The sequence below is a fragment of the Theropithecus gelada genome, chromosome 13 (genome assembly GCF_003255815.1).
Source record: "Theropithecus gelada isolate Dixy chromosome 13, Tgel_1.0, whole genome shotgun sequence".
Taxonomy (NCBI): Eukaryota; Metazoa; Chordata; class Mammalia; order Primates; family Cercopithecidae; genus Theropithecus; species Theropithecus gelada.
The window spans coordinates 46,258,792-46,402,011 of record NC_037681.1 but is presented as its reverse complement, the minus strand read 5'-3'; the positions used below and the strand labels follow the sequence as shown (position 1 = coordinate 46,402,011).

At 47.6% G+C, this 143,220-nt stretch overlaps 2 protein-coding genes and 1 pseudogene across 3 annotated transcripts in view; 1 reads left to right on the top strand and 2 right to left on the bottom strand.

Moving 5' to 3' along the window:
* The window catches only part of RAB10 (RAB10, member RAS oncogene family), a 110,748-nt gene extending 102,567 nt beyond the window's left edge, over window positions 1-8,181 (bottom strand). The window contains exon 1 of one of the 2 annotated variants that reach the window (XR_003122357.1): window positions 6,754-8,181. Coding sequence is in view for 1 of the 2 variants with exons in the window: in XM_025405782.1 (XP_025261567.1) it covers window positions 6,754-6,880 (127 nt within the window). In the remaining variant the exon portion in view is untranslated. The remainder of the gene's footprint in view (window positions 1-6,753) is intronic. The other variant, XM_025405782.1, reaches the window with a different exon arrangement.
* A 35,193-nt stretch (window positions 8,182-43,374) lies between these two features.
* Window positions 43,375-43,662, bottom strand: LOC112605394 (annotated as a pseudogene).
* Window positions 43,663-56,632: 12,970 nt separating this feature from the next.
* KIF3C (kinesin family member 3C) lies at window positions 56,633-113,034 on the top strand. The gene is made up of 9 exons (XM_025354519.1): window positions 56,633-57,197; window positions 57,416-59,001; window positions 83,549-83,650; window positions 84,329-84,451; window positions 85,630-85,748; window positions 88,316-88,432; window positions 109,575-109,683; window positions 110,159-110,331; window positions 110,565-113,034. The coding sequence occupies exons 2-9, from the start codon at window positions 57,457-57,459 to the stop codon at window positions 110,656-110,658; spliced, it is 2,382 nt and encodes a 793-aa protein (XP_025210304.1). The 5' UTR covers window positions 56,633-57,197; window positions 57,416-57,456; the 3' UTR covers window positions 110,659-113,034.
* Window positions 113,035-143,220: the final 30,186 nt, after the last annotated feature.

The window sequence follows — 143,220 nt, the reverse complement described above, 5'->3', positions numbered from 1 at the left end:
GCTGGTCTCGAACTCTGACCTTAGGTGATCTGCTTGCCTTGGCCTCCCAAAGTGCTGGGATTACAGGCGTGAGCCATTGCACCCGGCCCCAACCTTCCAATTTCTAAGAGCAGTCTTGCCCTATTAAGCCAAACAGTTAATATTCCTTTTTTTTTGAGTCAGAGTCTCACTCTTGTCGCCCAGGTTCGAGTGCAGTGGCATGTACTCGGCTCACTGCAATCTCCACCTCCTGGGTTCAAGCAATTCTTCTGCCTCACAGCCTCCCAAGTAGCTGGGGCAACAGGCACGCACTACCATGCCCGGCTAATTTCTGTATTTTTAGTAGAGATGGGGTTTCACCGTGTTGGCCAGGCTGGTCTTGAACTCCTGACCTCTGCTGATCCACCTGCCTCAGCCTCCCAAAGTGCTGGATTACAGGCGTGACGCACTGCGCCTGGTCACAGCTAACATTCATAAGTCCGATCCCAATCTACTTCATATAATGATCAGAAAGTAGGTAAAAAGGAAAAATTTTAAATAAGCTACCGCCAATTCGTATTAAGAGGATCTTGATTGTACCACCTGTCTGCCTACCTGCCTGCCTTCATTAATTATTTATGGTGCATCCATTAAGTGCAGGTACTCTTCCAGGTGTTTAGCATACGAGGGAAAAAAAAAAAGACAAAGACTTCTGCCCTTGTGCAACTTATATTCTGGTGCCCTTGGATGCGTTTTGAAATTGGTTGAGTATAACATACCAGTAATTTGTTCTTTGCAGCAGTCTCCAATAAATCTGACCATTTATATAACACATAATTTCTAATATGGATGTATGAGAATTGAAAATACATAGAAAAATTCAAATACAGTAGTCTTTGTGAACACCATCCTATAAATCTATAAAAATTATTTCTTCAAAAAACCAATAGCCAATAAGAAATTTAAATGACCGCACCTAAAATAATGAGGGCCTGCCTTATTTTGGCAGTCAGGTCCTTCTGAACACCTGCAAGATAACTACTTCCATACAAACCTCGGGATGTTGTTTTTGTTTTTTCACACAGAGTCTTGCTCTGTCACCCAGGCCGGAGTGCAGTGGCGTGATCCAAGCTCACCGCACCCTTGAATTCCTGGACTTAAGTTATCCTCCCACCTCAGCCTCCTCCCCTGTAGCTAGAACTACAGGAACAAGCCACCATGTCCTGCTAATTTTTTGTTTTTGCAGAGATGGGGGTCTATGTTGCCCAGACTGGTCTCAAACTCCTTACCTCAAGTGAACTTCCCAACTCAGCCTCTCTAAGTGCTGGGATTACAGGTTTGAGCCACCACGCCCAGCACTCAGGATGTTCAAGTGACCACTAAAAAATTTCATTATAATTTATACTTAGAGAATGCTCTAGATTTTAAAAACCCAGCCAGACATGATGGTGCTCCCCTGTAGTCCCAGCTACTTGAGAGGCTGAGGAAGGAAGATTGCTTAAGCCCAGGAGTTCGAGGCTACAGTGAGCTATGATTGCACCACTGCACTCCAAGCTGGGTGACAGAGTGAGATTTAATCTTTTAAATAACAACAACAACAAACCCTAGTCACATGGTAAAATTTAACACATTCCTAAAAGTAGTCTACTTTCAAAGTATTTCTAGTCATCTGCACATTGACCAAGTGGTTACTTAACATTGTTTAGACATGTACCATCCAGTATGGTAGCTACTAGCCACATGTAGCTATTAATCACTTGAAATACGCCTCTTTAAAATTTATGTTTTCATTACATAATATACATCCATGTAGAAATACACCTAATCTAAAATGAGATGAGTTTTAAGCATAGCTTACAAACCAGAGAAAAAGAATGTGAAATATCTCAACAATTTTAATTTTTTTTTTCCTACAGACAGGGTCTCACTATGTTGCCCAGGCTGGTCTTGAACTCTTGGGCCCAAGCAATCCTCCCACCTCAGCCTGCCAAAGTGCTGGGATTACAGGTGTGAGCCACTGAGCATACCCTCAACAATTTTTAAATCTTGATTACACAATAAAATGACATTCTAGATATGAGTTAAAATATATTATTAAAATTTACTTTGTAGGCCAGGCGCGGTGGCTCGAGTCTGTAATCCCAGAATTTTGTGAGGCCGAGGTGGGTAGATCATCTGAGGTCAAGAGTTCTTGGCCAGCCTGGCCAACATGGTGAAACCGCGTCTCTACTAAAAATACAAAAAAATTAGCTGGGTGTGGTAGTGGGCACCTGTAATTCCAGCTACTTGAGAGGCTGAGGCAGGGAGAATTGCTTGAATCTGGGAGACAGAGGTTGCAGTGAGCCGAGATTATGCCACTACACTCCAGCCCGGGCAACAGAACGATACTCCGTCTCAAAAAAAAATTTTTTTTTACTTTTTAAAATGTGACCATTTGGCCAGGTACAGTGGCTCACACCTGTAATTCCAGGATTTTGGGAGGCCAAGACTCCATCTCAAAAAAAAAGAAGTGGCTATTAAAAGTAATATATGTGGCTCACATTATTTCTTTTGAACGGCACTGGTTAAATGCAATGGTAGACTTCTTTTTTTTTTGAGACAGAGTCTCCCTCTGTTGCCCAGGCTGAAATGCAGTGGCACTATCTCGGCTCACTGCAAGCTCCGCCTCCAGGGTTCACAAAATTCTCCTGCCTCAGCCTCCCGAGCAGCTGGGACTACAGGCGCCCACCACCACGCCAAGCTAATTTTTTGTATTTTTAGTAGAGACGGAGTTTCACCGTGTTAGCCAGGATGGTCGCGATCTCGTGACCTCGTGATCCGCCCACCTCGGCCTCCCAAAGTGCTAGGATTACAGGTGTGAGCCACAACACCCAGCCCAATGGTATTTTAAACCTGTGGACAGAGCTAACATATGAATGTGTTCAAGCTGTACTCAGAATCATTTATTTTCTCAACGTACACTATTCAACATCTTATATATGAAAACATTTTTATCTGAAAGTATGAAAATGTCAGAGTCTAGGCCGGGCGCGGTGGCTCACGTCTATAATCCCAGCACTTTGGGAGATTAAGGCGGGTGGATCACCTGAGGTCAGGAGTTCAAGAACGGCCTGACCAAAACTACTTAATTTTTGCCTACTAAAACTACGTAATTGGCCAGGCGTGGTGGCGTGATCCTGTAATCCCAGCTACTCAGGAGGCTGAGGCAGGAGAATCGCTTGAACTTGGGAAGCAGAGGTTGCAGTGGGCAGAGATTGCACCACTGCACGCCAGCCTGAGCAACAACAGCGAAACTCCATCTCAAAAAAAAAAAAAAAGAGGGCGGGCATGGTGGTTCCCACGTGTAATCCCAGCACTTCGGGAGGCTGAGGAGGGCAGACCACCTGAGGTCAGAAGTTTGAGACCAGCCTGGCCAACATGGTGACACCTCGTCTCTACTAAAAATACAAAATTAGCCAGATGTGGTGGCATATGCCTATAATCCCAGCTACCTGGGAGGCTGAGGCAGAAGAATCACTTAAGCCAGGGAGGTGGAAGTTGCACTGAGCCAAGATCACACCATTGCACTCCAGCCTGGGCAAAACAAAATGAAACTCCATTTCACAAAAAAAAAAAAAAGAAAGAAATTGTTTAGCGGAGCACCAACAAATACTTGGGTACCACAGTGTGCAGGATGTTCAATCCATAAAATAACATCTTCTGCCACACCTCCACAGCAGAAGAGTCACATATTCTATGTAGAGCTAATATAATATGCACTGTGCTCCTACAAAGTGCCTGGCCCTGGCACCATGTGAAGTGCTTTACTCTCACTAACCCATAAAATTCTCACAGCTACCCTATGTGGTAGATACTACGACTGACATTTTTTTTTTTTTTTCAGATGGAGTTTCACTCTTGTTGCCCAGGCTGGACTGCAATGGCGCGATCTTGGCTCACCACAACCTCCGCCTCCCGGGTTCAAGCGATTCTCCTGCCTCAGCCTCCCGAGTAGCTGGGATTACAAGCATGCGCCACCACTACCAGCTAATTTTTGTATTTTTAGTAGAGACAGGGTTTCTCCATGTTGATCAGGCTGGTCTCGAACTTCGGACCTTAGGCAATCTGCCTGCCTCGGCCTCCCAAAGTGCTGGGATTACAGGCGTGAGCCACCGTGCCCAGCCTTATTAACACTTTTAAAGAGCCTGAAGCCAGAGAGGTTAAGTAATCTGCCAAAGTTGCACAGCTAGTAGTAACCTGTGGAAACAAGATTCCAACCCAGCAGACTTGATCCAAAATCATCACACATCTTCCCAAGTAAAAGGAATACAAAAATATTATACCATTATCTTACAGGATTGAGTTTTAGTTGGGGGGCATGTACCCTTTACAAAAAGATTGGAGTAGAGACAGTTAATGTTTTGCTTCCTACTCTCCAACCACACTGTTCCTAAGGATAGGTTAAAGTTGACCACATAGCCGGGCGTGGTGGCTCAGCCTATAATCTCAGCACTTTGGGAGGCTGAGGCGGTGGAGTGCTTGAGGTCCGGAGTTCAAGAGCAGCCTGACCAACATGGTGAAACCCAGTCTCTACTAAAAATACAGAAATTAGCCAGGCATGGTGGCAAGCACCTGTATCAGAGCTACCCAGGCAGCTGAGGCAGAACTGCTTGAACCCCTGAGGCGGAGGTTGCAATGAGCCGAGATCACACCACTGCACTCCAGCCTGGGTGACAGAGTGAGGTTCAGTCTCAAAATAAATAAATAAATAAATAAAGGTGACCACATGAATTAAATCCTCAACCTTACTATACATTTGTTCTATGCTCCCTTTTCCAGAAAGGCCCTATCCCACCCCTCTGACTCAATTCCTATTAGTCTTCCAGACTTCATTTATTTATTATTATTTTTTTGAGACTAAGTCTCGTTTTGTTGCCCAGGCTGGAGTGCAGGGGCACAATCTCAGCTCACTGTAACCTCCGCCTCCCAGGTTCAAGCCATTCTCCTGCCTCAGCCTCCTGAGTAGCTGGGACTACAGGCACCTGCCACTACGCCCCGCTAATTTTTGTATTTTTAGTAAAAATGGGGTTTCACGATATTGGCCAAGCTGATGTTGAACTTCCGACCTTGTGATCCGCCCACCAAGGCCTCCTAAAGTGCTGGGATTACAGGTGTGAGCCACAGCGCCGGCCCAGACTTCATTTTAGGTATCATCTCTATGTAAGTCTACTCAAACTCCTCACGATTTAGACTAGGCACTCTTCCTCCCTATGCTTACTACTGTAGCATCTTACTGGAATGCTCCTCAAGGGGTCTGTTGTGTTCATTTATTCTCAGTGCCTAAGAACAGTGCCCAGCATTAGATGCTCAATAAATATTTGCTGACCCATCTGATCACCTAACCCCAGCCAGCTACAGCTAAAAGTGGAGTGTTAAAAGCAAACTTAGTGCTAGGGAAGTGCTAGCGCTAAGTGCTAGTATTCTCTAACCCACAAGTTAGAGAACAAGCCCTAAGTTTCATGAAATTTATGACAAACCAAGAAAACAGTATGATACTCTGGAAATAAGGATTATGATAATTTGCCTCCCAAAAAAGGTGAGCAAAATAAAAATCTATTTAAAAAATGAGTTGTCCAATTTAATTTCTGTAAAATTTATTTTGTGAGAATGAAGCAGCTGATATTTGTCACAAAAGAAAACCCAAACCAAATATTTCAGTAACGCTATATAAATTGCTTCAAATCAGCTTAATTTTGACAATTCCCAGAGTTCAAAGACGACTGCATTTGCTTTTTAAAATTGTCTCAATATAAAATTACATTTAAACATGGGTTCAACTGCACGGCCACAATGCTGAGAGCCATGTGTCTTTTAAGAAATGTATTGGGGAGCGGATGGGTTTCACAATTAATAAAGCACAATTAGCGTCAGCGCCACTTAAATTTTCTACCCAGATTCAAAAGGGACTTTCCTAGAGCTTTCCCTTTTCCTTTCCTAAACGGGAAATTCGATTAAAAAGGTCACTCTTCAGCTCTTACTACCACACTAAGTAATTCTGAAACACGGTGAAAGTGCATTGTAAGTCCATAGGGCTATGACTGGCAAAATACTTTCCTGTAAATACTAGAGTCAAATAAAATAGAAGAGAGAACTTGACTTCACTCCGTTGGGTTTGAGGACAGAAACTGATCATCTTCCTCAGATTACTGCTTCTGTTGATGTCTCGAAAAGCGCTGAGGCAAATATGCCAGAGTCCCGCCCCAAGCGCGAAGAGCCTCCGATTGTTTGACACATCAATGGATTAGTCAATGAGGGCAACTCACTTTTCCCTTCTAATTTACCTTAATTATCCTTCTCAGAAACCCTGAAGTTTACTCTAAGTTATGACCATATGGAATCTTCTCTTTGCCCCAAAGTATAAATTCAGGCCTTTCCCAAATAGCTAGTACTGCTTCAATCGCAACCACTGAAATAAATACTTTAAAAATATCACACATCTAGTAATTCCATGCAAATGTGGAAAAAGCCAGTCCAGTCGCCTGAAGAAATAAGGTTCTGGAACACGGTTAAATGGTGCATATTTTGTAACAGAAGGCACTGAGCATAGTGGGAGACTCGAAAGCAAAAGACCGGATGGAAATCATGGGAAGACCCCGCCCCAGTAAGCTCGATGCCGATTCAAACAGTAACTTGGATCTGTCGTTTGGAATCGGAATCACTGAAACAAAGGCGTATATTACGGGAAGCAAGATGTCTGGAGTAAAATAAACGGTTTGCAGCTACCGAGACTGTACACCGTCCTCCCACAGGTCTTACCTATGGTGGAAATAAAGGTAGTATTGAAGGCATCATCCGAAAAACGAAAAAGGACGCAGGTCTTCCCCACTCCCGAATCCCCGATCAGGAGCAGCTTGAAAAGCAGGTCGTACGTCTTCTTCGCCATTGGGAGGAGCGGCTCGGGCTCTCGCCGCCGGCGGCCCCAAGGGATCGGTCCCTCTCACTACGGCCAACTCCTCACTCGGGCGTTCTCAGGCCGGAGGACCGGGGAAGCGTGGGAAAAAGGAAGGCTCGAGAGGGCGCGGGCGACCTACGAACAGCTTCGGGGAAGCCCCGACAGTGGCGGCGTCCAGTGCCTCCGAGGGCGGCGACCGCGTCTCCGCAGCCTCTCCCAGCCGCTCCGCCCGGTTCCGGGGAGTCGGTCGGGACAAAATGGCCTCCCCTCCCCCCTCAGGGCTTCTCGGCCGGGACGCTCCCACGGGCGAGCAAGCCTGCTCTGCCGTCGAAGAGGCGCGGCGGGCGTGAGGACAGTCTCTCTCGCGAGCAGAAACTCCGCGCTAGCACGCGGCGAGGGCAGCGAAGAAAGACCCCCAAGTCGACGAGCTCAGTTACATAGCCCCAGGAAACCGAGCCGCCCCGGCCAGAGCCACCTTTTCCCCGTGCCCTCTCACGCCGGCGTGCGCGCTGCCTGAGACGCACGCAAGGACGTACGCCCGCCCTTCCCTCACGCCCTAGCCCTGCGGTTCGCCTCTGCGCACGCGCACAAGAGGGCACGGGGCGCGACGAGGTGGAGAGTGGAATGCTCGGGTATCCAAGCCTCAGTCTGAGGCTGGACCCAGAGGGGAGAAGGGAGGGGCGAGAGAGGGCGAGGCCGCGGGCGCGCTCCCTGTAGCCGCCTGATAGGGTGCGCGGCGTTACGAGCACGCCCCGCGGGAGCCGCCGGTTAGCGACTGCGCAGGCGCAGGCCCCCCCCCCGCCTCCCCCGCGAGACACCCTTCCCGAACCCTGTACCTCCTTCCCGTCCTGGGGTCTCCCGCTGGACTGCGCTGCGGTTTCTCTGCCCAGCGTTTGTCGGGTGTATTGAGCTGGAGGTCTTGGCGCAGCGACGGGCTTGGGTGGCCATGTGTTCCCATGTAGGTGGAGCTCGTAAACGCGAGAAAAAACTGCGCCCTGGGTCATTTAATAGCCTCTTTGCTAGAACGAGACGCCTCCCGGCGTGCCCCCTTTCCGGGGCCAGGCCTGACGGGGAAACATGAGTGCTCCATCCCGGTTGACTTCAAGAGCAAGAGTTTGAGATGGAAAAACTGGCCACGCTGCTCGGGTTGGGATGATGTAATCCTCACAACCTCTTCCTGGGCGAGGAGAGGAAGGCTGAGGAACACCTGGGCGCAGGAAGAACCTCCCCGCGAAGTAGAAGGGTCTGTGCGGTGCTCAGAGAACCTGCTTCAGGCCTTTGCCGTCCTTTAGGAATCCGGGAGAACCCTAGAGCTCTCTGCAGAGGTGGTGGGGCCTCTGCCTGCCGCCAGAGTCGTACCACTGGGTTGAAAATTGAAAGGTGGTCAAGCCTATCCCCAGTCCGACCCAGCCTGCTTCCTCGCATTTTCTTTCTTTTTTTTTTTTTTTTTTTTTTTTTGAGATGGAGTTTCGCTCTTGTTGCCCGGGGTAGAGTGCAATGGCACAATCTCGGCTCACTGCACCCTCCACCTCCTGGGTTCAAGTGATTCTCCTGCCTCAGCCTCCCAAATAGCTGGGATTACAGGCGTATGCTACCACGCCCGGCTAATTTTTTCTATTTAGTAGAGACGGGGTTTCACCTGTTGTTCAGGCTGGTGTCGAACTCCTGACCTCAGGTGATTTGCCCGCCTCGGTCTCCCAAAGTGCTGGGATTACAGGCGTGAGCCACCGTGCCCGGCCCCTCGCATTTTCTTTGCATTTGCTTTACCTTCTGTTCTCCCTCCCCATCAGTCCTATTTACGCAGTCCTTTTTCTTTCCTACCCTTCTGTAGTTGCAATATTCATGCTGCTGACCTTCCATTCTCAGGGTCATCCATCCCTCAAGCACACCTAGGTGTGATGGCACAGGAGTTGAACCTGGTGAGCTGGTTCAACCTGATAAAGTGGAAAACGCTGAAACGTGGAAATCAGGAAACGGATAGAGAAGTAAAAACTACATTTTCACGCACACCACCCCACGATCGCCAAATCACCAAAATGTGGATGTGATATGTAATTAAAGTTAGACTTTCTGGCAATTCCGTTTTACATTTCCATTTTATGTTTCAGTCTTACATTTTTCCTTTCTTCCCAGCCACCCCTAAAGCGTCCTTACCAAAGATACTTGTCTTCACTAATACATCTTTCTCTTCAGTTGTTTTCTCCAGTTGCTCCTAGTCTTGTCACTTAAACATTTTTTTTTTTTTTTGAGACAGTCTTACCTGTCACCCAGGCTGGAGTGCAATGACACAATCTCAGCTCACTTCAACGTTCGCTTTCAGGGTTCAAGTGATTCTCCTGCCTCAGCCTCCTGAGTAGCTGGGATTATAGGCGCATGCTACCATGCCTGGCTAATTTTGGTATTTTTAATAGAGACGGGGTTTCACCATGTTGGCCAATCTGGTCTTGAACTCCTGACCTCAGGTATTCACCTGCCTCGGCCTCCCAAAGTGCTGGGATTACAGGCATGAGCCACTGCGCCCAGCCTCACTTAAACCTTCTCATCCTCTCTGAATCATTCTGACTGCAGTCGGGAATGCCTTATGATAATAAGAATTCTAAAATAGACTAGCTATGCGAATCACAAAGTGAGTGATGGTCAGTGCAGCACAGGTGTGTCATCAATTCAGAGTCAGAAGGAAAATCTTGTTACCCTGATTATTCCTTTCAAAATAAGTTAGATTAACTCAAGTCCCAATGTTACAAAGTATTTTAGAAGTCTTGAAAGTTTTTAAGCTGCGCACAGTGACTGAACCTGTAGTCCCAGCTATTCAGGAGGCTGAGGAAGGAGGATTGCTTGACCCCAGGAGATTGAGACCAGGCTGGACAACAGAGTGGACTCCATGTGTGAAAAAATGAAGTGTTAAAGGTTTTGTTTGTTTCTGAGACAGGGTCTTGCTTGTTGCCCAGGCTGGAGTGCGGAGACCTCACTACAGCCTCAACCTCCTGGCCTCAAGTGATCCTACCACCTTGGGTTTTTAAGGTGCTGGGATTACAGGCACGAGCCAGCAGGCCCAACCAAGATTTTTTGCTGTATAAGGCCTAATTTGGGCTGGGCCTAGTGGTTCTCGCCTGTAATCCCAGCACTTTGGGAGACCAAGGTGGGAGGATCATTTGAGGCCAAGAGATCAAGACCATCACGGCCAACACGGCGAAACCCCATCTCTACTAAAACTACAAAAATTAGCTGGGCATGGTGGCATACGCCTGTAGTCTCAGCTACTTGGGAGGCTGAGGCAGGAGAATCGCTTGAACCAGGGAGTGGGAGGTTGCAGTGAGCCAAGATTGCACCACTGCATTCCAGCCTGGTGACAGAGCAAGACTCCATCTCAAAAAAAAAAAAAAAAAAAAAAGAAGCCTAAATTGGAGAGTAATACCACTACATAAATTTTGGGGATAATGGACAGTTGAAAAATTTGGAAAACCCAACACAAATGATAAATGTTTGAGGTGATGGATAACCCAATTACCCTGATTTCATCATTATACACTGTATGCATGTATCAGAATATCACATGTACTTCCATTAATATGTACAAATATTTCTTCACTTTATTTTTTATCCTGTAACCAACAATTTTTATCACTTAGAAACTTTTCCCCATGAACTCATATTCTGAAACTTTAGGAATTAATTACATTTATTAACAAATTATCGATCATAGTTTTTTTTTTTTTTTTTTTGAGACGGAGTCTGCCTCTGTGGCCCAGGCTGGAGTGCAGTGGCATGATCTTGGCTCACTGCAAGCTCCGCCTCCTGGGTTCACACCATTCTCCTGACTCAGCCTCCCGCGTAGCTGGGACTACAGGCGCCAGCCATCACACTCAGCTAATTTTTCTATTTTTAGTAGAGACTGGGTTTACCGTGTTGGCCAGGATAGTCTCGATCTCCTGACCTTGTGATCCGCCCACCTCGGCCTCCCAAAGTGCTGGGATTACAGGCGTGAGCCACCACACCTGGCCTTTTTTTTTTTTTTTTTTTTTTTTTTTTGAGGTAGAATCTCAGTCTTTCACCCAGGCTAGAGTGCAGTGGCACAATCTCGGTTCACTGCAACTTCTGCCTCCTGGTTCAAGTGAAACTCCTGCCTCCGTCTCCCAAGTAGCTGGGATTACATTCACTACCACCACGCCCGGCCAATTTTTGTATTTTTAGTAGAGACAGCGTTTCACCATGTTGGCAAGGCTGCTCTTAGACCCCTGACCTCAAGTGATCCACCCTCCTCAGCCTCCCAAAGTGCTGGGATTACAGGCATGAGCCACCGTGCCTGGCCCCTGGACTACATGCTTTATAGAGCAATTTTGAAAAACATAATCCATAAACTAGGGCGTGAGTCACCGTGCCTAATCAGGATAGTCTTGAACTCCTGACCTCAAGTGATCCGCCCTTCTCGGCCTCCCAAAGTGCTGGAATTACAGGCGTGAGCCACTGTGCCCGGCCAGGATCATACCTTCTTTTTTTTTTTTTTTGGAGACAGTCTCACTCTGTCACCCAGGCTGCAGTGCACTAGAATGATCACTGCTCCCTGCAGCCTCAATCTTTTGGGCTCAAGCAATCCTCCCACTTCAGCCTCCCCAGTACCTGAGACTACAGATGCGTGTCATTACACCCAGCTAATTTTTATATTTTTTGTAGAGACAGTTTTGCCATATTGCCCAGGCTGGTCTTGAACTCCTGGACTCAAACAATCTGACAACCTTGGCTTCCCAAAGTGCTGAGATTACAGGTGTGAGCCACCATGCCCCACCATATCTTTTAAATCATAATTTGACCCCTGCACGTAACTCACAGATGAGGAGTCTAAGATTCAGAGAAGATAGGGCCTTCCCAGAGGTCACACTGTTAGTGCAGAGCCTGGACTATACAGGCAAGGGAAAAGAGAAGAAAACCTCCACAGGACATCATATTACGTCAAGGTGAGAATTGGGAGGATTGAGAGGCTCAGTCAGTACTTAGCATTTGGATTCTCTAAAGTTAATTAAAGGTTTTGCTGGAGTGAGACCTAAGCATCAAGCTATACCTGCCAATGAAGGAAGCAGAAGTGATCAAGGTATGGAAGATCTCTGACTCTAGAAAAAAAAGAATAAAATGGGGATCTACACAGACCTAAAGGATAAACCTAGAGTTATGAAGAAATATTTCATAAAAATGGAAACAGTGAAAGAAAATGCCAATCTAGTGCTAGTTTAGGGGTTATGCTTTTTTAAAAATTGTTCTATAAAGAATGTAGTCCAGAGGCCAGGTGCGGTGGCTCATGCCTGTAATCCCAGCACTTTGAGAGGCCCAGGTGGGTAGATCACTTGAATTTAGGAGTTTGAGACCAACCTGACCAACTTGGTAAAACCCCATCTCTACTAAAAATACAAAAATTAGCCAAGCATGGTGGCAGGTACCTATAATTCCAACTACTTGGGAGGCTCAGGCAGGAGACTTGCTTGAGCCTGGGAGGCCGAGGTTGCAGTGAATTGAGATCACGCCACTGCACTCCAGGCTGAGTGATCGAGCAAGACTCCATCTCAACAACAAAAAATGTAGTCCAGGCCAGGCGCAGAGGCTCGTACCTGTAATCTCAGCACTTTGGGAGGCCACGGTAGGCAGATAGCTTGAGTCTAGGAGTTCCAGACCAGTCTAGGCAACATGGTGAAGCCCCATCTCTAAAAAAAAGTAAGAAAAAATTAGCCAGACATGGTGGTGAGTCCCTGTGATCCCATCTACTCGGAAGGCTGAGGTGGGAGGATTGCTTGAGCCCAGGAGGCCAAGGTTGCAGTGAGCCATGATCCTGTCACTGCACTCCAGCCTGGGCAACAGAGTGAGACACTCAAAAAAATAAATAGGCCGGGCAAAGTGGCTCACGCCTGTAATCCCAGCACTTTGGGAGGCCGAAGCAGGTGAATCATGAGCTCAAGAGATGAAAGAGAAAGAAAGCAGGCAGGCAAGCAGAGAGGGAGGGAGGGAGGGAAAGAGAAAGTAGTAGTCCAAATATTTGCAAAGCCAAGAAAAAAGAGGCATATTTATATGTTTATACTATCAATTAAGGTATCTCTATATTTTTCTAGAAAAAGTATAGCTGAGCAGTTCATGGCTCTAGTCTTCAACTTAGGCTTTTAGGACCTGCATCTACCTTATAAAAAATTCCTGCCTCAAAAGATGTTGATGCAGGATCATCTTTACCACTGTTCCCATGCATATTCAGTCTCTATACCAGATTTCTTACTCTTTTATCTCTACCCAACTTGCTCTCCGTGTTCTTCATAAGAATCGAGTCTTCTAGGCCGGGTGCGGTGGCTCACACCTGTAATCCCAGCACTTTGGCAGGCTGAGGCGGGCAGATCACCTGAGGTCGGGAGTTCGAGGCTAGCCTAGCCAACGTGAAGAAACCCTGTCTCTACCAAAAAATACAAAATTAGCCAGGCATGGGGGCGCATGCCTGTAATCCCAGCTACTCGGGAGGCTGAGGCAGGAGAATTGCTTGAACCCAGGAGGCAGAGGTTGCGGTGAGCAGTGATTGCACCATTGCACTCCAGCCTGGGCAAAAAGAGGGAAACTGTCTCAAAAAAAAAAAAAAAAAGGAAAGAATCGAGTCTTTGCTTGAAGGGCTGGCCCACTGCTACGTCATCACTTTGCTGTAAGACCTTCCCCTCCAGTCTCCAGGACTTTGTGTATTTACTACTGCTTATTTCCTGTGTTCACACCCACAGTCTTCCTGCAGGGACTTCATGGGGATAGATCTTGGTTAGACTTTACCAACGCTACATACTGATTGCCTAGTGGCTGGCAGCCCATCAGTATTCTGCTCTGCCTGCATATCTTGACTTAGGCCTCCTCTTGTTAGAAAATGATTGTCCCACCAAGCATGGTGGCACATGCCTGTAGTCCCAGCTACTTAGGGGGCTGAGGCAGGAGGATTGCTTGAGCCTGGAAAGTTAAGGTTGCAGTGAGCCAAGATCCTGTCACTGTACTTCATATTGGGCAACAGAGCAAGACCCCGTTTCAAAAAAAAAAAAAAAAAAAAAGTCCGAGTGCGGTAGCTCATGCCTGTAATCCCAGCACTTTGGGAGGCCGAGGCAGGCAGATCACGAGGTCAGCAGTTCGAGACCAGCCTGGCCAACACGGTGAAACCCCGTCTCTACTAAAAAAAATATAAGAATTAGCCAGGCGTGAACTGGGTGCGGTGGCTCACGCTTGTAATCCCAGCACTTTGGGAGGCTGAGGCGGGCAGATCACGACGTCAGGAGATCGAGACCACGGTGAAATCCTGTCTCTACTAAAAATACAAAAAATTAGCTGGGCATGGTGGCACGCACCTGTAGTCCCAGCTACTCAGAGAGGCTGAGGCAGGAGAATGGTGTGAACCTGGGAGGCGGAGCTTGCCGCAAGCCGAGATCCTGCCACTGCACTCCAGCCTGGGTGACAGAGCAAGACTCCGTCTCAAAAAAAAAAAAGAAGGGGAAAAAATATAAAATGAGTAGGACCTTGCACAGACCACATAGTCAGTGGTCAATGTGCTAGAAAGTGAGGAATATGATTAACTTAGTGCTCTGCATCCCAGATCTAAATTTTTACACAAATTGAGAAGATCAGATTGCACATGGAGGTAGACAACATTGATATTGATACTCTTTATGGTTATTATTTCCAGAAAAATATCAAAATGAGAAGAAAAACCCTAAATATTTCGTTTGGATTAATACAAAGAATATAGATTATGGCTGTTTGCTTTTATGCCTAACTGCCATATACCATAACAATAGTTATGCAAATTTTAAAATGTGACAGACTTATTTCATCTTATGAACTTGGCCATGGATGCCCAGACTTTATGGAATTGTCACTTCCAGAAGCTTGGTGCTCAACTGTCAACTGTCAGCTCTTTCCCCTCCCTGTCTGGTTCTAGCTCTTTGGAATAATCCAGTTACTTGCAGGCTATCTCACCTTTTTCCTGGAGCCAGAGAAAGAGTAGAAGTATAGGTTATCAAAAACCCTTACACAACCTGTTAATTGAGTCAGTCACTGCCAAGACAATATTTAAAAGCAGCCATTCTCTGTTGTCCAAAATACCTCCAAGAAAAATAACTTAGGGGCCGGGCGCAGTGGCTCACGCCTGTAATCCCAGCACTTTGGGAGGCCAAGGTGGGCGGATCACGAGGTCAGGAGATCGAGACCATCCTAGCCAACATGGTGAAACCCCGTCTCTACTAAAAATACAAAAAATTAGCTGGGCGTGGTGGTGCATGCCTGTAGTCCCAGCTACTCGGGAGGCTGAGGCAGGAGAATCACTTGAATGTGGGAGGCAGAGGTTGCAGTGAGCCGAGGTCGCATCACTGCACTCCAGGTGACAGAGCAAGACCCTGTCTCAAAAAATAATAAGAATAACTTAAAAGAGTGTAATTTTACTTTTTTTTTTTTTTTTGAGACGGAGTCTAGCTCTGTCGCCCAGGCTGGAGTGCAGTGGCCAGATCTCAGCTCACTGCAAGCTCCGCCTCCCAGGTTTACACCATTCTCCTGGCTCAGCCTCCCGAGTAGCTGGGACTACAGGCGCCTGCCACCTCGCCCGGCTAGTTTTTTGTATTTTTTAGTAGAGACGGGGTTTCACCGTGTTAACCAGGATGGTCTCGATCTCCTGACCTTGTGATCCGCCCGTCTCGGCCTCCCAAAGTGCTGGGATTACAGGCTTGAGCCACCGCGCCCGGCCGTAATTTTACTGTTTGTAACTCAAAGGATAAATGCTTGGGGGGATGGATGCCCCATTCACGATGTGCTTCTTTCTCATTGCATGTCTATATCAAAACAGCTCATGTACCCAATAAATATATACACCTACTATCTACCCACAAATATTAAAAAGAAAAAGAAAAGAAAAAATACCCCCAAGAGGAAGCCAGACTTTTGCCCATGTAGCTTACGCATTCAGGGTTCCACTACCTTTTGCCCTACCTCAGGTCACTGGTGTCCACAGGGGAAACCTGCCCTGTGTCCTTGAAGGCCAAATAGGGGTGCTATTTCTTTCTCTTTTTGTTGTTGTTGTTGTTGTTTGTTTTTTCTTTTTTTGAGACAGAGTCTCACCCTGTCGCCCAGGCTGGAGTGCAGTGGCACAATCTCGGCTCACTGCAACCTCTGCCTTCTGGGTTCAAGTCAATCTCCTGCCTCAGCTTCCCGAGTAGCTGGGATTACAGGTGTACAGCTACGCAAAGAAGCAGGCACAGTGAGGGCGACTGAGAGGAGCAGCACTTGGTTTCTGGGGCACCTCTGGGCCCCAGAGCTGGATGGGATCCCCAGTCCAGTGCTGGCCACCATGGTGCTACAGGCTGCAGAATCTCTTTGAGGTCCGGCAGGGGCAGTGATGGACTCATTGCTTGGCCTAACAGACTGAATTTGTGGCCTTTCCCCAGATCCCTGAGCCTGTTTCTCTAGCCTTCCCAGTAATTCTGAGAGCTTCCCAATAGCCTTTCAGTAAATTTATGTTCTGCTTCTGAATGCCAAATATCAGTTTCTGTTGCAACCAAAACCTGTGACTGACACACTTGTTTCTGGTAAAATTCGCAAGATGACTCCAGCTCTACCTGACATTTGTGCACATCCACTTCCTCTTTCCCACCTTCTGCTGACCTTGCCACTTGAATGTGCTGCACCTTTGCTGAAACTTGGCTCCTGCCTGCCAGCGTCCCCTCCAAGGCTGCTGCAGCCTTAGTTCCTCTTTCCTCGTTCTCCACTGCCTCTTTCTAGCCCCCTCTACTCCAGGATCAGGTTCCCTGTGCTCCCAGCCTGTCCTGAGACCTAGACAGGTGGGCAGTCATCCTGACCCTGTCATGATGTCAGCACTGGGCCTCATGCTGGCAGGGCAGAGTCCTCAGATGCTAGAAGGGAGGGTCACCAAGAGGAAAGAGGGACACCGGCAAAGAGATAGGAAAGTTGCAGAGACTCCCTTTTTTGTCAGTTTGCTTATTTGTTTGTTTGTTTGTTTTGAGACGCAGTCTTGCTCTGTCCAGGCTGGAGTGCAGTGGCACCATCTCGGCTCACTGCAACCTCCACCTCCCGGGTTCAGGTTGATTCTCCTGCCTCAGCCTCCCATGTAGCTGGGATTACAGGTGTGTGCCATCACACCCAGCTAATTTTTTTTTTTTTTCAGGCGGGTCTCACTCTGTCACCCAGGCTGGAATATAATGGCTCAGTCATAGCTAACTGTGGCCTCAAACTCCTGGGCTCAAGTAATCATCCTGCCTCAGCCTCCCAAGTAGCTGAGATTACAGGTGTCAGCCACTATACCCAGCTAATTTTATTTTTTTAGTGGAGATAGGGTCTCACTATGTTTCCAGGCTGGTCTTGAACTCCTGGCCTCAAGCATCCCTCCTGCCTCAACCTCCTAAAGTTCTGGAATTACAGGCATGAGCCCCCAAGCCTGGGGTATTTTTATATTTTGTCTAACAACATGAGTTTTCGTTCACCAAGTTCCTGCATTGTTCTGGCCCTTTAGTGGTGTGACTTCACAATAATACATTGATGTAGTAACTATGATCACCCCCGTTTTCAGATGAAGAAACAAGTGTTTAAAGAGGTTAAAAGAGGCCGGGCACGGGGTCTCATGCCTGTAATCCCAGCACTTTGGGAGGCCAAGTCTGGCACATCGATTGAGGCCCAGGGTTCAAGACCAGACTGGGCAACATAGTGAAACCCCATCTCTACAAAAAATACAAAAATTAGCTGGGCATGGTGGTGTGCGCCTACAGTCCCAGCTAGCAGGGAGAGAGGTAGGATTGCTTGAGCCTGGGAGGCGGAAGTTGCAGTAAACTGAGATTGCACCACCACACTCCAGCCTGGGCAACAGAGTAAGACTCTATCTCAAAAAAAAAAAAAAGATGTTAAAAGACATGGAATGTGGGGTGCGGTGGCTCCCAGCACTTTGGGAGGCTGAGGCAGGTGGATCACCTGACATCAGGAGTTCGAGACCAGCCTGGCCAACATGGTGAAACCCCATCTCTACTAAAAATACAAAAGTTAGCCAGGCATAGTGGTGGGTGCCTATAATCTCAGCTACTCCGGAGGCTGAGGCAGAAGAATCATTGAACCCAGGAGGCAGAGGCTGCAGTGAGCTGAGATCACACCACTGTACTCCAGCCTGGGCAACAGAGCAAGCCTCTACCTCAAAAAAAAAGAAGAAAAAAAAAAAAAAGAGATGGAATGTGACGATGCCTGGTATTTCCATCAAAATAATTGGGATCAAGGGGAATAAGTAGAGTATAGATGAAATAAGGTTACAGTGGGTTAATGATTATTCAAGCTGGATAATGAGTATATGGAAGTTCATCATACTAATGTGTATAATTCGTATGTATTTGAAGCTTTCCATAATTAAAAATTGTTTTTAGTCTGATCTAAGTCATACAACTATATGATAAAATTAGGTTTTGATCCCAGGCCCTCCTAACTTCAGAGCTTGCTCTCTTAACCTCTATGCTGGATACCTGGCAAGGTGCCTAAAAAGAGCTAAGCAGAAAAGATAAGTGATTTTCAGAGAATTCAGAAGGGATTTGGAAGCCTCTCAATTAATTTCTGCTCCGTTTTCTAGGTACTTCATGGGAAGGATCAACACAAGTGGAGCCAGATATTGATACCCCTCACCCAGAGCTTCTTATACAGAAGATGCCTTCCTTTTTTCTGCCTGCTTCTGAGTAGGTGCAGAAGCACACATGAGAGAGTGGTTGGCAGCCAAAGTTTTCTAAAAACACCCAGGCAACAGCTGTCCTTGGTTGTCACCTGACTCACCAGGCCCTGAGTCAGCACCACTCCCTTATACAGCCTCCCCTGCTGAGCCAGATCTGACCTGCCCTTTCCTGGCTGGGCTGAACTGGTTGGGCCAGCCCAGCCCTGCACTATCCCGGCATCCTCCTCAGTGGGCAGCTTCTTGCTCCCTTATATGCATCTGAAGTTCCCACCCATGTGCTACACTTGTCATCCAGGGCAGCAACTATATGCCTGAAACTCTGGCTCTGAAGAGAACTAAAAGGCCCACTCCATGTCCTCAGAGGCATGAACAAGTATCTGAAATCTGTCTCTAGATATAGACGACATAGGATGGCCTGGGCACCAGCATCTTCCACCATCTGCAGAGGAAAGTCTTCCCTCTCTGGGTATCTCTGGGAATTGCTTTAGGCAAAAAACCAGAATGAAAGGTAAAGACACCCCCCTATTTCTGCAGAGCAGGATTCTAACACTAGGTTCAGTCCCAGAAGAGAACAAGGCTGCGGCAATATGGAGACCAAGATTTTGCTTCTGTGTTTGGTCTGTGTTTCTGTGAAAGATTCTCATGGATCGTCTCATCTCAGCCTTTTCTTGATCTAAACATGAAGCCACAGTAAGTGCTGACATATTCTACAGGCGTTGGTGGGGACCGAGCCTGGCACCGTAATTGGAGGATACAGACATTGACCTCATTGCTAAGTCACTAAGGCGACACCTGCTTCCAACCTCAGACCTCCAGGCCACCCTGCTCTGAATCCTGGCCCTGCTACTGAGGCCCGTGTGACCTTGAGCTAGTAACTAACCTTTCTGAGTCTCGGTTTTTCTCATCTGTACAGTAGGAACACAACACCTACCTTGCGGGTTGTCATGAGGGTCAGACAAAGTAGTGCATGTGAAGCACTTTGTGGGTGCACAATAAAAATCTGCGTCCTTGCTGGGTGCAGTGGTGCACACCTATAATCCCAGTACTTTGGGATGCTGAGGCTGGAGGATGGCTTGAGCCCAGGAGTTTGAGATCAGCCTGGGTAACATGGCAAAACCCCTCTCTACAAATCAAAAAAAGAAACTGGCAGATGCAGTGGTGCATGCATGTAGTCCCAGCTACTCAGGAGGCTGAGGTGGGAGGATTACTTAAACCTAGGAGTCAGAGGTTGCAGTGAGCTGAGATCATACCACTGCATTCCAGCCCGGGCGACAGAGTAAGACCTTGTCTTAAAAAAAGGCTGGGTGCAATGGCTCACGCCTGTAATCCCAGCACTTTGGGAGGCTGAGGCGGGCAGATCACAAGGTCAAGAGATCGAGACCATCCTGGCCAACATGGTGAAACCCCATCTCTATTAAAAGTAAAAAAATTAACTGGGCATGGTGGCATGAGCCTGTAGTCCCAGCTACTCAGGAGACTGAGGCAGGAGAATCTCTTGAACCCGGGAGTCGGAGGTTTCAGTGAGCTGAGATTGCACCACTGCCCTCCAGCCTGGCGACAGAGCAAGACTCCATCTCAAAAAAAAAAAAAAATCAGTGTCTTTCACTTTGCCTTATTCCTTGGAACCAACTCTTATTCAACGTGCACTGATACCAAAGCTTTTAGGCCTGAGACCACGTTCTGCCCAGCTCTCCACTCTTGATTCTGGGCATTCACGGCAGAGTCCCAATACCTTCCCACTGATTCCCACATCAAAAGACAAAATTCCAACAAATTTTGTTCCAACATTTTAACTGGCTTTCATTTGAAATTCCAGAATTGGGCAACATCTCATTCTACAAGGCAGAATGAATGTTCCAACGAGCCGAGCAGAGTAGGTTGGTTTTAGAGACAGAAAGCAGAAACAGAAAACGAAAAGTGGGTTAGTCGTTTCAAAGTTACTTTTCTTATAAAGGTTAAAGCAGAGGCGACTTCCTTATCACGCTGGCTGAAACTGGCCTTTTTGGAAATTTGGCTATTATCTCTCATACTCCTAATTTCTTTTTTTTTTTTTTTTTTTTTTTTTTTGAGACGGAGTCTCGCTGTGTCACCCAGGCTGGAGTGCAGTGGCGCGATCATACTCCTAATTTCTTAGAAGGTCAGATAAACTTAGTTTCAGCTTGGTGACATGAAACTTCAGCATGAGTGACTTCATTTTGGTTTGGTCTGTTGGACCTAGCGCAGGAGCTCAGTCCAAACCAATGGTCTCCAATAAATTGTATTTATACGTACATGGGCCAGTTGTTTTCTGATCGTCTGCTAGCCCAGACCACACCACACCAGAGTCCTGACTCCATAATTCCATGCACTCTTTTTTTTTGAGATGGAGTCTCATCCTGTATCCCAGGCTGTAGCATAATGGCACAATTTCGGCTCACAGCAACCTCTGCTTCATGGGTTCAAGCAATTCACCTGCCTCAGTCTCCCGAGTAGCTGGGATTACAGGTACCCTCCACCACACCCAGCTGACTTTTGTATTATTATTAGAGACGCGGTGGGGGTTGGCCAGGCTGGTCTCAAGCTCCTGACCTCAAGTGATCTGCCCGTTTTGGCCTCCTAAAATGCTGGGATTGCAGGCATGAGCCACCATGTCCAGCCCTTCATAATTCCATGCATTCTTAATTTGTGTTTGTCCCAGTGGCTACTACCACACAGTTGGATCTGATTATTTCTGTGTACTCTCTCACTAACTCATTCCCTTCTTCCTCTTTTTCTTTAGCCTTAAAACTCCTGAAGGTGGGTTTTCCAGGGCCCCTTCTCCCATCTCTGTCTTTTGTGTATTCTCATTGCTAAGGACCCACTGTCTTGAGTCTCCCGCAGGCAAACAGCCAGCTCTACGCCTTCCCCTTCTTTCCTCCAGGCTCCCCTGCCAGGGGAGTGGTGTTACAGCTCTCTTACCAGCATCAGGACTTTGTCTAATCACTCCAGTTTTTCAATCTCTCTTAAAGTGTGGGAGCCACAATCAGGCATGATATGCCAGTAATTGTTTGACATGGTATAATAGAAAAGACAACCACATATTTCACTGTACACATATACTGGGGTTAATGTAACCTAAGTGTATATTAGGACTTTGGCAACTGGGTCATGATGTTTGCTCTAATAGGTTTGTGGCCAGCTAAAAATCCTAGGCCTTTTTTCACAAACTGCAGATAAGTCTCCACATTTTGTACTGATATAGCTGACTTAATAAGATCTAACTTTAATAATTTCTTTAATTTTTTTTTTTTTTTGAGGCAGGGTCTCACTCTGTTGCCCAGGCTGGAGTGCAGTGGTGCAGTCTCGGCTCACTGTAGCCTCAACCTCCTGGGCTCAAGCGATCCTCCCACCTCAGCCCTTCGAGTAGCTGGAACTAAAGAAGCACACCACCACGCCCTGCTAATTTGTGTATTTTTTGTAGAGACAGGGTTTTGCCATATTGCCCAGCCTGTTTTTGAACTCCTGAGCTCAAACGATCCTCCTACTTCAGCCTCCCAAAGTACTGGGATTCCAGGTATGTACCACCACACCCAGCCTAACTTTAATAATTCATCAATTTATCACTATTGTATATCATTTTGGTTCTTTAACAAATAAATTGCAAGGGAAAAAAAGTGTCAGGGGGTGATTTGTAGATAAAAGAGACTTTCAATCAATTGCAATGTGTGGGCCAGGCGCAGTGGCACACACCTGTAACCCCAGCCCTTTCAGATCACGTGAGGCCAGGAATTTGAGACCAGCTTGGGCAATGTGGTGAAGGCTTATCTCTACAAAAAAATAATAATAATACAAAAAAATCAGCGGGGTGTGGTGGTACATGCCTGTGGTCCCAGCTATTTGGGAGGCTGAGGTGGGAGGATTACCTGAGACCAGAAGGCAGAGGTTACAGTGTGCCAAGACTGTGCCACTGCACTCCAGCCTGGGTGGAAACCTTGTCTCTATCTCTCTATATATATGTATATATATACACACACACACACACATATATATATATATATATATTTTGAGGCAGAGTCTCACTGCAATGCCCAGGCTAGAGTGCAATGGCGCAATCTCAGCTCACTGCAACCTCCACCTCCCAGGTTCAAGTAATTCTCCTGCCTCAGGCTCCTGAGCAGTTGGGATTACAGGCACCTGCCACCATACCCGGCTAATTTTTGTATTTTTAGTAGAGACGGGGTTTCACCATGATGGCCAGGCTGGTCTTGAACTCTTGACCTCAAATGATCTGCCCACCTTGGCCTCCCAAAGTGCTGGGATTACAAGCATGAGCCACTGCACCCAGCCCCATTTGAAGGCTTCATGGGAAGACAGAAGAGGATTACATCACACACCATAAAGCAAATCTCAATTAGATCCCTCCACTCTACTAGCTAAACCTGTTCTCCCTCCAAATGTTTTCTCCCTTGCTACCATATTGCCAACTTTCCTTCCTTCATCTCTTTCCATATACAACTTCTGAATTCCCTCTTTTCTTCCAAACCATTCAGCTATGGTCCCAACTTTATCCCCTCATATCATTTGCACTCAGCAAAACAAAAGCACAGTAGTTACCTAAAAAGCAATTGACTATTTTTCCTCAAGGATGCTCCTTGGGAAAGTGGGAGGTAGCTCAGTTCATTCCACGGCAATAGAGCCCATGTCAATAATAAATATTTCCTGGAGGCTTGTTAAGAATAAGATGCTGGGCTAAGCATCTGACAAAATGATTTCATGTCATGTAGTTCATTAGTGGCAGATCTACTATAGAACTTTAATTAGAAAGGTTAAATCACAACTACTTTTTTTTTTTTTTTTGAGACAGAGTCTCGCTCGCACTGTCGCCTGGGCTGGAGTGCAGTAGTGCAATCTCAGCTCACTGCAACCTCCGCCTCCTGGGTTCAAGCGATTCTCCTGCCTCAGCCTCCCGAGTAGCTGGGACTACAGGCACCTGCCACCATGCCCAGCTAATTTTGTGTATTTTTAGTAGAGATGGGGTTGCACCATGTTGACCAGGCTCGTCTCAAACTCCTGACTTCGTGATTCACCCGCCTCAGCCTCCCAAAGTGCTGGGATTACAGGCGTGAGCCACCACGCCCGGCCTAAATCACTTCTGAGCCACTCAGATTCATGTTTTTCAATTTGTTTGTTTGTTTGTTTGTTTGTTTGTTTGTTTTTGCTTAACAGCCCTGTAGGCTAGATGGAAAAGGTGCATTGTTTCATTTTCTGAAGAGGGAAATCGAGGGACAGTGACTGAGGGACTTTGCAACTTAGGTAGTGAAAAGTCTTGATCTATGTCTAGGATATTTTGTCTTTTGCAGGATGTATGAAATTGTGACCGAATTCACATGGAAAATGTAACGAATAAAGGACACTGTGTAATCTAAGACACTGTTATGTTAGGTCAAGTAGAAAGGACCAAAGCATTATGACTGATAAGGAGTACCGAGAAGACAAGTGGGAGAGGACAGACCGTCAGTGTTTCTACCACGGTGACAGGGAAGAGAGGCCAGCGCTGGGCAAGGCAGGATCCTGTTTGGCAAGGGATGTCTGTCCCTGTGTGGGAAAGCATGACTCATCGGGGTGCCACAGCTCAGTGACACAGGCTCTTAAGATCTTTCAAGTCCCCTTAGCCTGACTCTGTATTTACAAAGCGACTCTTGGATCTACTTTGAGCTTCTGAAGTGTGCCTTCCCACAAAGCAAGGAATGTGCTGACAGGGGTTTCTTCAGGCCTATTGTCAATTATATTTCACAGAATGAATGAATAATGCTGCATCTGGTTTCTCCCTCTTGAGTTTGGTTTAGAGCGAGTTTATTCATTCAACATCAGTTCAACAAATATTGATTGAGTGCTATTTACGTGCCAGGCATTGGCCAGAGCCCTTGTGACACAGTCAGATAAGATCTCTATCCTTACAGAGTCCACGCGATGATGAGGGGGTGACGCATAACAGAAAAACAAACATATCAATAGATAACTTCAAACTGATAGTCCACACCTGGGGTTACTGAATTCCTGCACACAGGCTCAGCCGTACCCGAGGTTCTAAGACCCTCTCTGTCTCATGCACACCAGGAAGACTTAAGAAGCTTTAGCTCAATCTCAGAGGATTTAGCAGATCAAATTTCCCTCTAGTATGACGTGGCCCCTGAGAGGCCATGTTTAGACTTAAGACCCACTACTTCTCTCACCGCTGCAGGTCTAGCCCCAGGGCCTCAGTGTGTGCACACTCTATGCCCAGTGGGTTGGAAGGTCCTTCTACTCTAGCTAATGGGGACACCAGCTCTTCCCAGCCCTGTGTAAGCTCTGCTGACAGATTCTTCTCCTCCTCCTCTCCATGGCTCCTTTCCCCAGTGTGACAGTAGTTTCTTCACACACATGACTGATTGGAACCCAAAGAATCAGGGGAGGCCAGGCGCAATAACTCACGCCTGTAATCCCAGCACTCTGGGTGGCTGAGGCAGGCAGATAACCTGAGCTCAGGAGTTTGAGACCAGGCTGGGCAACATGATGAAATCCTGTCTCTACAAAAAATATGAAAATTAGCGAGGTGCAGTGGCTTGTACCTATAGTCCCAGCTACTTAGGAGGTTGAGGCTGCAGCGAGCCATGTTCGCACCACTGCACTCCCACCTCGGTGACAAAGTGAGACCCTGTCTCAAAAAAAAAAAAAAAAAAGTTGGGGGATGCCTCGGCAGGTCTCCAGGAGCCCACATTCTCTGTGCTGTAGCCTGGACACTCTCTCCAGGCAATGAGCTGGGACATCTGCACCTCATTGGTTTCCCTTCTCTTAAGAGTCACTGTCCTGAGTTCCCTGTTGACCAATGACCAATGTCTTTTTTTGTTGTTTTGTTTTGGTTTTTTTTTGAGACGGAGTTTCGCTCTTGTTGCCCAGGGTGGAGTGCAATGGCGTGATCTCAGCTCACCTCAACCTCCGCTTCCTGGGTTCAAGCAATTCTCCTGCCTCAGCTTTCCGAGTAGCTGGGATTATAGGCATGCACCACCATGCCTGACTAATTTTGTATTTTTAGTAGAGACAGGATTTCTCCATGTTGGTCAGGCTGACTCGAACTCACGACCTCAGGTGATCTGCCTGCCTCGGCCTCCCAAAGTGCCAGGATTACAGGCGTGAGCCACTGCGCCCGGCCGGCCAATGTCCTAAAACTACTGTTTCAAATATTTCATTCAACTTTTTGCTCGATTAAGGAGAGGATAAATCTAGACCCCATTCCTTCATCATGGCAAAAAGTAGACATTGTCTTCTTCTGTTAAGTAATTGTTTTTATTGAAGCATCACACACATACACAAAAACGCACAAATCCTAAGTGTATACAGTTCAATAAACTTTCACAAAATGAACACACCTGTGCAACCACCTCTCACATTAATAAACAGAATATTACCAGCACGTCAGAGACGCCGTGCTCCTTTCCAATCACTACCCATCCTCCCAGGGGAGCCACTTTTCTAATTTTTAACACCATAGTGCCTGTTTTTGAACTTGCAGTGTGTATTCTTTTGTGTCTGATCTTTTCTGTTTGTTGTGTGAAGAAATAATTCTTTTTCACTGCTATGTAACATCCCATTTTATTTTATTTTATTTATTTTTTGAGATGGAGTTTTGCTCTTGTTGCCCAGGCTGGAGTGCAACAAGATCTCGGCTCACTGCAACCTCTGCCTCCTGGGTATGAGCAATTCTCCTGCCTCAGCCTCCCAAGTAGCTGGGATTACAGGCATGTGCCACCACACCCAGCTAATTTTGTGTTTTTAGTAGAGATGGGGTTTCACCATGTTGGTCAGGCTGGTCTTGAACTCCTGACCTCAGGTGATCTGCCCACCTTGGCCTTCCAAAATGCTGGGATTACAAGCGTGAGCCACTGCACCCAGCCCCATTTTATTAATATACCATATTATTCATCTATTCCAAGGTTGATGGGTATTTGAGTTGTTTCTAGTTTGGGTCTATTACAAATAGTGCTGTTATGAACATTTTTGCATTTTTTTTTGGAGCCTATGTATGTATGCATATTTCTAGGAGTACATGTGTATGTATTTCTAGGAACTACTAGCTCATACATGACTAGGTATCTCTTCTACTTTAGTAGATACCACTAGTTTCCCAAAGTAGCTATTCCAATTTACATTGCCACTAGCAATGTATGAGAGTTCCAGTTGCTCTACTTCCTCACCAACACTTAGTATTGTGTCTTTTTCATTTTAGTCATTCTAATGGACTTTACTTACATTACCTTTTAGAACACCCCACAGGCATAAAAAAAACTACCAAGCTTAATGAGCTGGCATTGTGCCAGTTCAAGACACCTGTATGTAAGGGGTTTCCTCCCAATAGCTTTACACATTTCCATATGCATTCTGTTTGTTTGTGTTCACCAGAATCATATTTGAGCAGAATTTGAGAACTAAGTGTTAGATGTACCATATAAAGAAATGGGGGGAGGAAAGGCAAACAAGTGCCTATGTGGCAGAGGAAGCAATATGTGGAAAGGAAGGAAGTCATAAAAGGGCTTGGCTCGGGGCTGCCTGGTACAATTTTGCATGATTCTTGGAGTTGTTATTCACTCCTTTGTCTATGGGAATGGCAACTCCTGGAATTGTGCAGTGCACAACCTATGAAGCTGCACACAGCAGCCATGCCTGTCATGGTCAGGGATAAAAAGAACTTTGGTGTGTCTGGAAGGCAGGGTGGGTAGGGTAGAGAAGCAGGAGAAGCCAGATTCAGAGATGGGGCAATATAACTGACTCAGCCTTTGTCAGATGTCAGAGGCTTGCTTGGAAACTCCACCCCACCGTCAGCCCTCCCCTGCTAGCAGGATTGTACAAGCTTCCTCCTCTTGGATACCTCACCCCTCTGAACCAACAGAGCTGCCACTGAATTGGGGCTGAGGTGAACCCGTGCCAGGAAGGAGAAATGCTGAGCAGGCCCTGGCTTGTCTTGCTTCACGACTCTGATTTCAACAAATTAAGGAACCAACTCCCTGGCCTTCCCCTATCTTGGGCTTCCTCTTTGCCTACAGCTTCAGTGCACTCTTCTGCCTGGGAAAACCAGATAAACTGGGATGGGAAGTGGTGCCCCACCCACTCAACCCCCTAGGTTTGTGTTACTGAGTCACCAGGGGTGGTTTCTGAGGGCACAAGAAAGTAACAGGAGAATCCCGGGGCTCCCAGGCATCATCTTCATGGCTGGCCAGAGTTAAGGGAACCCCTCTGAAAGAGATCTTTGGGTTGACACTCTTTTGTCTCCAAGTCCTCGTTACATTTTATACCTATGTGTGGTGTCTTTTTTTTTCTTTTTTTTTTTGGTTTTTTCTTTTGAGATTAAGTCTCACTTTGTCACCCAGGCCAGAGTGCAGTGGCGCCATCTTGGCTCACTGCAAACCTCCGCCTCCCGGGTTCAAGTGATTCTCTTGTCTCAGCCTCCTGAGTAGCTGGAATTATAGGCATGCACCACCGTTCCTAGCTAAGTTTTGTATTTTTATTGGAGATGAAGTTTTGCCATGTTGGCCAGGCTGGTCTCGAACTCCTGACCTTAGGTGATCCACACACCTCAGCCTCTCAAAGTGCTGGGATTATAAACATGAGCCACCATGCCCAGCCAGAAGATTACTTTTGGTTACTTTGTTTTAGAGATGGGGTTTTGCTATGTTGCCCTGCTGGTCTAAAACCCCTGGGCTAAAGCAATCCTCTCGCCTAGGCCTCCAGAGTAGCTGGGACTGTAGGTGTGCACACTGCACCCAGCTCAGAAGATCATTTTTAAAACAACCAACAAAGATGTATTGCAGACTTAAAATGTGTTCAACAGTGGGTTAGGCCCTTATAAGGAGTAGAAAACAATAGGCACAAGTTCTTCTCTCAAAGAAGCTAATAACTAGAGAAAATTAAAATTAGGCCGGGCGCGGTGGCTCAAGCCTGTAATCCCAGCACTTTGGGAGGCTGAGACGGGCGGATCATGAGGTCAGGAGATCGAGACCATCCTGGCTAACACGGTGAAACTCCGTCTCTACTAAAAAATACAAAAAACTAGCCGGGCGAGGTGGCGGGCGCCTCTAGTCCCAGCTACTCTGGAGGCTGAGACAGGAGAATGGCGTGAACCCGGGAGGCGGAGCTTGCAGTGAGCTGAGATCCGGCCACTGCACTCCAGCCTGGGCGACAGAGCGAGACTCCACCTCAAAAAAAAAAAAAAAAATTAGCATGAACTCCCTGAGCAGACACCAGCTGGGAACAGTGAGAGTGTTAAACATGGCAGGAGGAGAGGAGGAGCTATCTTGAGACTCAACATTGTTTCCAGTTCATCTGTAAGTATGGATGATCCATGAGAGAATTTTCAAATAAACTGTAATATTCTTAAAAAAAAAAAAAAAAAATAGAGGGCTGGGCGCAGCGGCTTACGCCTGTAATCCCAGCACTTTGGGAGGCCTATGCGGGCGAATTGCCTGAGGTCAGGAGTTTGGGACCAGTCTGGCCAACATGGTGAAACCCCGTTTCTACTAAAAATACAAAAAAAAATTTGCTGGGCATGGTAGTGTGTGCCTGTAATCCCAGCTACTCGGGAGGCTGAGGCAGGAGAATTGCTTGAACCAGGGAAGTGGAGGTTGCAGTAAGCTGAGATCGCACTACTGCACTCCAGCCTGGGTGACAGAGCGAGACTCTGTCTCAAAAACAAAACAAAAAAAAATAGAGATGAGGTCTCACTGTGCTGTCCAGGCTGCTCCTCAACTCCCGGGCTCACATGCTCTTCCTGCCTTGGCCTCCCAAAGTACTGGGATTACAGGTGTGAGCCACCATGCCCGGCCCAACTGTAATATTCCTAAAAAAAAAAACAAAAACCTAAACAATGTCATTAGACCATATCTAGTTGTTATTATTATTATTATTATTGTTATTATTATTATTATTGAGATAGGGTCTCACGCTGCCACCCAGGCTGGTGTGCAGTGGTGCAGTCTTGGCTCACTGCAACCTTCACCCCCCAGGTTCAAGCTGCTCTCCTGCCTCAGCCTCTTGAGTAGCTGGGATTACAGGCATGCACCACCACACCCAGCTAATTTTTGTATTTTTAGTAGAGATGGGGTTTTACCATGTTGGCCAGGCTGGTCTCGAGCTCCTGACCTCAAGTGGTCCACCTGCCTCGCCTTCCCAAAGTGCTGGAATTATAGGCGTGAGCCACAGCACCCAGCCTATATCTAATTAAATGCTAAACTATGTGGCCCATGTAAATGCTGAGAAGGTCTCCAGGTACCCAAGAGGCTCTAGGTGCTGGAAAAAGTCCAATTCCTAGTGGGCTGGGGGCTGAAGGAAGGGTAGGCTTGAATAGACAAAGGGCATCTGACAGGTAAACAGTTGGGGGCAAGTCAAAGACATTATCTTCTTCAAAATAACTTCCATTTTGGTTGAACTTTAATCTTTTCAATGAAACTTCATATATCTATTCTTTTTTTTATCTTCTCAGCAGGCTTCAACATTTGGCAGAACAGAGATTCCCACTCACAAGGAAAGTGAGAACTGAGAGTATCTGTTGATGTTTGTTCAACATCCCTTTTCCCTTCTTCTGCAATTAGAACCCTGGTTTTCCTTGGAAAAGTCTCTCTCTTCACTCTCACACCAACCAGGGTCTGACTCCATCCAAACTCCAGGGTAGGCATAACCAGGCCTGGCCTGCCACTGGCCAGGGCTCCAGAAATGGGTATGTGACTCAAGTAGGCCAATGAGACTCACAGTCAGAACCTTTGCTGAGGCTGGGCACGGTGGCTCACAGCTGTAATCCCAGCACTTTGGGAGGCTGAGGCGGGCAGATCACCTGAGGTCAGGAGTTCAAGACCAGCCTGGCTAACATGGTGAAACCCTGTCTTTACTAACAATACAAAAATTAGCTGTGCATGGTGGTGTGTGCCTGTAGTCTCAGCTACTTGGGAGGCTGAGGCAGGAGAATTACTTAAACCTGGGAGGTAGAGGTTGCAGTGAGCTGATATCGTGTCATTACACTCCAGCCTGGGAGACAAGAATGAAACTCCATCTCAATAAAAAAAAACAAAAAAACAAACAAAAATAGAACCTGGCCGGGTGCGATGCCTCATGCTGTAATTCCAGCACTTTGGGAGGCTGAGGCAGGCAGATCAGGGGATCAGGAGATTGAGACCATCCTGGCTAATACAGCGAAACCCCATCTCTACTAAAAATACAAAAAATTAGCCGGGCGTGGTGGCGGGCGCCTGTAGTCCCAGCTACTTGGGAGGCTGAGTCGGGAGAATGGCGTGAACCAGGGAGGCAGAGCTTGCAGTGAGCCCAGATCGCGCCACTGCACTCCAGCATGGGCGACAGAGCGACAGAGCAAGACTCCATCTCAAAAAATAAAAAAGAAAAAAAGAAAAGAAAAAAAAAAAAAAAAGAACCTTTGCTGAAACAATGGGGGATGATAATAAAACCAACTCAGAGGAAAACAGCCAAGAGACCATTTCCTGGTGACATGGTTCAGGTCCTTAGATCCAGCTGTGCCTGAAGCTTGAGTTATCCTAAAATTTGTCTGAGGTAAGCCATTACATCTCCTCCTTTACGTCAGTCAGTTTGAATTCGGTTTCTGTTACTTGCTACCAAAAGAGTACTGACTAATTCAGAAAGCTTAAACAATTTATTTGAATTCAGACAGCTAATAAATGACAAAGAGGGACCTGGAACACAGATTTTATGTTTCTGATCCTGTGTTCTTAGATGAAGTGTAATGGCCAGAGTGAAGGTGGAGTGGAAGAGGCAGTGAGGAGAACGCCAAGGCCAGTGTGATGGGAGATGGACTGAAAAATAGGCTGGGGAAGCTAGAATAGGAAACAGGGAGTCACCAAAGGTGCTTGAACAGTTTGTGGTTTTTTGTTTTTTTTCTTTAAGAGATGGGGTTTCGCCATGTTGCCCAGGCAAGTCTCAGACTCCTAAGCTCAAGGGACCCACCTGCCTTGGCCTCCCAAAGGATTACAGGTGTGAGCCACCACGCCTGGCCGTGCTTGAACAATTTAAACGAGGCATTTAAAGAAGATAATGAGTACTAGTGTTCTGTTTCTCTTTTCTTTTCTTTCTTTTTTTTCTTTGAGATGGAGTCTTGCTCTGTCACCCAGCCTGGAGTGCAGTGGCACGATCTCGGCTCACTGCAACCTCCACCTCCCAAGTTCAAACTATTCTTCTGCCTCAGCCTCCTGAGTAGCTGGGACTACAGGCGCGCGCCACTATGCTGGGCTGATTTTTGTATTTTTAGTAGATACACGGTTTCACCATATTGGCCAGGCTGGTCTCGAATTCCTGGCCTCCTGATCCACCCGCTTTGGCCTCCCAAAGTTCTGGGATTACAGGCGTAAGCCACCATGCCTGGCCTTTTTTTTTTTTGAGACTGAGTTTTGCTCTGTTGCCAGGCTGGAGTACAGTGGCACGATCTCGGCTCACTGTAACCTCTGCCTCCCAGGTTCAAGCGATTTTTCTGCCTCAGCCTCCTGAAGAGCTGGGACTATAGGCACGTGCCACCATGCCCAGCTAATTTTTTGTATTTTTTTAGTAGAGACGGAGCTTTACCATGTTGGTCAGGCTGGTCTGAACTCCTGACCTTGTGATCCACCTGCCTTGGCCTCCCAAAGTGCTGGGATTACAGGAGTGAGCCACTGTGCCCAGCATTGTGTTCTGTTTCTTAATATGAGGGATGGTTTTAGCTCCCCACATACATTCATTCTAAATTATGCTGATGTGTTTTGTATGTACCTCTGAATACGTACATGATGTAATTCATAATTTTTTTTTTTTTTTTGAGACAGAGTTTCAGTCTGTCACGCAGGCTGGAGCACAATGGTGTGATCCTGGCTCGCTGGAACCTCCATATCCCTGACTTAAGCAATCCTCCCACCTCAGTCTCCTGAGTAGATGGGACTACAGGTGTAATCACACCCAGTTAACTTTTGTATATGTATATATTTTTTGGTAGAGATAAGGTTTTGCCGTGTTGCCCAGGCTGGTCCGCCTCAGCCTCACAAAGTCCTGGGATTACAGGCATGAGCCACTGCACCCAGCCATTCATATTATTATTATTATTTATTTATTTTAATTAATTAAGTAATTAATTTTTTGAGATGGAGTCTCGCTCTGTCACCAAGCTGGAGTGCAGTGGCACAATCTCGGCTCACTGCAACCTCCACCTCCCGGGTTCAAGTGATACTCCTGCCTTAGCCTCCTGAGTAGCTGGGACTACAGGTGCCCACCACCACGCCCGGCTAATTTTTGTATTTGTAGTAGAGATGGGGTTTCACCATGTTGACCAGGATGGTCTCAATATCTTGACCTCATGATCCACCTACCTCAGCCTCCCAAAGTGCTGTGATTACAGGCACGAGCCACCGCACCCAGCCATTTATTATTTTTTTGAGACGGAGTGGGCTCTTGTTGCCCCGGCTGGAGTGCAATGGCACGATCTCAGCTCACTGCAACCTCTGCCTCCCAGGTTCAAGTGATTATCCTGCTTCAGCCCCCCCCAAGTAGCTGGGATTACAGGCACACACCACCACGCCTGACTAATTTCTGCAATTTTAGTAGACATGGGGTTTCACTATGTTAGCCAGGCTGGTCTCAAACTCCCTGACCTCAGGCAATCTGCCCACCTCGGCCTTCCAAAGCACTGGGATTACAGGCGTGAGCCACCGCGCCTGGCCTATTATTATTATTATTTTTTTACTGTTATACATAGGCAGGGTTGGTTGGTTGTCATTCATAATTTTTAAAAATGAGAAAGAAAATACACGATGTAGTGGTGGTGACCTGCTGAATGAGATGGAGAAGAGAGACCCTGGAGTCAGACATGGAAAGGAAGCTGGTGCTGAGATGAGCTTGGGCTGAGGAGGGTATGGAGCGGGACACTGGGAACTGTCGGGGAGGGCGATGGGAAGGTAAGAGGCGCCTCACAGAGAACGGGAACAAGGATGTGAGGAAAATGTAACTCCAAATACTGGTGATGGTGACAGGGACAGGGTAATTGGGAGTGAGAGGGCGGGCTAGGGGTATTAAGGTGGGTGTTGGTTACATTTTGAATTTGTTCATATCAAATCAAGTCCAAGCTGTGGGTCTGGCATCATCTGGTTGGAAGCAGCAGAAGTCTACTCATGCTAGCTCAAGACGGGGAACTGGAAAGCCCAAACTGGAAGCTCCTCTCTCTGTAACGTAAGGGCACATGGTCTTCCCTCTGTTCTCTGCATCTGTTTCTTCTGCTTCCTCGTAGGAAGGGCAGACCTGGCGGAAGCTGGAGTGCCCTGAGAATCCTGTGGGGAGGGAAGCTGCTGAGCAGGGCATGTCAGCTGGACAGGGCATCCAAAGAGTCTCCAGGCCATGAACTGGGTGAAGGAGGACCCCGGTCACCGGAGGCCCGGGGGTCAGCAAGGTGTAGGATCTGTGTTCAAGGATAGCAAAAGAAGAGACTGATTTTCATTTGGGAAGGGGAAACAACAAGGTCAAGTTCAGAGAATGAGCAATGCCGGATGAGGATGATAGAAGGCCTTTCTGGCCAATGTCATTCTCTCTGGGGTTCCTCCTTTCAGGCTCAAACAGGCTGTGCCATCCTCTCCGCTGCCCTGGCCCCTCCAGACTCCTTTTCCTCATTCCAAACTCCTTAAAAGCCGCCTGTGCCCCCTAACTCACCTCCTATACACCCCTCCACCCTCAACACCAGGCCCACCCTGCTGATATGCCTTAGGAATGGGTTAGCAGTGTCTCCAAAGATTTTCTTGTTGCTATAGCCAGGCAACAGATACTCTTCAGTTCTAATCTTGTTTCATTCATTCATTTACATCAGCAAATATTTGTTAGGTCCCGACTACTTGTTGTATCCCCAATACTGGGGATACAATATTGAACAAGTTTGATGAGTTAAAGGTTCTCTGTAAAGGCAGCATCTACTTCTCCCACCCAAGGCGCCACACACATGCACATGCATGAAAGCATATATGTTCAGTTTTTCTGTTAACATCCTCCCCAAAGTCTCTGACTTGGGGCCCAGCTGCCAGGCATGCAATCTGTGTGGGACACAGACAAATGGGAAGGAAGTTGGGCTGGGAGCCAAAGGAAACTGGGGAGGAAAGGGGGCAGACAGCCCAGAAGGGGCACCCCAGGACGTGCTTATTTGCTAGTGGCCCAGGGAGTGCATAACTCCGAATGGCAAGCACCCAGTGGAGAAGGGCACCCTGCCAGGGTCTCAGGTTCTGGGCCACTTCAGGCAGTTCTTGAGGCAAGACCCTTCCCAAAGGGTGAGAGAGGCCCCCAGGGGCCTCGTGCCAGCCTTTCCAGAGGCAAGCAGCCCCAGGAACATGCCTGTCACCTCATCCTCCTTTTCTGACTCCTTGGCTTTGATCCTAGAGCACGCTACTCCCAGGACTACCCCTGGAGAGGGGAGTCTCTGAGCAGGGCCCCAGATTCTGGGCAAAACACTGGCCTCCTACAGTGTAAGGAGCCAACCAGTCAGGGCTCAAGCTGGCTGAACGCCCACGGGTTCTGGCAATAGAAGGTCCCAGAGTCTTGCTTTCTTTCTTTCCTAGAGAATTACATAACATAAGTGAACAATAAGAGGAAAAGGAGAAAGAATAGGGGAAAAGGAGAAGAGAAGGAGTGGGAAAGGAAGGAGGTGGAGGAGAGTAGTTTTTTTTAAAACATAACCCTGATCATATGTTTTAAAAACATAACCCTGATCTCTGCTTAAACCCTTTTGATAATTTCCTGTTGCTCCTTAGATCAGCCCCTCTCCCCTCCCTCCCTGCCTGTCCGGCCTTACTGGGGTTCCAGGACCTACTAGGATATGTTCACACAGGCCTTGTGGGAAATTGCCCCATGGTGTTGCAGCAGCTGAAACAGAGGTAGCACCATAATGGCCCATCATAAGGAGCATGGGGGAACTACAGAAAGTGGTTGGGGGCTGGGCGTTGTGGCTCACGCCTGTAATCCCAGCATCTGGGGAGGCCGAGGCGGGCAGATCACTTGAGCTTAGGAGTCGGAGACCAGCCTGGCCAACATGGTGAAATCCAGTCTCTACTAAAAATACAAACATTGCTCAGACGTGGTGGTGCGTGCCTGTAATCCCAGTTACTCGGAAGGCTGAGGTGTGAGGATCATTTGAACCTGGGAGGGAGAGGTTGCAGTGAGCCGAGATCGTACCTCTGCACTCCAGCCTGGGTGACAAGAGTGAGACTCAAAAAAAAAAAAAAAAAAAAGGGAGGGGCGTTTAGTCCCAGCTCTGTGACCACGGGAGAATCATCTCTCCTCTCTAAGCCTCCTTTTCCTCCCCTGTTCAGTGGTCAAGGAGAGCAATCCAGCCCTGCCTACCTTACTGGGTTATTGTGAGGCTCAGGGGAGATAAAGAATCTAGAAACCCTTTGTAAATTATCAAATACCGAACAAACAAGGCATTGTTCCCACTACTGAGTAAATTACCTTGACAAGTGTTAGAGACCTGCCCCTTTCATCTCACAGAGCTTCTCTTTCTAATAATCCTTCATGTCATTATTGCACCTTAAGCTTTTCAAAGTACTTTTATTCGTATTGTGTCATTTGCTCCTGACACCATCACTGTGTGGGTGGCTGGGCAGGGCTGCCCCTTGCTGGGCATATTAAGTGCACAGGCTCAGAGGGGTGAAGTCATCATGAGTCCCGGCGTCAGAGGTCCAGCATCACGCGGCATATTGTGGCTGAGCCAGGCCCGAGCTCAGGTTTCCTGACTCCAACTCAGGACCTGCTTCCAGCTCTTGGGGCTACTCTGCTCCCAGCGTTGACCAGCTGTTGTTCTGTTTAGATTCTAAACCTTCAGAGCCCACAGACAGGATCTCCTTTAGGGGGATTCACTTCTCCATAGCAGTGAGCAAGGTCTTTGGGTGCAGCTAATTCAGAGGACATTTGAGCCTTTGCCAGTGAGACAGGCTTGGGTGGTTTGTTTCTTGAAACAGAGTCTCATTCTGTTGTCCAGGTTGGAGTGCAGTGGCACAATCCTAGTTCACTATAACCTCCACCTCCCAGGTTCAAGCTATTCTCATGTCTCAGTCACCCGAGTAGCTGGAATTACAAATGTGCACCACCACGCCCAGCTAATTTTTGTATTTTTAGTAGAGATGGGGTTTTGCTATGTTGACCAGGCTGGTCTGGAACTCTTGACCTCAAGTGATCCACCTGCCTTGGTCTCCCAAAGTGCTGGGATTACAGGCGTGAGCCACCACGTCTGGTCCAGGTTTGGGTTTTAAAAATTGACTCAACCCAGGCTCCTGTGAGTTTGCCAGGCTCCTTTATCACTCCTTGCGATAGTGGTCAGCAAACAGCCAGGTCACAGGTGTTCATTTTGGACCATCTTGGAAGCCTTCCTCCAAGTGTGATTCTAACCATATAGGCTGCAGAATGCCTAAGTACTCCACAAAATTGATCGCTCAATCTCACAGCTACTGAGCGTTGCTGGTATCCAGGGTTAGGATGAGGCAAGGAAATCCACGGGTATTCCCTGACCTGGAGTTGCTCACAGTTGGAGAAACAATACCACACATGAAGATAACAGCAAAGAAGGTGGTACAAGGGCCCTGGATGAAAGATACTAGGAGCTCTCAGAAATGCGGAGATTGGGGTTGGGCATGGGGCTCATGCCTGTAATCCCAGCACTTTGGGAGCTGGAGGCAGGAGGATCACTTGAGCCCAGGAGCTTGAGATTGCAGTGAGCTATGATTGCATCACCGCATTCTAGCCTGGGTGACAAGATCGTCCAAAGTCAAAAAAGAAAGAAAGAAAAAGAAAGAGAGAGGCCCGGGCATGGTGGCTGACGCCTGTAATCCCAGCACTTTGGGAGGCCAAGGCAGGAGGACCACCTGAAGTCGGGAGTTCGAGACCAGCCTGACCAACATGGAGAAACCCTATTTCTATTAAAAATACAAAGTCAACCAGGTGTTGTGGCACATGCCTGTAATCCTAACTCGGGAGGCTGAGGCAGGAGAATCGCGGGAGGTGGAGGTTGCTGTGAGCCAAGATCGCGCCATTGTACTCCAACCTGGGCAATGAGAGGAAAACTCCTCTCAGAAAAAAAAGAAAGGACAGAAGGAAGGAAGGAAGGAAGGAAGGAAGGGAGGGAGATAGAGAGAGAGAGAGAAGAGAGAAAGAGGGGAGGAAAGAGGAAAGGAAGGAAGAGAGAAAGAAAAGAAAGAAAAAAAGAAAAAGAAAGAGAAAGAGAGAGAAAAAGAGAGAGAAAGAAAAAGAAAGAGGCTGGGCGCGGTGGCTCACGCCTGTAATCCTAGCACTTTCGGAAGCCGAGGCAGGTAGATCTCCTGAGGTCAGGAGTTCGAGACCAGCCTGGCCAACATGGCAAAACTCTGTCTCTACTAAAAATACAAAAATTAGCCAGGCACGGTGGCATGTGTCTGTAGTCCCAGCTACTTGGGAGACTGAGGCAGGAGAATGGTGTGAATCCTGGAGGCAAAGCTTGCAGTGAGCTGAGATCATGCCACTGCACTCCAGCCTGGGCGACAGAGCAAAACTTTGTCTCAAAAAAAAAAAAAAGAGAACAAAAAAGGAAGAAAAAAATAAGGGAGGGAGGGAAAGAGGAAAGGAAGAAAGGAAGGAAGGAAGAAAGAAAGAAAAGCAAGGCAAAGAAAGAGAGGAAGAAAGAAAATAAAGAGAAGAAGAAAGAAAAGAAAGAAAGAGACAGAAAGAGAAAGAAAGAAAGAAAAGAGACAGAGAAAGAAGAAAGAAAGAAAGAGAGACAAAAGAAAGAAAAGCAAGGCAAAGAAAAAGAAAAGCAAGGCAAACAAAGAGAAAAGCAAGGCAAAGAAAGACAGAAAGAAAAGAAAGAAAGAGACAGAGAAAGAAAGAAAAGAGAGAGAAAGAAGAAAGAAAGAAAGTGAGAGAGAAAGAAAGAAAGAGAGACGAAAGAAAAGCAAGGCAAAGAAAAGGAAAAGCAAGGCAAACAAAGAGAAAAGCAAGGCAAAGAAAGAAAAGAAAGAGACAGAGAGAAAGAGAGAAAGAAAGAAAAGAGAGAGAGAGAAAGAAGAAAGAAAAGAAAGAAAGAAAGAGAAAGAAAAAAGAAAGAAAGAGAAAAAAGAAAGAAAAGAGAGAGAGAAAGAAGAAAAGAAAGAGAAAGAAAGAAAAAGAAAGAAAGAAAGAAAGAGAAAGAAAGAAAGAAAGAAAGAAGGAAAGAAGGAAGGAAGGAGAAGAGAAGAGAAAAGAAAAGAGAAAGAAAAGAAAAAAGAAAAGAGAGAAAGAAATAGATCTTGGGATTCAGAGGCCCTGAGGAAGCTTCCTGGCTGAGGATACCACCCCCAAGTGGTCTCCAAGTCAGCCTGAAACATTCTTGCTGTTTGTGAATCACACCAGGAAACTGCCCTTGCAACATTCCACGAGGCAAGAGCCTGGACCTTGGTCTGACTGCTGATTGATAGTGAGTCAGGGAAAAGGGCACCAGACAGGCAGCCTGGAGACGCAGGGCTCTGTGCCTTGTTCTGCACATGAACCAAATGAGGCAGACAGATTCAGGTACTTTTCCTATCAAGGTGAAATGCCTGGGAGACCAGAGTTTGGCCCCAGCCTGGTTGTCTTGACTTCCCTCTGTAGCAGCCTCCTCTGAAATAGGTGATGATTTCAAGAGGGAATGCCAGGCAGGCACTGGCAGTCCCAATCTGAGATTTAAGAAAGAGCAAAGTTTGGCTGGGCGCAGTGACTCATGCCTGTAATCCCAGCACTTTGGGAGGCCAAAGTGGGCAGATCACTTGAGGTTAGGAGTTTGAGACCAGCCTGGTCAACATGGTGAAACCCCATCTCTACTAAAAATACAAAAATTAGCTAGGTATGGTGGCAGGCGCCCGTAATCCCAGCTAGTCCGGAGGCTAAACCAGGAGAATCGCTTGAACCTCGGAGGCGGAGCTTGCAGTGAGCCGAGATCACACCATTGCACTCCAGCCTGGGTGACAGAGTGAGACCCTGTCCTGGGGGGAAAAAAAAAGGAAGAGCAAAGCTACAATGTAAGTGGGTTAGATTGGCAATACCTATCCCATCTCACCCTCCATTTCCTTTTCCTGAGTCACAGAGGCGCTGAGTGAGACAGAAAAAAATGATGTGAATTATTCATCACAACATATATAATCGTTTAAAAAAAAAATCAGAGACAGCCTAAATGTGCAACAATAGAGAGAATGATATGAAATAAATTATAATATGAAATAAAGTATAAAGTTAAGTAGCCATTCAAAACAACAAAGCAGAGACTCATGCCTGTAATCTCAGCATTTTGGGAGGCCAAGGTGGGAGGATTACTTGAGACGAACCTAAGCAACATAGCAAAAACCCATCTCTACAAAAAATACAAAAATTAGCCAGGCATGGTGGCGCCCACCTGTAGTCCCAGCTACTCAGAAGGCTGAGGTGAGAGGATTACTTGAGCCCAGGAGGTTGAGACTGCAGTGAGACTGCAGTGAGACTGCAGTGATTACACTACTGCACTCCAGCCTGTGTGACAGAATAAGACCCTGTCTCAGAAAAAGACAGAAAGAGAGAGAGACAGAAAGGAAAGAAGGAAAGAAAGGGGGCCGGGCGCGGTGGCTCAAGCCTGTAATCACAGCACTTTGGGAGGCCGAGACAGGCGGATCACAAGGTCAGGAGATCGAGACCATCCTGGCTAACACAGTGAAACCCCGTCTCTACTAAAAAATACAAAAAACTAGCCGGGTGAGGTGGCGGGCGCCTGTAGTCCCAGCTACTCGGCGGGGCTGAGGCAGGAGAATGGCGTGAACCCGGGAGGTGGAGCTTACAGTCAGCTGAGATCTGGCCACTGCACTCCAGCTTGGGCGACAGAGCGAGACTCTGTCTCAAAAAAAAAGAAAAAAAAAGAAAGAAAGAAAGAGAGAGAAGGAAGGAAGGAGGGAAGGGAAGAAGGAAGGGAGGGAGGGAGGAAGGGCATGGTAGCTCACGCCTGTAATCCCAGCACTTTGGGAGGCTGAGGCAGGAGGATCACCTGAGGTCAGGAGTTTGAGACCACCCTGGCCAACATGGCAAAACCTCATTTCTAGTAAAAATACAGAAATTAGCCAGGCGTAGTAGTGCACACCTGTAGTCCCAGCTACTTGGGGAGGCTGAGGCAGGAGAATCACTTGAACCCAGGAGGCGGAGGTTGCAGTGAGCCAAGAATGCGCCACTGCACTCCAGCCTGGGTGACAGAATGAGACTTTGTCTCAAAAAAAAAAAAAAAAGAAAAAGAAAAAGAAAAGAAAGAAAGGAAGGAAGGAAAGAGAAAGGAAAAGAAAAGAAAAAAGAAAACAATATACATGAATATCTTTGTGACCTTGGGGTACAGGAAGAGTTTTTAAGTAAGATCCAAAAAGGGCCAAGCCAAATAAAAGATTGATAAATGTTTCTACATTAAAATTAAGAAATCCTGGCTATAAAAGGGCACTATGAACATAATGAAAAGTCAAGCCACAGAGATGATGGTTGGAATGCATATAAGCAACAAAAGGCTCAAATCCCAAATAAGCAGTAAGAAAGGCAGGCAACTCAGTCAAAAAATGAGCAATGACTTGAACAGGAAATTCACAGAAAATACAGAAATGCCAAAAAGCATATGAAAGAGTGCTCAACTTTATTTGTTATCAGGGAAACCTAAACTAAAAGCACAATGAGATATCAAATATCTAAAACTAAGAATGACATTTCTAAGTACTGGTGCTGATGTGAAGCAACTGGACCTCTAGCACTGCTAGGAGTGCAAATCGTTATGCCCACTTTGGAAAACAGTTGACATTATCATCCGAAGTTGAAAATAATGCGTTCGGGCTGGGCGTGGTGGCTCACGCCTGTAATCCCAGCACTTTGGGAGGCCAAGGTGGGTGGATCACGAGGTCAGGGGTTTGAGACCAGCCTGACCAACATGGTGAAATCCTATCTCTACTAAAAATACAAAAATTAGCCGGGCGTGGTGGCAGGCACCTGTAGTCTCAGCTACTCAGGAGGCTGAGGCAGGAGAATTGCTTGAACCTGGTAGGCAGAGGTTGTAGTGAGCCGAGATCGCGCCACTGCACTATAGCCTAGTGACAGAGCGAGACGACGTCTCAAAAAAAAAAAAAAAGAAAAGAAAAAGAAAAAAGAAAATAATGCGTTCTCTGTGACCCAGCTATTCTTTTCCTAGGTTTGTACTTGTTATGGTCTGAATGTTTGTGTCTCCCTAAAATTCATATGTTGAAATCCTAACCCCCAAGTGACAGTATTGAGAAGTAAGGCCTTTGGGAGGTGATTAGATCATGAAGTCATAGCATTCGTGAATGGGATTAGCGCCCTTATCATAAAAGAGGCTGTAGGAGCTTCTTTGCTTGTTCTGTCATATAATGACACAACAAGAAAGTGCCACCTATGAAGGAAGCAGGACCTCACCAGTCACCAAATCTGCTGGTGCCTTGATTTTGGACTTCCCAGCCTCCAGAACTGTTAGCAATAAATGTTTGCTGTTTATAAGTTGCCCAGACTATAGTATTTTGTTACAGCAACCAGAACCAACTGAGACAATACCGAACAGAAATGTGTTCAGCTTACACAGGGGACATGGACAAGAAGACTCATGGCAGCATAGTTTGTAATAACCCCAAAGTGGAAACAACCCGAATGTCCATCAGGAACCAATCATGGGTAGTATATTTATAAAATAGGATATTATATAGTAATAATGAATGGACTACAGATGGATAAAACAAACACAGATAAATCTCTCAAATAAAAAGAAAAGAGAAAGAAAAGAAAAAAGCCAGGTACATGGCTGGGCGCGGTGGCTCACACCTGTAATCCCAGCACTTTAGGAGGCCGAGATGGGTGGATCCCTTGAGGCCGGGAGTTCGAGATCAGCCTGGCCAACATGGTAAAATCCCGTCTCTACTAAAAATAAAATAAATAAATAAGGAAATAGAAAAAGAAAAAAGCCAGGTACAAAAGAAAACACACTGTGTAAGTTTATACAAAGTTCAAAAGCAGACAAACCAAAACCATAATCTTTAGGTGATAAAAGAACAAAGGAAAGGTAAGAATTACCAGAAAAGTTAGGATAGTGGTTACCTTTAATGAGTAAGGAGGAATTCCTGACAGCAGAAGATCCTGCAGGGGGCTTCTAGGTTGGTGGCAATATTTTATTTTTGGCCTGGTTAGTGGACACTTGGATATGGTCTTATAATAATTCTGAGCCAGGTATGGTGGCTCACACCTGTAATCCCAGCACTTTGGGAGGACAAGGTGGGAGGATCATGAGGTCAGGAGTTCGATACCAGCCTGACCAACATGGTGAAACCCCATTTCTACTGAAAATACAAAATTGACTGAGCATGGTGGTGCACACCCGTAATCCCAGCCACTTGGGAGACTGAGGCAGGAGAATCACTTGAACTAGGGAGGTGGAGGTTGCAGTGAGCTGAGATCGAGCCATTGCATTCTAGCCTGGGCAACAAAAGTGAAACTCCATCTCAAATAATAATAATTTTTAAGCCATGTGTTTATGTACCATGCACCTTTCTGAATGTGTTTTATTTGATTAAACTATGTGTAATTGCCAATATGCAGTCATTTTTTTTTTTACAGATCGCAGACCACAGAATTTTATTAAGATGAAATAACTTTATTAAGACGAACTACATAGAAGCTACCAGACTAAGCCAAAATCCATGAGGTTCATGTGAACTTACAGTTACACAAATAAGAAGCAAATGGCATATCCAAAACCGTAAGGAAATATCCTGATGCCCAGGTGATGAAAGCTGGGGTGAATAAGTCCATATATTTATTTCAAGTTGTTAAAGAGTTTGTGGGCCACACAATGGTCCCTTGCATGCAAAAAGTCAAAGAGCTCCTCCGTGCAATCCTCTTCTGTATGTGATTGAGAGCATACGTGCTCATCACAGAGCTCCAGCCGCTCCTGGGCCTTTACACATTTCTCCAACTGCTCGCATTGCTCTCTCACTGTTGTTAGGGGATCCTGATGTAGAAACACTAATTCCTCCTCTTCTTCTTCCTCCTCCTTTGTATCTCTAGATTCGGTCAGCATCTTTCGCTCGTCCTCCAGTCCCATGTCTGGTTACAGTTCTGGATTCAAACGAGCAGCAACAGTGGCACCTAATCCACTTCAGGATCTAGAAGGACCTGTAAGGTTCACTTAGCAGATATGAAGCGATCTGGACGGAAGTCAATGTGCAGTCATTATTAACCTACAAAATGAGAATTCATGTGATTCAACCCAATATTTCACAATACAAAATAATTTACTAAGGCCAGTGGCTTACACCTGTAATCCCAGCACTGAGGGAGGCTGAGGCGGGTGGATCACCTGAGGACAGGAGTTCGAGACCAGCCTGACCAACACGGAGAAGCCCCATCTCTACTAAAAATACAAAATTAGCCAGGCGTGGTGGCACCTACCTGTAATCCTAGCTACTAGAGAGGCTGAGGCAGGAGAATCGCTTGAACCCGGGAGGCGGAGGTTGTGGTGAGCCGAGAGCGCGCCATCGCACTCCAGCCTGGGCAACAAGAGCGAAACTCCTTCTCAAAAAAAAAAAAAAAAAATACATTAAGTTAAGCAACCATTCAAAATGATGGTTGTGGCTGGGCACGGTTGTTCATACCTGTAATCCCAACAGTTTGAGAGGCCAAGGACAGCAAATTGCTTGAGTCCAAGAGTTTGAGATCAGCCTGAGCAACATAGTGAAACCTCATCTCTACAAAAAATAAAAAAAATCAGCCAAGTGCAGTGGCACTGTAGTCCAAGCTACTTGGGAGGCTGAGGTGGGGGGACCACCTGAGCCCAGGAGGTCGAGGCTCCAGTGAGGCGTAGTTGTACCACTGCACTCTAGTCTAGGTGACAGAGTGAGACCCTGTCTCAAAAACAAACAAACAAACAAACAAAAAACAAAAAAAAAATGAAAAGAAAAAAAGATGGTTGTGAAAACTATTAACAGCTTAATTCACCATTTATTCATTAAGCAAATATCTCCTGGGGGCTTATCATGAATCAGGCATATTTCTTTTCTTTTTTCTTTTCTTTTTTCCGAGATGGAGTTTCGCTCTGTCACCCAGGCTGGAGTGCAATGGAGCCACGTCTCGACTCACTGCAACCTCTGCTTCCCAGGTTCAAGCAATTCTCCTGCCTCAGCCTCCCGAATAGCTGGGACTACAGGCGCCCGCCAACACGCCCAGCTAAGTTTTGTATTTTTAGTAGAGACGGGATTTCACCACGTTGGCCAGGATGGTCTCGATCTCTTGTCCTCATGATCTGCCTGCCTCAGCCTCCCAAAGTGCTGGGATTACAGGCGTGAGCCACTGTGCCCAGCCTGAACCAGGCATATTTCTAGGCACTGGGAGAAATTATCTCATTGCACATTAATGGGAAGAAGAAAGCATAAACAGATAAAGAAATATCTAGAATGTCATATTGTGATAAGTGCTGTGAAGAAAAACAAAACAGAGTAAGAATATAGGGAGTGACAAAGAAGTATTTTAGGAAGCATGGACAAAAAAGCTTCTCTGAGGAGATGACATTTGCAAATACAAGAGAATGACAGGAGGGAGGGAAGCCGGGTGAGGCGCTGGGAGAGACAGCTTGCAGGCAGAGGAAAGAGCGAGTGCGCAGGCCCTTAAGCTGGAAGGTGCTTGGCAGGACTGAGGAACAAGGAGGCCAGTGTTGTTGGATCAGAGTGAGGGGAGGGGGGAATAGGAACACATGACACAGGAGAAGTGCCAGGAGCTTGATCGAGTACGGTATATGTGCCCCAACAAGGACTTTGGATTTCATTCTTTTTTTTTTTTTTGAGATGGAGTCTCTCTCTATTGCCCAGGCTGGAGTGCAGTGGCATGATCTCGGCTCACTGTAACCTTCGTCTCCCAGGTTCAAGTGATTCTCCTGCCTCAGCCTCCCAAGTAGCTGGGATTATAGGTGTGCACCACCATGCCTGGCTAATTTTTTGTATTTGTAATAGAGATGGGGTTTTGCCATGTTGGCCAAGCTGGTCTTGAACTCCTAACCTCAGGTGATCCACCCACCTCAGCCTCCCAAAGTTCTGTGATTACAGGCGTGAGCCAGTGTGCCCAGCCTGGTTGTCATTCTGAGAGTGATGAGATGTCATTGGAGGATGGAGAGGAGGTAGGATGATTTGATGTGTAGTTCCGAAGGAAGACTCTGGCTGTTCTTTCGCAGAGGGAGAGTAGGAGGATAAGGGTGGAACCAGGGGTTCCTGTTAAAATGCTATTGCAGCCTCCAGGTGAGAGATGTAGGTGGCGTGGACTAAGAGGGTAGTGGTGGTAGCATGGAGAGTTTTGGAATCAGGATCAACAGATTTTCTAAGTAGAACCGGAATAGGATTTGTTGATGAATTGCATTTAGGGTAAGAGAAAGAGGAATCAACAACATGTATGATGCTTTAAAACAAAATTGAGACAATTCTATATATAGTTTGGTCAAAACTCTTTTTAAAATGTTCTTAAATTACTTTTGGAATAAGAAACTTACTTATAGCAAATTAGAAGAAATCAAGGTGGGGAGACAGGGTATATTCGTAGATGGATGGATAGCACCATTTAAAAAAGCAGAAGGTAATTGCCCATCATACACATTGCCACAGAAGGTAAGGAAAGGAAGAGGCCCCTAGATCTGGAGGACGCAGGTCTTTACTGAGGAGGCAGGGCGTGTTGAAAGAGGAAGGTGGAGTTAGACCAGGTAGGGGTGGATTGAGGGCTGAGCCTCAGGGCTTAGGACAGGGTGGTGGGAAAAACACTGGCTTTCAAGTGGGAGGAATTAGGCTCAAGTTGCAGTGCAGCCACTACCAGGTAAGTGAATGTGAAGATTGGATAAAACATCTGTGACCCACCCATTAGGTTTGCAGTAAAGGTGAACAACTATGAACTGTTCTTTTTATAATATCCAGAGTCTTAATTTTCAGATTTTTCTATTATTTCTTTATTTAGGTTGACAAATTCTGTTCACCAGAAATTACAGCAGAGATTGTAGACAGGAAGCTGCAGGTGAAAGAGGCGCAATGAGAAATCAATCTTGGACGCATTTGGTAGACTCCTATAGTTAGGTAATAACTCATATAGTTAGGTAATTGCATAATGATTGATAGCCCAGAAATTGGAGGTTATCTAGTAATTTTGTCACATAGTCATGTCTCCCTCTGCTGGCCAAACTTGGTTTGTTTTTTTTGTTTGTTTTTGGTTTTGTTTTTGAGATGTCGCCCAGGCTGGAGTGCAGTGGCTCAATCTTGGCTCACTGCAACCTCCACCTCCTGGGTTCAAGTGATTCTCCTGACTCAGCCTCCCGAGTAGCTGGGATTACAGGCTCGCGCCACTATGCCCGGCTAATTTTTGTATTTTTAGTAGAGACAGGGTTTCGCCATGTTGGTAGAGATGGGGTTTCGCCATGTTGGCCAGGGTGGTCTTGAACTCCTGACCTCAGGTGATTCGCCACCCACCTCAGCCTCCTGAAGTGCTGGGATTACAGGCATAAGCCACCGCGCCTGGCTGGTTTTTTTGGTTTTGTTTTTGTTTTTAAGAGACAGGGTCTCCCTCTGTTGCCCAGGCTGGTCTCAAACTCCTGGGCTCAAGGGATCCTTTTGCCTCAGCCTCCCGAAGTACTAGGATTACAGGTGTGAGCCCTTACACCCGGCCAGAACTTGGTTTTTGTAGGGTACATCCAAATCTGAATTACTTGTATTTGAATATTTGTAGACCCCAGAGTTACCAAACAGTGAACTCTGTCTTCTTTGTATAATCTTACCGTGGCTGTCACTGGGACCACACTGGAAGAAGGTGGTGGAACGGGAATCCCCTGTGGAAAAATAACTTTTTTTTTTTTTTTTGAGATGGAGCCTTGCTCCATTGCCCAGGCTGGAGTGCAGGGGCACAATCTCGGCTCACTGCAACCTCTGCCTCCCAGTTTCAAGCAATTCTCCTGCCTCAGCCTTCCCAGTAGCTGGGACTACAGGCACATACCACCATACCTGCCTAATTTAGGTATTTTTGGTAGAGACAGGGTTTCACCATGTGGGCCAGGCTGGTCTTGAACTCCTGACCTCAAGCAATCTGCCTACCTTGGCCTCCCAAAATGCAGGAATTACAGGCATGAGACACCGCGCCCTGCCAAGAACTTTCATTATCAAAGGAAATGCAGCAAAGGAGCTTCTTCCTCCCACCAAGCCAGTGATGGGTCTGTATTCAATGAAGTCATTCAAACCAGGACTAGGAAGCAACTGATCTGTACCTTACCATCATAGGAAGCTCACCCCATGGCACAGGGGAAACACTAGGAGGGTTGCAGGTTTGGAGTCTGTAGACTGTGCCAATTGGCTGCGTTTCCTTTCCTAGTCACTTAATCAGTCTGAAGATTAGGGTCCTCCTTATAATGTGAGGATATTAATATTTTCTCCTTTCCTGGGATTTATGTGAAGATCAAGTGAGTAACAAATGTGACAATACTTTATTAACTGTTAATCACTCTACAAATCTAAGGGTTTATTCCTGTACTTTCTTTGTCTCACCTTTCCATTTTCTCGCCTTGAAGGTTTTTTTTTTTTTTTTTTTGAGACAGAGTTTCACTCTTATTGCCCAGGCTGGAGTGCAATCGCGCGATTTCGGCTCACTGCAACCTCTGCCTCCTGAGTTCAAGCAATTCTCCTGCCTCAGCCTCCTGAGTAGCTGGGGTTACAGGCGCCCACTACCACGCCTGGCTACTTTTTGTACTTTTTAGTAGAGACAGAGTTTCTCCATGTTGGCCAGGCTGGTCTCGAATTCCTGACCTCGTTATCCGCCCACCTCGGCCTCCCAAAGTGCTGGGATTAGAGGCTTGAGCCACCACGCCAAGCCTTTTAAAATTTTATTTATTTATTTATTCATTTATTTATTTATTTGTTTGTTTATTTATTTATTTTTCTTGCCTTGAAGGTCTTTAAACATTCATTCATTTGCTTAATGGCCAATATTAACTATATAACAATATTATATAATAACTATATTAACAATATTAACTATATATATATATATATATATATATATATATATACACACACTTTTTTTTTTTTTTTTTTTTTTTTTGAGACGGAGTCTCGCTGTCGCCCAGGCTGGAGTGCAGTGGCCGGATCTCAGCTCACTGCAAGCTCCGCCTCCCGGGTTCACGCCATTCTCCTGCCTCAGCCTCCCAAGTAGCTGGGACTACAGGCGCCCGCCACCTCGCCCGGCTAGTTTTTTGTATTTTTTTTAGTAGAGACGGGGTTTCACCGTGTCAGCCAGGATGGTCTCGATCTCCTGACCTCGTGATCCGCCCGTCTCGGCCTCCCAAAGTGCTGGGATTACAGGCTTGAGCCACCGCGCCCGGCCACACACTTTTTTTTTTCGAGATAGGGTCTCACTCTGTTGCCCAGGCTGGAGTGCAGTAATGTGATCTTGGCTCACTGCAACCTCTGCCTCCTGGGCTCAAGCCATCCTCCCACCTCAGCTTCCTGAGTAGCTGGGACAACAGGCACGCGCCACCACAACTGACTAGCTTTCGTATTTTTTGTAGAGATGAGGTTTTTGGCATCTTTTGTAGAGATGAGGTTGGTCAGGCTGGTCTCGAACTTCTGAACTCAAGCAATCCACTGGCCCCGGCCTCCCAAAGTGCTGAGGTTACAGGCATGAGCCGCTGCCCTCAGGCAAATATTAACTACCTTAATTATAGCCAGAACTGTGTTAGGTATGGGAAAAGGAGACACAAAGACAAAAACCGTGGCTCTTGTCTTCAACACTTTATGGTGAGAGAGACAGATTCAGTTAGCCACAGTACAAGTCAAACTGTGATGAGTACTAGGGGTCTAGCTAAACAGAGAGCTATAACATCATGAAGAGAGGAACGTTTTTTTTTTTTTTTTTCTTTTTTACAAATTAATTAATTTTTTTAAAAGATGGGAGTTTCAGTATGTTTCTCAGGCTGGTCTTGAACTTCAGTGCTTAAGTGATCCACTGTCCTCAACCTCCCAAAGTGCTGGGATTACAGGCATGAGCCATCGCACCTGGCCAAAAGGAAAAATAATTCTGGTAGAGTCAGGGGAGTCAAATAAATCTTCCCAGAAGAGATGATGCTCATATGGGACTTTATTTATTTGAAAAAATATTTATTGAGCGCATAGTATGTGCTGGAAGCTGCACTAGTCATTGTGATCACAAAAATGAATAAAGTAGACATGTTATGACTTAAAAGACCAGGGGAGGTGGACAAATTATGATTTAATTACATTAGTACTAATTTCTTTGTTTTTTTTTTTTTTTTTTTTGAGGCAGAGTTTCACTCTTGTTGCCCAGGCTGGAGTGCAATGGCATGATCTCGGCTCACTGCAACCTCCGCCTCCCAGGTTCAAGCAATTCTCCTGCCTCAGCCTCCCTAGTAGCTGGGATTATAGGCATGTGCCACCAGGCCCAGCTAATTTTGTATTTTTAGTAGAGATGGGGTTTCTCCAGGTTGGTCAGGCTTGTCTCGAACTCCCGACCTCAGGTGATCCACCCGCCTTGGCCTCCCAAAGTGCTGGGATTACAGGCATGAGCCACTGCGCCCGGCCTATTTGTACTAATTTCTATGAAGGAAAGCACAGGGAAGGTTGAGAACCTATTACAGAGGGACATAACCTAGGTTGGTAAATCAAGAAAAGTATCCTTAGGGGGGGACATTCAAGCTGAAATCCGAAGGATGAAAAGGAAGTATCTAGGCAGAGATGGTGAGGATAAATATTCTAGAAGCAGAGACACAATGTGTAAAGGCCCTGTGACAGGAAGTTGGAAGGGAGCTGAAGAAGGTCATTGTAACTATATATATGTCTCAAAAAAAAAAAAAAAAAAAATCAATGAGAAGCATTGGAAGCTTTTTTTTTTTTTGATGGAGTCTTGCTCTGTCACCCAGGCTGGAGGGCAGTGGCGTGATCTCGGCTTACTGCAACCTCTGCCTCCCGGGTTCAAGTGATTCTCATGCCTCAGCCTCCCGAGTAGTTGAGACTACAGGAATGCACCACCACGCCTAACTAATTTTTGTGTTTTTAGTAGAGATGGGGTTTTACCATGTTGGCCAGGATGGTCTTGATCTCCTGACCTCGTGATCCGCCAGCCTTGGCTTCCCAAAGTGCTGGGATTACAGGCGTGAGCCACCGCACCTGGCCTGGAAGCTTTTTAAGCATGGGGTGACATGATCAGATAGGTGTTTTTAGTTTTACTTTCCTTTTGAGACGGAGTTTTGCTTTGTCTCCCAGGCTGGAGTGCAGTGGTGTGATCCCGGCTCATTGCAACGTCTGCCTCCCGGGTTCAAGCGATTTTCCTGCTTCAGCCTCCCAGGTAGCTGAGATTATAGGCCTGTGCCACCACACCTGGCTAATTTTTTGCATTTTTAGTAGAGATGGGGTTTCACCATGTTGGCCATGCTGGTCTTGAACTCCTGACCTCAGGTGATCCACCTGCCTTGGTCTCCCAAAGTGCTGGGATTACAGGCATGAACCATAGCGCCTGGCTGATTTTTACACTTATTTATTTATTTATTTTAGAGACAGGGCGTTGCTCTGTCACCCAGGCTGGAGTGCAGTGGTGTGATCATGGTTCACTGCACCCCTGAATTCCTGGGCTCTAGGGGTCCTCCCACCTCAGCCTCCCAAGTAGCTAGGAATACAAGCATGCACCACCACATCTAGCTATTAAACAATGTATATATTTTTAGAGATAGGGTCTTACTATATTGCCCAGGTTGGTCTTGAACTCTTGGCCTCAAGCCATTTTTCTGCCTTGGCCTCCCAAAGTTCTGGGATTACAGGCATGAGCCACTGTGCCTGGCCAGATAGATGTTTTTAAAAGATTACTTTCTTTTTTGTTTGTTTGTTTATTTGTTTTTTGAGACAGAATTTCGCTTTTGTCACCCAGTCTGGAGTACAATGGCGCGATCTCAGCTCATTGCAACCTCCACCTCCCAGGTTCAAGTGATTCTCCTGCCTCAGCCTCCTGAGTAGCTGGGATTATAGGCGTGCGCTAATTTTTGTATTTTTAATAGAGACAAGGTTAATTTTTGTATTTTTAGTAGAGATGGGGTTTCACCACATCAGCCAGGCTGGTCTTGAACTCCTGACCTCAGGTGATCCGCCCACCTCAACCTCCCAGGTTGCTGGGATTATAGGCGCGAGCCACCGCGCCCGGTCAAAAATATTACGTTCTAAAGAATGAATGCATAGGGGTGGCTGGGTGCGGTGGCTCACGCCTGTAATCCCAGCACTTTGGGAGGCTGAGGTGGGTGGATCAGGAGGACAGAAGATCGAGATCATCCTGGCTAACATGGTGAGACCCCGTCTCTACTAAAAATACAAAAAAAAAAAAAAAATTAGCCAGGCGTGGTGGTGGGCGCCTGTAGTCCCAGCTACTCGGGAGGCTGAGGCAGGAGAATGGCATGAACCCGGGAGGCAGAGCTTGCAGCCGAGATCACCCACTGCACCCCAGCCTGGGCGACAGAGCAAGACTCCATCTCAAAATAAATAAATAATGAATACATAGGGGTAAGAGCATACTCTGAATCTCCCCATTCAGAGAGGCCAGATTGGAGGCTACTGTGGGAGGTCAGACTAGAGAATATGATGGCTTAGTCATGATAGCCACTATGGAAGTAGAAAATACATGGATAAATCTGAGAAATATGCAGGAAGTTGAGTTGGCAGAATTTCATATTCCAATGGACACTTTGAGAGTGAAGGAAGTGCTATTTACAGAGCTAGGTAATATTTTTGGAGGGGAGAATAATGAGTTCAGTGTGAACAAGTAGAATTTCAGGTACCTGGACAGCCATTACAGAGTCGGATATAGAGGTTTAGAACTCAGAAGAGAGGTCTGGACTGGAGATACAAATCTAGGAACTATACAGACAATAATGGAAGCCATAGCTATAATGACACTAGAGGGTGGCACTGGAACTCACTGATGTCCTTGGTAAGAGAGGTCTCTGTTGCGTAGTGGGAGGAGAAGCCATTTAAGTTTGTTTTTTTTAATTGAGATTGGGCTGGTCTAGAACACCTGGCCTCAAATGCTCTTTCCACCTCGGCCCCCCGAAGTTCTGGGATTACAGTGTGAACCACCACACTGGGTCAGCCATATGAGATTGAGCAGTGGAATGAGTAGAAACTGAGGCTATGTAGACAGAAATAGACAAAGTTAGGAAGACTGAATGCAGTGGCTCATGTCTGTAATCCCAGCACTTTGGGAGACCACGGTGGGAGAATCACTTGAGTCCAGGGATTTGAGGCCAACCTCAGCAACATAGTGAGACCTGGCTAATTTTTAAAAGTATTGTTTGTTTTGTTTTGTTTTGTTTTGAGATGGAGTCTTGCACTGTCACCCGGGCTGGCACGATCTCGGCTCACTGCAACTTCCACCTCCCGGGTTCGAGGGGTTCTCCTGTATCAGCCTCCCAAGTAGCTGGGATTACAGGCACGCGCCACCACGCCTGGCTAATTTTTTGTATTTTTAGTAGAGACAGGGTTTCATTATGTTGGTCAGGCTGGTCTTGAACTCCTGACTTCGTGACCCACCTGCCTCGGCCTCCCATAGTGCTGGGATTACAGGTGTGAGTCACCGTGCCCGGCCTAAAAAAATCTTGTTTTAAATTACCCAGATGTGGTGGCATACTCCTGCAGTCCCAGCTATTTAGGGGGCTGAGGGTCGCTTGAGCTCAGGAGTTTGAAGCTGTAGTGAGCCATAATCATACCACTGCACTGCAGCCTCAGTGACAGAGTGAGACCCCTTCTCAAATAAATTAACTGAAATAAAAACAAAGGACATTTCGGGCAGAGGAGCAGCATGAGCAAAGACAAGGAGACACGAAAAAGTGGGGTGTGTTTGGGGACTTAAGCTAATCAGAGTGGCTGGAGACTTGAGTGTGTAAGAGGAAGGAAAAATGAAGACAGTGGTGAAAATGGAGACGCTGAAGTGAACAGCCTTGAATGCAAAGGACAAAAGAAAAGAAAACTGCTATTTCTGGAGTGCCTCCTATGTCGTAGGAGTTTTTGCATACATTATCTCACTTAATCCGGGTGTGTAAGGTAAGCATTCTTTTTTTTTTCACAGACAGGTTCTCATTTTGTTACCTAGGCTAGAGTGCAGTGGTACAATCATCGCTCACTGCAGCCCTGAGCTTGTGGGCTTAAGTGATGCTCCTACCTCAGCCTCCTGAATAGCTGGGATTACAGCTTGAGCCACCACACCTGGCCAATGTAAGCACTCATTCCACTGAAAAAATAGCTGTTCAGAGAAGTTAAATAATTTACCCAGGATCACACATCTTTTTTTTTTTTTTTTTTTTTTGAGACGGAGTCTCGCTCTGTCGCCCAGGCTGGAGTGCAGTGGCTCGATCTTGGCTCACTGCAAGCTCCGCCTCCTGGGTTCATGCCGTTCTCCTGCCTCAGCCCCCCGAATAGCTGGGACTACAGGCGCACGTCACCATACCCAGCTAATTTTTTTGTATTTTTAGTAGAGATGGGGTTTTACTGTGTTAGCCAGGATGGTCTCTATCTCCTGACCTCGTGATCTGCCCACCTCAGCCTCCCAAAGTGCTGGAATTACAGGCGTAAGCCACCGTGCCCAGCCCATCTTTTTTTTTTTTTTTTTGAGATGGAGTCTTGCTTTGTTGCCAGGCTGGAGAGCAGTGGCGCCATCTCGCCTCACTGCAAGTTCAGCCTCCTGGGTTCACGCCATTCTCCTGTCTCAGCCTCCCGAGTAGCTGGGATTACAGGCATGAACCACCATGCCCAGTTAATTTTTGTATTTTTAGTAGAGATGAGGTTTCATTATATTGGCCAAGATGGTCTCGATCTCTTGACCTCATGATCTACCCACCTCAGCCTCCCAAAGTGCTGGGATTATAGGCGTGAGTCACCGCGCCCGGCCCATCTTTTTTTTTTTTGAGACAGAGTCTTGCTTTGTCACCAGGCTGTAGTGCAGTGGTGCCATCTCGCCTCACTGCAGTCTTGGCCTCCTGGGTTCAAGCGGTTGTCCTGTCTCAGCCTCCGGAGTAGTTGGGACTACAGGCATGCACCACCACGCCCAGCTAATTTTTGTATTTTTAGTAGAGATGAGGTTTCATGATGTTGGCCAAGATGGTCTCGATCTCTTGACCTCATGATCTGTCTGCCTTGGCCTCCCAAAGTGCTGGGATTATAGGCGTCAGCCACCGTGTCCGGCCTAGGATCACATATCTTATAAGCAATGGGATTTCAATCTCCCACTCACACAAGAGGATCTGGGTATGTCCCCTGCCAGGTGGTGACATCAAGTGGGAAGAACAGAGTGAGGATCACTTTTATCCAGTGCCGCAGTGTCAGATGCATTAGCCTAAGCAGAGAAAGGGTATTCAAAACCCAAAACCGAATGCAACCAGAAAATAACTGAAGAACTAAAGGCTCCATCCAGAAATCATGTTGTGAGAGCCAAGAGGGGTTAGTCTACAGAGCCAAAACCTCACCTGGTAATGGGTCCAAAAGCCAAGTTAGTCATAAGCAGTGGAGCTTAATCAAGGAGAGGGTGGAGGGAGGCCAGGGAAGTTCAGAAGTGGGCAACCTAAGTCTCAAGCCTCTAGTCCAGCTCACACTCAAGTCCTGGGATGGGGAAGAGTTAAGGGGGTAAATTTTGTTGAGTTGGAACACTAAACAATTGGGTCCTCTAGAGGATAACATGTTTGGAAATGTTTTTGTGGAAAGACTCTTCTGGTATCTCTGTAAAGAAGGGTCTCCAGGTTTCAGATAACAGCACCTCTCAATCTGGATCTTATATGGAGAGTAAGGACAGCTTGGGCTCAGTTCACGGACTCAACTGCCCTCTGCAGAGTGGACCATGGATAGGACTCTGGCTTGGTCCTTGGCCTTGTGGAACTACACTTGATGTGTATTCTACAGGAAAAACAACAACAACAACAAAAGATTAAGACTCCCATAGAGGAACACTAAAAGCACAGACATGGTCTATCCAGGATACTCAAGGAAGCAGGAGCTGTCAGGCAATCCAAGCCAGGGCAGGACTTCTCATAGTACAGTACTTCATGAGTCATTATTTCATTTGAGCCTCCGAACCACTCCACGAAGTAGTTGTTAATTATTTCTTTCCTGCCTCGAATTTTTAAAAAAGTAAACGAGGAAACTAAGGCTGGAACAAGGGGAGTGATATCCACTCCGTTGGATGGCCATCAGAACTGGAACTTCAATCCAGGTTTTGTTTTAGGTAAATTCTGTGCCTCTTTCACTATAGGAAAAAAAAAATTGCTAAGGGAAGGCTTCGTGGAGGAGGAGGTGCTTGAACTGCCCCAGTGGCAGGGCACTAAGTGCCGAAGGGTGATAAGGCCTCTGGGCAAAAGCACAAAGATGCTGCACAGCAAAGCAAGTTAAAGAAACAAAACAGGTTCCGGGAATGTGCACTCCTTGAGGACAGGAAGAACCCAGACCCTAGAATGGGGCCTGGGACTCAGCAGGCGCTGGATAACCGAAGAAATGGCTGTCTGGAACACAGATTTTTCTATAGAGGAGTAGTGGAGATGAGGTTGCGAACTCGGAAGATGGAGAGGCTTTCACACAAGGAAGGCAGTGGAGGAGGAGCGAGGGGGCCCCGGGTGCCTGTGCGGACCTGAGGTGCCAGAGAATCAGCTGGAAGGCGGCTCCAGCAGAGAGAAGAGGAAGGCCAGAAGTAGACCGGGACAGGGGGAGGAAAGGACAGAGTCAAGGAACATTTAGGAGTTCGGTTCCAGGAGGCCTGGCGACACCCTGACAGGGAGGGGTGACGCGCACCCATTTGCAGGCAGAAAGGCAGGAGCAGGGGGGTGTCCGAGGATGATGGCTCGGAGGGACCAGGCGTGGGTGGTGCAAGCTCAGCAGTCACTCAAGGGGTGGCATGCCGATGAGGGAGGCGCCTCCCGGACTGGGGGACCGGGAAAGGCATTAGCAACCTGCCAAAACCCGGTTAACAAAGGCGGGACTACAATTCCCGGCATGCTCGGGCTCGGTGGGGTGACGACGGGCGGTGGCTGCGCTGCACCCGACTGGTGGGCGCAGGACCTGGGTCGGTACCGGAGCCTGTCATCCCAGAGCGGTCGGCGGGGGTGCAGACACGGCGATGCGCCCCTGTGCCCAGCACCCGGGCCGCGCCGGGCTCGCGCCTCCCGCCCCGCGGCCCCGCCCCCTGCCCCACCCCAGCCGGGAGGCTTAGCTGGGGCCGCAGCGCGGCGGCAACATCACTCTTGCCGCCGCTGCTCCGCCCCGTCCCCTTCTGTTTTTCTCTCTCATTCTCCAGTGGCGGCGGCGGGGAAGGCGGAGGCAGAGGCAGCAGCAGCCGCGCTGGCTGCAATGAATGATCCCCCAGCTTGCGGGGAGGACTCCAGGTGAGCCTCTGCCCTCGGGAGGCCTGGGACCCCCGGCCGCCCACGACCGGCAGCCCACGCTATGGATCCCTAGAGGAAGGAGGAGAAGACAGCTCGCTGCCCACCCCCATCCCATTTTCCTCTTCCTTTATCTCATTGTTGCCGAAGCTGTTTACGGCAGCAGCTCCCTCTGCTCCGGCATGGGGCGGGCTCCGGGCACCGCTGCTCGGCAGGCGCTCCTTCCGCGGCGGCTGGGCGATTCTGCCTAATTCACCTCCGAGCCGGTGCAGAGAGGACCGGAGAGCGGTGGAGGCCCGGACTGCAGCAGCGTTGGGGCCACCTCCCAGCGTCCCCACCCTAGGAGGCTGCATGCGGATTGAAGAGCGGCGCCTGGGGACTGGGCCGGCCCCGCTGATCCCGACCTAGCGAGCAGGACAGCAGGACCGCCCAGGCTGCGGAGGGGCTCGGGGGCAGGAAGGTCAGAGCAGCAAGATGGCCAGTAAGACCAAGGCCAGCGAGGCCCTCAAGGTGGTGGCCCGGTGCCGCCCCCTCAGCAGGAAGGAGGAGGCTGCTGGTCACGAGCAGATCCTTACTATGGACGTGAAACTGGGCCAGGTGACCCTGCGGAACCCCCGCGCCGCTCCGGGGGAGCTGCCCAAGACCTTCACCTTTGACGCTGTGTATGATGCCAGCTCCAAGCAGGCCGACCTGTATGATGAAACCGTGAGGCCCCTGATAGACTCCGTGCTCCAGGGTTTCAATGGCACGGTGTTTGCCTATGGCCAGACGGGCACTGGCAAGACCTATACCATGCAGGGGACCTGGGTGGAGCCCGAGCTGCGCGGGGTCATCCCGAACGCCTTTGAGCACATCTTCACCCACATCTCCCGCTCCCAGAACCAACAGTACCTGGTCCGGGCCTCCTATTTGGAGATCTACCAGGAAGAGATTCGAGACCTGCTCTCCAAGGAGCCGGGCAAGAGGCTAGAGCTGAAAGAGAACCCTGAGACGGGCGTCTACATCAAGGACCTCTCCTCCTTCGTCACCAAGAATGTCAAGGAGATTGAACATGTGATGAACCTGGGGAACCAGACCCGGGCTGTGGGCAGCACCCACATGAATGAGGTCAGCTCCCGCTCCCATGCCATCTTTATCATCACCGTGGAGTGCAGCGAGCGTGGCTCTGATGGCCAGGACCACATCCGAGTGGGCAAGCTCAACCTCGTGGACCTGGCTGGCAGTGAGAGGCAGAACAAGGCAGGCCCCAACACAGCGGGAGGGGCAGCCACACCATCCTCGGGTGGCAGTGGTGGCGGTGGAGGCAGTGGTGGCAGTGGTGGTGGAGAGAGGCCTAAGGAAGCCTCCAAAATCAACCTCTCATTATCTGCCCTGGGCAACGTGATTGCTGCCCTGGCGGGCAACAGGAGCACCCACATTCCCTACCGGGACTCCAAGCTGACCCGGCTGCTCCAGGACTCCCTAGGGGGAAATGCCAAGACCATCATGGTAGCCACACTGGGGCCAGCTTCTCACAGCTACGATGAGAGCCTCTCCACCCTGCGCTTTGCCAACCGAGCCAAGAACATCAAGAACAAGCCCCGGGTGAATGAGGACCCGAAGGACACGCTGCTGCGGGAATTCCAAGAGGAGATTGCCCGCCTGAAGGCCCAGCTGGAGAAGAGGGGGATGCTGGGGAAGCGGCCTCGGAGGAAGAGCAGCCGCAGGAAGAAGGCCGTGTCCGCCCCGCCTGGGTACCCTGAGGGCCCGGTGATTGAGGCCTGGGTGGCAGAAGAGGAGGATGACAACATCAACAACAACCGCCCGCCCCAGCCCATCCTGGAGTCAGCCTTGGAGAAGAACATGGAGAATTACCTGCAGGAACAGAAGGAGCGGCTGGAGGAGGAGAAGGCAGCCATCCAGGATGACCGCAGCCTGGTGAGCGAGGAGAAGCAGAAGCTGCTGGAGGAGAAGGAGAAGATGCTGGAGGACCTGCGGCGGGAACAGCAGGCCACAGAGCTGCTTGCGGCCAAGTACAAGGTAAGGGCCCCAGAGGAGCCGGGCACTTGAGAAGTCCCTGCAGGGGATCCTGGCAGGGAGGTTCTTCTTTGAGAGTCTGTGACCTGGCCTGAAGCGGAGGTCCTCCCTCAGCACCACACACTGCTCTCCTGCCAAATGTGCCCCCAGAGCAGCCAGGCAAATTGCTCTGATACCGGACTGCCAGGCACATGCACAGGCACACACACACACACGCGCGTGCACACACACATGAAGCAAAGCGGACAGGCGGTCTCTCAAGCCAGTGAGCTTGGGGTGGTCTGACCTGCTGTGGTCATTTCCTGCCGGTGGCCTCAGGATCAGTCAGGTCTGTGGGATGGCCAGGCAGCCTCTCGTGAATGTGGATTCTCGTTCCTTCACAGCCTCCTCCCCTGAGACTTCCTCCGTCTGCAGCATCTTCAAACCTCACATCGTTTTAATAATATCATTTGGTTAGTACTTCAGTTTACAAAATGCTCCACATATATGATCCATACATGATCTCATTTGATCCTTTGGCCATCCAGGGTCACAGTTCTGAAATCCCCATTTCAGAGGTGAGGAATTAAAGCTCAGAGAAGTGACATGACCAAGGTTCCATCCTATGAAGTGGCAGAGCTGAGCTGGAACCCATGGACCTCATGCTGTTTCAGTGCTTAGCTGGGCAAAGTGGGACCGTGAACAGATTCTGCTCCCTGGGAAAATGGTCCCCTGGGGCTTACAGTGCAGTGGCCATTGCTTGCTATCATTAGGAAGGCGATTTGGGGGTTATGCAGAAGGTAGGGTGGAAAAAGCACCAAACTCTATACCAGAGAGCAAGAGACTGGCCTAGCTATTTTACAGCTCATCGAGTGACTCATTGTAAGTTGCTTCTCTCTTTTCTCAGGCCTCAGTTTACCTTTCTGTAAAATAGAGCGTTGGCCTGGGTGATCTCTGAGGCTCTACCTATCTGACAATTCTATGGCCTATATTAATCTGAGCAGTAAACCAACCGACCCCCACCCCGAGGCCTCATCACAATTAATATCCAATTCCCCATGAGCCTGAGAGATGTCAGAACCTCAGCATCCTTCCTGAGCTCTTTCCTACCCCCCAGGACCTTCCAGGCCCTGATGGGGCTAACTACAGAGGCCCCTGCCTGTCCAGTCATAGACCTATTAAATTTCATTGCTGGGATGCCACAACTCAATGTTCCAGGCAATTCCAGGCCCCTGGAGCCTTCAACACTAGGGGTTGAAGGAAGGACACAGGAAGCCATGAGCTTGCTGGGAAGAGCAAAACATTGTCATTTCTTATTCCTTCTCAGGAATGTGGGCTGGGGAGCAGGGGGGCCCAGCCTACAGCCACTGAAACAGTGACAGATGAGCTGTATGCCATTGTCTGTTTTGGGAATGCGTGACTGCAGCAGGGGCTCTGGCCTTACATATTTAATATTTAATTCACTTCTTTGAGCCCAGCAAGAGTTATGCTGAGCTGTTTCCTCAAGGAAAGGATCAGGGGCCTGGAACCTTTAGGGACATCCTGAGAGAAGCAAGATATTAGAGGCAGGGCCATTAGATTGAGCCCTCCCTAGGAGGGAGGGAATCCAATGTTTGCTTACCTGGTCAATCTGCCATTGATTTTGCTAAGAAATCCCTGAAAGCTGGGAGGCAACAAAGGCTAAGAAGGGAGGAAAATGCAGTAACACACTTTGGCTGCCTGAGGGATGGGGTGAAGGTTTCCATTGTTGGGAACTGACCAGTTTCCCTCAGTGAGATCCTTGGTTCTAAAGCAGTGTGGGGCACAGATGATAGAACGGCCAAGAGATCAGGGCGGCCAACACCAGAATTCTTGCACCAGAGGTGTAGCCCACAAAATATCACAGTCTTAGAGTTGGCAGGAGCTTTGGAAAACTGAGGCCTGGACTTGCCCAGGGCCACACAGGTGAGTTGAGGAGAGCCTAGCCCCTTTATATATGGAAGAGCCCAGCCTCTTTCCATTGCTTGAATCCTAATGTTACCTGTGCTAGTTGATAATCAGAGTAATTCATTTTTATATAACACTTTGACATCTTAATCTCGTTCAATTCTCCCAACAACCCCAAGGGTGGGTACTATTATTTCCATTCAACAGTTATGAAAACTAAGCCTGGGGAGGTGGAGTGAGTGTCTTATCAGCTCGTGACCCTGGGTGATAGGCAGCAGAGCCAGGACTGGAACCCAGGCCTTCTGATGCCCCCAGCCCTGTGCTCTTTCCAAGCATCTCAGATGCCTCCATGTTTGCTCACTGTGTGACTCAGGGCAACGGCCTTTGCCTCTCCAGCCCTCAGGCTTCCATTCACCTAATGAGGAGGAGAAGACTGACCTTGCTTCCTGGGGAGTGGGTGAAACAGTCATTATGTACCAGGTGTTCAGATGGAAGCAAAGGAGGAGGAGTGCCTGGGAAATTCCACGACAGGAATGATTCCATATCCTGTGACTTCTCATCACACTCAGCCTAGGACAATCAGCAGCCAGCAACCCAGAATGGAACCTAGACAGAGGACCCAAGTTCCTCATAGCCCCAAGGCACCACCTGGTCCGGAGTTGGATGTTTCTAGGCTGGTGGAAACAATTTGAGGGTTCTTGAGGAATCTACAGGGTAAAGAGGGGAGGAGCATGTTAGAGATATACCAATCCCAGCCCTGCCTATTCCCCAGGGTTGTGCCGAGGATTAAATGAGATCATGAGCATGAGGGCATTTGAAATAAGTTGAAAGCACCAAATACATGGAGGGCATTAGCAGCCACGGGGTGGCTTCCGTCCACCAAGCTGGGGTCCAGTGATCTCCAGGACAGACATCTTTGTTGTTAGTTTGACTTCTTCTTTACCCTGCCATCCCGGCTGCCTTGCCATAACCCTGCAGCTGCTGGGAGCAGAGCCAGGCAGGAGAGGTCTAGGAGGTTTCACAAGGCAGGCTCCCCATCTGCAGCTCACTCCTGTCACCACTTTCTGAGTTATGGCATCAACTCCACTTCTTCCCCCACCAGCTCCCATTCCCTTCTTCCAGTTCACGCCACCCTCTGGGGGCAGCTAAGCGGTAGTTGATGCGACCCAGTGCCCTCATTCACTCTCTCTGACTCATCTCATAGTCTGTCTCTCCAGCTCTCCCTGCCTGCCACCTCCCAGGCTCCCTGTTCTCTTTGTTCTCCCCTCACTGTGCACAAACACCATGCCTATCTCCTTGGAATCTCCTTTCATGTTTACTGTGGGCCTTAGGGGATGTTTGGGTGGTCAAATATGTGAGACTTTGTGATTGTGAGCAGCACCCTGTTTATCAGTAATCATTAGCAATTTATACTTATGTAGTGTCTAGGGGAGGGAGGGTGTGGGCGGGGAATGCTGGTGGGGACTTGATAACATACTAGGCCTGTGAGGTAGGAGGAATAGGTAACATCACAGGCCCACAATGCACAGTGAAAACCTTGAATATTTGGTACTGCGCAGTGAAAACCCAGATGTTTGTGCTCAGTGTCCATACTGCAATAAGGACAGGTGAACACATGTAGATTGGTTGGGAGAAGGCCCACTTTACTCAAATGTAATCATGCAAGACAATTTTTAAATGACTGCTTTAATTTTGAAATTAACTTTTTTTGAGATGGAGTTTCGTTCTTGTTGCTCAGGCTGGAGTGTAGTGGCATGATCTCGGCTCACTGCAACCTCTGCCTCCCAGATGCAAGCAATTCTCCTGCCTCACCCTCCCTAGTAGCTGGGATTAGGTGCCCGCCACCATGCCCAGCTAATGTTTTGTATTTTTTGTAGAGACAGGGTTTCACTATGTTGGCCAGGCTGGTCTCGATCTCCTGACCTCGTGGTTTCCCTGCCTTGGCCTTCCAAAGTGCTGGGATTACAGGTGTGAGCCACTGTGTCTGGCTTAAAGTTGATTTTTTTGAGGAGTTGGACTAGATGATTCCTAAAACTTTGATTTTAGCTACTTAAAGAGAAAAAAGAGTGTGGGTATACAGATGATACAGAATGCAGGCACAAATTGAAGACAGGTAGAAACAACAGCATCGGATGTGATCCCCAATAAGTAGGTCTGGAGGGAGAAGAGCTGGGGGTCTTGGCTGGAGCCCACTCTCTCTGTGGTGAATGTAGAAAAGAGAACCTGCAGAAGCAGCCCCAGAAGCCAGAGGGATGTGGTCTGAGGAGGAATGCGGACTGTGTTGAAATTGTATTGTCCCTTTCGAGGGTCCCACTTTCTCCCACCCCTCAGCAGGGGCATTAACCTTCAATGCAAGAGAGAATGTTTCAAGCCTGAGCAACAACAGTAACAGCAATAATAATGACATTTACTGAGCACTTGCTTTGTGCCAAGTACTATACTGTATACAGATTATCTCGTTTCATCCACACGAGCACCCTCCAAGAAAGGTGCCATGCTTGTTCTCGTTTTATAGATGAGAAACTGGAGCTCCACTGAGGTGAAATAACTCACCCAAGGCCACATGGTTGGTATAGTAAAACTATGTAAACCCAGCTGGACTTGACACAAAATCTGATGCTCTTTTAGTCTTTTTTTTTTTTTTTTTTTTTTTTCTTTTTTTGAGACGGAGTCTCGCTCTGCCGCCCGGGCTGGAGTGCAGTGGCAGGATCTTGGCTCACTGCAAGCTCCGCCTCCCGGGTTCACGCCATTCTCCTGCCTCAGCCTCAGGAGTAGCTGGGACTACAGGCGTCCGCCACCTCGCCCGGCTAGTTTTTTGTATTTTTTTTAGTAGAGACGGGGTTTCACCGTGTTCGCCAGGATGGTCTCGATCTCCTGACCTCGTGATCCGCCCGCCTCGGCCTCCCAAAGTGCTGGGATTACAGGCTTGAGCCACCGTGCCCGGCGCTCTTTTAGTCTTAAAATAATAGGAATATCAGGTTGGGAACTGGTTCCTGAGGAGATGCTGAAAAATGAGGAGTAGGCTGGGCATGGTGGCTCACACCTGTAATCTCAGCACTTTGGGAAGCCAAGGTGGGTGGATTCCTTGAGCCCAGGAGTTCCAGACCAGCCTGGACAACATGGAGAAACTCTGTCTTGACAAAAAATACAAAAAATTAACTAGGCATGGTGGTGTGCACCTGTAGTCCCCACTACTCAGGAGGCCGAAGTGGGAGGATCACTTGAGCCCAGGAGGTTGAGGCTGCAATGAGCCTTGATTGCACCATTGCACTCCAGCCTGTGTGACACCGTGGAACCCTGTCTCAAAAAGGAAAGAAAACTGATAGGAGCTGTTGTAGATGTGTCACATTTGAGGTGACAGAGTCCAGTGGGGAGCTGGAGATGGGCCAGTGGAGTTAAGAAGCAAGCCCTATGGCTGGGCGTGGTGGCGCACGCCTGTAATCCCAGCTACTTGGGAGGCTGAGGCAGGAGAATCGCTTGAACCCGGGAGGCGGTGGTTGCGGTCACACCATTGCACTCCAGCCTGGGCAACAAGAGTGAAACTCCGTCTCAAAAAAAAAAAAAAAAAAAAAAAAAAAGAAGCAAGTCCTAGACTGGAAATGGAGATTAGGTCTCATCTTTTTTTTTTTTTGAGATGGAGTCACCAGGCTGGAGTGGAATGGTGCGATCTTGGCTCACCACAACCTCTGCCTCCCAGGTTCAACCGATTCTCCTGCCTCAGCCTCCCGAGTAGCTGGGATAACAGGCATGTACCACCAGGCCTGGCTAATTTTATATTTTAGTATAGATGGGGGTTTCTCCATGTTGGTCAGGCTGGTCTCGAACTCCCAACCTCAGGTGATCCACCCGCCTCCCAAAGTGCTGGGATTACAGGCGTGAGCCACTGCACCTAGCCCTGCCCCTATTTTTGATACTCTCTCCCTCTGTGTAAATGAATCCCAGGTCGAGGTCTCCTCTCTGGTCTCTCTGCTGGCCTTATATGAAGTGCTGTGTTCAGGGCATGGGCATCAGAATCAGCCAGGTCTGGATTTAGTGACTTACCAGTTCTGAGACCTCTGAGTACCAGTTTCCTTAGCTATAAAATGGGATAGTAATAGTATCTTTGTTACAGTGCTATTGAAAGAATTAAACAAGGGCTGGGCGCAGTGGCCCATGCCTGTAATCCCAGCACTTTGGGAGACTGAGGCAGGAGGATCACTTGAGCCCAGGAATTCAAGAGTCTGGGCAACATAGCAAGACCTTGTCTCTAGGAAAAAAAAGAAAAAGGCCAGGCACTGTGGCTCATGCCTGTAATCCCAGCACTTTGGGAGGTCGAGGTGGGTGGATCACGAGGTCAAGAGATTGAGACCAGCCTGGACAACATGGTGAAACCCCGTCTCTACTAAAAATATAAAAATTTGGTGGGCTTGGTGGTGCACACCTGTAGTCCCAGATGCTCAGGAGGCTGAGACAGGAGAATCGCTTGAACCCAGGAGGCAGAGGTTGCAGTGAGCTGAGATCGCACCACTGCACTCCAGCCTGGCGACAGAGTGAGACTCTGTCTCAAAAAAAAAAAAAAAAGAATTAAGATAATGAACAGAAAGCACTTTGTACAGTTTCTGGCACACAAGTGTTAAGTAAATAATTATTATTGCTATGTCAAACCTCCTAATAGATGTTTTCACTTGGCCACCTTCCTGATATGTTAAACACATCACATTTTAGCTTGGCATTCAAGGCCCTTCAGAGTCTGACTGCAATGCATCTCTTTTATCTTGCCTGCCTAAGCCAGTTATTCCAATAGGAAAACCCTGCACCCAGCTGTTCTACCCCTTCCTTTGAGACCAACATGGGCCTCCCTATCCTTCTGCTGATTGCACTGTTTTTGTGTCCTGGATTGTTCCTGGTAACTAGGGAGTAGGAATTATGGAAGCAGGTTAAGCTTAATTTAAATATCTTTTTAACAGTTAAAATTGGGCTGTTTCAAGAAGAAATAGGTGGCCCTGATGGTGGTGATGGTTTCATGGTTGTATACCTGTCTCCAAATTCACTGAGTTGTATACATTAAATATGTACAGGCTTTTTTTTTTTTTTTTGAGATCGAGTCTTACTCTGTCGTCCATGCTAGAGTGTAGTGGGACGATCTTAGCTCACTGCAACCTCCGCCTCCTGGGTTCAAGCAATTATCCTGCCTCAGCCTCTCCAGTAGCTGGGATTACAGGTGCATGCCACTACACCTGGCTAATTTTTGTATTTTTAGTAGAGATGGGGTTTCACCATGTTGTCCAGGCTGGTCTCGAGCTCCTGACCTCAGGTGATCCACCTGCCTCGACCTCCCAAAGTGCTGGGATTACAGGCGTGAGCCACTGTGCCCAGCCTAAATATGTACAGCTTTTTACACATCAATCATGTCCCAATAAAGTCATGGGCTCCCATCCCTGGAAGTGTTCAAGGAGAGACAGAATGTCAATGGTGCTCTAAGGGCTTGATGTATCAGAAAAGCCATTGAACCAGATGATCTTCAAAATCCCTTTCTCTTAAAGGCCCTTAATTGTTTAAAATGGTATTTTTTAAACAGCAAAATAGAAAATATTTAGCTTTCTGAAAATTAAGACCAGAAGGTTTAAATTTTAATATAGTATGAGTTCAAACAATAATGTAATAGAGGATTTTTTCAGCTCTCTGTCATAACCAGTTAGAGAAGAGTCAAAGACAATGAGAAGACGAGAAGAGAGAAAGAGAGAAAATAGGAGAAAAGCAAGAGAGAAATAGAGAGGGACAATAAAGAGGGGAAAGAGAAACAGGCGAGGAGGGAGAGCGGGTAAATAACGGTGTGGATGACAGGGTTTTTGGGGAGAAGAAACCTCGATTGGGAGAGGAAGTGCTGTAGTGGAGAGAGTTAAATTCTGTGCATCATTCCACTGTCCTGATCTTAATGTTAGTCTTCAAATAGGGCTATCTCCAGTCTCCAGAGACTACCACAAAGCTGATCTGGTTCCATCTGCATGTCCCCAAGGACACCAGCCCCATGCCAGACACTCTGAGATTTGTAGGGCTGCGTGATCAGCTCAGTCCTGTATGATCAGACCCTTGAAAGAAGCCTTCGGATAACAAGTGACCCATACTCCAAGCTGGGTGTGGATCCAGGTCACAGTCCGTGACCTCTTAGTGTTGGTGAGAGCAGTGTCTTGTGTTCCTTCTCATCCCTGGTGGGTGTGGTCCGTTAACAGAATTGTTGAGTTCTGGGGGCATTTTGTAACATAAAGATTTGACTAGTGGGAAGTATATGACTCTAATGGATTTCCATCTGAGATTCTGGGCTTCAAGTGACATTGAGGCTCAGCGGGCCTTTTGGTCCAGTGTCAGGTTTCTCGTGCTACGTGTTGGCTGGAGGAGGGTGTGATCATACTGCCCTGAGTCATTTCCAGCCTCCGCAGAGCACAAGATTGGATAAAGTGGCTTTGATAATATTCTCATTGTGCTCTGAAGAGTAGGAAGAAAGGTCTGGAATTCAGATAGAGACGGGCACTTTTCTCTGCCAGACCACTGCTCCTGGCCAGTCTGGGGCACCTCTTCTGGAGCTGCTGAACCAGGTGGCATGTTTGAATGAATAAGAAAATGTTTCCCCAGGTGCAGTGGCTCATGCCTGAAATTCCAGTATGTTGGGAGGCTGAGGTGGGAGGATCACTTGAGGCCAGTAGTTTGAGACCAGACTGGATAACGAAGCCAGAACCCATCTCTACAAGAAAGTAAAAAAAAAAAAAAAAAATAGAAAAAAGAAAAAAGCTAGGCATGGTAGTGCACATCTGTAGTCCTTGCTACTCAGGAGGCTGACCTGGAAGGATGGCTTGAGCCCAGGAGTTCAAGGTTTCAGTGAGCCTTGATCTTGCCACTGCACTCCAGCCTGGACAACAGAGCAAGACCCCAATCAAAAAAAGGAAAATAAAACAAAATGGTCTCTCTTTCCACAGATCCAGCTCTGCAGCTGTAGAGGCTGTACAAGGCACACCCTCATGCTCAGACCTTATAGGACACCCACACTTGCTGTTTGGTATATCTAGAATTTTTAATATCCTGAGAAATTCCTGGGCATTAACTCCACCTCATACTAAAAAATTACTTTGTAGTTGTCTCATGTTCCTCCCAGATATACTCAACAGAAGAGTCCCAGGCCCTGGGATGAGCTATTTTTTTTTTCTTTCTTTCCTTTTTTTTTTTTTTTTTTTTTTGAGATATGATCTTGCTCTGTCACCAGGCTGGAGTGATCTCAGCTCACTGCAAGCTCTGCCTCCTGGGTTCAAGCAATTCCCCTGCCTCAGCCTCCCGAGTAGCTGGGACTACAGGTGTCCGCCACCATGCCCGGCTAATTTTTTTTTTTTTTTTTTTGAGACAGAGTCTTGCTCTGTCACCCAAGCTGGAGTGCAGTGGCAGGATCTCAGCTCACTGCAAGCTCCGCCTCCCAGGTTCACGCCATTCTCCTGTCTCAGCCTCCTGAGTAGCTGGGACTACAGGTGCCTGCCACCATGCCCGACCAATGTTTTGTATTTTTAGTAGAGATGGTGTTTCACTGTGTTAGCCAGGATGGTCTCGATCTCCTGACCTTGTGATCCACCCGCCTCGGCCTCCCAAAGTGCTGGGATTACAGGCGTGAGCCACTGCACCCCGCCAGGCTGAGCTATTTTTATAGCACTAGCTAATGTACGTGCAGGCTTTCTTCTTTCTTCAGGTGGGCCAGCAGAAAAATAACAGTGATGGTAATAATGATAGCTACCATTTCTTCTATGCATGCTTAATGCCAGCCACTCTGATGTGTTTTGTGTGTGCGTGTGTGTGAGAGAGACAGAGTTTCACTCTTGTTTCCCAGGCTGGAGTGTGATGGTGCAATCTCGGCTCACTGCAACCTCCACCTCCTGGTTTAAACCGATTCTCCTATCTCAGCCTCCCGAGTAGCTGGGATTACAGGTGCCCACCACCACACCTGGCTAATTTTTGTATTTTTAGTAGAGATGAGGTTTTGCCGTGTTGACCAGACTGGTGTCAAACTCTCTGATCTCAGGTGATCAGCCTGCCTCGGCCTCCCAAAGTGCTGGGATTACAGGCATGAGCCACTGCGCCTGGCCTGATGTGTTCATTATGTGTATCATTTTGCTTCATCCTCACAGTAGCATGAATCTTCATCTGACCAGTGAGGAAACTGAGGCACATTAAGGAATGAACATTCCAGGGTTGCACACCTAGAAAGCAGTGGGGCCAGAGTTATGAGCCCACGTCTGCCTGACTCCACTTCCACACTGTAATGCCAGCTCAGACAGGAGGGATTATGCCAGATCCCTGACTAATAAGCCCCAGTGGGAACTCTTGTCTCCTGAGATATTTAACTCATCTTTGTCCTTCTGTATGACGCAAACCCCCACCTTCTAACCTCAGCCCACCACCATTCGCTCGTGTAATCAACAAATCTTTGGCCGGGTGCGGTGGCTCACACCTGTAATCCCAGCACTTTGGGAGGCCAAGGTGGGCAGATCACTTGAGGCCAGGCGTTCAAGACTATCTTGGCCAACATGGCGAAACCCCATCTCTACCAAAAATACAAAAATTAGCTGGGCATGGTGGCATGTGCCTTAGTCCCAGCTACTCCAGAGGCTGAGGCAGAAGAATCACTTGAATCCAGGAGGCAGAGGTTGCAGTGAGCCAAGATCACGCTACTGCACTTGCCTGGGCGATAGAGTGAGACTCTGTCTCAAAAAAAAAAAAAAGGCCCAACAAATCTTTTTAAGTAACCATGGCCAAGGACATAAATCAGTAGATATAGTTAACTTCGTCTTTAAATTCTTTAAATTTCTGGAAGGAATCGTAAGAATTCGCAATAATGGTTATTGCTAGAGATTTTAATATGGAGGGGAATTTTTATTTTTCACTTTATACCTTTTTATTTTATTTTTCACAATAAGCATATAATACTTTAAAAAAATCATCTGGGACTTTATTTTTATTTTTTATTTTTTCAATAGTTTTGGGGGGAACAGGTGGTTTTTAGTTACATGGATAAGTTCTTTAGTGGTGATTTCTGAGATTTTGGTGCACCCATCACCCACTTTAAAAAAATTAAACAAAAAGTAATCTGAATTTTTTAAAGGAAAAAGCCCTTTGTCAGGGTTCTATGGTTTAAAAAAGACGGGGGGAAATGTAAAATATATATGTTAATGCCTAGTTGGAAGATTTGCTTAAAGGTAGTGAATAATTGAGGAAAATCCAGGGTTGATAATAATGCTCACTTACACTCAGTTATTGGTAATCCTGTGACCTTGGACAAGTCACTTTCCCTCCCACAAGCTGTAAGGAATGACCAATAGATGATTCCTGGCTGGGCGCGGGGGCTCACGCCTGGAATTCCAGCACTTCGGGAGGCCGAGGCAGGCGGATCACAAGGTCAGGAGTTCAAGACCAGCCTGACCAACATGGTGAAACCCCGTCTCTACTAAAAATGCAAAAATTAGCTGGGTGTGGTGGCACATGCCTGTAATTCTAGCTACTCGGGAGGCCGAGGCAGGAGAATCGCTTGAACCCGGAAGGCAGAGGTTGCGGTGAGCCGAGATCACGCCACTCTACTCCAGCCTGGGTGACAGAGCAAGACTCCGTCTCAAAAAAAAAAAAAAAAAAGATGATTCCTTGCGTTCTGTACCATTTGCTGATTCACCTTGGAAGCAGGCCAGGGTTAGAAATCAGCCTGAATGAAGGACAGTGAAGGACAGAGAAGAATGGCCCAGCCTTGACTGGGATCCTAGAGGCTGTGTGACCAAGGACCACTAACCTAAGCCCTCTGGGCCCTGCACCTCATCTGTAAACTGCTCACACTACACTATATACGTCCTTAGTTTCATCCAGTTCTGACACTGGAACATTCTGTTGTCTGGATTTGCTGAAGAGAAACCCTCTAGAAAGCCACAAATAAGTGAGGGAAATAGGGTGGAAAGGTGAAGATAAGCATTGATCTGAGGGGCCCGTGGTTTTCTCACTAAAGCAAAAGGGCTGATTAGTTTCCTTCTTGCTTTTCTTCAAGGTGAGCTGAAGCACTCTGGGCATCCCTGCCTTGTCCAGTACAAGACTGCAGTCCAGCTCACCTCATCCCTTGGCCAGTATTTTCCTGATCTCAAATTGTTCTTTCTTCTTAATAAGGAAATTCCTAGCACTTGAACCGTTTGTCATTTTTATTCTGTTTGGAGCCATCCAAGGCGAAGACTCAGACTCAGTCTCCTGATCTTTGTCCCCCAGGGCAGGAAATCATTGAAAATAGCATTATTCATCTGAAAATGGTCCTCTTCATCCCCTCCCCATTGTCTCTTTAATTTCTTCTTCCCTTACTGCTGACTCCTCACGATGTACAATCAGGGAGCTGGAAAAGGAGAAACAGGTCTGTGAAGGTAGGGGTGGCTATATTTTCTAAGAGATGGAAGCAGGGTCTGTTGAGATTGTTGTTTTGTTTTTTGTTCTTTGTGGCAAGTGGTGGGTAAAATACCAATCAGATATCAAAACAGCGAGTAACGACTAACATTTGGGCGTCCTTTATCACTTACCAAGCACTTTCACACCTACTCTCAAACTCGCTGGTTGTTTTGTTTTATTTCTGTTTTTTGTTTTATTTTGTTTTTTGAGACAGGGTCTCACTCTGTCACCCAGGCAGGAGTGCAGTGGTGCAATCTCGGCTCACTACAGTCTCAACCTCCTGGGCTCAAGCAATCCTTTCACCTCAGCTTCCCAAGTAGATGGGATTACAGAGGTGGGACTACAGGCGCACGACACCACGCCTGGCTAATTTTTAAAATAAATTTTTTGTAGAGATGGGGTCTCATTATGTTGCCCAGGCTGGTCTTGAACTCCTGGGCTCAAGTAATCTGCCTGCTTCAGCCTCCCAACGTGCTGGGATTACAGGCATGAGCCACTGCACCCAGCCCAACTTGCTGTTCTTACCCAAGGCCTGAAAGGTAGCAGGTATTCTCCCCATTTTACAGATGAGGAAGTGGAAGTCCAGAGGGCTGAAGAGCTAGGTTTTGTAGCAAAGAGAGTGGCAGAGTGTGTAGCAGGACTGGAGCACCCTGACTCCCACACCCAGCCACTCTTTATGTCATTCCACCATGGAACTTGTGCAGGGACCCTTCCCACGAACATTCTTCCAGCGTTTCTAGCCTCTCTCTGGGACTCTAGGATCCTGACAACCTCCCTGCCAGCACACAGTTAAGAGCTCTAATCCACTTATCTCAAAGACCCCCATAAGAGTCACACAGGCAGAAGCATCAGCAGCAGAGCCCTGCCTATTTCAGCCAAAAGAGAAAGCAAGGAGGCTCTGAGCTTTCCTGATGGTTCCTAAGTTGGCAAAGGTACAAATACCAAATGCTGCTTCTCTCCAAGGTGCTTTCCTGTCTGAACCTGGAAGAAAGCCATGGAACGAAGAAAAGGACATTGGACTTGGAGTTAGGGCAGTGGTGGTCAAAAATCACTCTGCCATTTACTGGCTCCAAACCTTGAGCAAATCACTTTACCTGTCTGGGCCTTAGTTTTCCTTTATGTCAAATGGGGATCATAACCATTATCTCATAAGTTTTTGTGAGCATTAAATAGGACGATTAAGGTAAAAAGGAGTTAACCCAGTCGAGGCACATGGCCAGTTGCATCTGAGACTCCTGTCTCCTGCAGAATGTCACAGATAGGTGGCAGTGGCAGGGCAGAGCCTGTTTGGCTTATCTGTCCTGGTAAAATCATACTTGATGCTATCTTCCCAGAAGAGTGACTGACTGGGCCTGGCTGTCTCCATTCTGGCTTTCCACGTCAGTGCTTTATGAGTACTGGGGCCCCCTTTGTCCCCGCTCTGGTTTTGCACTCCATTTGCTCTTGGAATAGTTAAAGGTGAGCCTCTGAGTACCCCCAGCTGTGTCTACAAGCTGGCATTGTCCCTGTAGTGACCTGGCTGTTGTCACAGCAGCTGACCTGCCTCTGATACCTGGAATCAGGGCTCTAATCAAATTGGGAAGTTATTTGGAAAGCACATAGTCAATATAAGAGCAGCTAGATAGGTGGGGCGCGGTGGCTCACGCCTGTAATACCAGCACTTTGGGAGGCTGAGGTGGGCGGATTGCTTAAGGTCAGGAGTTCAAGACCAGCCTGGCCAACATGGTGAAACCCCATCTCTACTAAAAATGCAAAAACTAACTGGGCACGGTGGCAGGCACCTGTAGTTCCAGTTATTTAGGAGGTTGAGGCAGGAGAATGGCTTGAATCTGGGAGGCAGAGGTTGCAGTGAGCTGAGATTATGCACCTGCACTCCAGCCTGGGTGACAAAATGAGACTCTGTCTCAAAAAAAAAAAAAAGAGCAGTAGCTAGACAAAGAGTGCTTAATTAGGAGACTCAGGCTTCGAGGACTCCACCTCTAGGCCTCAGTTTCCCATCTATAAGGCATGGGGGTTGGGGTTGATGATTCCCAAAGTCCCCTTGGTTACCCTGCCCTTCATACCCATCTCTCAAGCGTGAGACCATGGTGCCTTGCAGCTCCCAGCCCTGTCTTTTCCACCCCCATAGCCTCTGCTGGCCTTTTAGTTACACTGGCTTGTTTAGAATCAGCAGAACCAAATGCAGTCCTGTCCCCAGGCCCACCCACCTGTAGTCTTTTGCTCTGAAATATTACAAAAGAAGCATTGACTAGAATGGCTGAGAGCTTCAGGGAACTTCTCTTCAGGACTAGGAACTCCACATTCTCACGTCCCCTGCTTGGTATATTCTAGCCTGAACTGGGCTCAGGGATTTCAGGCATCCCTGTCCCTCCCCGCCCTCATAAGTGATGGTTAAGGATCTCTTAAAAAATTAGTCGGGTGTGATGGCTCACGAGCCTGTAGTCCTGGCTACTTGGGAGGCTTAGGTGGGAGGATCTCTTGAGTCCGGAACGTCCAGGCTGCAGTGAACTGCTGCACTCCAGCCTGGACAACAGAGCAAGATCCTGTATCTCAAAGAAAAGAAAAGGCTCGAGATCTCTGAGAGAAAGGAGGAGATGGCCACTGGTATCCTCAGACAAATGTGGAAATAAAAAAGAAAAGGAAAAAAAATCTATTTCTAAGCCAAGAAAAGAATATCATGCGTGACATATTTCTGAGCATGGGAGTGAAGCAGACAACATAGGTTGAGACTGGGGAGAAGGAGGGAGCAGAGAGCCTGCACCTGGACTGAGGCCCACCCACAGATTTCATGCCAGAGCCAGCCCCCTCTTCCCAGCACAAGACTGGTCTGTCAGCCAGGCTTGGCTGAGAGTGTGGGTTTGAGCAAGTGGGCAAGTCTTGGCCAGTGACTGATAAGGCAAATTTAGTTGTCATTCAGACCACGTCTGTGCTGGGTCCCGGCAGGGCTGGCAGAGAAACACAGGGGCATTGGGCAGATGGGTGGAGTGACAGTGGCCAGTTAGTCATCGTCCAGGATGCTCTTCCTGGAGCCCAGGGCCCAGCCCGCAGGAGACATTGTGAAGCAGAGCTCTAGGTCCACAGAGGAGATCCAACACGGAAAAAGATGGGCAGAAACCAGCCCGGGAGCTGGTCTTGAGACTCCTGTAATGGGGAAGAGGAAGGAAGGAGGGCTGGGACTTGGGGACTCAGCAGTCTTGCTTGGCTAATACATCAGACCCCAGGCCTGACTGGCAGCTCAAAGTATGCCTGATAGTGTCCAGGTGGCTTCAGGAACAGGGCGAGGTGGTAGCCTTTGAGTGAGGAGGACTCGGGCCTAGGTGTGGGTAGCTGGGGAGGGTGGGGTCTGAATAAACAAAGAATTTCGTTTTGAATCTGAGGTTCATCTCTTCACTTGAAAATCACCAAAAAAATTAGTGGGGCATGCTGGCACATGCCTGTAGTTCCAGCTACTCAGAAGGCTGAGGTGGGAAGATCTCTTGAGCCCGGGAGCTGCAGCTGCAGTGAACTCTGATCATGCCACTGCATTCCAGCCTGGGCAACAGAGCAAGACCCTGTCTCTAATAGAAAAAGAAAAATCACCAAAAAGATTTAAAAAACACAATATAGAGTATGTTCGGAAAGGAAAGCTCAGGCCTCCACAAGGCCACCTTAAAAGTATGGAGAATATAAAATGAATGCAGAGGCTCGATTTTGTATCTATTATTATAACAAATGTTTATTTTTATTTTATTTTATTTTTAAGATAGAGTCTTGCTCTGTGGCCCAGGCTGAAGTACTGTGGTACAATCTCGGCGCACTGCAACCTCCGGCGATTCTTGTGCCTCAGCCTGCCGAGTAGCTGGGATTACAGGTGCGTGCCACCATGCCCAGCTAATTTCTGTATTTTTAGTAGAGATGAGATTTTGCCATGTTGGCCAGGCTAGTCTCGAACTCCTGGCCTCAAACAATCCACCTGCCTCGGTCTCTGAAAGTGTTGGGATTACAGGTATGAGCCACTGTGCCTAGCCATAACAAATTTTAAAAATAGTAATACTTCATGGCCGGGCGCGGTGGCTCACGCCTGTAATCCCAGCACTTTGGGAGGCTGAGGCGGGCGATAAGGAGGTCAGGAGATTGAAACCATCCTGGCTAACACGGTGAAACCTGTCTCCACTAAAAAAATACAAAAAAATTAGCTGGGCGTGGTGGCGGGCACCTATAGTCCCAGCTACTCTGGAGGCTGAGGCAGGAGAATGGCGTGAACCCGGGAGGTGGAGCTTGCAGTGAGCCGAGATTGCGCCACTCCAGTCCAGTCTGGGTGACAGAGCAAGACTCCGTCTCAAAATAAATAAATAAATAAATAAATAAATAAATAAAATAATAATAATACTTCATGCGGACCCAGGCGTGGTGGCTCACACCTGTAATCCCAGCACTTTGGGAGGCTAAGGTGGACAGATCACAAGGTCACGGGTTCGAGACCAGCCTGGCCAACATGGCGAAACCCCGTCTCTACTAAAAATACAAAAGTTAGCCAGGTGTGGTAGTACACGTCTGTAATCCCAGCTACTCAGGAGGCTGAGGCAGGATAATTGCTTGAACCCAGGAGGCCGAAGTTGCAGTGAGCCAAGATCGCACCACTGTACTCCAGCCTGGGCAACGAAGTGAGACTCTGTCTCAAATAATAATAATAATAATACTTCATGCCTATGATGCTGTAATAAAAATGGTTCCATTATTTACTGCTGGCAGTAGTTTAAGTCATTAGAATGATAACTGACAATATGTTTCAAGATACACAAAATGTTTATAACCCTTTGTCCTCTTCTGAAATTTCTTTCTAAGAAAGTTACCTAAAAAAGCAAAAAATTAGCTCACACCTGTAATCACAGCACTTTGAGAGACTGAGGCAGGTGGATCCCTTGAGTCCAGCAGTTCAAGACCAGCCTGGGCAACATGGCAAAACCCTGTCTCTACAATAAAATATAAAAATTAGGCAGGCATAGTGGCGGGTGCCTGTGGTCCCAGCTACTCAGGAGGCCGAGGCTGGAGAATCATTTGGACCTGGGAGGCGGGAGGTTTCAGTGAGTTGAGACTGCACCACTGCACTCCAGCCTGGGTGACAGAGTGAGAGACTGTCTCAAAAAAATATATATATATAAAAATATATATATACACACACACACACATATATACATATATACACACATATATACGTATACATACATGTGTATCTATATACTTATATATACATGTACATATACGTATATATACATATACATGTGTATCTACATACGTGTGTATGTGTGTATACATATATTAGGTAAATTGAAAATAGCAAGACATAAACTTGTGTTTATAATATGTCCATAGAGGTGAAAAAAGGGCTGGGCGCAGTGACTCATGCCTGTAATCCCAGCACTTTGGGAGGCTGAGGCAGGCAGAGCACGTGAGGTCGGGAGTTTGAGACCAGCCTGACCAACATGGAGAAACCCCGTCTCTACAAAATACAAAATTAGCCAGGTGTGGTGGTGCGCACCTGTAATCCCAGCTACTCGGGAGCCTGAGGCAGGAAAATCACTTGAACCCAGGAGATGGAGGTTGTGGTGGGCTGAGATCACGCCATTGCATTCCAGCCTGGGCAACAAGAGTGAAACTCTGTCTCAAAAAAACAAAAAAACACACAAACAAACAAACAAAAAAAAACAGGGAAAATGAAAGACACCAAGTAGCCATGGTAGGGAATATGTGGCATTTCTCATTTTATTTCTATGGTGATTTTGATATTTGTGCAATTCTTTTTTCCTGAAAGGAGAGAAAGACAATAAAGGGTTAAAAACGTGTCCCCAGAATTCTTTAATAGACTGGTAAGCATTTCCTCTAGGGTTAACTCTTGAAGTAACAAATTTCGTAAATGTATTACCTTCTATAAACAGTAAAACTCCCTTTCATTTGTCCTAAAAACTGCTGCTGTCAAACCTCAAGGCGTGAGCTCTTACTCTACGTGCCAGGATGGATTGGAAAAGCCTGGATCTTTCCTTTTCACCCCCAGTTTTGATTGTTTCATTTCCAGACTTATCTTCTTAACTTTTCTTTGTCTTTTCAGAACAAAGAGTCCCTTTTTATTTTTTATTTTTTTTGAGACAGAGTCTCACTCTGTCACCCAGGCAGGAGTAACAGTGGCACGATCTCAGCTCACTGCAACCTCCACCTCGGGTTCAAGTGATTCTCCTGCCTCAGCCTCCCGAGTAGCTGGGATTCCAGGCACGTGACACCATACCCAGCTAATTTTTGTATTTTTAGTAGAGATGGGGTTTCACCATGTTGGTCAAGCTGGTCTCGAACTCCTGACCTCAGGTGATCTACCCACCTTTGCCTCCCAAAGTGCTGGGATTACGGGCATGAGCCACCACACCCAGCTGAGTTCTGTATTTTAAAGTCTCTTATAATAGCCCTGGGATGGCTTCAGCCATCTTTCCCTTTTTTTTTTCTTTTTTTTTTTTTTTTTTACACAGAGTCTTGCTCTGTTGCCCAGGCTGGAGTGCAATGGTGTGATCTCGGCTTACTCCAGCCTCCGCTTCCTGGGTTCAAGGGATTCTTCTCCCTCAGCCTCCCAAGTAGTTGGGACTACAGGTGTGCACCACCACTCCCAGCTAATTTTTGTATTTTTAGTAGAGATGGGGTTTCACCATGTTGGCCAGGCTGGTCTCGAACTCCAGACCTCGTGATCCGCCTGCCTCGGCCTCCCAAAGTGCTGGGATTACAGGCTTGAGCCACTGAGCCCGGCCTAAGCCTCCCTTCTCTTGATCTTCTCTCTCCTTTATGTCTCTGGAGATGCAGTAAGAGAACTACACACAGTACTCCCTATTGAGCCGCATCATGGTTTTATATGAGGGTATAATGTTTTGTTTCCAAAAAGCCTTCATGATGGTGCCTGGGCAGATGCTACTGACTTTTTAGCTGTGGCAGCATATTCAGCCAGTGTCTTCTGGGAACAATGGAGTGTTACTCCTCCTCTTCCTCCTCCTCCTCCTCCTCCCCTTTTTAGGGCTTACAACTGATTGCCCATGGCTATCATTTAATTAGTAGAGTTAGGATTCCTTTTCCCCAAAATGTAAAATTGTAATTGACAACAAAAAAATGGCTCATCTGCCATTTTTTGTCAGCTTACATAGGCTAGAAATTCTCTTGTACTTTACCACCTAGGAGGACTTGGGGGTGTCTGTGAGGTTGGGTATTTCACCCATGCATTCCTTCTTGCACAGCTTCAGAGATTAGTCCTGTTGTTTCACACTTGAGCGCCTTTCCATCCAGAGAAATACCTGTTTATTTCTGTTTCCTCTCCCTAGTTCACTTCCCCTTTCTCCATCTTCTCACTCCCCATGTAACTTTGAATAACCTCTGATGTGCAGCCTTGCCAGGAGCGCTTTAGCCTCCAGAGTTCTGGTCACTGGCTTCCCCGTGTGCTGTGATAACCCATTCCATCCCATTCTGAAAGAACTCTCGGAGATTAGTCAGACACCATTTCCTCTTGCCGGAAACATGTTACTTTCCTTTAGCAGGTTCTGCTTCCTAAAGGAGTCACTGCAGCCCCTGCAATAGGAAGAGCTTGGGCTTTGGAGCCAGGCAGGTCTGGGCCGGGTCTCCATTTAAGTTTTTTGTTTTTAATTCTCTTTCTTTTTTTGAGACAGGGTCTCACTGTCGCCCAAGCTAAAGTGCAATGGCGTGATCTCAACTCACTGAAGCCTCAACCTCCCAGGCTCAAGTGATCCTCCTGCCACAGCCCCACAGCCTTCTGAGTAGCTGGGACCACAGGCCCACACCACCGTGCCCAACCCATTTTTATATTTTTTATAGAGACGGGTTTTGCCATGTTGCTTGGGCTGGTCTTGAACTCCTGGACTCAAGGGATCCGCCCACTTCAGCCTCCTAATGTGCTGCAATTATAGGCATAAGCCATCCTGCTCAGCTGAATCTCCATTTAAATTTAATGAGAGGCATATAACTATCATTTTTTCCAGTGAAAGCTCACAGATAGTTATCTGCCAAGCACTGTACTAAGTCCAGGGACCCTGAGATATGAGTAAGATATGATTGCTGTCCTGAGGGAGCTTACAGGCAAGAGAGCATGTAAACGAATAATGATTCTATTATGAGAAATGGTAGGAATATGGCCTGGTTACTGAGGGGGCCGTGATGGGAACTTGGATGGGTTACATAACCTCTGTGGGCTTTCACTGGAAAAATGACAGTGCTGATAGTATGCATGCCCCTTACAGCAGTCCTTTTCAAACATTCATGTGCATCCAAATTACCTGGGAATCTCAGTATAATATGGATCTTGATTCACTAGGTCTGAATTTTTTATTTGATTTGCTTATTTATTTTTGAGATAGGGCATTGCTATGTTGCCCAAGCTGATCTTGAACCCCTGGCTCAAGCAATCCTCCAGCCTCAGCCTCCAAAACAACTGGGACCACAGGCATGAGCCACCACACCTGGCTCTGGAATTTTAAAAAAGCTCCCCAGGTGATTCTAACATGCAGCGAAATTTGAGAACAAGTTTCTTTTGATTAGGTGTCAAAGAATAAAGAATGCTAGAGTCACATAAAATGCTGGGGAAGTGAAAGGTCTTAGGGTTGAAATGGACACGTGTATCCCAGATTCGGAGGCCACGCCAGACAGCAGGCTCCCGAAGACCTGTGACCCAGCGTCACGGGATCAGGTATCCGTGGTCCACAACAGTAGGGACCTCCTCCGTGTGCTGCTTCTCTTTTCTCTCACGCCCACCCCACCCCTCCTGCCAGGTTCCCCAGATGATCGGGCCCCGTGACAGTGAGTGTGGATTGATGAATGGGAGGAGGAGAAACTGGGATAAAGAGAGCCCAAGGTGGCCGGGTGCAGTGGCTCACGCCTGTAATCCCAGCGCTTTTGGAGGCCGAGGCGGGCAGATCACTTGAGGTCAGGAGTTCGAGACCAGCCTGGCCAACATGGCAAAACCCCTTCTCTACTAAAAATACAAAAATTAGCTGGGTGTGGTGGCACGCACCTGTAGTCTCAGCTATGTGGGAGGCTGAGGCAGGAGAATAGCTCGAACCTGGGAGGTGAAGGTTACAGTGAGCCGAGATCGCACCACTGCACTCCAGCCTGGGCAACAGAGCAGAGCGAGACTGTCAAAAAAAAAAAAAAAAGAGAGAGAGAGAGAGCCCAAGGAAGGGACCTGGAACCCGCTCTGGGACAACCCCCAAGGATTCTGTCTGGTTCATCTAATACGTATTTTAGCACTTGTTATCTGCCAAGCACTGAGCTAAGTCCAGGGGCTCTGAGATATGAGTAAGATATGACTGCTGCCCTGACGGAGCTCACAGGGTGAGACAGCATGTAAATGAATAATGATTCTATTATGAGAAATAGGAGGAATATGGCCTGGTTACTGAGGGGGCTCGAAAGAGCAATTTCGAGGGAATCAGGGAAAATTTCCCAGTGGTCAAAGTGTGTCTTGCAGAGTAAGTAGCAGTTTTCCAGTTAGATGTGGAGTGGGAGGAGGAACCCAGGAGCTTGTGAAATGCCATCGCACATTGAGGGAGCTGGAATTCTTGTTTTCTTTTTTGAGACGGAGTTTTGCTCTTGTTGCCCAGGCTGGAGTACAATGGCATGATCTCGGCTCACCGCAACCTCCGCCTCCCGGGTTCAAGCAATTCTCCTGCCTCAGCCTCCCAAGTAGCTCGGATTACAGGCATGTGCCACCACGCCCAGCTAATTTTGTATTTTTGTAGAGATGAGGTTTCTCCATGTTGGTCAGGCTGGTCTCGAACTCCCGACCTCAGGTGATCTGCCCACCTTGGCCTCCCAAAGTGCTGGGATTACAGGTGTGAGCCACCGTGCTGGGCCCTCAGGGAGCTGGAATTCTTTTGGTGAGGCTGGGGAGCAGAGCACACTCGGAGCATGAGTGGTGAGAGGAGCCTGGGAGGCCAGGCCAGCTCCTGGGGCCTGTCACTGCAGCCAACCTTGGATTTCATCCTACAAGGAATGGAGGTCCATTCAGTAGTTTGAAGCCGTGGAGCAACCATTCACAGTTGTGCTTTTTTTTTTTTATTGTGATGAAGTCTCACTCTGTCGCCTAGGCTGGAGTATAGTGGTGTGATCTCGGCTCACTGCAGCCTCTGTCTCCCGAATTCAAGCGATTCTCCTACCTCAGCCTCCTGAGTAGCTGCTGAGTAGCTGGGAATACAGGTGCGCACCACCACACCCGGCTAATTTTTGTATTTTTAGCAGAGCTGGGGTTTCACCATTTTGGTCAGGCTGGTCTCGAACTCCTGACCTCAAGTGATCCACCGCCCCTCAGCTTCCCAAAGTGCTGGAATTATGGGTGTGAGCCACCGTCCCCAGCCCAGAGTTGTGTTTTTAGTGGATCCGCCTGGGTGTCATGTGGTGGAGGGGTGGAAGAGGACACCGAAGCAGCGGGGAGACCACAGCAGTGGTCCAGGAGAGTTGTGGGGGCTGCAATGAAGTTAGCAGCTATCAGTGAGAATGAAAAAGAGCGGGTGGTGGGAGCCACACTGAGGATCTGGTTTGATGGCCTTGACTCACTGGCCAGATGCAGTGGATGAGAGGCAGGGCAGGGATGAGGCGAGGCCGGTGAGTCGCTGAGGGTGCAGTGTAAGGGATTCTTCCCTCTCACGGTCCTGCAAATGCTGACCTGGAGTGCGAAGGAGGAGCCTAGGATGGGTTTAGGTCTGTGACGAGGTGATGGGGTAAGTGAGGAGATCATTAACCAGGAGCACAGGCAGCTGCAGTGTGGCAGCACGGACAGCCTCCAGGGCTCAAAGCCCGCCTTGAGCCTCTGAGGCTATGTGGGGCTGGAGTGAGGCTCGTGCCTCTCTGGCTGCCCCAACTTCGCTCAGCGTCTTTGGATGACAAAGCCTCACACAGCCCAGTCCCTGACCTCCCGAAAGCGACTGTTAACCCTTGTCCGGCTGTGTTCCCAGTGATGTGGCTCTTACAGGTGGTCTCCTGCTCCCCAAGTCTGACAGCACCCCCTGCTTTGAGATCCCTCAGGCAGGTCAGCTGTTTCCACTGGGAAAAAAAAAAAATTCCAGTGGAAAAGCAGCCAGCTTTTTCCACTGGTTCAAGGTGATTTCAACCTTCCAGGAGGCCCGTGATGAAGTCAGAGGACAACTGGGTACCCTGGGAGAGCACTTTCTTCTTATTTTATTTTCATTTTCTAAAATTTCAAATCAGGCACCCCCCAAACCAGAATAGTTTTCGAGAGGCTGCCGACAGCACCCTCTTGAAAATACATTTTATGTAGTCACAGTTTACACAAATCTGACATTATTTCAGCTTCAGATTCCAAAGCACTGACTAGGGGCTTTCGCAGAGTGAGGCCTGGGAGTGTGGGGTTCAAATCTCTCCTCTTTGCTACTCAATAGCTGCATGGCCTTAGGCTGGTCATTCTCAATGTCTTCATCTGTTAAATGGGGAGGGGAATAGCCCCTCTTAGGGGAGGATGGAAACCATGGTGTTAAAGGCTTAGCTCAGTATCTAACAGATACTTAGTGCTCAGCACATGTTTGCCAGTCATCCTGGAACATAGGCAGTGTTCCAGTATTGTAGATGACAGCCCTGAAGGGAATAATTTGCCCAAAGCCTCGAGGTAAGTGGGTAGAACCAAGTCTTCCTGGCCTTCTCCAAAGCTCCTGCTGTGCTGGGCCCGTGCTGTTCCTTCTTGCTGTGCAGTCTGCTCCCTTTGGCGTTTCTTCTGCTTTCCACATCAGCTGAAGATTTAGACGCTTTCCTGCTGCCTGTGTTGAGAGCTGTCTTCCTGAGTTGGAAGCCAGTTAGCTAAGGGCTGGGCTACCTGGTGACTATATCTTATCTTTCCCAATCCTCAACACCAGCTGGGTCCTGGTTGCCAGGATTAGGTTGCCACCCCCATCCTCCTCCTAGCCCTGGTGAACCCACCTTTCCTGTGTATCCAAAGCAAACAGATCAGGTGCCCTACATCCCCGAGGGGCACCCTCTCTGCCTCCCTAGTGGTCCTGCTGACAGTGAGAGCCTTGCACTGGGACCTGAGATGCTGGAGGGGAAAACTCCATTCTCCCTGAAAGCCACAAGGCCCCATCTGGGACACATCTTGTGTCCACTCCCAGAAGGACCACAGAGCAGGGAAGCAAAATCTCTCCAGCTGGCAATGTTGTGGAGCCTTTGCAAAGCCCACCTCCCAACCCCTCTGTGTCCCCAGGCCATGGAGAGCAAGCTCCTCATCGGGGGCAGGAACATCATGGATCACACCAACGAGCAGCAGAAGATGTTGGAACTGAAGAGGCAGGAGATTGCCGAGCAGGTAGGGCCGCCAGGTGCCAGGTCCCCTTGGAGAGCATGGCCTGCAGCTCATATCTGGGAGGTGTAGGGCAGTAAACCATGGTGGACTCTGGATCTCTGGAATTACAGTGCTGAGAATCTCAGATATGCCACCCTGGGTCCCACAGGTCTACTAGCCCACGGTCTTCCCTCTGGCAGGGGCACTGCTAGCTGGTGGGTGAGAGGACGTGATAGCTCTCCATGACGTCAGCCTCCACAAGCCACCTGGTGCTAATTCCTGGGCCTTCCACAAGGTGGTGCGAGTTCTTTGCCAACTGTATGACTATTTCCCTAAATCATCAAGAACCACAATTTGTTGGTCTTACCAATAAACTGTTACACTACTTGGGGAGAGGGTGAGGCAGCTTGGAAGGCAGTGTGATGTGCCTCCATCTGTGTGACTAACACCCCTGGAGTAGGCCAGCTCTTAGGAATGGAGTCTCCATCCACGTGGTGCAGAGCCTGGCAAAGGCATGGCCCTAGGAACTGAGAAGCGGGTTCCCAGGGGCTCTGCAGGATTGGGTGGGAGCGGTGGATGTGGGCCATGGGCCATGGTGAAGCCAGGTCCCGACACAGGGAGAGTGAGCCAGTCCCATGAGCGTTCTTGGCCCTCCTGGGTATGCTCTGCTCCTTTGAGCCACACTGTCCGTCCTTGGCCTAGAAACGTCGTGAACGGGAGATGCAGCAGGAGATGATGCTCCGGGATGAGGAGACCATGGAGCTCCGGGGCACCTACACGTCCCTGCAGCAGGAGGTGGAGGTCAAAACCAAGAAACTCAAGAAGGTGAGACGCTGCAGTAGGACCAGTCAAGGTGTGCTGGAGGCCCAGCAGTCTCTGCCCAAGGGTGTCTGCTTCAGGGACTCCTCCCCATTTAGCTGGAACTGCTGAACCCTTGAGTGACATGGCTTGGGCCTCGGGAGTGAATAGCAGGGGGAGGCAGGAGGCGGGGGCTGGGGTTGGAGTAGAGCCTTTTCTCCTGGGCCAGGGTGGGCTGTGACAGGCTGCAAACTCTGTCCCTTGCAGTATCCAGGGTTACCATCCTTATGGTCCTGGGTGATTTCCCCATTCAGTGTCACCAGTGAGTCACAGTTGGGATAGCTGGGCCTGGAGCAGGGCCAGGGGAATACAGAGAGGCTGAGGAGGAGACTGGAACCCCAGGAAGCTCAGGCGGGGAGCATAAGGCCCTCAAGGACATGTCAAGGGATGAGAATAGCCGCTCACCAGGACCCTGCAAAGCCCGTAGCAAGGGAAAGACATGTACATGTGAGGAGAGTCTAGGGCAGGAAGCAGCAGAGCTCCAGCTTGGATTCTGGGAGAAACCTGGAGACCCTTTGGGGTGGCTGATGTGACTGCCCTGGGGCAGGCCCGACAGAGGCACTGCCACTGAGGCAGTTACCATGGACCCAGCCCTCAGCGGCTTTGGAGAGCAGCAGGATGGCCATGCTGCCTCCACACCCCACTTTTGAGAGCCCCTGAAGAGACTGGAGTGGGAGGAGTCACCTTCCAAACTCTTTCAGGCTTCCTGCTCCCTGAGCCGGGTCTCCAAATGAGCCCTTGATCTCCATCCAAATGGGCCCTGAGTCCCAGTTCCGGCTCTTCTATTTGCTGGTTGTGTGACCTTGAGCAAGGTTGTGCCTGGCTTCCTCATCTGTGAAAGGAGGGTATTGGACCAAAAGGTCCCTGGGGTCCCCTCCCGTTTGAACACTCCACGATGCTGATAGCAGCTGAGAAAGAGCAGGCAATGGCCACAGGCCTCAGTGTAGGAGGACGGGGCACCCCTTTAAATAGCCCAGCCCAATTCGTGGTGAGTTGGGCACAGCAGGGAGTAAAGAAAAGGACCCCCAGCCTCATCGTGGGCTGAGTCAGTAGACTCCGAGCCTGCAGCCCTGCGGCCCAGGCTGAGAGACTGCGGCCTCGTTGCTACACCAAGCAGCCTCTGAGTGGCACCTGTCCCCATCCAGCTCTACGCCAAGCTGCAGGCGGTGAAGGCGGAGATCCAGGACCAGCATGATGAGTACATCCGCGTGCGGCAGGACCTGGAGGAGGCGCAGAACGAGCAGACCCGCGAACTCAAGCTCAAGTACGGCCCGCAGCTCTTTTCCTCCCCGGTCCCATAGCCAGCCATCATTACTCAGGCCTCTCCTTCCCGAAGGCCGCACCCTGACTGTCTCCTCTCCCATGAGTCCCTTAGGAACAAAATGCGTCTGAGGGCTGAGGGATGGGCCCACATGCTGGAGTTTCTTCTACCTCCCTGCCTGTATTTTATGAACCCCTCAAAACGGACGCTAGGTGCTGGCCAAAATTAACTCTGAAGGCCCTGAGGCTGTCATCTTTGCATAAGAAGCAGTGATTTTAAATTTTTTAAAAATTATTTTTAGGGCCCGGCGCAGTGGCTCACGCCTGTAATCCCAGCACTTTGGGAGGCCGAGGCGGGTGGATCACCTGAGGTCAGGAGTTTGAGACCAGCCTGACCAACATGGTGAAACCCCGTCTCTATTAAAAATATAAAAATTAGCTGGGCATGGTGGCAGGCGCCTGTAATCCCAGCTACTCGGGAGGCTGAGGCAGAATTGCTTGAACCTGGGAGGTGGAGGTGGCAGTGAGCCAAGATCACACCACTGCACTCCAGCCTGGGTGACAGAGCAAGACAACGTCTCAAAAAAAAAAAAAAAAAAAAAAAGGTGGCTCATGCTTGTAATCCCAGCACTTTGGGAGTCCGAGGCGGGCGGATCACGAGGTCAGGAGATCGAGACCATCCTGGCTAACATGGAGAAACCCCGCTCTAAAAATATAAAAAATTAGCCAGGCGTGGTGGCGGGCGCCTGTAGTCCCAGCTACTTGGGAGGCTGAGGCAGGAGAATGATGTAATCCTGGGAGGCAGAGCTTGCAGTGAGCTGAGATGGAGCCACTGCACTCCAGCTTGGGCAACATAGCGAGACTCCAACTCAAAAAAAAAAATTATTTTTAAATCTGTTTTAAAAATTATTTTAAAAATGTATATAGTGTAAGTATATAGTATGCATATATAGTAGGTGTATATATTAATATTTGTGGGATACATTAGATTTTTTGTTTTTGAAGACGGAATATTGCTGTGTCATCCACCCTGGAGTGACCTCAAACTCCTGATCTCAGGTGATCCGCCCACCTCGGCCTCCCAAAGGGCTGGGATTACAAGTGCGAGCCACTGCACCTGGCCACATGAGATGTTTGGATACAGGCGTGCAATGTGAACTAAGCAGATCATGGAGAATGGGGTATCCATCGCCTCAAACATTTATCCTTCAAGTTACAAACAATCCAGTTACACTCTTTAAGTTATTTTAAAATATACAATTGGCTCGGGTGGTGGCTTATACCTGTAATCCCAGCACTTTGGGAGGCCAAGGCGGGGGGATCCCCTGAGGTCAGGAGTTTGAGACCAGCCTGGTCAACGTGGTGAAACCCTGTCTCGCCGGGCGCGGTGGCTCAAGCCTGTAATCCCAGCACTTTGGGAGGCCGAGACGGGCGGATCACGAGGTCAGGAGATCGAGACCATCCTGGCTAACACGGTGAAACCCCGTCTCTATTAAGAAATACAAAAAACTAGCCGGGCGAGGTGGCAGGCGCCTGTAGTCCCAGCTACTCGGGAGGCTGAGGCCGGAGAATGGCATGAACCCGGGAGGCAGAGCTTGCAGTGAGCTGAGATCCGGCCACTGCACTCCAGCCTGGGCGACAGAGCGAGACTCCGTCTCAAAAAAAAAAAAAAAGAAACCCTGTCTCTACTAAAAATGCAAAAATTAGCCGGCTATGGTGGCGTGTGCCTGTAATCCCAGCTACTCGGGAGGCTGAGGCAGGAGAATCACTTGAACCCCGGAGGTAGAGGTTCCAGTGAGCTGAGATCATACCATTGCACTCCAGCCTGGGCAACAAGTGCAAAACTGTCTCAAAAAAAAAAAATATATATATATACACACACACACACACACATATATATACACACATGTATGTACACACATATATACACACATATATACACATATATATACAATTAAGTTATTGACTATAGTCACCCTATTATGCTATCAAATAATAGTGTTTATTCATTTTTCTATTTTTGTGTACCTATTAGAAGCAGTGATTTTTCAAGCTGCAGTATTTCTGTAGGAATCCTTTCTGCTTAACTTCTTGATTTTCCCACCTCCACATTGCCTCTGCCTCTTTTTTTAAAAATAAATAAATTAATTAATTAATTAACTTAGTTTTTTGAGACGAAGTCTCGCTCTGTCACCCAGGCTGGAGTGCAGTGGTGCCATCTCGGCTCATTGCAAGCTCCGCCTCCTGGGTTCACTCCATTCTCCTGCCTCAGCCTCCCGAGTAGCTTGGGACTAAAGGCGCCCGCCACCTCGCCCGGCTAATTTTTTTTTTTTTGTATTTTTAGTAGAGACGGAGATGGTGTCTCACCATGTTAGCCAGGATGGTCTTGATCTCCTGACCTCATGATCCGCCCGCCTCGGCCTCCCAAAGTGCTGGGATTACAGGCGTGAGCCACCGCGCCTGTCCCCCTCTGCCTCTTGGCTTGTTGCTTCTAATCCTTAAACCCCTTATAGGCACCTTGTGGTCTCTCACTCACCCAGTTTCCCATCGCTCCTTCATTCCTGCTCTCAGGTACCTAATCATCGAGAACTTCATCCCCCCGGAAGAGAAGAACAAGATCATGAACCGGCTTTTCCTGGACTGTGAGGAGGAGCAGTGGAAGTTCCAGCCACTGGTGCCAGCCGGCGTGTGAGTCTCTAACCCAGCCGTCTGGGCTGAGGGACTTGTGGGTCCACTCCAGGTTGGGACTGGTGAGGGGCCTGAGGCCCTGCTTGCAGGGAGACAGATGTTTTGTGGATTGGGGAAAAGATGGGGAGGATGCCGAAGGGGGAGGAATTTCTCATGGTTTAATTTGTAGGGGTCTCTATGATGGAAGGGTGTTCTGGGGAAAAAATGTCTCATTGATCTGGGATGCAGAAAATACCTTGTGAGTGATCTTGGGAGGGAGGAAGAACATCTCAGCCTCTTGACAATCCTAGCGAATGCTAACACATGGCCAGGTCTGGTGAATATTCATTTGTCAGATGCCCGAAATAGCAACCACAGTTAATATTTGCCAAGGGCTACTGTATGCCGGATGCTGTGCAAGACTCAGGAGACAGAAGATAAATTAGATATGGTCCGACCTCACAGTCCAGTGGGAAATAAGTAATCAGATCATGATGTGATAGAGCTGTGATCCAATCTCAGTGGGCTGGCTCATCCGGGTGATTCAGCATTTCCACCTTTTTCCACGTCCTAGCCCTTGGGTGGGTGCAGCTGCGGCCGTTGGCTGGGTGTGCAGCTCCCTCTGCTGGTGGCCATAAAGAACATCCCAACAGAGTGAGGCCTCACCCGCCTGAGCCATGGGCCCTTAATTGCAAATATATAGAGAGAAGTGCTTAGGAGGCCAGACACCAATGCACCTTCCTGGAGATTCTTTGCTCTCTCTAGCCTGGGAACATTAATGTTAAAATAGGGCAAGAGTCTCTCCAAATCTGGAATGGGTAGCTAGCAAGAGGTCTACAGCTTCTCACTGAAGCATCAGATGCCTACTTGGTTATTTTTTTTCCCTTTCTTCCTTTTCTTTCTTTCTTTCTTTCTTTCTTTCTTTCTTTTTTTTTTTTTTTTTTTAAGGCGGAGTTTCACTCTTGTTTGCCCAGGCTGGAGTGCAATGGCACGATCACGGCTCACCGCAACCTCCGCCTCCCAGGTTCAAGCGATTCTCTAGCTGGGATTATAGGCATGTGCCACCATGCCCGGCCAATTTTGTATTTTTAGTGGAGGCAGGGTTTCTCCATGTTGGTCAGACTGGTCTCGAACTCCCAACCTCAGGTGATCCGCCCGCCTCCACCTCCCAAAGTGCTGGGATTACAGGCGTGAGCCACCGCACCCGGCTTCTTTCTTTCTTTGTCTCTCTCTCTCTCTTTCTTTTCTTTCTTTCTTTCTTTCTTTCTTTCTTTCTTTCTTTCTTTCTTTTCTTTCTTTTCTTTCAACAACTACAGCTTAGATGCCTATTTGATCTTTCTTAAAGGCTGATTTTACTTAAGGTGATACCACATAAGTTTGTAAGTGGCAAGCACACGAATAGAGGACTTTTCTTTTCTTTTTTTTTTTTTTTTGAGACGGAGTCTCACTCTGTCACCCAGGCTGGAGTGCAGTGGCCGGATCTCAGCTCACTGCAAGCTCCACCTCCCGGGTTCACGCCATTCTCCTGCCTCAGCCTCCCGAGTAGCTGGGACTACAGGCGCCTGCCACCTCGCCCGGCTAAGTTTTTGTATTTTTAGTAGAGACGGGGTTTCACTGTGTTAGCCAGGATGGTCTCGATCTCCTGACCTCGTGATCCGCCCATCTCGGCCTCCCAAAGTGCTGGGATTACAGGCTTGAGCCACCGCGCCCGGCCTAGAGGACTTTTCAATGGTATCACTTTACACCTACAATCCACCTTTCCAATCTAGGTAGAGATTCTCAATAGTGCATCAGCTATCACAGAGGTTTTCCACCCTGGCTGCAGCTAGAATACCTGTGAGTTGGGCTCCAGAGACTCTGATTTAAAGGATCCCAGGTCTTAGGTTTTGTGATTCTGCATTTGAAGGCAGGCTAGAAAACCACTGCTCCAGTGTCATTTGCCGGAGTTAGATGCTGGTGAGGCTTCACTCTGAAGGGTTATCTTATGCTTAGAAAAGTTCTTTCTAGCCGGGCGCGGTAGCTCAAGCCTGTAATCTCAGCACTTTGGGAGGCTGAGGCAGGTGGATGGCCTGAGGTCAGGAATTTGAGACCAGCCTGGCCAACATAATGAAACCCCATTTCTACTAAAAATACAAAAAAAAATTAGCTGGGTGTGGTGGCAGGTGCCTGTAATCCCAGCTACTAGGAAGGTTGAGGCAGGAGAATCGCTTGAACTCGGGAGGCAGAGGTTGCAGTGAGCCAAGATCATGCCATTGCACTCCAGCCTGGGCAACAAGAGCAAGACTCCATCTCAAAAAAAAAAAGAAAAGAAAAGAAAAGAAAAGTTATTTCTGCTGGGTGTGGTGGTAGCTCACGCCCATAATCCCAGCACTTTGGGAGGCCGAGGCAGGTGGATCACTTGGGGTCAGGAGTTCGAGACCAGCCTGGCCAACATGGTGAAACCTCATCTCTCTTTCTCTCTCTCTCTCTTTCTCTCTCTCTCTTCCTTTCTCTTTCTTCCTTTCTTTATTTCCCTCCTTACTTCCTTGCTTGCTTTCTTGCTTTCTTTTTTCTTGAGTTGGGATCTCACACTGTCACCCAGGCTGGAGTATATAACTCACTGCAGCTTTGGGCTCCTGGGCTCAAGTGATCCTCCTGCCTCAGCTTCCTGAGTAACTGGGGCCACAGGTATGCACCATTACACCAGCTAAATTTTTTATCTTTTGTAGAAACAGGGTCTCACTTTTTTGCCTAGGCTGGTCGTGAAGTCCTGGGCTTAAGCGATCCTCCTCCCATTATCTCCCAGCGTTGGGATCACAGGCATGAGCCTCCCCACCCAGCCTGGACTTCCACTCCTTATTTTTGTTATTTATTTATTTGTATTATTTTTGAGACAGAGTCTAGCTCTGTCTGCACTCAGGCTAGAGTGCAGTGGTGTGATCACAGCTCACTGCAGCCTTGACCTCCTGGGCTCAAGCTGTCCTCCCACTCAGCCTCCTGAGTAGCTTGAAGCAGCAGGCAGTTGCCACCATGGCCAGCTAATTTTTTTTTTTAATGTTTTTAAAAGTTTGCTTTCTTCCACCAGGTGTTCATGTGTGTAATTCCAGCTACTCTGTGGGCTGAGACAGAGAGATTGCTTGAGCCCAGACTATTGTAAGCGAGGATCATGCTACTGTACTCTAGCCTGGGAGACAGAATGAGACCTCATCTCTAAAAAAAATTTTTTTTTAATTTACTTTCTTCCTTTTAAGTAACCCTTACTTCAGTTGCAAGCAATGTTTTCATTATGGAAAATTTAAATAAACATAGAAAGAATGAAAATTCCACCTAGTGGCAGTGTTTACTTACAATTGGATATGAACTTTCCACCATATTTTTTTATACATAAACTTTTCTCCTTTTTGAGAGTAAAATGGTTTGTATATGCTGAGAAAAACCATTCACAGATTTAAAAAATAAAAGTAGCTACCTTAAAACAGCATACTTTAATTTTTACAGTAGATACCTATAATAACTTTTTTTTTTTTTGAGACGGAGTCTCGCTGTATTGCCTAGCTGGAGTGCAGTGGTGCTATCTCAGCTCACTGCAAGCTCCGCTTCCCAGGTTCACACCATTCTCCTGCCTCAGCCTCCTGAATAGCTGGGACTACAGGCGCCCGCCGCCACGCCCGGCTAATTTTTTGTATTTTTAGTAGAGATGGGGTTTCACTGTGTTAGCCAGGATGGTCTTAATCTCCTGACCTCGTGATCCGCCCGCCTCAGCCTCCCAAAGTGCTGGGATTACAGGCATGAGCCACTGCACCTGGCCCCTATAATAACTTTTTAAAAAGGAAGAAGCTTGCTAGAATACAGATCCTTCTTTACTGTGTAATGTTGCCAATTTCTAGCCCATTGTCTTTTTTACCCTGATCTTCTGCTTTAAAGGCAAGTTTGTGCTCTTTATTAAAGGGTTCTAATGTATGTCCCTAAAAGCCCTCTGCTCTTGTTGCCCAGGCTGGAGTGCAATGGCGTGATCTCAGCTCATTGCAACCTCCACCTCCTGGGTTCAAGCAATTCTCCTGCTTCAGCCTCCCCAGTAGCTGGGATTACAGGCGCCCACTACCATGCTTGGCTAATTGTTTTTGTATTTTTAGTAGAGACAGGGTTTCACCATGTTGGTCAGGCTGGTCTCGAACTCCTGACCTCAGGTGATCCCCCTGCCTCAGCCTCCTGAAGTGATGGGATTACAAGCGTGAGCCACTGTGCCCAGCCTTCTTTCTTTTTTTCTTCTTCTTTTTTTTTTTTGAGATGGAGTCTTGCTCTGTCCCCAGGCTGGAATGCAGTGGTGCGATCTCAGCTCACTGCAACCTCCACCTCCCAGACTCATGTAATTCTCTAGCCTCAGCCTCCCAAGTAGCTGGGATTACAGGTGCACACCACGACACCCAGCCAATTTTTTGTTTTTGTTTTTGAGATGCAGTCTAGCTCTGTCGTCAGGCTGGAGTGTAGTAGCGTCATCTCGGGTCACTTCAACCTCCGCCTCCCGGGTTTAAATGATTCTCCTGCCTCAGCCTCCCGAGTAGCTGGGACTACAGGCTTGTGCCGCCACGCCCAGCTAATTTTTGTATTTTTAGTAGAGACTGGGTTTCACCATGTTGGCCAGGGTGGTCTCAAACTCCTGAACTCATGATCCGCCCACCTCGGCCTCCCAAAGTGCTGGGATTACAGGCGTGAGCCACCATGCCCAGACTAATTTTTATGTTTTTAGTAGACACAGGGTTTTACCATGTTGGCCAGGCTGGTCTTGAACTCCTGATCTCCAGTGATCTGCCCATCTTGGCCTCCCAAAGTTCTGGGATTACAGGCACAAGCCACCTCACCTGGCCCCCACCTTTCCTCTTTGTGATTCCTCCCACTGTCCTTGAGCAGGGAAAGTTGTGAAAAAAGAATCAGTTCTTTGCCACTGGAAAACTGGAAAACTCTGTTTTTTCCTCAGAAGCTATTTGCTTTATTTTTACTTATTTTATTTTATTTTATTTATGTTATGATACGGAATCTTGCTGTGTCACCCAGGCTGTAGTGCAGTGGTGTGATCTCGGCTCACTGCAACCTCCGCCTCCCAGGTTAAAGCAATTCTTCTGCCTCAGCCTCCTGAGTAGCTGGGATTACAGGCACCCACCACCATGCCCAGCTGATTTGTTTGTATTTTTAGTCGAGACAGTTTCATCATGTTGGCTAGGCTGGTTTTGAACTCCTGACCTCAAGTGATCTTCCTGCCTTGGCCTCCCAAAGTGCTAGGATTACAGATGTGAGCCACCACGCACAACCAAAAGCTATTTGCTTTAAATTTACCTCCATAATGTTAAGTTGCATTATTTTGCTGCTGTTATTGAGATGGAGTCTTATCTGTCACCCAGGCTGCGGTGCATTGGCACCATGATAGCTCGCTGTGTTGCCTGGGCTGGTCTTGAACTCCTGGCTTCACGCTAATCCTCCCACCTCAGCTTCCCAAAGTGCTGGGATTACAGGCAGGAGCCACTGCATGCAACTGGCCTTAAATTTTATTCTTTTTATTTTTATTTATTTATTTATTTTTTGAGACATTCTCACTCTGTCGCCCAGGCTAGAGTGCAGTGGCACTATCTTGGCTCACTGCAACCTCCGCCTCCTGGCTTCAAGCAATTTTCATGCCTCAGCCTCCTGAGTAGCTGGGATTACAGGCTTGAGTCACCGAACCTGGCCTTAATTTTATCCTTTGTAAAGGGACTACCCTGACCAAGAATTGAACCCAGGCTGCAGCTATGAAAGGACAGGATTTTAACTACCAGACTATAAAGTAGAGCAGCTTTTATAGTGTTTTCTTTTCCAAGATTCTTTGCAAAGAATTAGTCCTAACATACACACTTATTATACCCATTAATTTAAATCTGCATATAGTTGCTTCCACATTGCATTTGTAGGTTTGTGTTGGCAACTCTTCTAAATGAATACCAATTGGACAGTGTTCCCTTACATTTTTTTTTTCATTTGAGATGGAGTTTTGCTTTTGTTGCCCAAGCTGGAGTGCAATGGTGCAATCTCGGTTTACTGCAGCCTCCGCCTCCTGGATTCAAGTGATTCTCCTGCCTCAGCCTCCTGAGTAGCTGGGATTACAGGCGCCCACCACCACTCCTGGCTAATTTTTGCATTTTTAGTAGAGACGGGGTTTTGCCATATTGGCCAGGCTGGTCTTGAATTCCTGACCTCAGGTGATCCACTCACCTCAGCCTCCCAAAGTGCTGGGATTACAGGCGTGCACCACAGCGCCCGGCCTCCCTGAAAGTCTTATATTGAAAATTTAAAGCTATAAATAGATTCACAAGGTTTCCCAAAATTATGGTTAAGTGTATTCATAACCATGCTGTTTTATACAGAATATGTTTTTACCTGTTCAGAATAAAGACCAAGTACAACATATGTACAGAAAATATTCAAATACATCTGGGTAGGGTAAAAGGCAATTATAGGCCAGGTACAGTGGCTGATGCCTGTAATCCCAGCACTTTAGGAGACTGAGGCAGGTAGATGGCTTGAGCCCAGGTGTTCAAAACCAGCCTGGGCAACAGAGTGAGACCCCATCTCTACAAAAACATACAAAAAGTTAGCTGGGCATTAGCACATGCCTGTACTGCCAGCTACTTGGGAGGCTGAGGTGGGAGGATTGCTTGAACCTAGGAGGTTGAGGCTGCACTGAGCCGTGATTATACCACTGCACTCCATCCAGCCTGGTCAACAGAGTGAGACCCTGTCTCAAAAAAAAAAAAAAAAAAGGCAATTATGATTTACCAATGTTCTCTACTACACTTAAATACAAATTATATGAACAGTAATTACAGAATGCTCTAATATAATAAAGAATTCCAAGAAATAAATTACTTCAAAACAGTTATTAAGAAATATCAGGTATCTGGGTATGGTGGATCACACCTGTAATCCCAGCTACTTGGGAGGCTGAGGCAGGGGAATTGCTTGAACCTGGGAGGCAGAGGTTGCAATGAGCTGAGATCATGCCTTTGCACTCCAACCTGGGCCACAGAGCAAGACTACATATCAAAAAAAAAAAAAAAAAGAGAGAGAGAACAGGTAATCATGAATATAGTATTTTCTTTTCTTTTTCATTTTTTTTGCCACTGTCCACTATGTCTGATGACTGCAATTTGCAATATTTAATATTTATTTCAGAACTTTAAAAAATACAAAAATAGAAAAGGCAAGTAAAAATGGTTCTAGGATTTATTTTTTATTTTTATTTTTATTTTTTAGATGGATTTTTGCTCTTGTTGCCCATGCTAAAATGCAATGGCATGATCTTGGCTCACCACTACCTCTGCCTCCCGGGTTCAAGCAATTCTCCTGCCTCAGCCTCCCGAGTAGCTGGGATTACAGGCGTACGCCACCATGCCTGGGTAATTTTGTATTTTTAGTAGAGAAGGGGTTTCTCCATGTTGGTCAGTCTGGTCTCAAACTCCCGACCTCAGGTGATCCACCCACCTCGGCCTCCCAAAGTGCTGATATTACAGGCATGAGCCACCGTGCCTGGCCAGTTCTAGGATTTTTTATATGAAACAAGTTTTTTAAATTACTCTTTTTAAAGCCAGGATGGGTAGAATAAAGTAAAAAGGATTCCACGGTAATTGAAATCCCAGTTGTGATTCTGACTTGGCAGAGAGAGCCTGGTGGGGCACAGTAGGGGGCAGGGAGCTGCTGGCCTGGATCTCTGAGGTCATCTGCCCCGTGTCCCTCATTTCACGGCGGAAGGTTGAGGGCAGGGAGGTCCTTGAACAAGGCAGCTTTCCTCATTTCAGGGACCATGGGATCTGAGGCTGCAGCTGTGAAACAAATTTCTCCACTCCCCACAGAAAAGGTCCTTTCCTCAGCATTGGATCCCACCACTTGCCACATCGCTTAATTAGGGCTAAAAAACAAACAGAAAAGTTATTTCTCTCCAAAGCATATTTAACTAATCAGGGCGTTGTTCCATTTGCTCAACTCAAGTGTGGAATATTTTGCTTTATTTCGGCCTGTGGCATTCTGGGGATGAGAACACTGACAGCTGCTCAAAGTGAGAGGGAAAAACATCGTTTGTAAGAAATTACCTAAAGTCATGCTGTCCCATTAGAAAGCTTCTGTTCGAAAAACATTCTCCTTCCGCCTACTCCAGCTCTCAGCATCCACCCCACCCTCTGACCGCTGCCTCTCTCTCAAACAAGGAGTTGTCAGGCAACTCTTGAGAAATATCCCTAATCAACTTATTTTGGAAGTCTAGCCCTTTCTCTTTTTTCTCTACCATCTCTATGTAGCCATTAGTTGATACAAAATAAGATAAGGTGAGGTGTCTTCCACAGTCATAATCTTGTATAATATTAAAATTACTTTAAAAAATATTTTTGCACTGGCTTGGTGGCTCAGGCCTGTAATCTTAGCACTTTGGGAGGCCAAGGCAGGCAGATCGCCTGAGGTTAGGAGTTCGAGACCAGTCTGACCAACGTGGAGAAATCCCGTCTCTACTAAAAATACAAAATTAGCCAGGTATGGTGGCTCACGCCTGTAATTCCAGCTACTCAGGAGGCTGACGCAGGAGACTCGCTTGAACCCAGGAGGCAGAGGTTGCAGTGAGGCAAGATCGTGCCATTGCACTCCAGCCTGGGCAACAAGAGCGAAACTCTGTCTCAATAAAAAAAAATTTTTTTTTTTTTGCAGCTAGGTCTAGCAATAAATATTTTACAAGTATGACCTTTTATTTTTAGTTTCTCATAATAGACTGTTGCCTAGGCTGGAGTGCAATGGCGTGATCTCAGCTCACTGCAACCTCCGCCTCCCGGGTTCCAGAGATTCTCTTATCTCAGCCTCCCAAGTAGCTGGGATTATAGGCATGTGCCACCACACCCAGCTAATTTTTGTATTTTTAGCAGAGACAGGGTTTCTTCATGTTGGCCAGGCTGGTCTCAAACTCCTGACCTCAGGTGATCCACCTGTCTCGGCCTCCCAAAGTCCTAGGATTACAGGCATGAGCCACTGTGCCCGACCTAGATTTTTAAATTGTATTTAAGTTTTTTCTATTTTTTTGAGACAGGGTCTCACTCTGTCACCCAGGCTAGAGTGCAATGGCATCATCATGGCTCACTGAAACCTCTGCCTCCCAGGCTCAAGCAATCCTCCCACCTCAGCCCCCTGAGTAGCTGGGACCACAGGTACATGCCACCACGCCCAGTTAATTTAATTTTTTGAGACAAAGTCTCACTCTGTTGCCCAGGCTGGAGTGCAGTGGCACAATCTTGGCTCACCTCTTTGGCTCAAGTGATCCTCCCACCTCAGCCTCCTGGGTAGCTGGGACCTCAGGCTTGTGCCACCATGTCTGACTAGTTTTTTATTTATTGTAGAGATGAGGTCTCACTACATTGCCCAGGCTGGTCTTGAACTCCTGGACTCAAGTGATACCCCCATCTCAGCCTTCCAAAGTATTGCGATTATAGGCATGAGCCACCTTACCTGGCCTAGGCTTCATTTTTAATTGTGTTTAGGTAAAATTGTCTTTTTTTTTTTTTTTTTTTGAGACGGGGTCTCGCTCTGTCGCCCAGGCTGGAGTGCAGTGGCCGGATCTCAGCTCACTGCAAGCTCCGCCTCCCGGGTTTACGCCATTCTCCTGCCTCAGCCTCCCGAGTAGCTGGGACTACAGGCGCCCGCCACTGCGCCCGGCTAGTTTTTTGTATTTTTTAGTAGAGACGGGGTTTCACCACGTTAGCCAGGATGGTCTCGATCTCCTGACCTCATGATCCACCCGTCTCGGCCTCCCAAAGTGCTGGGATTACAGGCTTGAGCCACCGCGCCCGGCTGTCTTCTTTTTTTTTTTTTTAAATAGAGACAGGGTTTTACTATGTTGCCCAGGCTGGTCTCAAACTCCTGACGTCAAGCAGTTTACCCACCTCAGCCTCCCAAAATGCTAGGATTACAGGTGTGTGCCAGCCCCACAAAATTGTCTTCTAAAGGGTTATGTATGTGACAGTATCCATACCCTGTGGTTTATAGTACACAAAATTCCATTGCAACTTTAGCCCTTTGACCTTTGTAACCCCAGCCACCCTAGATTCTTTTCTTTCTTTCTTTTCTTTCTTTTTTTGAGACAGGGTCTCACTCTGTTGCCCAGGCTGGAATGCAGTGGCACAATCATGGCTCACTACAGCCTTGACCTTCTGAGCTCAAGTGAGCCTCCTGCTTCAATTTCCCGAGTAGTTTAGACCACAGTACAGACATGGACCACCATACCCAGCGAATTTGTTTTCATTTTTAGTAGAGATAGGGGTCTCACTATGTTGCCTAGGCTGGTCTTGAACTCCTGAGCTCAAGTGAACTCCTCCCAAAGTGCCGGGTTACAAGCGTGAGCCACCGTGCCCAGCCCCTAGATTCTTTTCAAAGGCATCGTGGTGCAGTAGAGAGAGACTAGACTTTGGATTTAGAACATTCTGAATTTGTCCGGGTGTGGTGGCCCATGCCTATAATCCCAGCACTTTGGGAAGCTGAGGCGGGCGAATCACCTGAGGTCAGGAGTTGAAACCAGCCTGGCCAACATGGTGAAACCCCGTCTCTACTAAAAATACAAAAATTAGCCGGGTGTGGTAGTGGGCACCTGTAATCCCAGCTACCCGGGAGGCTGAGGTAGGAGAAGAATCGCTTGAACCTGGGAGGTGGGGGTTGCAGTGAGCTGAGATTGCACCACTGCACTCCAGCCTGGGCAACATGGGCAACACAGCAAGACTCAAAAAAAAAAAAAAAAAAAAGAACATTCTGAATTCCAGCCCCTGCTCTGCCACTTACTAGTGGCCTTGAATAAGTGTTTGTTGTTGTTGTTGTTGTTGTTGTTTTGAGATGGAGTCTCACTCTGTCACCCAGGCTGGAGTGCAGTGGCATGATCTCAGCTCACTGCATCCTCCCCCTCCTGGGTTCAAGCGATTCTCCTGCCTCAGCCTCCAGAGTAGCTGGGATTACAGGCATGCACCACCACGCCTGGCTAATTTTTGTATTTTTAGTAGAGATGGGGTTTCAACATCTTGGCCAGGCTGGTCTCGAACCCCTGACCTCAGGTTATCCGCCTGCCTCAGCCTCCCAAAGTGCTAGGATTACAGGCATGAGCCACCACGCCCGGCCTTGAGTAAATTTTTTTAACCTCTCTGAACCCAAATTTCTTTATCTGTAAAGTGGGGATAATAGGTACCGTGCAGGATTGTCGAGGTTGAAATGAAATAATGTAAGGTTCCAGGCCTGTGCCTGGTACAGAGGAGATGATCAATGAAGAGTTGTATTCATACTGATAAGCCAATATTCTAATTATGGGGACTCTGGAACCGGCCTGCCTCTATCCCTTAGAAGTGCCCTACAAGGGCAGTTTGACTTGATGTTTTTGTTTTAGATGTTGATTTTTTGTTAAACTGCCTCTGGGTTTATTTTATTTATTTATTTATTTTCATTTTTATTTTTTTGAGAGAGAGTTTCACTCTGTCACCTGGGCTGGAGTACAGTGGCATGATCTCAGCTCACTGCAACCTCCACCTCACAGGTTCAAGCGATTCTTGTGCCTCAGCCTCCTGAGTAGCTGGGATTTATAGGGGTTTGCCACCATGCCCGGCTAATTTTTGTATTTTAGTAGAGGTGGGGTTTCAGTGTGGGCCAGACTTGTCTTGAACTCCTGACCTCAGGTAATCTGTCTGCCTCGGCCTCCCAAAAGTGCTGGGATTACAGGTGTGAGCCACCTCGCCTGGGCTCTGCCTCTTGGTTTAAAGAGAGAGTGTTTCTTGCTTTAAATAGAATCAGGAAAGAAAGTTAAACTGGTTTTGTACAGAGGCAAAGTTCACCCCAGTAAGAACATTCCTAGCTCTGCGTTGAGTCCCTGGATTTCTTCAGACCTGTGGGAATTGAAGACAGTGTGAAGCAGTGAGCAGCTGCAGCTTCCCAGGCGGGTTGGGTACAGCATGGAGGGGAAATGGGAAGGCTGAGAGTTCAGACAAGCGGGGCAGTGGAACAAGGTGGACAGACAGCTTGCCAGGACAAAGCAGCCAGATCGAAGAGGAAAGCCTGATTGTCTGTGTTGAATGCACAGGAAGGAACTAGAAGGAAACGCACCCGATGATGTCGGATGCCTGCTTTCAGAACAAGAGGGCGAGGCTGGCCGCAGTAACTCACACCTGTAATCCCCGCACTTCGGGAGGCCAAGGCGGATGGATCACTTCAGGCCAGGAGTTCGAGACCAGCCCGGCCAACATGGCAAAACCCCGTCTCTACTAAAAATATAAAAATTAGCCGGGTGTGGTGGCTGTCACATATAATCCCAGCTACTTGAATCTGAGAGGCGGAGGTTGCAGTGTGCCAAGATCTTGCCACAGCACTCCAGCCTGGGTGACAGAGTGAGGGAGGGAGGGAGAGAGGAAGAACGGGAAGGAAGGAGAGGGGAAAGGAAGTGATCAGACAGCCAGGAAAGAGAATGGTGTCAGCCCCTGAGATGGAGCTGAGAGATGACTTTTTAATATTAAAGGGAAAAAAATGATAGTAGCCAATTACGGAGGGAGGGTCCTAGGAGAACGCATTGGATCTACTGCACGCAGGATAATTGTGGCTGTGGGGCCCTGCTGGGAGGGGTGCTTAAAGGGAGGGGTGCATAATTGCAGACCCAGGTCTCAGCTCTGGGCTGCCACAACCTGCTTTCTATAGAGGATCAATCATGGAAAGTAGGCCTGGGGCAGAAGAGGGAGTCGATGGGAAGGTCGGTGCCCCAATTACAGACTCCCTTCCTCCAACCCTTCTCTCCCACATGCCACCCAGAATAGCCCTGGCATCTTTATTGGGTCAGGCTGCCAATTTGTGCTGATCCTCTGCTCACCCAGCCCTGTCCCTCTGTCCTGTTCCCAGCTCCTGAGCTTTCAAAGGCACTCACTGGCCCATCTGTTCTGGCCCAGTGTCCTCCTGAGAGATGATACTAGAGTCCTTGTGGGGAACACCCACTCTATGGCATAGAATGAGGTGTTGCCCAATTCAAAAATTTCACAAAGCAATAATTTTTTTTTTTTTTTTTTAAGACCGAGACTCATTCTGTCGTCTAGGCTTGAATCCTGAGTAGCTGGGGTTACAGGCGTGCGCCATGCCCAGCTAATTTTTGAATTTTTGGTAGAGAGGGGGGTGTGACCAAATTGGCTGGGCTGGTCTTGAACTCCTGACTTCAGGTGATCCACCTGTCTTGGCCTCCCAAAGTGTTGGGATTACAGGCGTGAGCCACTGTGCCCAGCCACAAAATAATCATTTTATATATATATATATAGTTTTGAGACAGAGTCTCACTCTGTCACCCAGGCTGGAGGGCAGTGGCACGATCTCGGTTCACTCAACCTCCGCCTCCCGGGTAGAAGTGATTCACCTCAGCATCCTGAATAGCTGGGACTACAGGCGCCTGCCACCACACCCAGCTAATTTTTATAGTTTTCGTAGAGGCAGGGTTTCACCATGTTGGCCAGGCTGGTCTCGAACTCCTGATCTCAGGTAATCCACCTGCCTCGGCCTCCCAAAGTGTGGGATTACAGGCGTGCTGTGAGCCACCGTGCCTGGCCAATCATAATTGTAAAAGGAGTATATGGGAAGATTCAGATTCCTAGTCTCTCCCTAATTGCATGACCTTGGACACAAAAGGCACTGAGGCACTGCACCTCCCTGAGCTGCAGTCTTCTTTGCTCTATCCACACGTCGGGAGGTTGTTAAGTTCAGATGAACTGTGTAGAAGCACCTTGTAAATAAGTTGCTGTTTTCCTAATTTTCCCACTCCCCTCTTAGAGGGGATGGCTCTGCATTTCCAGCAGCGTCTGCAGCAGGACTGTCTCCTTGCTGCCACTGCCACTGAGGCTGCCTGTCCCCACAGACACGCCTCCCGGCATCCTGTAAGCTCAGCTGCAGACCCAGCTGGGGCTTCTGGAGCCTTATCTTTCCTTGTTTTCATCTATCGAGAGGGTCAGCAGGCACCACTAATGGGGGACGGCACCTTTTTATATGCGTCATAAACTAAACCACAAGAATGTTATTTCCCATTCTGCCAGCTGCAGAAGGCAGCCATTGTTCTGCGGGCCCCTGCACAGCTTGTTCTGCTGTTCAAGGACAGAATGTCCTATCCTTGAGTTACTCGGCCTGTTTCTTCTCCTCTTCCAACTGTCGCCTTTTGACTTTTATCCTTGCTCATTTCATTTGTATCCCCACTTGAAATTAGCAAGTAGAACTGAAAAGAAATCATAATCACAGCTGCCATGTGTTAAGCCCTGTAGCAGGCATACTGTGCTAAGTGCTTGTCTTGTTTAATCTCAGAAGTTCTGTATGATAGGGATGATCTATCTGAGGCTCAGAGATAGTAAGCCACCTCCCCAAGTAAAAGAGCTTGAAGGGGCAGAGCCAGCATTCAAACCCAGGTCTGACTTACTCCAAAACCTGTGTTCTTTTATTTTTTAAAATGGAAGTAGCTTTCTTGTTTTCTTTTCTTTCTTTTTGCTGTTTGTTTTCGTTCAGGGTAGTAAAAGTATTTTAATAATCCACCACACTCACCAAATTGCTGACAGTAAAAAGCACTCAGTGAGCTCTCTAGGATGTAGACCAATGGAAACTTTCATAAGTATAATCACTTTGAAAAGCAATTGACAGTATCAAGTAAAGCTGAGAATTTGCATACCCGACAATGCAACACTTCCATTCCTGGATCCATACCCCAGGGAAAATGTTAAATACAAACATGAAAATACCTTTAGAAATGTTCACAGCAGCATTCTTGACAAAATTGGATGGCAGTCATACAGATACATATTTCCTGTAGATGTTTGAACTAATTAATTAGATATAAGGTTATACATATTCATTGTAAAAAATTTTTTCAGGGCCGGGCGCGGTGGCTCAAGCCTGTAATCCCAGCACTTTGGGAGGCTGAGGCGGGTGGATCACGAGGTCAGGAGATCGAGACCATCCTGGCTAACATGGTGAAACCCCGTCTCTACTAAAAAATACAAAAAACTAGCCGGGCGTGGTGGCGGGCGCCTGTAGTCCCAGCTACTCGGAGGCTGAGGCAGGAGAATGGCGTGAACCTGAGAGGCGGAGCTTGCAGTGAGCCGAGATCGCGCCACTGCACTCCAGCTTGGGTGACACAGCGCGAGACTCTGTCTCAAAAAAAAAAAAAAAAAAAAAAAAAAAAAAAAAAAAAAAAAAAAAAAATTTTTTCAGATATTGCAGAAAGGCAGAAAGAAAATAAAAATCACCCATAATCACACAATTCAAAGATTATAACTGTCAACATTTTGTTGAATATCTAGACTTTTTCCTAAGCAGACACACACACACGCATTTCCTTAAAACTGGCCAGGTGTGGTGGCTTATGCCTGTAATCCCAACACTTGGGGATACTGAGGCTGGGGGGTCACTTGAGGCCAGGAGTTTGAGACCAGCCTGGACAATATAGCGAGACCCCATCTCTAAAAAAAATTTAAAAATACAAACAAAAACTTCATATTTTTATTTGCTCTTTTATTAATATATTGTGGCAGTCTTTCTGCATCTACATAGAACCACACAAAAATTTATGTGTGTGTGTGTGTGTATGTGTGTTTTGAGACGGAGTCTCACTGTGTTGCCCAGGCTGGAGTGCAGTGGTGTGACCTTAGCTCACTGCAACCTCTGCCTCCCGGGTTCAAATGATTCTCATGCCTCAGCTTCCCAAGTAGCTGGGACTACAGGCGCAGGCCACCATGACTGGCTAATTTTTGTATTTTCTGTAGAGACGGGGTTTCACCATGTTGGCTAGGCTGGTCTCAACTCCTGACCTCAGGTGATCCGCCCACCTTGGACTCCCAAAGTGCTGGGATTACAGGCATGAGCCACTGAGCCTGCCCATAAACTTTTTTTTTTTTTTTTTTTTTAGACAGTGTCTCGCTCTGTCTCCCAGGCTGGAGTGCAGTGGCGCGATCTCGGCTCACTGCAAGCTCTGCCTCCTGGGTTCACACCATTCTCCTGCCTCAGCCTCCCCAGCAGCTGGGACTACAGGTGCCAGCCACCACGCCCAGCTAATTTTTTTGTATTTTTTTTAGTAGAGATGGGGTTTCACTGTGTTAGCCAGGGTGGTCTCGATCTCCTGACCTCGTGATCCGCCCGTCTCAGCCTCCCAAAGTGCTGGGATTACAGGCGTGAGCCAAAACTTTTTTTTTTAAATTAGAGCTGGGATCTTCGCTCTGTTGCCCAGGTTGGAGTGCAGTGGCTATTCATTGGCACAATCAAGCATGCTACAGCCTCAGACTCCTGGCCTCAGATGATCCTCCCACCTCAGCCTCCCAAAGTGTGGGGGTTACAAGCATGAGTCTCTGAGGCTGGCCTGTTTGTTCATTGTTTAAATAACAGCTCTATTGAGATGTAGTTGACTGATCATAAGTTCACCATTTTAAAGTGTACAATTCGGTGGATTTTTTTTTAGCTCTACTGCTTAATAATGTAGTGGATTTTAGTATATTCAGAGTTGTACAACCGTCACCACTATCTAATTCCAGAACATTTTCTTTTTTTTTTCCGAGATGGAGTCTCACTCTGTCTCCCAGGCTGGAGTGCAGTGGTGCAATCTCAGCTCACTGCAACCTCTGCCTCCTGGGTTCAAGCAGTTCTCTTGCCTCAGCCTCCTGAATAGCTGGAATTACAGGTGTGTGCCACCAACCCTGGCTAATTTTTGTATTTTTAGTAGAGAAAGGGTTTCACCATGTTGGCCACGCTGGTCTCAAACTCCTGACCTCAGGTGATCTGCCCGCCTCAGCCTCCCAAAGCGCTGGGTTTACAGGCGTGAGCCACCATGCCCAGCCTAATTCCAGAACATTTTCATCACTCCAAAAAGAAACCCTGAACCAATTAGCAGTTACTCCTCATTCTCCCCCAAACCCCTTTCCCCAGACCTAGACAACCGCCAATCTACTTTCTGTTTCTATGGCTTTACCTATTCCAGATATTTTATATAAATGGAATCACACAATATGTAGTCCGTTGTGACTGAGTTCTTTCACTTAGCAGAATGTTTTCAAGGTTCCTCCATGTTGGAACACTCATCAGTACTTCATTCCTTTTTATTGATGAGTAATATTCCACTCTATGAATATACCACATTTGGTTTATCAACATATCATTTGGCGGACGTTTTGGTAATTTCCATTTTTTGGCTATTTTTCTGTAGAGACAGGGTTTCACCGTAAGTAATGCTGCTGTGATCATTTGTGTACAAGTTTTTATATGAATATGTTTTCAGTTCTCTTGAGTATATGCCTAGTAGTGGAAGTGCTGGGTTATATGGTAAGTCTATGTTTAACTTTTTTTTTTACATTCTCACTAATAGTGTGTGAGGGTTCCAGTTTCTCTACATCCTCACCAACATGTGTTACTGTCTGTCTTTAAATTATAGTCATTCTAGTGGATCTGAAGTGGTATCCATTGTGGGGTTTTTGAGACAGGGTCTTACCCTGTCACCCAGGCTGAAGTGCAGTGACGTGATCACGGCTCACTGCAGCCTTGACCCCCCAGGCTCAGGTGATCCTCCCACCTCAGCCTCTTGAACCGCTGGGATTACAGGTGTGTGCTACCATACCCTGCTAATTTTTTTTTGTTGTTGTTGTATTTTTTGTAGAGACAGGGTCTTGCTATGTTGTCCAGGCTGGACTCAAATTTCTGGGCTCAAGGGATCCACATGCCTCAGCCTCCCAAAGTGCTGGGATTACAGGTGTCAGCCACCGCACCAGGTCCCCGTTGTGGTTTTGATTTAGATTTCCCTATATGACTATTAATGTTGAACATCTTTTCATGTGCTTATCAACCATTTGTATATCTTCTGAGAAGTATCTATTGAGATCCTTTGCCCTTTTTTTTTTTTTGAGACAGAGTCTCGCGGAGTCTTGCTCTATCACCCAGGCTAGAGTGCAATGGTGCGATCTCCGCCTACTGCAACCTCTGCCTCCTGGGTTCAAGCAGTTCTCCTGTGTGAGCCTCCCAAGTAGCTGGAATTACAGGTACACGCTACCACACCTGGCTGATTTTTTGTATTTTAGTAGAGACGGTGTTTCACTGTGTTGCCCAGGCTGGTCTCAAACTCCTGAGCTCAGGCAATCCACCCGCCTCAGGCTCCGAAAGTGCCGGGATTACAGGCGTGAGCCATCGCGCCTGGCCCTGGAGTTTCAGTTCTGTTTCATTAATCTATATGTTTGTCTTATGCAAGTTCTCTAATATCTTGGTTACCATAGCTTTGTAATAAGTTTTTTTGTTTTGTTTTGCTTTTGTGTGTGTGTGTTTTTTTTGAGACATTGTCTCACTCTGTCGCCCAGGCTGGAGTGCAGTGGCCGGATCTCAGCTCACTGCAACCTCCGCCTCCCAGGTTCAAGCGATTTTCCTGCCTCAGCCTCCCGAGTAGCTGGGACTACAGGCGCGTGCCACCACACCCAACTAATTTTTGTATTTTTAGTAGATACGGGGTTTCACCATGTTGGCCTGGCTGGTCTCAAACTCTGACCTCAGGTGATCCACCCACCTTGACCTCCCAAAGTGCTGGGATTACAGGCATGAGCCACTGCACCTGGTGCTTTGTAATAATTTTGAAACTGAGAAATGTGAGCCTTCTAACTTTGTTCCTTTTCATTTCAAGCCTGAGTTTTTAACCTTTTTATTATGCTAACTCCTATGAAGAAAAATAGGCCAGGTAGAGTGGCTCATGCCTATAAACCCAGCACTTTGGGAGGCCAGGGCAGGAGGATTACCTGAGGTCAGGAGTTTGAGACCAGCCTGGCCAAGATGGCGAAATCCTCCCCCATCTCTACTAAAAATTAAAAATTACCGGCCAGGCATGGTGGCCTATGTTTGTAATCCCAGCACTTTGGGAGGCTGAGGTGGGTGGATCACGAGGTCAGGAAATCAAGACCATCCTGGCCAACATGGTGAAACCCCATCTCTACTAAAAATACAAAAATTAGCTGGATGTGGTGGCATGTGCCTGTAATACCAGCTACTCGAGAGGCTGAGGCATGAGAATCGCTTGAACCAGGGGGTCGGAGGCTGCAGTGAGCCAAGATTGTGCCACAGCACTCCAGCCTGGCTACAGAGTGAGACTCCATTTCAAAAAAAAAAAAAAAAAAAAAAAACGAAGGCTGGGTGACAGTGAGACTGTGACTCAAAAAACAAAATGGCCAAGTGCAGTGATTCACATCTGTAATCCCAGTACTTTGGGAGGCCAAGGCAGGGAGATCACTTGAGGTCAGGAGTTCGAGACCAACCAACATGGTGAAACCCTGTCCTCTACTAAAAATACAAAAATTAGGCCAGGTGCAGTGGCTCATGCCTGTAATCCCAGCACTTTGAGAGGCCGAGGCGGATGGATCACAAGGTTAGGAGATCGAGACCATCCTGGTCAACATGGTGAAACCCCGTTTCTACTAAAAATAGAAAAAAAATTAGTTGGGCGCGGTGGCAGCTGCCTGTAATTCCAGCTACTCGGGAGGCTGAGACAGGAGAATTGCTTGAACCTAGGAGGCGGAGGTTGCAGTGAGGCAAGATCGCACCATGGCACTCCAGCCTGGGTGACAGAGCAAGACTCTATCTCCAAAAAAAAAAAAAAAAAATTAGCCACGCGTGGTGGTGTGTGCCTGTAATCTCAGCTGCTCAGGAGGTTGAGGCACAAGAATCCCTTGAACTCAGGAGGCAGAGGTTGCAGTGAACCGAGATTGCACCACTGCACTCCGGCCTGGGTGACAGAGCAAGACTTTGTCTGAAAAAAAAAAAGTATATAAAGCTATAAGTTAAAGTGAGACTGAATTTCATTTCAGCCTTCAATCAGTCCTTTCTACTGCAGAAACAATTTAAAGCAACAGGAGTGAAGAAATATTAATATGTACCTCTTTTGGTAAATATGTACCTTTCTAGTAGAGACAGGGTGTCTTGATGTTGGTCAAGCTGGTCTCGAACTCCTGACCTCAGGTGATCCACCCGTCTCGGCCTTTCAAAGTGCTGGGACTACAGGCGTGAGCCACTGCACCTGGCAGGGGATACATTTTAAGACCTCTAGTGGATGCCTGAAACTGCAGATAGTACCAAACCCTATATATGCTATGAGGTTTATTTTAAATTTTATTAATTTTTTAAAATTGTTGTGGGTATGTAGTAGGTGTATATGTTTATGGGGTACATGAGATGTATAAGACAAAACAATTATAACAATATCCTCTAATAAGGCCGGGTGCAGTGGCTCATGCCTTATAAATCCCAGATTTTTGGGAGGCCAAGGCAAGCAGATCGCTTGAGGTCAGGAGTTCGAGACCAGCGTGGCCAACGTGGTAAAATAAAACCCCGTCTCTACTAAAAATACAAAAATTAGCCAGGTGTTAGGCCAGGCGCGGTGGCTCACACCTGTAATACCAGCACTTTGGGAGGCCGAGGTGGGTGGATCACCTGAGGTCGGAAGTTCAAGATCAGTCTGACCAACATGGAGAAACCCCGTCTCTCCTAAAAGTACAAAAAATTAGCCAGGCGTGGTGGCACCTGCCTGTAATCTGAGCTACTCGGGAGGCTGAGACAGAGAATCACTTGAACCCAGGAGGCGGTGGTTGTGGTGAGCCGAGATCACGCCATTGCACTCCAGCCTGGGCAATAAGAGCGAAACTCCATCTCAAAAAAAGAAAAAATAAAATAAAATTAGCCAGGTGTGGTGGCACACACCTGTAATCCCAGCTACTCGGGAGGCTGATGCAGGAGAATTGCTTGAACCTGGGAGGTGGAGGCTGCAGTGAGCTGAGATTATGCCACTGCACTCCAGCCCGGGTGACAGAGCAAGACTCCATCTCAACAACAAAAACACAATATACTCTAATAAAAGTGATGCAGGTGTGGTGTCTCTCTCTCGAAACATCTGATTATACTGTACTTGCCTATTTTCAGACCACAGTAACTGAAACTGTGGAAAGCGAAACCACGGATGAAGGGGACAACTGCACTAGCTTCAGTTGTCAAGCTGTGTTAGAACAAGGAGAAGAAAATTCCAGAACTTGCAGTCTGTAGGACGTTCTGGCTACCTGAATGATATTTAGATCCTCATGATGTCATTTGCTGTTTGTGTTCCACAGAAATCCTTTCTAATATAGCCTCTTCCCTACAGCAATAACAGCCAGATGAAGAAGCGGCCAACATCTGCAGTGGGCTACAAGAGGCCTATCAGCCAGTATGCTCGGGTTGCCATGGCAATGGGGTCCCACCCCAGGTACAGGGTAAGAAGTGGAGAGGGGAGAAAGAGCTTATGGGAGGAAGGCCGGGCGAGGTGGCTCACACCTGTAATCTCAGCACCGTGGGAGGCTGAGGCGGATAGATCACCTGAGGTCAGGAGTTCGAGACCAGCCTGGCCAACATGGTGAATCCCTGTCTGCACTAAAAATACAAAAATTAGCTGAGCATGGTGATGGGCACCTTATAGTCCCAGCTACTTGGGAGGCTGAGGCAGAAGAATTGCTTGAACCCGGGAGGCAGAGGTTGCATTGAGCCGAGATTGCACCACTGCACTCCAGCCTGGGCGACACTCCATCTCAGAAGAAAAAAAAAAAAGAAAAGAGCCTACGGGAGGGGATGCTCACAGCCTCTGCTTCCCCTAACCACCTCATCAGCCCTGCTACACCCAAGACTGGCTGTGTCCCTAGAAGGCACAGTGACCGGGCACTGCTCAATTCTGGCATGATATTCCCACCACAGGCTGAAAATATAATGTTTCTGGAGTTGGACGTGTCCCCTCCAGCTGTCTTTGAGATGGAATTCTCTCACGACCAAGAACAAGACCCTCGTGCGCTACACATGGAGAGGCTCATGCGGCTGGACAGCTTTCTGGAGAGACCTTCCACGTCTAAAGTCCGAAAGTCCAGATCCTGGTCAGTACCTCCATGGTCCAAGGCAGCACTGGACCCAGGAGGCAGGGGAACTGCAGGGGCTGGGTGATGCTAAAGAGGGTTTTGCTGGTGCCCAAAGGGCAGGAAGGGCAAGGGGTGACTGGGGATGTTGGAGGGGTTCCTGAAGCAGCAGGATGGGGCAAAGAAGAGGACTTACTTTCCTGTTTCCTGCATTTCCCTAACCTCCCCTTTCGCCTGCCTCATCTCCCCTGCAGGTGCCAGAGTCCTCAGAGGCCTCCACCTTCCACCACACATGCCTCCCTGGCCTCTGCTTCTCTGCACCCCGCAGCAGTGGCGGACCATGAGTGACAACCATCACGTCAGGCTGCCCATCCAATAGACTCCTGGGATGGGGCAGCCACCCAGGCTCATCTCATCTGCCGCTTGGTGCGTGTGTGTGCGCGTGCATGTGCGTGTGCGTGTGTGCAGGGGTGAGAATCTGGCAGACGGTGCCTCTGCCTGCTCTTCTTTGCCTCCTTTATTTAATTCATGTTATTTATTCGTGGAGCTCAGTTCATGTTGGGGAGATGCCCTCGCCTGAGCCGTCTGGGCGTACCATGGTCACTGCATAGCCTCCTTTTCTTCTGACTTGAGAGCTCCCCCAGTCAGACCTCAGGCTTGTTCCCCGGTCAGCTGCCTCCAGAAGGGAAGGTAGCCAGTGCCTGAGAAGACAGTCCCTTTTCTACCCACCGTACTCCATAACCTCCATCTTCTCCCACACTGATGGCGAGCAGCCCCTGAGCACTTTCTGGGACTAGGAAACTGCTTGGTGTTCCCTGAGGACAAGAGACATCCTGACAGTGTTGGGCCTCTGCTCCCTGTGGACACAGCCCTACTCTCCACTTTCTGAGCCTCAGACAACCTCATACAGCCTCTTGGGCTCCTTTTCAAGGACATTAATAACCTCGCCAACATAGCTCATGCTCTTCAGCTTCGGCAAGAACTCACAGCTGCCCAGACTCTGCTTTCTGCCCACCTTGGATGGGAACTGTGGACCAGCCAGTGACCATCACCTTGGAACCTGCAGGAAATGGAACAGCAATTGAGACAACTTGAACAGTCATCAACGGAAGTCCCTCCACCAAATCCCTTTGTTTCTGTCCCCTCTGAGGAGTCATTTTGATCGACAGGCCCTCAAGGCAACTCCCCATTTTCGAGAGGCTGCTCCTGCCTGCTTTGATCATTTCTCCCTGCAGCTGTCTAGACCCCATTCACAGAGGGAGGAGTCAACGTCATTCTACCCCTGTCTAAACGAAGATATTAACATCTACTGCTTTTTCCCTTCATCTGTCACAGGAAACAGAAGCCCAGGCACAATCTTTTCCAGCTTTGCCTATTACCCCTGTTTCTGAATTGCATTTTTAAGGTATTATTTTGTTGAAAATAGATCCTTTATTCACTAGTTATGCAAATTGGTTCCTGGGGGATACTCCTTACCTTCCTTTGTGATGGCCCAAAATGTTTCCCGGTATCTCAAGTGATAAGTAAATTTCTACCAAAAAAAAAATGGTTAATGTTCATTGACTGGCTTTTTAAGTGTTTATTTTGGTGGAGGGGTAAAGAGGTAATAACAAAAGCAAGTGAGTTAGGATTTCAAAGTGCCCTAATAGTGCGAGTCTCCAGCTCCTAGAATATAAAGAGTGCTGTCGTTGGGGTGAAGCCGTGAGACTGACAAGTCTGCCTGAAATGGGGGCTGTGGGAGGTGGTGGCAGGGGTTATTCTCTTTCCTTCAGGAAGTGAACCCTTCTTACATCGTTCAAGTTCTGCTCTGAGGATCAAGCTTGGGTCCGATTTAACTCAGCGACAGTCATTTCTGCTTCATTACCGGACTAGAGGGTTGAGCCACCCAGTTGCCATTTGCTCCTGTCCTTCCAGGAAATCACAATTTTCATCAGAGCCCAAGAGATTATTTGAGACTCAGGATTCAGATCAGAGGTTCGACTGTGGCTGGGACAGGAGTTGTGTGTAGAGATCCACCAGGTGGCCTGAGTGCAGGGGGACCTCCAGGGCTGAGTTGAGCAGCCTCTCCCACTGACCTCCTTCTCGTTTGTGGACGAAGCAGCACGTATCACCCCATTCATCACTTGGACACATCGCCTTTGCATTGTCTTGTCACTCCTTGCTCACAGTCTTATAGCACAATATACCCAAATCAGCACCCCCAGTCCGAGGGCTGGGCCCAAGGTATGGTCGGAGGAGGAGCTCCTGCCTGCGGTTTTGTGTACGTGTGTATGTGTGTGCGTGTTTGTGTGCGTGTTTACCTCCACAGGGGACACTCTACATTCAGCGTAAGATCTGCTGGGAACAGGGCCACCAGGGGTGGCTGGATCTCAGTCTCTCTGTCTCTCTTTCTCTCCTTTTCCTTTTGGTGTATCAAATATTTGATTGACAAAGTAAGGGCCTTGATTAGGACCAAATTCTCATGTGTGTTGCTATGGTCTTTATTTAGGACAACAGTTAACAATGCAGTGGCCCATTCTTGTCACTCTATACATATGACTATACGGGACATATGTAATATATAAATATATATATAAAACATTCCCCTCTGTCCCCTTGGCTTAGGATGGAGGCCTCTCTGTTGAGCTGAAATATACCTGCAGCTGGGTGCTGCCAGCAGCTTGCAGGCCCCAGCCCTGTTCCAATCAACACAGTTGACAATAAAGGAATGAGTATCGTCACGGAGTTGACTGCCTGCCTTCTCTTCCCTTTGTTTCTTCCTTCTTTTACTCCCTCCCTTTTTCATTTTCTCCTTTCTCTCTCTTCCTTGTTTTTCCAGTAGGGACTCAAGAGTGTATCAGCCAGACGCAGTGGCTCACACCTGTAATCCTAGCACTTTGGGAGGCTGAGGTAGGCAGATCACCTGAGGCCAGGAGTTTGAGACCACCCTGGCCAACATGGTGAAACCCCATCTCTACTAAAAATATAAAAATTAGCCTGGTGTGGTGGCATGCACCTGTAATCCCAGCTACTCTGGAGGCTGAGGCAGGAGAATCGCTTGAACCCTAGAGGCAGAGGTTGAAGTGACACGAGACTGTGCCACTGCACTCCAGCCTGGGTGACAGAGCAAGACTCCATCTCAAAAAAAAAGAAAAAAAAAGAAAAGAAAAGAAAAGAAAAAAAAAAAGAAGAAAAGAGCATATGGATTCCAGCTGTAGTTATCAGCACTTTGGAAAAGAACTGGTTGCTTAATAAATGGAGATCTGTTTGCCCAATAGGGCTGAGGAGCAGGTCCCAGGCACTAGTCGGAAGTCTGTGCCAGGGCTGTGGCAGCAGCTGTTTGTGTTCTAGGCTGGTCGTCCCCAACCAGTTAATTCTGAGCAACTAGCAGATTTCAGAACTGCCTCAGTGGTGTCCAGATTAGCTGTCGATGTCATACTCCCTGTGCCGTCATTGATCCACCAAAGGGGTTAAAGGAGGAAAGAATGCATGTAAACCACATAGATGTGCCTGGCCCCTGGTGGGTGCTGAATTACAATAACTTGAAAGACTAGGCCAGGTGCGGTGGCTCATGCCTGTAATCCCAGCACTTTTGGCAGGTGGATCCCTGAGGTCAGGAGTTCGAGACCAGCCTGGACAACGTGGTGAAACTCTGTCTCTACTGAAAATACAAAAATCAGCCGGGCGTGGTAGCGGGCGCCTGTAGTCCCAGCTACTCGGGAGGCTGAGGCAGGAGAACCGCTTGAACACGAGAGGTGGAAGTTGCAGTGAGCTGAGATTGTGCCATTGCACTCCAGCCTGGCCAACAAGAGCAAAACTCTGTCTTAAAAAAAAAAAAAAAAGAAAAAAGAAAAGAAAGACTAGCTTCCCATATCCTCTCTTCTCAGGACCTCTTTTCCCTCCTGCTGGGTTCTAGCCACTAGCTCTCTGTAGTGTGGAGGTCTTACAGGAAATGAAAATTAGTTACTGCTAAAAAAACGAACAAAAAAAGCTTTGAACCCTGACTCCTAGGGGAGCACTGAAGTTTGCTGCAAAAATCAGGCAGTAAACCAACTATTCTGACGGTTTTCTTGGAAGGACGTCCTGTCTCTGCCAGGCTCTCCCCCGATCTCTAACAGGGTTACAGGGCTGGAGTGGCTCTGCTACTTCGGGGGCATTTGCTAGGTATTGTGTAAGATGCTTTACACACACACACACAGACACACACTCACACTCATTTCATTCTCCTAGTGAGAGGGTTATGGTGACTGATTAAGAGATGGAAGTAAGCGAAATTAACTAACTGGCTAAAGACCCAGTATGTGATGAAGCTGGACTTACAGACTCTAGAACCCATGTTTCGCCCTCTTTACCACACTAACTTCTCTAGCCCATGTGTGCCTCAGGAAAACTGACAGGCACTATACATGGTTCCCAAGTGGTGACAGCCAGGGACAGAGGACAGAGTGATTTATCTCAAAGGGCAAGGTTGGGCATTAGACCAGATCTGCAGACCCTTGCCTAGAGGTCCTATTGTAAAACCACTCATTCAGGCCGGGTGCAGTGGCTCACGTCTGTAATCCCAGCACTTTGGGAGGCTGAGGCAGGTGGATCATCTGAGGTCAGGAGTTCAAGACCAGACTGGCCAAAATAGTGAAACCCCATGTCTACTAAAAATATTTTAAAAACTACCCGGGTGTGGTGGTGGGCACCTGTAATCCCAGCTACTCGGGAGGCTGAGGCAGGAGAATTGCTTGAACACAGGAGACAGAGGTTGCGGTGAGCCGACATGGTGCCACTGCACTCCAGCCTCGGTGACAGAGTGAGACTCTGTCTCAAAAAAAAAACCAAACAAAGAAAAACCACAAAACCACTCACTCCTCCGTTAGGAGTGGGATCACCTGTACAGCAGATGGTTTTCTTGAGCCCCACAGAAACAGCCAGAGGGTAGAAACTCTCCCTTGACCCAGGCCTCTTGGTCTTTTGTTGATAGTTCGTTGATAAGGAAACTGCCATGTTTCACTTCTTCCTCCAAAACTGGACACCTGCTCTCCACAGAGTTGCTTCTTTTTGTTCTCAGAACCTAGAGCTGGGGTGTAGAAAACACTACCCTCTGTTCCCTTGGCTTAGGATGGATGGGGTGAGTGTGAGTTAGAATTCTTGGCCACCGCTAAAGAATCACTGAAGCTGGCCTGACCCAGAGGCGTGCTGTCGCACGCAAGGGCAAGGACAGACCCAGGTCTCAGGAATGACCTAGTACCAGGGACTCAAACACCACAAAGACCCTCTCTGTTTCATCACACCTCCTTCTGTGTGGGGTTCGCACTCTGTCCTCAGCTGCTCCAGTTCGTGATGTAAGAAATACGTCTGCTAGCAGCTCTCTGGGTACATGATCCAGCCATCCGGAGAGACTTAGCATCTCGGTCCCAATGCCAAATTCATGGGAATGGGACTCTGATTTAGCAGTTTGGGTCAGGTGGGTGGGAATATGATGTACAAACAAAACCTCCAAGAGTCCCAAGGCTGTAACGATGCAGATGGGGGAGGGATGAGGTGGAAATAAAAGTATTTCTCAAAAAAGATGATGGGAGTAGGAGTGGAGTTGAATGGGCTCTGGGCAGCCAGCACAACAGATGTTCTTCACCAGTGTGTCCATCACCCAGGAGGATGACTTTAGAACATTTTAATCTGGAGCTGGGCATGATGGCACATGCCTGAAATCCCAGCTACTCAGGAGGCTAAAGGCAGGAGGATTGCTTGAACCCGGGAATTCAAGATCAGCCTGGGCAACATAACAAGACACCATCTCAAAAAAGAGAGAGAGAAAAAAAAAAAATTCAATCTGGGCTCATTTTATTACCCCAGCCATTTTTCTTTTCTTTTTTTTCCTTTTTTTTTTTTTTTTTTTGAGACAAGAGTCTCACTCTGTCGCCTAGGCTGGAGGGCAGTGGAGCAATCTCGGCTCACTGCAACCTCCACCTCCCAGGTTCAAGCAATTCTCCTGCCTCAGCCTCCCGAGTAGCTAGGATCATAGGCACCCACCACCATGCCCAGCTAATTTTTGTATTTTTTTAGTATAGACAGAGTTTTACCATCTTGGCCAGGCTGATCCTGAACTCCTGACCTCAGGTGATCCACCTGCCTTGGCCTCTCAAAGTGCTGGGATTACAGGCGTGAGCCACCGCGCCTGGTCTACCCTGGCCATTTTTCTTACGATGTGGTCCAAGAGTTACCTGGATCAAAACTACTATCCTTGGCTGGGTGCGGTAGCTCACACTTGTAATCCCAGCACTTTGGGAGGCCAAGGCAGGTGGATCACCTGAGGTCAGGAGTTCGAGACCAGCCTGGACAACATGGTGAAAACCCGGTCTCTATTAAAAATACAAAAATTAGATGGATGTAGTGGTGGGTGCCTGTAATCCAGCTACAAGCAGGAGAATAGCTTGAATCCAGGAGGCGGTGGTTGCATTGAGCCTAGATCGCGCCACTGCACTCCGGCCTGGGCAATGAGGGTGAAACTCCATCTCAAAAAAAAGAAATTACCATCTTCAGATTCTGCTTGATCAGGTCCAGGATAAACCCATTGGTAGACACTACAGGTTGCCGTTCCAATATCCATTCTTCCCTTCCTCCTTCCTTAAAAGATAATTTTGTTCAAGGAGGGCAGTGTGCCCAGGTAAAAATACTCATATTCCCAGACTCTCTTATAGCAATAGGTTGCCATGTGACATGGTTTTGGCTAAGAAGATGTAAGTAGAAATCTGCTAGGGATTTCTGGAAAAGTTTTTGCTTTCCTGATATAGACATCATCCTTTTCTCCTCTTCTGCTTTCTTCTTCCTGCCTGGAACTCAAACGCACGTCTTGCAAGCGCATTCATTCATTCATTCGACAAGTATTTATTGAGCACTTGTTACCTATATGTTCCAAGTAATGTTCTAAGTGCTGGGAATACAGCAATGAACAGAAAAGACAATCCCTGGCTGGTTATGGTGACTCATGCCTGTAATCCCAGCACTTTGGGAGGCTTAGGCAGGTGGATCACTTGAGGCTAGGAGTTCAAGACCAGCTTAGCCAACATGACAAAACGTCATCCCTACTAAAAATACCAAAAAAATTAGCTGGGCATGGTGGTGTACACCTGTAATCCCAGCTGCTTCAGAGGGTTGAGGCAGAAGAATCTCTGGAATCCAGGAGGCAGAGGTTGCAGTGAGCCAAGATCGCTGCATTCTAGCCTGGGTGACAGAGTGAGAGTGTCTCAAAAAAAAAAAAAAAAAAAAAAAAAAAGTCCCTGTCCTCATGGTGCCTACATTCTAGGGTTGGGAGAAAGACTTTAATCAAGAAAACATATTACATGTTGGATAATGATAAGTGCTTTTTTTTTTTCTTTTGTGACAGAGTCTTGCTTTGTCACCCTGGCTGGAACGCAGTAGTGCAATCATAGCTCACTGCAACCTTGAACTTAAATAAGCACCTCCAGGTGATTTCTTTTTTTTTTTTTCTTTCTTTCTTTCTTTTGAGACATAGTCTCGCTCTGTCACCCAGGCTGGAGTGCAGTAGTGTGATCTTGGCTCACTCCAACCTCCACCTCCTGGATTCAAGCAATTCTCCTGCCTCAGCCTCCCAAGTAGCTAGGACTACAGGCTCACGTCAACGTGCCTGGCTAATTTTTGTATTTTTAGTAGAGATGGGGTTTCACCATATTGGCCAGGCTGGTCTCAAACTCCTGACTTCATGATCTGCCCACCTCGGCCTCCCAAGGTGCTGGGATTACAGGCATGAGCCACCACACCCGACCGGTGATTTCTTTTTTCTTTTTTTTTGAGATAGAGTTTCGCTCTTGTTGCACAGGCTGGAGTGCAGTAGCAAGATCTTGACTCACTGCAACCTCCACTTCCTGGGTTCAAAGGATTCTCCTACCTCAGCCTCCCTAGTAGCTGGGATTACAGGCATGCGCCACCATGCCTGGCTAATTTTTGTATTTTTTTAGTAGAGACAGGGTTTCACAATGTTAGCCAGGCTGGTCTTGAACTCCTGACCTCCAGGTGAACTGTCTGCCTTGGCCTCCCAAAGTGCTGGGATTAGAGGCGTGAGCCACCGCCTGGCCCCTCCAGGTGATTTCTGTGAACACTTACTCACGTGTGAGAATCTCAGTCCCAGCCCTTTGTTATTCTGAGCCATCCTCACAGTGGGCCTGCACTGGGGCCGGCTGTTTGTGTGACTCAAGGATTGAGCTCCCGGGTAGTAGAGCACAAAGAGGGCACAAAGCCGCTCTAAGGCACCCCAGTGCTCAGCCACTTTTCCCTTCTTCACAACAGGGTGGAGGGAGGGGCGAGGTGCTTCCCTCTTTGGGCTAGGAAACCAAAGTGATGATGATGATGATTATTGTTATTAATTTTTGAGACAAGGTCTCCCTCTGTCACCCAGGCTGGAGTGCAGTGGAACGATCACAGCTATAACCTGCAACTCCTGGGCTCAAGCGATCCTCCTACCTCAGCCTCCCAAGTAGCTGGGACTGAAGTGCATGCCACCATGCCCAATTAATTTTTGTATTTTTTGTAGAGATGGGGTCTTGCTATGTTGCCCAGGCTGGTCTCAAACTCCTGGCCCCAAGCAATCTCCCCATCTCAGCCTCCCAAAATGCTGGGATGACAGGCATGAGCCACCATGCCAGCCTAGAGTGATTATTTGTTAATACCCAAAGCTTTTATTTTGCAATAAGAAAAAGTAGGCCAAGAAAACGAAAGTGATTCTGGAAAGTCACATAAATGGTTAGCAGGTGAGATGGGCCTGGAAGGCATGAGGACTGATGAGTCAGACACACTGTTTATGGTTTTTGTTGTGTGTGTATTTTATTTTACTTTATTGTTATTTTTTTTGAGATGAAGTCTTGCTCTATTGCCCAGGCTGGAGTGCAATGGCGCAATCTCAGCTCACTGCAATTTCCACCTCCCAAGTTCAAGCGATTCTCCTGCCTCAGCTTCCGGAGTAGCTGAGATAACAGGCTCCTGCCACCACGCCTGGCTAATTTTTGTGTTTTTAGTGGAGACCAGGTTTTACCATATTGGCCAGGCTTGTCTCAAACTCCCGACCTCAGGCATTCCATCCTCCTTGGCCTCCCAAAGTGCTGGGATTCCAGGTGTGAGCCACCACGCCCAGCAGAGTGTTTATTTTATTTTAAAAATAATTTAAAACTCACAGAACGGGGCTGGGTGTGGTGGCTCATGCCTGTAATCCCAGCACTTTGGGAGGCTGAGGCGGGCGGATCACAAGGTCAAGAGTTCAAGACCAGCCTGGCCAATATGGTGAAACCCCATCTCTACTAAGAATACAAAAATTAGCTGGGCGTGGTGGCATATGCCTGTAATCCCAGCTACTCGGGAGACTGAGGCAGGAGAACTGCTTGAAACCGGGAGGCAGAGGTTGCAGTGAGCCGAGATCGTGCCACTGTACTCCAGCCTGGGCGACAGAGTGAGACTCCGTCTCATAAATAAATAAATAAATAAAACAGAACAGTTGCAAGAATCATACTGCACTAAGAACTTGCGTATACTCTTCATCTAGAGACCTCATTCAAGTTTTGCCAACTATCCTAAGAATGACCTTTATAGCAAAAGGATCCAACCCAGGATCATAGGTTGCACTTAATTGTCGTATCTCTTTAGTCTCCTATATAAAGTTCTGCAATCTAGTCATGACCTTAATGCTCTTAACAGTCTTTAGTATTACAGGCTAGTTAACCTGTAGACAATCCTTTAGTTCAGTTTTGTCTATGGTTCCCTATGATTAGATTCAGGTGGTGCGCAGGACGAATGCTGTGGTCTTTTCACGGTATCATGTCAGGTGTGCGTGATGACATCGCCTTGAACCATTACTGGCGATGTTAACTTTCAGCACTTGATTAAGATGGTGTCTGCCAGGATTCCCTATTATACAGTTACTATTTGTCTCTTCTAATTAATAAGCATTTTGTGAGGAGATACTATGAAACTATGTAAATATCCCCACTCATCCTCTGAATTTCACCGACTAGTTTTAACATTCATTGATGTTTCTTGCATGAATTAATTACTGCTATGATGATTGCCAAATGGTGGCTTTTAAATTCCATTATTTCTTCTACACATATTCATTGGCATTAACTTGTAAGAAACAACTTTTTCTTTTCTTTCTTTTTGAGACACAGTCTCCCTCTGTTGCCCAGGCTGGAGTGCAGTAGCATAATCTCTGCTCACTGAAACCTCTGCCTCCTGGTTCAAGCGATTCTCCTGCCTCAGCCTCCCGACTGGCTGGGACTACAGGCACCCGCCACCACACCCAGCTAAGTTTTGTATTTTTAGTACAGACCAGGTTTTGCCATGTTGGCCAGGCTGGTCTTGAACTCCTGGCCTCAGGTGTTCTGCCCACCTCAGCCTCCCAAAGTATTGGGATTACAAGCATGAGCCACGGCGCCTGGCAACAACTTTCTCTTCTTATTTGTTAAAGAATTTATGGGCCGGGCGTGGTGACTCACGCCTCTAATCCCAGCACTTTGGGAGCCCAAGGCGGGCGGATCACCTGAGGTCAGGAGTTAGACACCAGCCTGGCCAACATGGCAAAACATTGTCTCTACTAAAAATACAAAAATTACGCGTAGTGGTACACACCCAGCTACTTGGGAGGCTGAAACAGGAGAATCACTTGAACCCGGGAAGCAGAGGTTGCAGTGAGCCGAGATCGTGCCACTGCACTCCAATCTGAGCAATAGAGCAAGACTCCATCTCAAAATAATAATAATAATAATAATTTTTTTGAGATGATATTTCGCTCTTGTTGCCCAGGCTAGAGTGCAATGGCACAATCTTGGCTTACTGCAACCTCTGCCTCCAAGGTTCAAGCGATTCTCTTGCCTCAGCCTCCCGAGTAGCTGGGATTATAGGCATGAGCCACCATGCCCAGCTAATTTTGTATTTTTAGTAAAGACAGGGTTTCTCCATGTTGGTCAGGCTGGTCTCGAACTCCTGACCTCAGGTGATCCACCCCCCCCCCAACCCCGGCCCCCCTAAGTGCTGCAGTTACAGGCATGAGCCACGGTGCCTGGCAATAATAATAATTTATATTTATCGGGTGCATTGATTCACACCTGTAATCCCAGCACCCAGCACTTTGGGAGGCTGAGGCTGGTGGATCACCTGAGGTCACGAGTTCAAGACCAGCCTGGCCAACATGGCGAAACCCCATCTGTACTAAAAATTTAAAAAATTAGCTGGGTGTGGTGGCACAGACCTGATATCCCAGCTACTCGGGAGGCTGAGGTAGGAGGATTGCCTCAGCCCATGAGGCCAAGGCTGCAGCAAGCTGTGAGAGCACCACTGTACTTTAGCCTATGCCTTCTAGCCACAGCTGTATGCACTGGCCCTGTTCCTATTCACAGTGCATGCCCTGAAATAATTAGGCTCTGGTCTCTCTGCAAAGTCCAAGCATCTCAGCCAGGAGCAAGGTTTGTGGGACTTGGGGGAAGTAGGACCAGGGAGGGACTCTCATTAAGCAAAAGGATAAAAATTATGAAACAAAATTAGGCACATAACTGAGAAAAAACATGTAAAAAATATGCAGGATGGGCACAGTGGCTCACATCTGTAATCTCAGCACTTTGGGAGGCTGAGGCAGGCAGATCACTTGAGACCAGGAGTTTGAGACCAGCCTGACCAACATAATGAAACATGGTGTGGCGGCACATTCCTGTGGTCCCAGCTACTCAGGAGGCTGAGGTGAGAAGATCACTTGAGACCAAAAGTTCAAGGTTTCAGTGAGCTAGGATCAAACCACTGCACACAAGCCTGGGCAACAGAGCGAGAAACTGGTTTTTTTTTTTTTTTTTTTTTTTTTTGAGACAGAGTCTCGCTCTGTTGCCTAGGCTGGAGTGCAGTGGCATGATGTCAGCTCACTGCAACCTCCACTTCCCAGGTTCAAGCAATTCTCCTGCCTCAGCCTCCTGAGTAGCTGGGATTACAGGTGCTCACCACCATGCACGGCTAATTTTTGTATTTTTAGTAGAGACAGGGTTTCTCCATGTTGGCCAGGCTGGTCTCGAACTCCTGACCTCAGGTGATCTGCCCGCCTCAGCCTCCCAAAGTGCTGGGACTACAGCCAAGAGTCACTGCACCTGGCCGAGAACCTGTCTCTTAGAAAAAAATATATATATATACATATATATATACACACACACACACACGTATATATATGTGTGTGTATATACATACATATATATAGAGAGAGAGAGAGAGGCATAGGCCAGGCATGGTGACTCATGCCTGTAATCCCAGTACTTTGAGAAGATGAGGTGGGCAAATTGCTTGAGCTTAGGAGTTGGAGACTAGCCTGGGCAACATGGCAATACCCTGTCTCCACAAAAAATACAAAAATTAGCCGGGTGTGGTGGCATGCATGTGTGGTCCCAGCTAATTGGGAGGCTGAGGCTGAGGGGTCGGGCTACAGTGAGTCATGATTGTGCCACAGCACTCTAGCCTGGGAACAGCTAGACCCTGTCTCAAATAATAATAATTGTAAGATATGCTAAGTCAAAAATTTTGAAATTAAAAAAATATATGCATATAAATACTAGAAAATATATTAAAACATAGTAAATTAAATAATACCCATATAATTTCGATATTTTGATCCATGTATTTTTGGGACTATTAAGAATGGGTAGGCCAGGCATGGTGCCTCATGCCTGTAATCCCAGCACTTTGGGAGGTTGAGGTGGGCGGATCACTTGAGGTCAGGAGTTCAAGATCAGCCTGGCCAACAAGGTGAAACCCCATCTCTACTAAAATACAAAAATTAGCTGGGTCTGGTGGCAGGTGCCTGTAATCCCAGCTACTCGGGAGGCTGAGGCAGGAGAATCGCTTGAACCCAGGAGGCAGAGGTTGCAATGAGCTGTGATCGTGCCATTGCACTCCAGCCTGGACAACAAAGTGAAATTCCATCTTAAAAAAAAAAAAAAAAAAAAAAGCATAATGGATAATGACTGGGCACAGTGGTTCACACCTGTAATCCCAGCACTTTGGGAGGCTGAGGCAGGCAGATCACTTGAGGTCAGAAATTCGAGTCCAACCTGACCAACATGGTGAAACCCCATCTCTACTAAAAATACAAAAAATTAGGCCAGGTACATGGCTCACGCCTGTAATCCCAGCACTTAGGGAGGCCAAGGCGGGCGGATCACCTCAGGTCAGGAGTTTGAGACCAGCCTGACCAACATGGTGAAACCCCCACCTCTACTAAAAATACAAAAATTAGCCAGGAATGGTGGTGTGCACCTGTAATTCCAGCTACTCAGGAGGCTGAGGCAGGAGAATCACTTGAACCCAGGAGGCAGAGGTTGCAGTGAGCTGAGATAGTGCCACTGCACTCCACCCGGGGCGACAGAGCAAGACTCCGTCTCAAACAACAACAACAAAAATTAGCTGGGTGTGGTGGTGCGCGCCTATAGTTCCAGCTACTTGGGAGGCTGAGGTGGGAGAATCGCTTGAACCGGGAAGATGGAGGTTGCAGTGAGCCAAGATGACACCACTGCACTCCAGCCTGGGCAGAAGAGCAAGACTCCATCTCAAAAGAAAAAAAACTTCAGTTGTGCAACTTGGCTAGTTTTACATTGTGCTGTTTAAGATATATAATGCATACATATACAAGGGGGAGACAGAATAAATGGGTTTGCAGGAAAGCGATAAAGAAAGAAAGAAAGACATAAGTGAAAAACCTATCCTGAGACATCACCTAGAAAATGGCATCTCGAGGCCGGGAGCGGTGGCTCACTCCTGTAATCCCAGCACTTTGAGAGGCTGAGGCAGGCAGATCACATGAGCCCAGGAGTTTGAGGCCAGCCTGGGCAACACGGTAAGACCCCCATCTCTATAAAAACATAGAAGTAAATTAGCCCGTGGTGGCACACGCACTTGTGGTCCCACAGTATTGCGCCACCACACTCCAGCCTGGGCGACAGAGCAAGACCCTGTGAAAGAAAGGAAGAAAGAAAGAAAACAGTATTCAGAGAGGAAACATGCAGGGAGGAAGGCAGTGGCTGAGAGAGACTGAGAGAGGCTCAGCAGGAGGCTCATTGTGCTCCACAGACCTCCAGGGCCCCGGCAGGAAAGCAAGTTAAAACCGACCTTGGAATCCTCTTGGCTGGTGGAAGGATTTCAATGTCATCTCTGCAAAGAAAAAAAACAGATTTTCTGCTTTTATTATTATTTAATTTTTGAAACTTGTGCTAAAACAATGGTTTATTTCCCCGGGGGAATTCTAAACGTCTTGCTAGCCTTCGATGAGACGACTTGTGTTTGAAACATTTTCTTCCACACCTAACCAGCGTCGTCAGTGGAGCAGTGTGACAGCTTCCTTTGATGTGCAAAAGCAGGCTGCTTGGCTCATCTTTGTTACTGCAGAGATCAGGGCTGTCATCTGCCACAGTTTTGACAATTTACAGTTGTTTGTGACCCTTTCCCCTTGTCAAATTAAACCCATATGTTGATTGCCTTTGGTTGCAGTAGGGATGAAATACCGTGGAAACAATAAAAACACTTCCCTTAGATAGTCTTAAAGGAATAACTTGCTTATAGCCCTCAGTGCGCTAGGAAGAGCTGCTCGTCACTCCCAGCACTCACAATTCACCTCTCCAGCAACCAGAGCCCCTGGAGACCAACCAACCGCTTCCACCTCCCAAGAGAATTGCCGAGCTCTGGAGCCACCCCCACTCAATTTGCTTTACAAAGGGAAAATAACTCTTAGCAAGCTGCTGGAAACCTGCATTGTATCTGAAAAAAAGGGAAGGGGTAGGAGTGAAATATTTAATAAGTGAGCTAGAGGGTAGAGGGGAATATTATATCCCCAAAAATTCAAGTAACACAGGCACACCCACCCACCCACACCTGTACAAAACCACTGTTACCAACGCGACAGTGGAATCCAGTTGGGAGAATAGTTTACAATATTCTTCACTTTATCAGTAAAGTGAAGGATTATAATCATGCATTTCAGAAAGGAAGGGGGCTTCATTCATTCATTCATTCATTCAATGACTGTTAGCTGAATACCTGCAATGTGTAAGACATTATGCTAAATGTTGCTCTTGTTAGCAAGTCCTCACTGTTGCATAACTGACCATTTCTCACCGTGTCCATTGCTACTTCCCCTCCCCTCATCAAATCTTGCCCAGGATACTGCAAAAGCCTCCTAACTGGTCTCTCAGTTTCTCTGGTTGCTTTCACATACACCCTGCCACCCTCAGCACCACCATCCTCCATGGTACACTCTCCACACAATAGCCAAAAAGATATTTTATAGCAAAGAATTCATATTTAAAATGTAAAATAAAGCCGGGTGTGGTGGCTCATGCCTGTAATCCCAGCACTTTGGAAGGCCGAGGCGGGCAGATCACTTGAGGTCAGGAGTTGGAAACCAGCCTGGCCAACATGGCGAAACCCCGTCTCTGCAAAAAATACAAAACTTAGCCAGGTGGGGTTGGGGGGGACCCTGTAATCCCAGCTACTCAGGAGGTTGAGGCAGGAGAATTATTTGAACCCGGAAGGTAGAGGTGGCAGTGAGCTGAGATTGGGCCACTGCACTCCAGCCTGGTCAACAGAGCAAGACTCTGTCTCAAAAAAAAAAAAGTAAAATAGGAACACAATGGTTCATGCCTGTAATCTGAGCATTTTGGGGGGCCAAGGCAGGAGGATCGCTTGAGCCCAGGAGTTCAAGACCAGCCTGGGCAACATGGCGAGACCCTGTCTCTACAAAAAATACAAAAAATTAGCCAGGCATGGTGGCATGTGCCTCTAGTCCCAGATACTCAGGAGGCTGTGGTGGGAGGATCACTTGAGCCCAGGAGGTAGAGGCTGCAGTGAGCTGTGATTACACCACCCTACTCCAGCCTGGGCAACAGAGAAAGACCTTGCCTCAAAAATAAATAAATTAATAATAAATAATTAAAATGTAAAATAAGGTCATATGTGTGCCCTGCTTAAAACCCTCCAGTGGTCTTACATTATACCTTAAAAGCTCAGTTTTTACAGTGGCCTACAAGATTTTCCATGATCAGTTTTGTTTCTACTTTTTTTTTTCTTTTTAGACAGGGTCTGACTCTGTCACCCAGGCTGGAGTGCAGTGGAGTGATCATAGCTATAACCTCCAACTCCTGGGCTCAAGCGATCCTCCTACCTCAGCCTCCCAAGTAGCTGGGACTGAGGTGCATGCCACCATGCCCAATTAATTTTTGTATTTTTTGTAGAGATGGGGTCTTGCTATGTTGCCCAGGCTGGTTTCAAACTCCCGGTTTCAAGCAACCCTCCTCCCTTGGCCTCCCAAATTGCTGGGATTACAGGGGTCAGCCACCGTACTTGGCCCTTTTCTTTTTCTATGACAATCTTGTGTTACCCTTTGCTCTTCAGAATACCTGGTTGGGCACAGTGGCTCACGCCTGTAATCCCAGCACTTTGAGAGGCCAAGGCGGATGGATCACCTGAGGTCAGAAGTTCGAGAACAGCCTGACCAACATGGTGAAACCCCATCTCTACTAAAAATACAAAATTAGCTGGGTGTGGTGCACACGCCTGTAATCCCAGCTACTGAGGAGGCTGAGGCAGGAGAATAGCTTGAACCCGGGAGGTGGAGGTTGCAGTGAGCCGAGATCGCACCACTGAACTTCAGCCTGGGCAACAAGAGCGAAATTCCGTCTCAAAAGCAAAACAAGACAAAACAAAACAAAGTCTCTGCAGTTGTCCTGGCACTTTGAACGTCTTATTTTGTTTTTGAAATATGCTGTGCTTGTTTTCTGCTTAGGGCCTTTGCACTTGCTATGTCCTTTCCTTTCTTTTTTTTTTTTTAGATGGAGTCTTGCACTGTTGCCCAGGCTGAAGTGCAGTGATGCAATCTCAGCTCACTGCAACCTCCGCCTCCTGGGTTCAAGCTATTCTCCTGCCTCAGCCTCCCAAGTAGCTGGGATTACAGGCACACACCACCATGCCCAGCTAATTTTTTTTTTTTTTCTTGAGATGGAGTCTCGCTCTGTCACCCAGGCTGGAGTGCAGTGGCACAGTCTCAGCTCACTGTAAGCTCCACCTCCCAAGTTCACGCCATTCTCCTGCCTCAGCCTCCCAAGTAGCTGGAACTATAGGCGCCTGCCACCACGCCCAGCTAATTTTTTTGTATTTTTAGTAGAGACGGGGTTTCACCGTGTTAGCCAGATGGTCTCAATCTCCTGACCTCATGATCCGCCTGCCTCAGCTTCCCAAAGTGCTAGGATTACAGGTGTGAGCCACTGTGCCCAGCCTAATTTTTGTATTTTTAGTAGAGATGGGGTTTCGCCATATTGGCCATGGCTGGTCTCAATCTCCTGACCTTGTGATCTGCCTGCCTCAGCCTCCCCAAGTGCTGGGATTACAGCCGTGAGCCACTCTTAGTCCATTTTCTGCTGTGACATCAGAATACCACAGACTGGGTAATTTATAAACAATAGATGTTTACGTGGCTCACAGTTCTAGAGACTGGGAAGTCCAAAAGCATGGCACTGGCATTTGAAGAGGGTCACCTCATGGCAGAAGGCAGAAGGGCAAGTGAACATGTGAAACAGACAGTGCAGAAATTGGGCCAAACTTTTCCTTTTCATCAAGAGTCCACTCCCATAAGTAACCCACTTCCTCAATAACAGCGTTAATTCATGCCTGAGAGGACAGCACTCATGGCCTGATAATCACCTCTGAAGGGCCCTACCTCTTTTTTTTTTTTTTTTTTTTGAGACGGAGTCTCGCTCTGTTGCCCAGGCTGGAGTGCAGTGGCCGGATCTCAGCTCACTGCAAGCTCCGCCTCCTGGGTTTACACCATTCTCCTGCCTCAGCCTCCCGAGTAGCTGGGACTACAGGCGCCCACCACCTCACCCGGCTAGTTTTTTGTATTTTTTAGTAGAGACGGGGTTTCACCGTGTTAGCCAGGATGGTCTCGATCTCCTGACCTCGTGATCCGCCCGTCTCGGCCTCCCAAAGTGCTGGGATTACAGGCTTGAGCCACCGCGCCCGGCCAAGGGCCCTACCTCTTAATATTGTTACAATAATAATGAAGTTTTTCGGCCGGGCGCGGTGGCTCAACCCTGTAATCCCAGCACTTTGGGAAGCCGAGGCGGGTGGATCACGAGGTCAGGAGATCGAGACCATCCTGGCTAACATGGTGAAACCCCGTCTCTACTAAAAATACAAAAAAAAAACTAGCCGGGCGTGGTGGCGGGCGCCTGTAGTCCCAGCTACTCGGAGGCTGAGGCAGGAGAATGGCATAAACCCGGGAGGCGGAGCTTGCAGTGAGCCGAGATCGCGCCACTGCACTCCAGCCTGGGTGACACAGCGAGACTCCGTCTCAAAAAAAAAAAAAAAAAAAAAAAATGAAGTTTTCAACACATGAACTTTTGGAGGACATATTCAAACCATGGCACTGGTTTAGTGATTATTTCTTCTCTCTTTCATGACTGCCCTAGAATGTAAACTCCAAGAAAATGGAAGTCATCTGTCTTGTTCAGTACAGTCCCTCCAACACCACACATAACAGGCACTCTAAAAACCATTGTACGGTGGAAAATTGAGAGACTGATGAATGATTGAGCAACTGCTCTGGGATCTATGTCAGATGGTCCAATAAAACTGAGTCCCGGGGGCCGGGCGCGGTGGCTCAAGCCTGTAATCCCAGCACTTTGGGAGGCCGAGACGGGCGGATCACAAGGTCAGGAGATCGAGACCATCCTGGCTAACACGGTGAAACCCCATCTCTACTAAAAAAAAATACAAAAAGCTAGCCGGGCGAGGTGGCGGGTGCCTGTAGTCCCAGCTACTCGGGAGGCTGAGGCAGGAGAATGGCATGAACCCGGGAGGCGGAGCTTGCAGTGAGCCGAGATCGCACCACTGCACTCCAGCCTGGGAGACAGCGAGACTCCGTCTCAAAAAAATAAAAAAAAATAAAAAAAAATAAAAAAACAAAAAAAAAAAACTGAGTCCCAGGGACCTGTCTACCACCTTTCCACCACAGTCTGGCTATGTTGCCCAGGATGGAGTACAATGGTATTGACAGGCACAATCAGAGTGCACTATAGCCTCAAACTTGAACTCCTGGGCTCAAGCAATCCTCCCACCTTAGCCTGTGAAATAGCAGAGACTAGGCCAGGCCTGGTGGCTCAGACCTGTAATCCCAGCACTTTGGGAGGCCAAGGTGGATGAATTACCTGAGGTCAGGAGTTCGAGACCAGCCTGGCCAACGGTGAAACCCCATCTCTACTAAATATACAAAAATTTGTCAGGTGTGGAGGCTCATGCCTGTAATCCCAGCTACTTGGGAGGTTAAGGCAGAAGAATCACTTGAATCCAGGAGGTGGAGGTTGCAGTGAGCTGAGATGGGGCCACCGTACTCCAGCCTGGATGACAGAGCAAGACTCTGCCTCAAAAAAAAAAGCAGAGACCACAGACATGTGCCACTGCACCTGGCCCCACCAGAGCTTTTAACTGTGTAGCAGATTTTCCAGGCAGATAAAACTGAGGAAGGGGTTCTGAGGTAAAAGAAACACTTGAAAACTATGATTTAAACTGTTATTAATTACAGTTTGGAAACTGCAAGCACATTCCAAGGTCCTCCTCAGAGAACCAGAAGGTTTGTGGATTGTGTTCAATTAGAGGATGAGGACAATGTTTTTTTCTTTTAAATTCTGTACAGCTCTTACTACATTAATCCCAGAGTGACTGCTGATTGACAAAGTGGCTTTCTCTTTCTCAGTCTTTCTGCTTTATATCAATCCTGAGATCTCAAAAAGGAAAACAACAACAACAAAAACACCACCTCTAAACCAATTAATTCTGCCTCCAGTGGCTTCTAAAAGCTTTCAAATTGAAAACATTTGGTCAACTCCCAGCTCCAATGGGAAAAGTGGAGAGAACATTATCTTTGCAAAAGACATTGAATTTCAGAAAAGGATAAATCAACACCAAGAACAATGGAAGAGGCCTTGGGAGCCCCTCCTTAGAAATAATATGCTGGCTTGAAGCAAATAGTGCGGGCCAGGCACCATGCTAGGTACTTGGGGTTCTCAAAGGCCACAAGAATATGGTTCAAGTCTCCAAGGAGCTCAAATCTGCAGAACAGATAAACACCAGCGCAGAGTGCAGAGTGTTAGTGCTGTAGGAATGACTAACTCCTGAGTTTTGCCAGGGAAAGATTCCTGGAGGAGGTGATACTTGAACAGATCTGGAAGGCTGTGTCTTGTCGGTTAGGCATGAAAGGAAGGACAATCTAGGCAGAAGGGATGACAAATTGAGAAGCACAGAGATGAAAAAGGGTAAGGATGGGTTGAAAAAATGATTAAGAGAAGTGAAGAATTTACATACACACATACACACACACACATATATATAGTATATATATCTCTATATATGCATTAGGAAAATTTGAATAGTGACTGGCTATTTGATGAGATTAAGGAATTATTATTAGTTTAAAAAGATATGTTGCCGGGCGCGGTGGCTCAAGCCTGTAATCCCAGCACTTTGAGAGGCCGAGGCGGGTGGATCACGAGGTCAGGAGATCGAGACCATCCTGGCTAACATGGTGAAACCCCGTCTCTACTAAAAATACAAAAAACTAGCCGGGCGAGGTGGCGGGCGCCTGTAGTCCCAGCTACTCGGAGGCTGAGGCGGGAGAATGGCGTGAACCTGGGAGGCGGAGCTTGCAGTGAGCCGAGATCGCGCCACTGCACTCCAGCCTGGGCGACACAGCGAGACTCCGTCTCAAAAAAAAAAAAAAAAAAAAAGATATGTTAATGACATTGTGGTTATGTTGTAAAAGAGTCCTTATCTTTTGGAGATATGTACTGAAATATTATTTCTGGGTAAAATGATTATCTGGAATTTGCTTCAATATAACATGGAGGGGGGCCGGGGATGGTGGCTCACTCCTGTAATCCCAGCACTTTGGGAGGCTGAGATGGGCAGATCACCGAGGTCAGGAGTGTGAGACCAGCCTGGCCAACATGGTGAACCCCTGTCTCTACTAAAAATACAAAATTAGCCAGGCATGTGCCTGTAATCCCAGCTACTTGAGAGGCTGAGGCAGAGAATCACCTGAGCCCAGGAGGTGGAGGCTGCAGTGAGCTGAGATTGAACCACCTTACTCCACCCTGGGCAACAGAGTGAGACTCCATCTAAAAAAAAAAAAAAAAAAAAATATATATATATATATATATACACACACACACACACACACACACACACATACATACATATATAATATGGAGGGAGCAGGAGAGGGCAGAGATAAAAATAAAATCAGGGTGGTCATGAATATATGAATAATTGTTGAAACTGGGTAATGCCCTCCAAGTGTGAAGTGACAGCCTTGTGTGGGATCTTTCTGCCTTCCCCAAGTTTGTATTTTCGACATTACTTTTTAATTAAAAAAAAATAAATAAATAATAAAAAAAGAAACTGGGTAATGATATATGGGAAGTTATTATACTATTATTATTATTATTATCTTTTTTTTTTTTTTTTTGAGATGGAGTCTCCCCCTGTTGCCCAGGCTGGAGTATGGTGGTGCAATCTCAGCTCACTGCAACCTCCACCTCCCAGGTTCAAGTGATTCTCCTGCCTCAGTCTCCCGAGTAGCTGGGACTACAGGCACATGCCACCACACCCGGTTAATTTTTGTATTTTTAGTAGTGATAAGTTGGCCAGGCTGGTCTGAAACTTCTGACCTCAGGTGATCCACCTGCCTCAACCTCCCAAAGTGGTGGATTACAGATGTGAGCCACGATGCCCGGCCCATTATACTACTTTCTATACTTCTGTATATAGTTGGGAATTTTTTTTTTTTTTTTTGAGACGGAGTCTCGCTCTGTTGTCCAGGCTGGAGTGCAGTGGCATGATCTTGACCCACTACAACCTCCGCCTCCTGGGTTCAAGCAATTCTCCTGCCTCAGCCTCCTGTGTAGCTGGGATTACAGGCATGCATCACCATATCCGGCTAATTTTTGTTATTTTTAGTAGAGACGGGATTTCATCATGTTGGTCAGGCTGGTCTCGAACAGCTGACCTTGTGATCCATCTGCCTTGGCCTCCCAAAGTTCTGGGATTACAGGCATGAGCCACCGTGCCTGGCCTATATTTGGAACTTTTTTTTTTTTTTTTTTTTTTTTTGAGACGGAGTCTTGCTCTGTCGCCCAGGCTGGAGTGCAGTGGCCGGATCTCAGCTCACTGCAAGCTCCGCCTCCTGGGTTCACGCCATTCTCCTGCCTCAGCCTCCCGAGTAGCTGGGACTACAGGCGTCCGCCACATCGCCCGGCTAGTTTTTTGTTATTTTTTAGTAGAGACGGGGTTTCACCATGTTAGCCAGGATGGTCTCGATCTCCTGACCTCGTGATCCGCCCGTCTCGGCCTCCCAAAGTGCTGGGATTACAGGCTTGAGCCACCGCGCCCGGCCTATATTTGGAACTTTTAACAAGAAAAAGTTGAGAAAGAAAGAGGAAGAGAAACACTGCCTAGAACGGTAGCTACCATTATAACAAGCATTCAATAAACATTTTTTTTTTCTGGCTTTCTTTGATGTGTCATTAGATTTGATCACCACACCACTCACAGACACAAGTTGGAGGGAAAAGCTGAGTGAACCACCTGATGCTTTTCCTAGGCTGAGCCCTGCTGGTCGGTACTGTGTTACCCACAGTTTGAGGCAAAGACACAGGAGAAGTCTTTCACTATGGATTTGCACGGGAGGGGCTCTTGGCCCTCAAAATGTGCACCGGTTTATCTCCCAGGAATCCTGAAGGCCAGCCTGAGAGATGAGATATACTTGATAAGGGCTGAGCTGCAGCTCCAACCCCTAGATTCACAGAGGGCATAAAATTCAGCCTCCTCAGGGTTGACCTTGCTCTGTTTTAGACTGTTCCTGCTGCTGTAATAAAATACCATCCACTGGGTGATTTACAAATAATAGAAATTACTATTTCCATTAATTTCAGGTAACATGGAAAAACCCCATCTCTACAAAAAAATACAGAAGATTAGCTGGGCCTGGTGCCATGTGTCTGTAGTCCAGGTACTCCAGAGAATGGCTTGAGCCCAGGAAGCAGAGGTTGCAGTAAGCCGAGATAGCACCACTGCACTCCAGTCTGGGTAAGAGAGACTCTGTCTCAAATAATGATGATGATGATGATGATAATAATAATAATAATAGAAATGTAGGCTGGGCACGGTGGATCACATCTGTAATCCCAGCACTTCAGAAGGCAGAGGCCGGTGGATGACCTGAGGTCAGGAGTTTGAGACCAGCCTGACCAACGTGGAGAAACCCCATCTCTACTGAAATACAGAATTAGCCAGGCATGGTGACACATGCCTGTAATCCCAGCTACTTGGGAGGCTGAGGCAGGAGAATCACTTGAACCTGGGAGGTGGAGGTTGCAGTGAGCAGAGATCCCGCCATTGCACTCCAGCTTGGGCAACAAGAGCGAAACTCTGTCTCAAAAAGAAAAAAAAATGTATTGCTCACAGTTCTGGAGGCTGGGAAGTCTAAGATGAAGGCACCAGCTGGTTCAGTGTCTGGTGAGAGCCCAATCTCTGCCCCTAAGATAGTACCTTGTTGCTTTCTCCTTGCATGGTGAAATGCAGAAGTGCAAAAGTTCCTTAAATGTCAATGTGATAGTATTAAAAGGTGAGGCCTATAGGAAGTGATTAAGGTGATCCCATTAGTACCCTTATGAAGCGGCTGAAGGGAACTACCCAGGCCCTTTTGGCCTTTCACCTTCTACCGTATGAGGATACAGCAACAAGGTGCCATATCGAAAGCAGAGAGAGAATATTTCACCTGACACTGAACCTGCCACATCTTGACATTGGACTGTTCCCAGCCTCCAGAACTGCAAGAAATACATTTCTGTTCTTTATAAATTACCCAATCTAAAGTATTTTGTTTTAGCTGCACAAATGAACTAAGACAGAAATCAGTTCCAGAAGTGGGGCATTGGTATAACAAATACCTAAAACAGTGGAGTAGCTTTGGAACTGGGTAATGAGTACAGACTGGTTTAAGTTTAAGTTCCAACATATGAATTTTGCATGTGTGTGTTGAGGGGAACAGAGTCTCACTCAGTTGCCCAGGCTAAAGTGCAGGGGCACAATCTTGACTCACTGAGACCTCCACTTCCTGGGTTCAAGCGATTCTCCTGCCTCAGCCTCCTGAGTAGCTGGGACTACAGGCATGTGCCACCATGCCTGGCTAATTTTTGTATTTTTAGTAGAGACAGGGTTTCACCATGTTGGCTAGTCTGGTCTTGAACTCCTGACCTCAAGTGATATGCCCACCCGGGCCTCTCAAAGTGCTGGGATTACAGGTGTGATCCCACCTGGCCCAATAGATGAATGTTGGAGGATCACATACAAAAAGCCAAGGCATTCCTATACAAGGACTGAACTCAGGAAGGCCAGCAAGCAGCATCTCTAGGGGGTCTTCCACACATAGGTATAGTTAGGACATAGGCCTTAAGTGACAGAAGGATCCTCAGGGAAATTCTAGTGGAGCATAGAGGAGGGGAAACTCCTTATTCCTGATTCTTAGGCCTAGGATGTACCATTTAGGCAAAACAAGAGAGGACTATGGAAGGAGGTGAGTATAGACTATAATCATTGCTTCTCTCCAAAAGAAGCCTCAATGGAAAACTGTAATACCTAAGCAAGGCTGAATGTTAGATAGTTCTATTAGATAGTTCTAATAGATTAGATAGCTCTTTAGAGATAGAATAGATGATCCTCTCTTGGCTAATTTGAGGGGCCTCTGAATAGACCCTCTCTACCAAAATAACTTCCTTTAACACTATAGAGACTGGAAATATCACCATTAGAGAGTGTCTCTTTGGTATTAAAAGTTATAAGAGGGGGCGGGGTGCGGTGGCTCACGCCTGTACTCCCAGCACTTTGGGAGGCTGCGTCAGGAGGATCATGAGGTCATGAGATTGAGACCATCCTGGTCAACATGGTGAAACCCTGTCTCTATTAAAAATACAAAAAAATTAGCTGGGAGTGGCCTGGTACGGTGGCTCACACCTATCATCCCAGCACTTTGGGAGGCCAAGGTGGGTGGATCACGAGGCAGGAGATCAAGACCATCCTGGTTAACGTGGTGAAACCCCATCTCTATTAAAAATACAAAAAAATTAGCCAGACGTGGTGGTGGGCGCCTACAGTCCCAGCTACTCGGGAGGCTGAGGCGGGAGAATGGCGTGAACCTGGGAGGCGGAGCTTGCAGTGAGCTAAGATCGTGCCACTGCACTCCAGCCTGGGCGACAGAGTGAGACTCTGTTTCAAAAAAAAAAAAAAAAAATAGCCAGTAGTGGTGCCACGCACCTGTAGTCCCAGCTACTCGAGAGGCGGAGGCAGAAGAATTGCTTAAACCTGGGAGGTGGAGGTTGCAGTGAGCCGAGATTGCGCCACTGTACTCCAGCCTGGTGACAGAGCGAGACTCCATATCAAAAAAAAAAAAAGTCACAAGAGGTGAAATATAATGTTCTCTTATCAATTACCTTTTTTTCCCTTTGAGACAGAGTCTCACACTGTTGCCCAGGCTGGAGTGCAGTAGTGCAATCTTTTTTTTTTTTTTTGAGGCGGAGTCTGGCTGTCTCCCTGGCTGGAGTGCAGTGGCGCCATCTCCGCTCACTGCAAGCTCCGCCTCCCGGGTTCACGCCATTCTCCTGCCTCAGCCTCCTGAGTAGCTGGGACTACAGGCGCCCGCCGGCACGCCTGGCTAATTTTTTGTATTTTCAGTAGAGACGGGGTTTCACTGTGTTAGCCAGGATGGTCTCGATCTCCTGACCTCGTGATCCACCTGCCTCGGCCTCCCAAAGTGCTGGGATTACAGGCGTGAGCCACAGCGCCTGGCCCAGTAGTGCAATCTTGGCTCACTGCAACCTCCGCCTCCCAGGTTCAAGCGATCCTCCTGCCTCACCCAGCTAATTTTTGTATTTTTAGTAGAGACGGGGTTTCACCATGTTGGCCAGGCTGGTCTCAAACTCCTGACCTCCAGCGATCTGCCTCCCTCAGCCTCTCAAAGTGCTGGGATTACAGGCGTGAGCCACTGCACCCAGACTCAATTACTTTTTTTGTTTGTTTTTGAGACAGAGTTTTGCTCTGTCTCCCAGGTTGGAGTGCAGTGGCGCAATCTGGTCTCACTGCAACCTCTGCCTCCCCGGTTCAAGCTATTCTCCTCTTGAGCCTCCTGAGTAGCTGGGATTACAGGCGCAAGCCACCATGCCCGGCTAATTTTTGTATTTTTTTTTTTAGGAGAGATGCTGTTTTGTCGTGTTGGCCAGGTTGGTCTCGAACTCCTGGCCTGAAGTGATCCAGCCGCCTTGGCCTCCCAAAGTGCTGGGATTACAGGCATGAGCCACCACGCTTGGTCAATTACTATTAATGCTTTTCTGCTACTAATGTCTCTCTCTTTTTTTTTTTTTTTTTTTTGAGACCGAGTCTTGCTTTGTCGCCCAGGCTGGAGTGCAGTGGCGCAATCTTGGCTGACTAAAACCTCTGCCTCCCAGGTTCAAGCTATTCTTGTGCTCCAGCTTCCCAAGCAGCTGGGACTACAGGTGTGCACCACCATACCAGGCTAATTTTTGTATTTTTAATAGAGATGGATTTTCACCATGTTGGCCGGGTTGGTCTCAAACTCCTGATCTCAGGTGATCCACCCTCTCGGCCTCCCAAAGTGCTGGGATTACAGGCGTGAGCCACCACACCCAGCCATAATGTCTCTTAAATTTGTGTGACATTTGGAAGTTTACAAAACATTTTCATTTGCTTTATCTCATTCAGTCCTCATGACAAGTCTCTACATTAGTGATTAGTATTTTTTTCATTCCTCCCCTACTGACCCACCAAGGTCTAATAGCTACTCTGGGGCTTGAATTTAGGCTTTTCAACTCCCAGAATAAAGTTCCTCCCTAAATGTTTCAGTGAACTATTGCTGGATGACAGGCTACCCCCAAAACTTTATTAGTTCTCAAGGTTCTGTAGGTTGCCTAGGTGGTTCTTGTTTTGTCTGGAGTCACTCAGACAACTGCATTCAGCTGCATGCTGGGGTGCCTCTCTTCCCCATGGCCTCTGCTTCTGGCTTGCTTGGACTTCCTCACAGCGTGGTGATCTTAGGTTAGCTGGACTTCTTACATAGCAGCAGGCTTCCAAGAATGAAACTGGAAGCTATAGAGCCTTTTAAGACCTATACTTAAGAGTCTCAGACCATCAATTCCACCACATTCTATTGGTTAAACCAATTCACAAGGCCAGCTTATATTTAAGGAGCTAGAAAAACAGATTCTCTTTTGATGAGAGGAGTGGCAAGATATAAAGAAGTATGAACACAGGGAGCCATTGTTCTTTCTTTTAAAAAAACTTTAAGGCTGGGTGTGGTGATGCGGCTGAGCTACTTAGGAAGTTGAGGTGTGAGGATCACTTAAGCCCAGGAGTTTGAGTCTAACCTGAGCAACATAGTGAGATCCATCTCTTGAAAAAAAAAAAGGATATATATATATCCTTTATATATATATATAAATATATAAATATATATATAATAAATGTATGTATATGTATATGTGTATATATAATATACATGTATAAAACAGTTTTAGATATACAGAACAATTGTGCAGATAGTTCAGAGAGTTCCCATATTACCACATTCAGTTCCCCCATATTAACATCTTATATTAGTATGGTGTATCTGTCACAACGAATGAATTACATTATGATTAAAGGCCTTAACAAATTTCCTTAGATTTTACCTAATGTCTTTTTTGTGTTCCAGGATCCCATTCAGAATATTGCTTTCCACATAGTTGGCACGTCTCCTTGGGCTCTTTTTGACTATCACAGTTTCTCAGACGTTCTTTGTTTTTGATGACCTTCACAGTTTTGAGGGGTACTGACCAGATATCTTTCTGGCTGGGTGTGGTGGCTCATGCCTATAATCCCAGCACTTTGGGAGGCCAAGGTGGGTGGATTATCTGAGGTCAGGAGTTCAAGACCAACCTGGCCAACATGATGAAACACCATCTCTACTAAAAATACAAAAAATTAGCCAGGTATGGTGGCGTGCGTCTGTAATCACAACTACTTGGGAGGGTGAGGCAGGAGAATTGCTTGAACCTGGGAGGTGGAGGGTGCAGTGAGCTGAGACCCCACAACTGCCCTCTAGCCCGAGAGAGTGAGACTCCAGAAAAAAAAAAAAAAAGTTCTTCCTTTTGGGCTTTAGCTGATTTTTTTTCATGATTACATTATAGGTTTTGGGAAGAAGACCTCTGTGGTCATTTTCATCACATCATATACATACTGTCAACATGACTTATCACTGCTGATGTTGAGCACCTGGCTGAGGTAGTGATTGTTAGATTTCTCCACTGTAAAGTTTTTCTTTTTTTCTTTTTTGAGACGGAATGTCACTCTGTCACCCAGGCTGGAGTGCAGTGGTGCAATCTCAGCTCACTGCAACCTCTGCCTCCCAGATTCAAGCGATTCTCCTGCCTCAGCCTTCCAAGTAGCTGGGATTACAGGTGCCTGCCACCATGCCCGGCTAATTTTTAATAGAAACGGGGTTTCACCATGTTGGTCAGGCTGGTCTCGAACTCCTGACCTCGTGATTCACCTGCCTCGGCCTCCCAAAGTCCTGGGATTATAGGCGTGAGCCACCGTGCCCAGCCGAAATTTATTCTTTTTAAAAATACTTTCTTTACTGTGCTCTTTAGAAGGAAGCCACTATGAGGAGCCCACATAAGCAGTGGGAGCTATGCTCCACCTCCGTAAGGGTGAAGGATCATCTAATAGATTATCTGGAATTATTTTTCACAGGAAATTTGTCTCGTCTCCCATTTGTTTATTTTTCAGTCATTTATATCACTATGGACTCATGGATATTTATTTTATACTTTGGATTATTTATTTTATTGTTCAAATTATTAGCAGCCATTTTAAATAATCTACATCACTAAAGAAATAGAACAGGATTTTTAAAAACTGTAAAAAATATATAGGCTAGGCACAGTGGTTCATGCCTGTAATCCCAGCACTTTGGGAAGCCGAGGCGGGCGGATCACCTGAGGCCAAGAGTTCGAGACCAGCCTGGCCAACATGGCAAAACCCCACGTCTATTAAAGATACTCCATGTCTATTAAAGATTACAGGCGTGGTGGTGCACACCTGTAATCCCAGCTACTCAGGAGGCTGAGGCAGGAGAATCACTTGAACCCAGGAGGCGGAGGTTGCAGTGAACTGATATTATGCCACTGCGCTCTACTCTGGAGACAGAGTGAGACATTGTCTCAAAAAATAAATAAATAAGTTGGGGTATTTACTATACACCAACTCCTTTTAGTTATTGGTGGAAAGTTCCTTCTGAGTACATTAACTTCATGGTGATTGCAGTCTGCCTCAAGTGTGGGCTAAATATGTACCTATGGCCGGCTGGGCGCGGTGGCTCATGCCTGTAATCCCAACACTTTAGGAGGCCGAGGTGGGCGGATCACCTGAGGTTGGGAGTTGGAGACCAGCCTGACCAACATGGAGAAACGCCATCTCTACTAAAAATGCAAGATCAGCCGGCCATGATGACGCATGCCTGTAATCCTAGCTACTTGGTAGACTGAGGCAGGAGAATCACAGGAGGCGGAAGTTGTGGTGAACTGAGATTGCGCCACTGCAATCCAGCCTGGGCAACAAGAGTAAAACTCCATCTCAAAAAAAAAAAAAGTACCTATGGCCACAGAAAGCCACCAGGCAAAGGATTACAGGTGCTGGCAGGAAAAAGGCATGAGAGTGAGGAGTCCTATGCCAAGGGAAGGTATGCAGGGTACAATATACCTTGTTCCACTCTCATCTGCTTGTATCCCACATTAAGTCCATTATGTTACTGACTCTTCAAGGTGGGAGTCAGCGACAATATCTAAACAAAATTCATAGAGGTGAGTTAATGGAAGTAGTCTCTGTGATGATCTTGTGACTTGCTCTGACCAGTAAAAATGGCAGAAGTGATATTGTAACAGCTTCAGAGCCTGGGCCTTGAGATGCTTTGCCACCTCCACATAAGGATAATGTGCAGATCTCCACGTAAGGAAGCAGGACTAGCCTCATAAAGGATAAAAGGCAATGGGGAGGAATACCAAAGTGGGCCGGGTGTGGTGGCTCATGCCTGTAATCCCAGCACTTTGGGAGGCCAAGGTGGGAGGATCACTTGAGTCCAGGAGTTCGAGATCAGCCTGGCCAACATGGTAAAACTCCATCTCTACTAAAATACAAAAATTAACTGGGCGTGATGGCATCTGCCTGTAATCCCAGCTACTTGGGAGGCTGAGGCAGGGGAATCATTTGAACCCTGGAGTTAGAGGTTGCTGTGAGCCAAGATTGTGCCACTGCACTCCAGCCTGGGCAACACAGTGAGACTCCGTCTAAAGAAAAAAAAAAAAGAGTCCCCGGCCAACAGCCAGCATCAACTGTAAGACATGCGAGCAATACCAGCTTGGCCCTTTCAGCCTGGCCACTCTGCAGTTGAATGCAGCAGCTCCATGAGTGACCCAGACAAGACCAAAGGGGAACCACCCAGCCCACCCACAGAATCATGAGAAATAACAAATCGTTGTTGTCTTAAGCCACAGGATTTTAGAGTGGTTTGTTACCAGCAATAGGCAACTGAAATGCATATATTAATAATATACACCAACTCCAGTCAATCATTGTTTGGCAGTTGCTCCTGGGGACATGAACACCCTGGCTTTTCTGGTCCGCCCTGCTCATGAGTCAAGCCTGCTCCAGTGATCAGGGAAAACTCCCAGGCAGAGAGTCCCAGACGCTTGCAGGAAGAAGCTGCCAGCATATATAGAAACAGCGAGTGCTGGGCGGATACGACAGGGGACAGCAGCATTTGCTACGTCAGAACCTCTTTTTCTTTGATTTATAAATATTATGTGGGATGGAGGTGGGGGAGATGGAGAGGAGGTTTTTGTGAGGAAGCAAGAATTTTGGAGTGGATGGTGCCTCTGAGAGACAATACCACCTAGGGGAAGAGTTTGCAGAACACAGAGGTGGGGCTATCAGAGACTCTGAAATTGGGGGCCTACCTTTTTTTTGAAACTGAGTCTCCCTTTGTCACCCAGGCTGGAGTGCGGTGGCACAATCTCGGCTCACTGTAACCTCTGCCTCCTGGGTTCAAGCAATTCTTGTGCCTCAGCCTCCTGAGTAGCCAGGATTACTGGTGTGCACCACCACGTGTGGCTAATTTTTGTATTTTTAGTAGACACAGGGTTTTGCCATGTTGATCAGGCTGGTTTCGAACTCCTGGCCTCAGGTGATCTACCCGCCTGGCCTCCCAAAGTGCTGGGAATTACAAGTGTGAGCCACCGTGCCCAGTGGGGACCTTCCTTATTCATTTCAACCTCTGGAACCATCTAAGCACTGCCGTCAGACTCTGTGCCTAGAATTCCACACATTGCTTGCTCTCAGGTTTCTCGCCATTGCCTGTTGCCCTCTGGTTGATGTACCCACTTATCCCTTGCTGAACTCCTCACTAGGCTCCTGCCAACCAGTTGTCCTTATCGCCTCTCAGCACCTACCTGTCTCCCAGCCCCTCTTCCCCAGATCCCCAGTGATAAAACATCCTATCCTTAAGCCTTTCTCCAGGTCCTGTTCTGTTCAACTCTCGTTCATTCTGCTTTTCTGCTCCAAAAGAAGTGCTTTTCTGATATCACAACTATTAAACCTTAAGGAGGCTCAAAAAGGGATTTGTCTAAAAAGATCTCATCAGTGAGATGAAATTACAGGAAATCTCAGGTGTGATTTTTTCCATTACTGCATTGTGAGGGAGAGTATATTTAAAGTTGCAATGGATGTGATATCCTAGGCTGCAGAGTTGTTCCCAGGTACCAAATGTTGTGAATTAACATTTCAAAACATCTTAGAAGTTTACCAGCAGACATCTTTATTTTGTCTGAGCACTGAAAAAGCTAAAGAGAAGCATATTTTGTGTATCTACTAAAATGAAACGAGTTCCTGTATTTGGAATACAAGGAACTAGTTCGACAAAGGACTGATCAAAGAAATTCACTTCCAAGCTGGGTGCAGTGGCCCATGCCTGTAATCCCAGCACTTTGGGAGGCTGAGGTGGGAGGATCCCTTGAGCTCGGGAATTCAAGACCAGCCTGGGCAACAAAGTAATGCCTTGTCTCTACAAAAATTATAAAAAATTAAGGCCAGGCACGGTGGTTCACGCCTGTAATCCCACCATTTTGGAAGGCTGAGGCGGGTGGATCACAAGGTCAGGAGTTTGAGACCAGTCTGGCCAATATGGTGAAACCCTGTCTCTACTAAAAATACAAAATTTAGCTGGGCATGGTGGCAGTTGCCAGTAGTCCCAGCTACTCGGGATGCTGAGGCAGGAGAATTGCTTGAAAACGGGAGGCGGAGGTTGCAGTGAGCTGAGATCGTGCCACTGCACTCTAGCTTGGGAGACAGAGCGAGATTCCATCTCAAAAAAAAAAAAAAAAAAAATTTATAAAAAATTAGCAGGCGGCCGGGCGCGGTGGCTCAAGCCTGTAATCCCAGCACTTTGGGAGGCCGAGATGGGCGGATCACGAGGTCAGGAGTTCGAGACCATCCTGGCTAACACGGTGAAACCCCGTCTCTACTAAAAAATACAGAAAACTAGCCGGGCGAGGTGGTGGGCGCCTGTAGTCCCAGCTACTCGGGAGGCTGAGGCAGGAGAATGGCGTAAAAACCCGGGAGGTGGAGCTTGCAGTGAGCTGAGATCCGGCCACTGCACTCCACCCTGGGCGACACAGAGAGACTCCATCTCAAAAAAAAAAAAAAAAAAAAAAAAATTAGCAGGCATGGTAGTGCATGACTGTAGTCCCAACTACTCAGGAGGCT

Coding starts and splice junctions, on each gene's coding strand:
- KIF3C (XM_025354519.1), top strand. CDS start 57,457: ATGGCCAGTAAGACCAAGGCCAGCGAGGCCCTCAAGGTGGTGGCCCGG. Junction 83,651..84,328: donor GGCAGGAGATTGCCGAGCAG/GTAGGGCCGCCA, acceptor TCCTTGGCCTAG/AAACGTCGTGAACGGGAGAT. Junction 84,452..85,629: donor AAACCAAGAAACTCAAGAAG/GTGAGACGCTGC, acceptor GTCCCCATCCAG/CTCTACGCCAAGCTGCAGGC.